General features: G+C 44.8%; 4 protein-coding genes and 1 non-coding gene across 6 annotated transcripts; 2 read left to right on the forward strand and 3 right to left on the reverse strand.

Moving 5' to 3' along the window:
* Positions 1–2,902: 2,902 nt before the first annotated feature.
* Positions 2,903–37,718, reverse strand: LOC106589452 (unconventional myosin-XV). The gene is made up of 59 exons (XM_045709979.1): positions 35,322–37,718; positions 34,937–35,113; positions 34,316–34,380; positions 33,707–33,770; positions 33,469–33,578; positions 33,198–33,272; positions 32,882–33,079; positions 32,702–32,765; positions 32,490–32,603; positions 32,176–32,337; positions 31,845–31,958; positions 28,754–28,812; positions 28,509–28,632; positions 28,212–28,307; positions 27,803–28,060; positions 27,624–27,701; positions 27,377–27,525; positions 27,233–27,278; positions 27,019–27,143; positions 26,694–26,808; positions 25,985–26,040; positions 24,419–24,613; positions 24,209–24,299; positions 17,935–18,012; positions 17,740–17,797; positions 17,332–17,552; positions 17,012–17,247; positions 16,541–16,710; positions 16,111–16,357; positions 15,767–15,947; positions 15,506–15,569; positions 15,369–15,401; positions 15,027–15,208; positions 14,573–14,857; positions 14,255–14,333; positions 13,888–14,146; positions 13,607–13,694; positions 13,151–13,421; positions 12,876–12,979; positions 12,711–12,770; positions 12,552–12,627; positions 12,301–12,419; positions 12,024–12,142; positions 11,746–11,887; positions 11,509–11,620; positions 10,802–11,132; positions 10,476–10,612; positions 10,106–10,182; positions 7,000–7,076; positions 6,779–6,909; positions 6,462–6,556; positions 6,296–6,373; positions 6,113–6,209; positions 5,763–5,911; positions 5,504–5,628; positions 5,166–5,299; positions 4,867–5,000; positions 4,541–4,681; positions 2,903–3,519 (listed from the first exon to the last, which is right to left on the reverse strand). Exons 1-59 carry the CDS (start codon positions 37,716–37,718, stop codon positions 3,430–3,432), a joined length of 9,912 nt encoding a protein of 3,303 aa, XP_045565935.1. The 3' UTR covers positions 2,903–3,429.
* Positions 37,719–39,690: 1,972 nt separating this feature from the next.
* On the reverse strand, positions 39,691–70,942 carry LOC106589453 (LLGL scribble cell polarity complex component 2). Of its 2 annotated transcripts, XM_045710033.1 has the most exons (27): positions 70,641–70,942; positions 60,713–60,820; positions 60,473–60,570; positions 59,739–59,820; positions 58,615–58,730; positions 58,166–58,324; positions 57,839–58,001; positions 57,623–57,755; positions 57,428–57,482; positions 57,134–57,288; positions 56,842–57,053; positions 51,376–51,443; positions 51,053–51,206; positions 50,691–50,795; positions 50,076–50,171; positions 49,743–49,939; positions 49,483–49,630; positions 49,188–49,335; positions 43,347–43,463; positions 43,066–43,232; positions 42,665–42,929; positions 42,391–42,541; positions 42,257–42,279; positions 41,944–41,991; positions 41,571–41,613; positions 41,428–41,486; positions 39,691–41,296 (listed from the first exon to the last, which is right to left on the reverse strand). In XM_045710033.1, exons 2-26 carry the CDS (start codon positions 60,785–60,787, stop codon positions 41,429–41,431), a joined length of 3,036 nt encoding a protein of 1,011 aa, XP_045565989.1. In that variant the 5' UTR covers positions 60,788–60,820; positions 70,641–70,942; the 3' UTR covers positions 39,691–41,296; position 41,428. The 2 variants fall into 2 exon arrangements, with proteins under 2 accessions (XP_045565989.1, XP_045565990.1); XM_045710034.1 differs by lacking the exon at positions 41,944–41,991.
* A 139-nt stretch (positions 70,943–71,081) lies between these two features.
* LOC106589233 (BTB/POZ domain-containing protein KCTD21-like) lies at positions 71,082–74,354 on the reverse strand. Its single transcript, XM_014178957.2, has 2 exons — positions 73,470–74,354; positions 71,082–73,325 (listed from the first exon to the last, which is right to left on the reverse strand). Exons 1-2 carry the CDS (start codon positions 73,887–73,889, stop codon positions 72,849–72,851), a joined length of 897 nt encoding a protein of 298 aa, XP_014034432.1. The 5' UTR covers positions 73,890–74,354; the 3' UTR covers positions 71,082–72,848.
* A 2,527-nt stretch (positions 74,355–76,881) lies between these two features.
* Positions 76,882–76,954, forward strand: trnaa-agc (transfer RNA alanine (anticodon AGC)). Its single transcript has one exon. It is a non-coding gene; the product is annotated as a tRNA-Ala (tRNA).
* A 10,747-nt stretch (positions 76,955–87,701) lies between these two features.
* Positions 87,702–115,120, forward strand: pkd1b (polycystic kidney disease 1b). Its single transcript, XM_014179459.2, has 38 exons — positions 87,702–88,104; positions 88,467–88,647; positions 90,312–90,526; positions 90,697–90,815; positions 91,051–91,198; positions 95,929–96,200; positions 96,281–97,054; positions 97,245–97,376; positions 97,504–97,679; positions 97,896–98,020; positions 99,711–103,429; positions 103,576–103,734; positions 104,422–104,559; positions 104,711–104,996; positions 105,096–105,330; positions 105,443–105,593; positions 105,689–105,826; positions 105,947–106,091; positions 106,230–107,145; positions 107,310–107,562; positions 107,817–108,012; positions 108,222–108,389; positions 108,570–108,719; positions 108,817–109,027; positions 109,267–109,390; positions 109,673–109,825; positions 109,947–110,295; positions 110,401–110,506; positions 110,742–110,953; positions 111,179–111,381; positions 111,652–111,849; positions 112,083–112,219; positions 112,335–112,535; positions 112,622–112,796; positions 112,949–113,236; positions 113,386–113,520; positions 113,636–113,950; positions 114,032–115,120. Exons 1-38 carry the CDS (start codon positions 88,026–88,028, stop codon positions 114,872–114,874), a joined length of 12,525 nt encoding a protein of 4,174 aa, XP_014034934.2. The 5' UTR covers positions 87,702–88,025; the 3' UTR covers positions 114,875–115,120.
* The last annotated feature ends 10,114 nt before the right edge of the window (positions 115,121–125,234 follow it).

Genomic DNA, 125,234 nt, shown 5'->3' on the forward strand with positions numbered 1-125,234 from the left:
CATGAATCTACACAAACAAACAAAAAATAAATAGCCCATTCCTTCAGTCAATCGAGAACTCAACTACCCTGCTCAGGCTTTAGGGCTTGAGAGGGTGGGACCGCACGACACATTACTCCATGTAGCTCTTCAGATGTGAAATCTTTAAATCCCAGAAATTTTTCAGCCACAGAAACAATGATGTCATGTCTATCTTTCTTGACTTATTTTCCGCTTGCGCAGTGCCGTTTACCACCATCGCTATAAAAGACAGAGTTCACTTTCCTCACATGAACAATTGCTGGGTCCACTGGTGATTCACCGGACGTTCAGAGATACTCATTTTTTCTATCCTTTTGACAGCCTCTGCATTGGAGACTCACCACTGCCCTGATTTTAGCAACCTCATTCTCTTATACCCTACTCGGGCATTACAAGAATGTCACCTCATGTTCTCCACCACAGTTACAACCCTTTGCTCCTTGGCCATTATTTTATGCTACACAGTCGGGATCTCCTTCAAATTGATCTTTCCTACACGTCCCACATCCATCTTGGCTTCTTTCTTCTGCAGTCACTTTCTACATGTCAAACATTTTACAGCGCTGACACTGCAAAGGGCTGGATACAAAAGCTCTGACAAGATAGTACACATATCCCATCTGCACTCGGGTCAGGAGGTACTCCATATCAAACATAAGGTACAGACAAACTGTTCTCTTTCCTGCCATTAACAAAATGATTCATCTTACAAGCATCAGCCACTCCAGGAGTATTCTTCAGTATATCAATGTCAAGTTCTTCTGAGACTCCAGAAATTATTCCCTTGACAGGTGACCTTCTACGTAGCTCAAAGCACGGCACAGCATAATCTTCGAATCGAGTGAGACCCACCATACTCTTTTTCTGAGCAGCAGAAGCATAAGCAATTAAAACAAGCCCACTCCTTGTGATCTTCAACAACTTTACTTTATCCAAACCTTTCCCCACCATTTTGAATATTTCCAACAGATTCAACAAGTCGGCCCCAACATTCCCAGAAAATGTACTCCTACCAGATATGAAGGGGTATTATCAACACAAGACGTTTCCTTTCCAATCTTTTGGACAAAAGTCCATTCATCTTCATTTCCACCACCATCCGATTCAAGTTCCTCTTCTGCTTCCACCTTCCTCTACCTTGATTGCATGGCTCTTCATTTGATCAATACGATACATTTTTATTACAGCCACAATTCATAAAGGATTCCGATTTTTTTTATCACCCATCTACACAATACCCTATAACGACAAAGTGAAAACAAATTTCAGCAAATTTATTGAAAATGTAATACAGAAATGTCTCATTTACATAAGTATTCACACCCGAGTCAATACTTTGTAGGCGCACCTTTAGCAGCAATAACAGCTGTGATTCTTTCTAGGTAAGTCTCTAAGAACTTCCCATACCTGGATTGTGCAACATTTGCCCATTATTCTTTTCAAAATCCTTCAAGCTCTGTCAAATTGGTTGTTGATCATTGCTTGACAACCATTTTCAGATCTTTCCATAAATGTTCAAGTAGATTTAAGTAAAAAATTACTTGGCCATTCAGGAACACGTGGTTGAATATGTGTTTGAAATTCACTGCTTGACTGAGAGACCTTACAGATAATTATTTGTGTGGGGTACAGAGATAAGTCATTCCAAAATCATGTTAAACACTATTATTGCACACCGAGTGAGTCCATGCGACTTATTTGACTAAAGCACATTTTTACTCCTGAACTTATTTAGGCTTGACATAACAAAGGGGTCGAATACTTATGGACTCAAGACATTTCAGTTTCTCATATCTATAAATTTGTAAACATAAAAAAAAGAAAATCCACTTTGACATTATGGGGTATTGGGTGTAGGCCAGTGACACAAAATGTGCATTTAATCAATTTTTAATTCTGTCTGTAACACAACAAAATGTGGAAAAGTCAAGCTGTGTACTTCAGGATATAGCCTAACTATTGTGTATTAAGTAAAACGTCATAATGTGAAAGAAATGTCTGCTAGAAAACACTAATGAGCTTTTTTTTAAAAGAGTCAGGACGGAATACAATGGCACAGCTAACAAATATGTGTGCCCTCGTCATCCAGGGCCCCCTCAATTAACTCATCCAGGCTGATGGCTGAATAGAATACAATTGAATTAAATTATCAAAATTATGTTTACAGCCTTGTATTGGCTACACACTAACAAGACTAACAATCACAAGTCTCAGAACATACAGTTCAAGGCAGGGCTGGATGATTACAGTACAAGGCAGAGTAAGACTAGGAAACTATAGGTTTTGTAACTTTAAATTAGGAATATGTATGTTTTGTAATGGTTTCTGTGCAGTCCTCACCATTCTTACAAATATCCTGTTGGTACACTCTTCAGCTGTATCAGTCAAGACAGAACGAGAAAGGGCAGTTTGTGGTTTTGTAAAGTTAAGTAAGTAGCCTTGCAAAGTTAAAGTAAGTAGCCCTGCTCCTATGGGTTTTGGCTCATAGGAGCAGGAGCCATCTCTTGTTTCTGTAGCATGAGGCAGCTTGATGTACATGTACACCCCCTGGACAGGAAGCTAGTCTATTGTAGGGCCTTATCCCCAATCTATCACCTTAATTCTGAGTGCCAAGCAGAGGTGCACCGGGTCCGTTTTTTTACATTATTTTTGTATGACAGCTGGTGAACAAACTCCCAGCTTTACAATCTCAAGGCATACAATCAAACCACAAGGCCACTGAGTGGTTTTGTAGGCCTATCATATAAAACACAGCTGGAAACCAGTACCTCTTTATGACAGTTTTTCCATTAGCAATAAACCTTCCACATATAATTGAAACAATACCTTATTCAGCAATACTTTTTAATAGTTATACACAAAGTAAACAAGAACAGTTTCATCCATCTACAAAATAATTTTATTTAAATTACAAAAATATTTACTACAAAGAAACACATTGATAAATTGGTTATATAACGATATATTGCACGGAAACCTAACACGTACAAAGCAATATTCAAATTTGGACATTCATTGGTATTCAAAGGCTGTGATGTTTTTTTAAATAATGAAATGTTTTAGATAAAAATCTGAAGGCATTGATTTGTTTTGATATTTATCAGTGCAGGTCCGCTTATCAATAGGCTCCCTCTCTGAGTGCGTGTTTGTTGGGAAATTGAGAAAATAAAACCTGCAGTGGATAGAATTAATTTCTCAACCATTTTCATCAATCAATCACCAACTGGAGTATCACTGACACAGGAGAAGGAACAGTAGATGTGGAAAGTGATTAGCTTTCATTGCTTATATGAATCAATGATTGACAGTTGTAGAACTCATTTCCTATCCAACTGCAAGTGTGTGTGCGTGTGTGTGCGTGTGTGTGCGTGTGCGTGTGCGTGTGTGTGTGTGTGTGTGTGTGTGTGTCTAGTGGTTGCGGCTGGAGACAGAGCTATTGATGGGTGGTCTAACCAGCTCCTCCATGATGACAGCAATGATGTGGCACAGCTTCTTGGCCTGCAGGGCAGAGCACACACACACACACACACACACACACACACATTAATGGAATGCACACTTTATCAAGGAAAGTACTGTACCGCATAGTGTTGTCATGCCTATGAACAATTCACTTCATTTGAACACATTATTTCCATTTCCATCAGTTGACTATTGCGGAAGCTGCTTTGACTAAAGGTATCAGCGTAGCCAGGGGCGTCATGCACCTCAAAATCTGAGGGGGCACAAAGTGCTTGAGGGTGGCTGGGGGGTGGTCCGCAGGGGGGCTGTCTGTAAGTTGGAGAATTTTGCATTTTTCAAACACCTGAAGCAGGTTTTTCCTGCAATCTAAAGCCATAATCATTATGCATTATTCTATGTGAAAAATCAGTTTATTTTTCTGCTTATCTAAGCATTCCTCTTGAGCTGTCTGTATCCGCCTGACTGGTGGTAATCCTTTTTCAGAAACTGAATATGCTTCTCTGCATCTCTGCTAAAATCTGCGTAAAATATTGAAAGGATTCTGAGTCGTATTCAGTACATGTAGTAATTGATTGCTAAGATAATTAGACAAGCTAGATACTCTAATTTGATTGATAGCCTGAAATGGCTTCGTGGTAGCTAGTTATGAGGTTGGGAACCTATTTAGGCTAGCTAAAGCCAACTCAATAAAACTGTTACTAGTATTACAGAGAAACAACAATCTTTTTTTTATTTTTTTTAAACAGGACAAATCTGAGGGAGCAGAGTGCCCCCTTATGGGCATGATGCCACAGAGTAGATTAGCACGGTTTAAGTGTCTTCTTGAAATCTTATCTCCCAGGTAGCATGTGTGTGTAATGTGCATTGCCCTTAGTGACCATATATCCCTTTCACTGTGTAACCTTACACTTTACGGACACTAAAGAACAAACCCATCCACCAGTGGTCACCAACCTTTGTTCCTGGAAAGCTACGGGGTGTTCAGCAATTTGTTCTAGTTCTACACAAAACCGGGAGTTGGTGGCACCGTCGTTCACTGCTGTGTATTGTACTTCACCTGTTTGAGGTGGATGGTGATGGTTTTTAGGAGTCCTGGGTTGCCGTAGTTGATCTCCACTCCAGGCACCTTCTTGTCTTTCTTGGGTTTAACTGAGCGCAGTGACTGCACTTCCACCAATGGGATCATAAATGCCCGCTCCTGAATAACACAGGAAAATTATAATAAAGAATTAATAATAGCAGACATCTATAAAAGCCATAGATCCATATAGTCAGTCAAGATCGATAATTTCACCCATATTTTGGGAAACACGGTGCCTGCATGTCCTATGTTTGGGGTGTCCCTCCCTACATCAATGGTGTTGTTGGGTGTAAATGCAGTACCTGTGTAGTGGGATGGCAGAACAGCACTCCTTCTTGGTTGACAGCCACCAGGCAGGGCGAGGGGCAGCTGCGATGGCTGACCTTCTGAGCCAGGAAGATATTAGAACCGAACAGAGGCAGGGAGCTCAGGCATTCTGGGGATAGAGAGAGCAAATCAAATCAATACAATTCTATTCATACAGCGTTATAGATACTGTATCTATAATGCATTATCTAGTTACAAACACATTTATCACAAAGTTCTTTCCAGCAACCAAGGCAAAAATGTAATTGTGTGCGTGCATGTGTGTGTGCCTCACCGAGGAAGCGTGCCTTGGCGTCGCTGGGGCTGAGGGAGCGCATGGCGGTTATCTCTCTGAGGAAGATAGTGTGGATCTGCTCCAGGTTGGTTCTGCCCCCTTCCTGTTGGGGGAGGTACTCCTTCAGTTCAAGCCTGACAGGGACATAAGAGAGAGACAACTATCAGAAACTATATCACTCTTAACATAGGACAGAGAGGATAATCACTTATGTCCGGTCTGAAAACAACCGTGTGGCTCACAGTGAGAGCTGCTGAGTGAGACATTGGGGCAGGTGCTGCAGAGTGCGGGGGCTAAAGGCTAGGGGTTAGGGTATAGGGGTTAAGGGTAGTACTCACACGGAAGGCTCTTGAGTGAGGCCCTGTGCCAGGTGCTGCAGGACAGCCAGCTCTGCCGTCTGCTGGACGACAGTGGCACCACTGCCTGGCAGCAGCAGTTTGCCATCCAGGTAGTTACCCAGGACCTGCACGCAACAGACAGAGAGGGCCAGATGGGGTTAATTCATTACAGGGACAGAAGGCCTGTCACCAGGGCCTGACATAACGCAAGGTGGTTTCAGTGGTTATAACAGAACTCTAGGGGTCATTACTATGGTACCTGCTGGAAGTGGAACTCCAGGTAGAGGTCGTTGTCGAAGTGAAGTGGGTGTGTCCATAAGACGCGGTGGAAGGACAGGAAGATGGAGCCGTCGTCCAATAGGAAGTCAAACAGGTACTCATCTGGGTGGAGAGGCCGCACCATCCCATCTGATGTAGGAGAGGAAGAAGAGAGGCAGGAGGGAGGTAGTGATACGGAAGGGATGAAAAGAAAAGAGAGAGTCATAGAAAACTAGTTTTTTTTTCTTCGTTTTGCTGTCACACAGTTAATATCAACTTGTGCATTGCAGGTAAACAGTTTTGGGGAGTCATTTGGGTTAATAGCTACAGCATGTCTGTATGTCCACCTACCCTTGTCCCGGCTGGCATGGATAGAAAACTCCTTGACTTCTGACGGTTCCTGAATGCCCATCTCTGTACACAGCTCTTCCACCACCTCCTGAGCCACCTGGGTACACAGTCAATCTTTATCATAATGATAATTAAAGGGAGGAGGGGAAAGTAGAAAAGTAAAGGGAAGGAGACTTGACTTACGCTGAAGCTGCGTATCTTACAGAGGAACTCCACTCCACCTGGCAGCTTGATGGGGAACAGACGAGATTGTCTGCCAGCCTGCAGAGAACAGACACACAGCGATAGCTGTACTGCTCATTTTACATAATAACAAGATTTCCACACTTATGTGGAATCACTGCCTTACCAGTATGGCTTCCATCTCTGCGTGAGAGGGGACGTGTCTGCGACCTCCGTGGATCAGAGTCCGGAACAGGTTCTCCTTACAGTTTTGAGACAGCTCTGAGATAGAGGATAGACACATACAGAATTGCATTAGATACAGAAAAGCTCTGAGGTAACAGACACAGATGCAGACACACGTTTGAAGGGATCTCTTCGGGGTCATCGCAAATATGTGAGGGGTGCAGGGCTGTACCTTAGTAAGGGTGTGTTGTTCTTGGCTGATGTCTCGTAGGTGGCATGTGACGTAGGTATTCAGAGTGCGGGTGTGTGTGTTTGTACCTTGGTAGAGGTGTGTGGGGTCTTGGCTGATGTTTTGTAGATGACATGTGATGTAGGGGTTCAGAGTGCCAGAGCAGGGGAAGAACCCTACTACCAGGTTCAACAGACGCCAACCTCGGGTACATCTCTCTCTGTATAACGCATGCACACACAAGTTAGGAATTGACCCTCTGTACACTACTCACAGGTAAAGGTTCGTACACAATCTGCCAGCTACTCACTTGTGTGTATTGTTTGTGATCTGTTTGACCACCTGGCAGTAAATCTCATCTCTCAGAAACTCCTTCTCCTTCCCTAACTGAACACACAAACACAATGGACAGACATTACTCCATGTTTCCATTCAAGCAGCTATATCCTCATTAGGAGTGTAAGGTGAGCGATGGTGTTTGTGTGTGAGCTATATGTATTTAACTTCTCTAGGGTAGGGGGCAGTATTTTGACGTCCGGATGAAAGGCGTGCCCGTAGTAAACTGCCTGCTACTCAGGCTCAGAAGGTAGTATATGCAGATTATTAGTTGATTTGGATAGAAAACTCTCTGAAGTTTCTAAAACTGTTTGAATGATGTCTGTGAGTATAACAGAACTCATATGGCAGGCAAAAACCTGAGAAAGATCCAACCAGGAAGTGTGGAAATCTGAGGTTTGTAGTTTTTCAAGTGATTGCCTTTTCAGTATACAGTAACTTAGGGTCCATTTGCACTTCCTAAGGCTTTCACTAGATGTCAACAGTCTTTAGAACGTTGTTTCATGCTTCTTCTGTGAATGGGGAGAGAATAAGAGCTCCTGGAAGTAGATGAGTGAGAAAATGACATGAGCTCAGTGGCGCATGCTCACGTGAGAGTTAGCTGTGTTCCTTTTCTTTTTTGAAGACAAAGGAATCGTCCGGTTGGAATATTATGGAAGATTTATGATAAAAAACATCCTACAGATTTATTCTATACATCATTTGACATGTTTCTACGAACTGTAATATAACTTTTTTGACTATTCGTCTGAACTAACTGCGCGAGCACAGTGGATTTGGATAACTTGAATGAACGCGCAAACAAAAAGGAGGTATTTGGACATAAAGGATGGACTTTTATCGAAACAAATTAACATTTCTTGTGGAACTGGGATTCCTGGGAGTGCATTCCGATGAAGATCATCAAAGGTAAGTGAATATTTATAATGTAATTTCTGAGTTTTGTTGACTCCACAAAATGGTGGGTTTGGTTTTGTGACTGAGCGCCGTACTCAGATTATTTCAAAGTGTGCTTTCGCTGTAAAGCTTTTTTGAAATCTGACACAGCGGTTGCATTAAGGAGAAGTGAATCTATAATTCTTTGAATAAGAGTTGAATATTTTATCAACGTTTATGATGAGTATTTCTGTAAATTGATGTGCTCATTCACCGGAAGTTTTGGGAGGCAAAACATTTCTGAACATTACACGCCAATGTAAAATTAGTTATTTCTATATAAATATGAACTTTATCGAGCAAAACATACATGTATTGTGTAACATGAAGTCCTATGAGTGCCATCTGATGAAGATCATCAAAGGTTAGTGATTCATTTTAGCTGTATTTCTAGTTTTTGTGCCGCCTCTCCTTGCTTGGAAAATGGCTGCGTGGTTTTTCTTGTCTCGGCGCTGTCCTAACATAATCTAATGTTATGCTTTCGCCGTAAAGCCTTTTTTGAAATCGGACAATGTAGTTGGATGAACGAGAAGCGTATCTTTAAAATGGGATATAATAGTTGTATGTTTGAGAAATTTGAATTATGAGATTTTTGTTGTTTTGAATTTGCCGCCATGCTATTTCACAGGCTGTTGAATAGTGTGTCCCGCGGGTGGGACGCTAGCGTACTACATACCCCAGAGAGGTTAACCTGTTAGGGCTAGGGGGCAGTATTGACACGGCCGGATAAAAAATTTACCCGATTTAATCTGGTTACTACTCCTGCCCAGTAACTAGAATATGCATATAATTATTGGCTTTGGATAGAAAACACCCTAACGTTTCTAAAACTGTTTGAATGGTGTCTGTGAGTATAACAGAACTCATATGGCAGGCAAAAACCTGAGAGGATTCTATATGGGAAGTGGCCTGTCTGACAAGTTGTTGTTAATCTTGGCTCTTTTTATTGAAGACTGAGGATCTTTGCTCTAACGTGACACTTCCTACGGTTACCATAGGCTCTCAGAGCCCGGGAAAAAGCTGAACGATATCGAGGCAGCCTCTGGCTGAAACACATTATCGCTTTTGGCAAGTGGCCGATCAGAGAACTATGGGCTTAGGCGCGTGCCCGAGTCGACCCCATGCTTTATTTTCTTTTGTCTGTTTACCTAAACGCAGATTCCCGGTCGGAATATTATCGCTTTTTTATGAGAAAAATGGCATAAAAATTGATTTTAAACAGCGGTTGACATGCTTCGAAGTACGGTAATGGAATATTTTAAAAAAAATGTCACGAATTGCGCCATGCTCGTCACCTTTATTTACCCTTTCGGATAGTGTCTTGAACGCACGAACAAAACGCCGCTATTTGGATATAACTATGGATTATTTGGGACCAAACCAACATTTGTTATTGAAGTAGAAGTCCTGGGAGTGCATTCTGACGAAGACAGCAAAGGTAATAACATTTTTCTTATAGTAAAGCTTTGGTGAGTGCTAAACTTGCTGGGTGTCTAAATAGCTAGCCCTGTGATGCCGGGCTATCTACTGAGAATATTGCAAAATGTGCTTTCACCGAAAAGCTATTATAAAATCGGACATATCGAGTGCATAGAGGAGTTCTGTATCTATAATTCTTAAAATAATTGTTATGCTTTTTGTGAACGTTTATCGTGAGTAATTTAGTAAATTCACCGTCAGTGTTCGGTGGGAATGCTAGTCACATGCTAGTCACATGCTAATGTAAAAAGCTGGTTTTTGATATAAATATGAACTTGATTGAACAAAACATGCATGTATTGTTTAACATAATGTCCTAGGGTTGTCATCTGATGAAGATCATCAAAGGTTAGTGCTGCATTTAGCTGTGGTTTGGGTTTATGTGACATTATATGCTAGCTTGAAAAATGGGTGTCTGATTATTTCTGGCTGGGTACTCTGCTGACATAATCTAATGTTTTGCTTTCGTTGTAAAGCCTTTTTGAAATCGGACAGTGTGGTTAGATTAACGAGAGTCTTGTCTTTAAAATGCTGTAAAATAGTCATATGTTTGAAAAATTGAAGTTTTTGCATTTTTGAGGAATTTGAATAACGCGCCACGGGATTACACTGGCTGTTGAGTAAGCGTCCCACCTAGCCCATAGAGGTTAACGGGAGAGACTCACCATCAAGATATGGCTGACACAGTCTCCCTCAGACTTGTGCCTCCCAAGAGGCTGGTCTCCCATGAACTGCATCACACCTTCAGAGAGCGAAAGAGAAGTGGGAAAGGGGAAAATTGAGATGAAGAGATGCAATGTACACCTCAATAGTGTGCGTCACAGGTGGTTGATGGCACCTTAATTGGGGAGGATAAGTGGAATGGTATCAAAAACATAAAACAGATGGTTTCCAGGTGTTTGATGCCATTCCATTCGCTCCGCTCCAGCCATTATTATGAGCCGTCCTCCCCTCAGCAGCCTCCGTGTGTGTGTGTGTGGTGTGTGTGTGTGTGTGTGTGTGTGTGTGTGTGTGTGTGTGTGTGTGTGGACTCACTCAGGAAGGCCTGGACAGCCAGGCCATTGAGCTCAGGATCATTGTACAGGATTAGGGATTCCTGAATAGGAACCTCTGTGTACTGAAGCATCTCTGAGAAGTTTATACCTCCATTAAGCAGACCTTTACCTTCCATTCTGTGATAGGGAGAAAGATGAAGGAAGGGTGATTATGAAAGAGGGAGAGAGATGGAGCGAGGCAGAGAGAGTCCGAGAGAAAGTACATAAGGAGAAAGAGAGGTAAGTATATGTCGTTATGGAAGACAGTTATTACACTCAGGAAAATATAGGATTACATACATTGTATAACCTTGTTACCCCTCTCACCTGGTGGTAGTGTCTCTGAAGTATTTCATGGAAAACTCTGTCATCTGGAACGTCTGGACCTCACTTATCTCACTGCCCTGGACCGATACTTGGACCGAACGAGCTGACCCCAGCATGGAGCCCTCTCGGGTGGGCTCTGCTGAGCCAGTGTGGGGAGTGGACCTGGGAGCTGGGGGTCTGGTGGCAGCGGGCGGCTTGGGGGCTCTCATGCTCTTCCTCCTCTCGTCGAGGCGGTCAAGGTGGACGTGGTGGTAGTCAGGAGGGGCAGACGGCTGAGTGACGTCGATGGGGAAAAGGCCGGAGCGCCCCCCGATGGAACCGAAACACCAACCTGAGAAATAAGGAGCGAGCAGGGTTAGGACTGTCACACACAGAGAGAGAGAGAGAGAGAGAGAGAGAGAGAGAGAGAGAGAGAGAGAGAGAGAGAGAGAGAGAGAGAGAGAGAGAGAGAGAGAGAGAGAGAGAGAGAGAGAGAGAGAGAGAGAGAGAGAGAGAGAGAGAGAGAAAGTTAGAGAGAGAGAGAGAGAGAGAGAGAGAGAGAGAGAGAGAGAGAGAGAGAGAGAGAGAGAGAGAGAGAGAGAGAGAGAAAGGTAGAGAGAGAGAGAGAGAGAGAGAGAGAGAGAGAGAGAGAGAGAGAGAGAAAGCGCGGGGAAAGAGACTGAGAGAAAAAGAGAAGGAGAGGTCAAAGGTCAGTGTGATGACCTCACCTGGCTGGAGGCCGTCAATGGGCAGCAGTTTGATGATGTCACCCTTGCGGAAGTTGAGCAGGCTCTTGTCGTCGGTCACAAAGCTCTTCAGGGCAATCATATGATCTGAGCCCTGAGAAGGTTTGATAGGATGTTACACACAACAAAGATACTATACACAGTAAGATTTAGTGTACCAGAAAACACATGTATACAATCATTTGTACGATATAAGATGAGGAAGAGGAGGGTGGTTACATTGATGAGTTCTTGGTGGAACAGGCTGACCATGGCAGTGATCTGTGCAGCCCTGTTGCTCTGCAGCTGCAGCTGCTCTCCCTTTAGACTGAATTCCACGATGTCTGCAGACCGCAGTTCCACCGACAGCAGCTCTGCATAGCTACACAGAGAAAGACACAGCACGCATGGTACGGATATGCACACACGCACACACACACTAGATGTATAATCTCACTCAATAATTCAGAGGCTAAAGCTCCTCTAATTCCGGTGTTGTGGTTGAAGGATAGGCACACCTGTAGCTCCGTAGCAGGCGTAGGTGTTTGGGGATTATGCCTGATGCTCTGGCCACCTTCATCAGTCGAATCCCACGATGAGACACGCCCAACAGCTGGGTGTCCCCGCTGGTACCACCCTACCACACACACACACATAGGGGAGATGAGTGTGTGTCTGTCTGTCTGTCTGTCTGTCTGTCTGTCTGTCTGTCTGTCTGTCTGTCTGTCTGTCTGTCTGTCTGTCTGTCTGTCTGTCTGTCTGTCTGTCAGAGAGAGAGAGAGAAAGCTAACTCACTTTGACAGGGAACAGTCGTGTGAAGTAGTTCTCCCAGTTGTCTCTGGCAGCCATCACGATCCTCTTCTTCATAGTGTCGTCCTGAAGCGAGCTGATACTGGTGCCCACGTGGAAACTGGCTGGAGAGCGAGGGGAGGGATGGGAAGAACGTGAGGAAAGAGCGGGATGGAGGACGGGAACACTCATTTTATTAACCTGGACTCGCCAACTGACTCACCTGGTTAAAAAAAAGAAAAGCCGAATAAACTCACCTAGTAGGTCCTTCATTTTCCTCCTATCCTCTCTGGTGATCCTCACACAGGTGTCAGAGTACGTGTCTCTCATGATCTGAAAGGATTTATAGCAATAGATGGTGTGATATGTATAAGCCGGTGAGGAAAAAGGGCCACGGGGAAATAACCAGTACTGACCTGCTCACAAAGGAGTTTGAGGATGTAGGGGTGGTTGAACCTCTCTCTGGGGTAAAACACCTGAACACAGAGGGATTATAAGTATTCACTTATAATTCAAACCCACAACACATGTAGAATAATACAGACGATTCCAACGTTCTCGCGCCTGCTGCTCCAGCTCACCTCCTTGCGCAGGAACAGTTTGCCAGGCATGGCAGAGTTGGAGAAATAGACGCTGGCAGAGAACCTGTGGAGCTGGGAGCGAACACTCTCCTCCCCAGACAGATCTACGGAGGACAAACAAACAACATGAGTTACTTTACTTCTCTGTGGAGTTATTACTGTGGTACATGAGTTATGAACGTGTATCTGAGGCTATGGCTGGACAGGCAGTGCATACACAAACATGTGTACCTTTACTGTACCTTTCCACCTGTATTTCAGGTAGTTGGACTTACTGAGTGTGGGGGCAGGCTTGGCGGGAGGGTCTGGCAAGCTTTCAAAGATGGCTGGGGGATAAGGAGGGGTGGACTCGGGTGGAGCAGGCGGAAGGTTCTTGGAACGACCCTGCGTGCCAAAGAGGTCGGCCAGGGAGCGCTGTTTCTGCTTCATGCTGTTGGAGATGGAGCGAGGCCCTCTGGTGGAGGGAGAAGAGGATTGCCACGCTGGGGGAGGCTGTCTCTGACGGGGGGGCTCCCTCTGGATCGGGGGAGGAGGGGCCCACTTTCTCTGGAGGGGATGAGAGGAGAGAGGACGCGAGAGAAGTGTAAGACTAGAGTCTTTAATTATGAATGAACCCATCAGTAAGTGATGCCAAGGCTGTTCTTCTGTGTGCAATATTCCTAGTCTGTCTGCCAAATCAATATTTCTAGTTTGCGTTCCTGGCTCTTTGTAAACCCTAGCCAAACTCTAACCTGCGGTTGTACAGGTCCTTTATTCATGAGGATCGCCAAGGCCTCCTCTTTAGGATCATTCTTCTTCACAAACGACCGGGCTGGAACCCTGGAGAGGAGAAAGACAGAGGAAGTTGATGGTATATGGTACATAGAGGAAGTTGATGGTATATGGTACATAGAGGAATTGATGGTATATGGTACATAGAGGAAGTTGATGGTATATGGTACATAGAGGAATTGATGGTATATGGTACAAGACCCAATAGAGAGAAATTAGATGGATCCATTGTCCCACTGACCTGACGGGCTCGAAGGGTCTGGGGTCACTGGCGGGGCGGTTCTGGTATTGTTTGATGATGTCACGGATGCTGGTGGTGGGCCGGCGCGGGGAGGACGGGGGGCTGGGGGGGTATGGGTCTCTGGCAGGAGGAGAGGGGGGAGGTTGCAAAGTTCTGGGGGCTGGGGGTGGAGAGGGGGAGCGGGGACGGGTCTGTTTGGGGGGGCTGCTGGGAGCAGGGCGAGGCTTTAACGGTTTGGCTGCTGGCTTGGGCTGAGAACCTGACAGAGTGAATGACAGCACAGGCAGATGGGTCTTAAACAAGACTCTCAACATCAGCTTCTCAGATGCTGATTAGGTATCTGGAAGGTTTATTCAGTTCTACTCACCAATCTTCTGGAAAAACTCTCTCTTCACCTTGAAAGACTCACGCTGGTCTGGACTGGCAAAGTCCACATCCCTCTCCGGCTGGAAAATTAGATGTACACATAAAACATGATACAGGTAAGTTAGCATTTCACTGTTAGTCTACACCTGTTGTTTACGAAGCATGTGACAAATACACATTTGAGTCTGCTTGCAAGTTAATGTTGTTTAATGGGTTTCTTTTGTAATTAAATGGCACATTTTTGGCTAAGTACATAAAGGACACTAATCAAGCAGAGCAGCAAATAAACAATACTGTCACACCCCTCCCTTCCTCACACCTCAGGTATATGGTGCTGCATCTGTGGCTTCATCTGGCTGGGTGTGCGTAGTGGTGGTGGGGTGGGGGGATTTGTGTGGGGTGGGGGTGATGGGGTGCGGGGGGGTGTGACAGTTCGGTTAGCCTGGCGTCTCTGCTCCTGTCTCTGCTGCTGCTGCTGCTCCTGTCTCTGCTGCTGCTGCTCCTGTCTCTGCTGCTGCTGTCTTTGCTGCTGCTCCTGTCTCTGCTGCTGCTCCTGAGCCTGCTGCTGGGACATGGTCATGGCTTGCATCGTCATCTGCTGGGCCTAGAAGGGGAGAGTGAGAGGAGAGAGAGGATGGGCAGTCACTAGGTGGTTCTGTTAGAACAGAAGCGGCAATATCATAAGAACTGTTGAACAAGGATAGGGTTATGGTGGGTTTGTATTCCCTGGCATGTGGGTTCCCAGTTTTCCTCCAATGTCTCCCTGTCCTTACCATGAGCAGGGCCTGTTGGTTGATGAAAGCCTGCTGCTGCGCTGCCATCTGCTGGGAGTCCACGGCTGGTGCAGCTGGCTGGGGCATCATCATGGTTGGCATCATAGGCATGGGGGCAGCTGGCATCATACCTGGCATCATCTGAGCCCCGTAGCCTTGCATGGCAGGGTTCATCGGCATTCCTGGGAGAACAAAAATATATGGGACATTTTGGAATTGTAGGAAGAAAAGTGGGAAAATAGTGCACGATAGAGAAAAATAAATGACTTGACCATAGTTGAGGAAAAATATTTAAAAGCATGATTATAATGTTTGTGTAATTACATTGTTCCCCTCACTCACCCATAGAATAACCTGGCATTGTCATTGGAACACCTGCAACACAGGTATTGTATTTAACATTGAAATGAAAACCCATTGCCCCAATAACGAGAGAAACGGAGAGATGAGGGAGACAGAGCAAGAGAGAGATACAGTACCTGCTCCATACATCCCTCCTCCTCCTCTCATCCTCCTGTTCAACATGGCCATACGCTCCCTGTCCTAAACACACACAACAGCAGAACGTTTTGTTACACAATCTACACATCACATACAGTAATACGATCCACCCAATCCCCAGCTTTGCCTTGTATCCAAGACAAAGGAACAGAAGACACAACCCAACCAGTAACAGATAATCACAGGTAAACACAGTGACAGAGCACATCCTATTAGACATAACATTGAACGGTGCTGACCCCTGGTCCCTGGTCCAGCACTGGGTCAAAGAGGTCATCCAGATAAGCATCCATCTGACGACCACGAGAACCCTCTGATGGCTGGTAGTCTCCGCGGTCCCATGGGGCCTCCTGCTGGGGGAGACCAGGGGCCTGCATGGAGGGGGCCGGGGGGATGAACCCATCTAGATCTGCTATCATCCTAATGGCGAGAGAGAGAGAATGAAGTTGGGGTTCCGTGTGTGTGTGTGTGTGTGTGTGTGTGTGTGTGTGTGTGTGTGTGTGTGTGTGTGTGTGTGTGTGTATCTCTGTGTGTGTGCATCTCTGTGTGTGTGCATCTCTGTGTGTGTGCCCGCCAGCCTCACCGGTTTCCCTCGTCGTTGAACAGGTAGTCAGTGTGTGTGTGTGCGGTCCCCACTGTAGTATCAGTCTCTGCTCCAGCCAACAAGTCCATGACAAAGTCACATCCAGGCAGGTCAGACCAGCCCTCATCAGCCAGCAGAGACACAGACCAGCCCCGAGGATCCTCAGTTAACCCTCTGAAGTGGAGCAGCCACGAGGCCAGCTGCTCTCCTGTGGTCCAGGACTCTACCTCAGCTGTAATCTTCTCCTCTGGAAGAGAGAGAAAGCGAGGGAATAAAACGTACAACCCTGGTGCTGCAAACAGCAACCACTCCAGCCAAGTGAATTATCATGATTACACCGAGCAAATGGAACCACAACATCAGAAAGATAAAGTGACAAGCATGACACAGAGATGACTTATACATGTTATAACCCCCCTCTTTCTCTCACCGTTGAAGGTGTGTACGTCCAGCACCATCTTTCCTCTCCTCTGATTGGTTGTCCACTCAAGCTGGGAGGGGGGGTGGAGGCGGGAGGTGGGGGAGGGTAGGTGGAGGGAGGTGAGGAGTTTGTGCTGGCACAGAGAGCGATATTCACCTGGACCCTTGTCAGACACATACCTGTCCCAGGTGAGACAGAGAAACACAGACTTACATACCTGTCCCAGGTGAGACAGAGAAACACAGACTTACATACCTGTCCCAGGTGAGACAGAGAAACACAGACTTACATACCTGCACATGTCAGACAAAACCAAAGAACCAAATATGGATGACAAAGAGAGAACATATTTTTATGGTAGCTAAAACTAAAAAGTTGTGTAAAAAATAAATAATAATCTCAACCCCTACACAACACACTTTTTCAATAATTACACAAAAAGACATCTTTAAAACTGATTTTGCCCACTAAGCTACGTACTTGAGCAAGGATTTGTCAAGGGCTGGGGAAGGGGTGAAGGCACTGAGGCAGCAGGCCAGTAACAACCAGCCCCGTAGGGACCCCTCCTCCGACTCCCTGCCCCAGGTGGTGTAAGCTATCTGGGCTAGGATCTCATCCCTCAGGGGGGGTCTGGTAAGGCCCTGCTCCACGATGTAGTTTCCCAACAGCTGCTCCTGCCAGCCACTCAGATCACTGTCCCCTGCAAAGCGCAGGATCTGGGGAGAGACACAAGGGTTAAAGAGATGAGACATTTGTTGTGTGTGTGCGTGCGTGCATTCGTGCGTGTGTGTAGTACTGACCAGTTTGTAGATCTCCAGAGCGATGCAAGCGTCTTCAGGCTCCAGATAGGTCAGAGGTCGCTGGAGGGAGTAGCCCTGCGGTTGACACCAGCCATCCTTCAGTGTAGTGTTGGCGTATCGTGAGAAGGGGTAGCTGTCTATATCGAGGGGCAGGGTGAGGGTGTGTCCTGCTTTCACCTGTGGAGGCGCCACCTCTGTTACCCCAGAGCCATGCTGCCGCCCTGATGCAAGGACACATAACTACAATCACACACAGAGAAAAGACCCCAGAGAACAATGGCAGTCCTGGGTCCAATCCAGCAACAGTCTACCTTTTACCTGCCACTGCTGCGTTTACACATCACATTTTTGCCAATACAAGATGCCCGTCAACCCGTCTCCACCAACCCCAGCACTGCTCGTACTCACCTGCTGCGCTGCGTAGTCTGGCCGACAGCTCAGCTGGGATCTCCAACATTCCCACATCCTGGAAAAGCCATGGAATTATCAGGGAGGAATACTGTATTGGACCAGATGCTCCTTTTAAATATATGGCTTTGATTTCTATATCTACTAATACCTTTTAATTGGAATAGATTTTGTACAGGTGTAGTGATCTCTTACCATTCCTGTGGAGGTGTGATCTTCAGTCTCAGTGGTGGTGGTGGGTTTCACTGTGCTCCTCTCGTTCCTCTCTTGTTCCTGAGAGCAAACACACACACAGGTTCGACTGAGTTCAGCCCTGAGCTATCTATATTTCATCTTATCTTAACTAGTTTTCATACAATCAGGAGATGCAGAGCACTGATGTGGAGTGAGGACCCCTCCTTTCAATAACACAAGAAACAAACAGACAACACATGATCACAGACCTGTTAAACCTTTACACAAACAGGAATCTGAAATTCATTTAATCCATTCAATTATATCCAGCCTTTTTCAAGCATTGAATAAACCTTCTACTGTTTTTCTAAAAGTGTTTCTCCTGTACCTGTGCTCAGGTGTTTTTGTCCTACCTGCTCAGGCCAGATATGTAGAGGTCTGCCAGGTTAACAGACAGAGAGAAAGTCCAGTCCTATTCTTAGAAACACAGCCTGTTATATATCCCAGCTGCCTTCGCTCCGCCCATAACACAGGCCACACGGATACCAGAGTCCAGAATGCACACCTTAATCTAATGGTTTACAGCCTGAGCTTCATACAGCTAAAGGTGCTCGCTCATATCACTGCACTGTACATGTATCATAGTGTATTCTTGCTATATGAATGTATGTATGTATGTACAGTTGAAGTGGGAAGTTTACATACACCTTAGCCAAATACATTTAAACTCAGTTTTTCACAATTCCTGACATTTAATCCTAGAAAAAAATTCCCTGTCTTAGGCCAGTTAGGATCACCACTTTATATTAAGAATGTGAAATGTCAGAATAATAGTAGAGAGAAAGATTTATTTCAGCTTTTATTTCTTTCATCACATTCCCAGTGGGTCAGAAGTTTACATACACCCAATTAGTATTTGGTAGCATTGCCTTTAAATTGTTTAACTTGGGTCAAACATTTCAGGTTGCCTTCCACAAGCTTCCCTCAATAACATTTTTGGCCCATTCCTCCTGACAGAGCTGGTGTAACTGAGTCAGGTTTGTAGGCCTCCTTGCTCGCACAAATATTCTATAGGAGTGAGGTCAGGGCTTTGTGATGGCCACTCCAATAACTTGACTTTGTTGTCCTTAAGCCATTTTGCCACCACTTTGGAAGTATGCTTGGGGTCATTGTCCATTTGGAAGACCCATTTGCCACCAAGCTTTAACTTCCTGACTGATGTCTTGAGATGTTGCTTCAATATATCCACATAATTTCCCTCCTCATGATGCCATCTATTTTGTGAAGTGCACCAGTCCCTCCTGCAGCAAAGCACCCCCACAACATGATGTTGCCACCCCCGTGCTTCCCGGTTGGGATGGTGCTCTTCGACTTGCAAGCCTCCCCCTTTTTCCACCAAACATAACTATGGTCAAACAGTTCTATTTTTGTTTCATCAGACCAGAGGATATTTCTCAAAAAAGTACAATCTTTGTCCCCATGTGCAGTTGCAAACCGTAGTCTGGCTTTATTTTATGGCAGTTTTGGAGCAGTGGCTTCTTTCTTGCTGAGCGGCCTTTCAGGTTATGTTGATATAGGACTCGTTTTACTGTGGATATAGATACTTTTGTACCTGTTTCCTCCAGCATCTTCACAAGGTCCTTTGCTGTTGTTCTGGAATTGATTTGCACTTTTCGCACCAAAGTACGTTCATCTCTTCCTCTCTTCCTCCCGGGGAAGGACTGCCCGTTCCATGATCTCGCCATCACGGTTGACAACTCCCTTGTGTCCTCCTCCCAGAGTGCTAAGAACCTTGGCGTGATCCTGGACAACACCCTGTCGTTCTCCCCTAACATCAAGGCGGTGACCCGATCCTGTAGGTTCATGCTCTACAACATTCGCAGAGTACGACCCTGCCTCACACAGGAAGCGGCGCAGGTCCTAATCCAGGCACTTGTCATCTCCCGTCTGGATTACTGCAACTCGCTGTTGGCTGGGCTCCCTGCCTGTGCCATTAAACCCCTCCAACTCATCCAGAACGCCGCAGCCCGTCTGGAGTTCAACCTTCCCAAGTTCTCTCACGTCACCCCGCTCCTCCGCTCTCTCCACTGGCTTCCAGTTGAAGCTCGCATCCGCTACAAGACCATGGTGCTTGCCTACGGAGCTGTGAAGGGAACGGCACCTCCATACCTTCAGGCTCTGATCAGGCCCTACACCCAAACAAGGGCACTGCGTTCATCCACCTCTGGCCTGCTGGCCCCCCTACCTCTGAGGAAGCACGGTTCCCGCTCAGCCCAGTCCAAACTGTTCGCTGCTCTGGCACCCCAATGGTGGAACAAGCTCCCTCACGACGCCAGGACAGCGGAGTCAATCACCACCTTCCGGAGACACCTGAAACCCCACCTCTTTAAGGAATACCTGGGATAGGATAAAGTAATCCTTCTAACCCCCCCCTTAAAAGATTTAGATGCACTATTGTAAAGTGGTTGTTCCACTGGAAATCATAAGGTGAATGCACCAATTTGTAAGTCGCTCTGGATAAGAGCGTCTGCTAAATGACTTAAATGTAAATGTAATGTAAATGTAAATCTCTAGGAGACAGAACTCGTCTCCTTCCTGAGTGGTATGACTGCTGCGTGGTCCCGTAGTGTTTATACTTGCGTACTATTGTTTGTACAGATGAACGCTGTACCTTCAGGCACTTGGAAATTGCTCCCAACGATGAACCAGACTTGAGGTCTACAATTTATTTTCTGAGGTCTTGGCTGATTTCTTTTGATTTTCCCATGATGTCAAGCAAAGAGGCACTGAGTTTGAAGGTAGGCCTTCAAAGACATCCACAGGTACACCTCCAATTGACTCAAATAATGTCAATTAGCCTAACAGAAGCTTCTAAAGCCATGACATCATTTTCTGGAATTTTCCAAGCTATTTAAAGGCACAGTCAACTTAGTGTATGTACACTTCTGACCCACTGGAATTGTGGGTCAGAAGTAAACAGTAAACACTTGTTGGAAAAATGACTTGTGTCATGCACAAAGTAGATATCCTAACCGACTTGCCAAAACTATCATTTGTTACCAAGAAATTTGTGGAGTGGTTGAAAAACTAGTTTTAATGACTCCAACCTAAGTGTATGTAAACTTCCGACTTTAACTGTACATTTACTGAGGTCTATTGATGGGTGTGGGTGGGTTAGATAGCACACACACACATAATGTAGTTGCCTGATTAAGAGATTTGCTAATGTGATTGCTGGGTGGTAGATTACTAAACATGTCAGCTATGTCTGTATTGATGACTGATTTAAAGCGATAGTGTACTACAATAGCTGCATCTTAATCCTTGATTACTCTGCTGCAATCCACCATTTTTGGTAAGACGGGGGTAATGTCTATTCATCCATTCGACAAAGTTCAAATGGCACATGGTTTATGAGCTGATATACAAAACACCGGATTCAAAACCTAGAATTTTTTATTATTATACAAAATTCTTGCAACCAGTAGAATGTTATACATATGGGTGATACAACCATTCTAGCTCTGCAGATTTAGCTGCGATAGAATCTTTAGATCATTTGTTTTGGTACTCTCCATATGTAGTTTATGTTTGGTCACAGGTTCAGGAATGGCTGAAGAATTGCAACATTTACCTGGAGCCAACTCTGCAAATAGCACTGCTGGGTGATTTGAAAAGTCATCATCAATCAATCAATAATATTATAATAATTTTAGCTAAAATATTTATCTTTAATTTACAATCTGTAGAATCTATGAGAATAGAAAGGTTCAGAACTTTTGTGAAACATCACAGCACTGTTGAAAAATATATTGCAAATAGAAACCGGACAGTGTTAAGAGAGACGGGAGGGGTTGTGTGAAGCTGAAGGATGGGACTAAAAACAACAAGATAACTCATGTAAAATATACTGGGACGGTAAAATGTATATACTATAGGTTCTGAAACTTGCTGAAGCAGCACAGTTAAAAATATATGGTAAATGGAAATAAAAACGTATGGTCTTTAGAGATAGATGGGAGGGGTTGAGGGTAGCTGAAGGATGGGATTAAAAACAAAAAATATATGTAACTATTGTAAAATAAATGTACAGTACCAGTCAAGTTTGGACACACCTACTCATTCGAGGGTTTTTCTTTATCTTTACTAATTTCTACATTGTAGAATAATAGTGAAGACATCAAAACTATGAAATAACACATATGGAATCATGTAGTAACCACAAAAGTGTTAAACAGGAGAAAAAGCCTTGATGACAGCTTTGCCCACTCTTGGCATTTCTTTTTTTTTTTTTTTTAACTGTCAGCAACGGGTGTGGCTGAAATAGCCAAATTCACTCATTTGAAAGGGTGTCCACATACTTTTGTATATATAGTGTATAAAGAGAGGAAGAGTAGAAATTCCCAATAAAGCATCCATGGTAACATAGCAAAACCTATAAACCTATTATTAACAGTATAGCCTTCCATCTCTTTTTCCCTCGCAATCCCCCCTTCTCATTCAGTCTTCATTCAACAAAATAATAAATAAAGCCTTGAGCTGAAGAAAACTAATATCAAAGTTTTAAAAAACGACATGATAATGAATTATAAATAGAAGAGCCTACCTGTTAACAATCCTGAGGTGTAAGAGCTAATTTCAGTAATAGGGGTTGAAGTCCGAAAACAATAGGAGTATGTGGCTAGAGGTGTGTGTGTGTGTGTGTGTGTAACAGGAAACAGAGAGAGAATGGGCGTGGTAAGTGTAGGTCAATTGGAGGAGGAGAGGAGGGGGCTGAAATATTTACATGGGTGACCACACCCTACTTCCATCCCATTACCTGGCAGTGACGCATTGAGGTCACAGCAGGCCACCTGGTGATACATTCACTTCAATTCACTTATGCCTTTCATCCCAAAGATCAGTTATAGGATCAAAAGTACACAATTCCTATAACTACATTGGTAAAGTCACCCATTTTTGCCAGGTAAGTTACTGAGTGGACAACTTAGTCAAGTAATATTCTCTAAAAACAGAAGGGATCCACACCAATATATTTATTAACAAGTAGATATAAAATCCGTCCCAACTTCTTAACATCCTAGTTTAGTAGCCGTGGAAACTAAAACACTCGTTGTACCATTTATAAGGTTCTCTCCTCACAGGAAGTGACTGTATCGGCCCTCACGTAACCTACGGATCGGAACTATGGACGCCTCGGCCCTCCCCGAACACAAAGATATGGATTTCAACACCAAACAGTTACTATGTCAACACAATGAGAAATACTTGAATTTATTCCAAAACTGAAGTTGTCACACAGTCAACTCCTCAGAGTCCAAAGTCTACTGAATCTGAAAAGGAACCAGAGCTATTTATTTAACCATGGCAGGGGTGAGTATAAACATGAGTAACAAACACCAACACGTAATACCAAAGCAACATTCATACAGTTTGCAAAACTTTGCCAAGGCAACAACAGCCAGGCTCCCACGTTGGTCCAAGGCCATAGGATTAAACTACAGTAGAAGACTACGTAAGGTATGATATTATGGTACAACAACAGTATCAAGATGCATTCAATGAGGATTCAGGCAAAACATGGAAGGTAATGACTTCAGGGTGGGAGCGTGGGAAGGGGGAAACGACTTCAGGGCGGGAGAGTGGGAAGGGGGAAACGACTTCAGGGCGGGAGAGTGGGAAGGGGGAAACGACTTCAGGGGGAGAGTGGGAAGGGGGAAACGACTTCAGGGTGGGAGAGTGGGAAGGGGGAAACGACTTCAGGGAGTGGGAAGGGGAAACGACTTCAGGGTGGGAGAGTGGGAAGGGGGAAACGACTTCAGGGTGGGAGAGTGGGAAGGGGGAAACGACTTCAGGGTGGGAGAGTGGGAAGGGGGAAACGACTTCAGGCGAAGTAAACGACTTCAGGGTGGGAGAGTGGGAAGGGGGAAACGACTTCAGGGTGGGAGAGTGGGAAGGGGGAAACGACTTCAGGGTGGGAGAGTGGGAAGGGGGAAACGACTTCAGGGCGGGAGAGTGGGAAGGGGGAAACGACTTCAGGGTGGGAGAGTGGGAAGGGGGAAACGACTTCAGGGTAGGAAGGAGGAAAAAACATTCCTCCTTTACTCCTGTGATAGGGTTCCTTTATCACTGGTGTTGTGCAACAGAATGGATGAGGCAGGAATTTATAGCACTATCTATAAAGGCTGTAAACATAATATGGTTGCCAAGTAACATGCTAATTGACTCAGTTATAGATAGGCTGATTATTTTATGTGTGTGTGTACTGGTGTGTGTGTGTGTACATGTATCTTACCCTCCACTGTCGTCTCTTGATAGTGTTCCTGGTGATCATCATTGCAGCCCAGAACTGAGTGAAGGACAGTCTCAGACGCTTGTAATACTGCCTGTACACAGACAGGGGGCGCCAGTCAGTCACTTTCAGGTGGACACACTAACTGCAATCTCAATCTCAATACTTTTTTTTTGTCTTCTGTCTCCTCCCTTGTCACACATCTCTCCATACCTGGCCTGATGTCCTCGTATGTGACTCTGGATGACAATGGCCTTCTGTTTGAAGAACCTAAAGTTGCGTCTGCAAATGAACCCTCTGATGTTCCTCTGGATGGTAACCGCAGCCCAGGTCTGAGTGCTGTTCCACTTGTCCTCCACACGCTGGTACAGCACCTCCTTCAGAAACACCTGCACGCACCACACACATTAAGTGCTTTATTTCAATCCACCAATCCAGTTTACATTAAAAAAGGATCCAAACTTTTCAAACGGCACTCAAGTGTACAGAAAGCACCTCCTTCTCCAAACAGCTAGGCTGCCACGACAGCTGAAACAGAGCAGTATCTATCTAGCCAATTGCTTTGCCCTAGTTTTTGGCAGGCCCACTATCTGAATGCCACACACTGCAAGCCTCTGTACATGGCCGAGACTGCCAAATATCAGCGCCAGCAGCTTGCACCTACACCCAAGGCTGTTCGAGCGTGCCACGAGGGGCTGGTAATTAAGAAGCTTGTAAGCAAAGGCCTGCTCCATGTAGTCGTCAAATGAGCAGCCAACTTCCAAAATGAGCGCCTCCCCTCACAACAACATCTGCCGTATTTGGCACACAGGAAAACACATCATCAGCATTAAACCAGGTTCCTCTTACACAATCAATCAATCTCATGTATTTATAAAGGCCTTTTCTTTACATCAGATGATGTCACAAAGCGCTGTACAGAAACCCAGCCTAAAACCCCAAACAGCAAGCAATGCAGAAGCACGGTGGCCAGGAAAAACTCCCTAGAAAGGCCAGAACCTAGGAAGAAACCTAGAGAGGAACCAGGCTCTGAGGGGTTGCCAGTCCTCTTCTGGCTGTGCCGAGTGGAGATTATAACAGAACATGGCCAAGATGTTCAAACGTTCATAGATGACCAGCAGGGTCAACAATGTTTATGGATATGTGCTATTGGTGAGAGAACCTGTCTCACCACGCTGGCTGTCAGGTCGACAAATCGGTTACAACTAGCAACGAACAACCATTCACAACATTGGCAACAGACTTCATTACATTTGAGTCATGTAGAATACAAAATTCAAAAGGCACTCGCACATCTGAGAAAACTTTTGCAGGTGCATGGCAACAGTTGAACAAGATGAATGAAAAAGGAAACCGCACACCGCTCTTGATAGTATCACTGATCTTTAATAAGCTTTACGTATCTGCCTCAAGGCCTTCGTCAGAGCTTTTGTGAATTGTATGTATGTAGAATACAAAATGGATCACGGTTTGCAGGGTACCAGAGCACTAGATTATATTTTGTTGGTAGAACTTGCAGCCTCGCTTCAACAGGAAAAGCATTGTGCTACATGGAATGGGAGACAGAGTGGTCAGCACAGTCCAGATCTGGGACGCAGGCCGGTCCAGTGCTGTTGTAGCTGCATCCATCTGAAACCAAGGAGTGTTGTCCTCGATGTAGGATGAGATGTTCCATCATGGGCAACAGAAGCTTCCGCAACAACACAGGGGTCTACCACAACAACACAGGGGTCTACCACAACAACACAGGGGTCTACCACAACAACACAGGGGTCTTACAACAACACAGGGGTCTTACACAACAACACAGGGGTCTTACACAACAACACAGGGGTCTTACACAACAACACAGGGGTCTTACACAACAACACAGGGGTCTACCACAACTACATCAGAGGCAGTCACTGGCTCCGTTTCCATATCAGACCGTGTCCATCTGAGCTCCACTCCAGTCCGGTTGCACAGGTTGTTGAGGTCCGGCCAGTCTGGCCAGACCCCAAAGCCCACAGCACGAATGTCCAGTTTTCCATTGGCCTTCGTCCTGAAGCCCATTAAGTTGTCCTCAGTGTCCGTGGCCAGTTGGACCTTCCTCCTCCGTAGGTCTAGAAGGAGGGAAGCTCTGGCTAACGGCCCAACTGTGGAGTCGTCAGTGTTGAGCATGTTCAACAGGTGAGTCAGTCTGGTAGCAGTGTAAATCCATTCAAAATTCGGGACACCCAAACCCCCCTCTCTTTGGCTCAGGAAGATAACGTCACATGTGTGTGTTTAAGCATATCCACTTTCTCACCACTTGAACAGTTTTGTTATTTATTTCCTTCAGAACCTGTGAGATATGCACATTTGCAAGCAGATGTTGAATCTTTGCTAGGGCCACACACACACACACAATCAAGTTTACTCTTAGACCCTGGTCTAAGATACTAGACTTGGCTTGTTTGGATAGAGCTTATTTTTCTTCTATGAAACAACTGTACAACGCTACAGTTACCTTAGTGAGTCCTAGCTGGTACTGTCCCTCATCAGCCCCTACAAAGTTCAGCAAAGCCACGGTCTGCTCCTTATCAGACATGGTGGCTGGTCGCTCCACCAGGAGGATTCCATACCTGGGGAAGAGGGAGATGGGATGGGAGGGATAATAATCATTTGAGGAGAAGCTCACCTAGATCTATGAAGCAGCAAGTGGTGGTTGGCTCTGAGTTTTACTTTCTTCCAGTGAGATGCTAGTATACTGTACGGTTGGTACTGTATGTGTGTGGATGGTGGTTAAACCGTGTGAATGAATATTAGTTTGCATTGGTTGGTTTGTCCAGTACCTCTCCATAAAGAAGGAGAATGGGATGCGGATGGGGAATCCCTCCTTCCTGATGGTGATGGTCTCAAGTATCCCAGCATGCCTCAGCTGGGTTGACACATAGTCCACATCAAAGATACCGGGAAGCTGAGGGCAGACGGACAGGATATGATATAGGTTTGTAACTTTTGGCCTAGAAAGGGCGCAATTGGCTACATTTAATGTTGCATACCCACCTTGACATAATTTGGCTTGAAACACCGAATAAAGGTGGTTTTACACCTGGATGGAAGGAAATAACACAGGTCATCCACCACTGCCTTGCTTCTCTCAGCAAACAAAATGAAAATATATTTTGTCTTTTTGTAAAAGACCCTGACCTCTCTAGTCGTGTGGTGAGCTCAGTCAGGGACTGTTGGAAGTGTGCTGCCACTGTGGAGGGCTGTTGCCTGTGACCTTTACCCCTCCAGCCCAACTCTCTCTGCTGCAGGTAATTATCCTGCACCTTACGGAACAACCCTGACACCATCTGAGATACAGAGATCGATCGATTGATTGATTGATTGAATGGGTAATTAGTGAGTGAGGGATTGATTGCCCTTAAGCCTATAGGAATGACACGTTTACCTTCAGTTTACTCCTAGCAAACAGCTCAATCACCTCTGTACGGAACTGATCATGGTTCTTATTCAGAAAGTTATGGACCTAAGGAGAGAGAGGAACATAAAGAAAAAGATTCACTCTGTCCATCCATATAAACATGTCCCAACTCAGTGGTTCCTAAACACTTAAGAAGCTAGAACCACCTGGTACGTGACAGCTCCGGCGTAGTGATAGACAGTGAAGACAGGCAGAGGGATCTTGGGCTTAGTGTAGTATGGGCTGTTCCCATGGTGATAGTGGCACTTTTGGAGAAAGGTGTGGTCAGTGGCCTGGGGCAGGCAGGTCTGGTCATCCAGTATACGGAGGATACCATGTGGTCTGGAGGAGATGAGGTCTAGACAGGAGTGGAAGTCCTGCAGTGGGACGGGGTACCACTGGATCTGCTCTGTACTGTACTCTTCCTGGAGAACACACACACACACGAATGCACGCAGGCACAAGCGCCACCGTTTTTAATCAGTATCCATGAATGTAAACCCCGTTAACTATTAGAGACGCACAATGACTTTACTGATTGTTTGACTTGTGAACTCTGACCCCTAGCCCACTGACCTGTTCCTGGGTCACCACAGCCTTGTTGACAAAGTGCTGCAGCTGCTCGTTGGCAAAGTTAATACACAGCTGTTCAAAGCTGTTCACTCCCAGGTCCTACAACACACAGGTAAATATATGTTTAATAAATGCATATAACATGCAATACAACAGGGCTACCCAACCCTGTTCCTAGATAGCTGCAGTCCTGTAGGTTTTCGCTCCAACCCTGATCTAGCACACAATCTAGCATATTATCATTAGATTAAATCGCACATTCTCCATTAAACATTTACTGTGGTCCTCATTGCCCCTCACCTCAAAGCCGTAGATGTCCACTATCCCCACGGTGCTGTCCATCTCTGTGGGGCTCAGCCAATCATTGATCTGCTCCAACAGCCAATCGAACAACACAGAGTACAGGGCCTTGGCTATGGCATCTCTAGGAGAAAGGGATAGATAATAGATCATTATTCTTCTATGCTGCTCTAGATAGTATTGATTAACTCCAAATATAAGGTGGAGGAGCTCACTCACACGGCAGTGCATGGCTCGGTTAGTACCTGGATTCTATGGCACTTTCCACAGACAGGGGGCAGTATATCCTGTCATAGGTTGTCTCCTGAGGAGGGACAGGTACAGTGCCTTCAGAAAAAAATTCACACCCCTTGACTTTTTCCACATTTTGTTGTGTTACAGCCTGAATTTAAATTGGATTCAATTGAGATGGTTTTTTTCACTGGCCTACACACAATACCTCATAATGTCAAAGTGGAATTATGTTTTTCCCATTTTTTACAAATCAATTAAAAATGAAAAGCTGAAATGTCTTGAGTCAATACAGTGAGGGAAAAAAGTATTTGATCCCCTGCTGATTTTGTACGTTTGCCCACTGACAAAGAAAGGATCAGTCTATAATATTAATGGTAGGTTTATTTGAACAGTGAGAGACAGAATAACAACAAAAATATCCAGAAAAACACATGTCAAAAATGTTATAAATTGATTTGCATTATAATGAGGGAAATAATTATTTGACCCCCTCTCAATCAGAAAGATTTCTGGCTCCCAGGTGCCTTTTATACAGGTAACGAGCTGAGATTAGGAGCACACTCTTAAAGGGAGAGCTCCTAATCTCACCTTGTTACCTGTATAAAAGACACCTGTCCACAGAAGCAATCAATCAATCAGATTCTAAACTCTCCACCATGGCCAAGAACAAAGAGCTCTCCAAGGATTCAGGGACAAGATTGTAGACCTACACAAGGCTGGAATGGGCTACAAGTCCATCGCCAAGCAGCTTGGTGAGAAGGTGACAACAGCTGGTGCGATTATTCGCAAATGGAAGAAACACAAAAGAACTGTCAATCTCCCTCGGCCTGGGGCTCCATGCAAGATCTCACCTCGTGGAGTTGCAATGATCATGAGAACAGTGAGGAATCAGCCCAGAACTACACGGGAGGATCTTGTCAATGATCTCAAGGCAGCTGGGACCATAGTCACCAACAAAACAATTGGTAACAAACTATGCCGTGAAGGACTGAAATCCTGCAGCGCCCGCAAGGTCCCCCTGCTCAAGAAAGCACATACACATGCCCATCTGAAGTTTGCCAATGAACATCTGAATGATTCAGAGGACAACTGGGTGAAAGTGTTGTGGTCAGATGAGACCAAAATGGAGCTCTTTGGCATCAACTCAACTCGCTGTGTTTGAGGGAGGAGGAATGTTGCCTATGACCCCAAGAACACCATTCCCACCATCAAACATGGAGGTGGAAACATTATGCTTTGGGGGTGTTTTTCTGCTAAGGGGACAGGACAACTTCACCACATCAAAGGGACGATGGACGGGGCCATGTACCGTCAAATCTTGGGTGAGAAACTCCTTCCCTCAGCCAGGGCATTGAAAATGGGTCGTGGATGGGTATTCCAGCATGACAATGACCCAAAACACACAGCCAAGGCAACAAAGGAGTGGCTCAAGAAGAAGCACATTAAGGTCCTGGAGTGGCCTAGCCAGTCTCCAGACCTTAATCCCATAGAAAATCTGTGGAGGGAGCTGAAGGTTCGAGTTGCCAAACGTCAGCCTCGAAACCTTAATGACTTGGAGAAGATCTGCAAAGAGGAGTGGGACAAAATCCCCCCTGAGATGTGTGCAGACCTGGTGGCCAACTACAAGAAACGTCTGACCTCTGTGATTGCCAACAAGGGTTTTGTCACCAAGCACTAAGTCATGTTTTGCAGAGGGGTCAAATACTTATTTCCCTCATTAAAATGCTAATCATTTTAGAAAATTTTTGACATGTGTTTTTCTGGATTTATTTGTTGTTATTCTGTCTCTCACAGTTCTCAGTAACCTCCCATTAAAATTATAGACTGATAATTTCTTTGTCAGTGGGCAAACGTACAAAATCAGCAGGGGATCAAATACTTTTTTCCCTCACTAAGTATTCAACCCCTTAGTTATGGCAAGCATAAATAAGTTCAGGAGTAAACATTTGCTTAACAACGAACATAATACATCTCTGTAACCCACACATACAATTATCTGTAAGGTCCCTCAAGCGATCAGTGCATTTCAGACACAGATTCAACCACAAAGACCAAGGAGGTTTTCCAATGCCTCACAAAGGGTACCTATTGGTAGATGGGTAAAAATAAAAAACAAATGGTGACTTTAAAACAGTTAAAGTTTAATGGCTGTGATAGGAGAAAACTGAGGATTGCTCAACAACATTGTAGTTATTCCACAATACTATCCTAATTGACAGAGAGAAAGGGAAGCCAGTACAGAATAAAAATACTCCAAAACATGATTCATGTTTGCAACAAGGCACTAAAGTAATACTGCAACGCAATTAACTTTTTGTCCTGAATACAAAGAGTTTTGTTTAGGGCAAATCCAATACAACACTTTACTGAGTACCAGCCTCCATATTTTCAAGCATAGTGGTGGCTGCATCATGCTATGGGCATGCTTGTAATCGTTAAGGACTGGGGAGTTTTTCAGGATAAAAAATAAACAGAATGGAGCTAAGTATAGGCAAAATCCTAGAGGAAAACCTGGTTAAGTCTGCTTTCCTCCAGACACTGGGAGAGGAATTCACCTTTCAGCAGGACAATAACCTAAAACACAAGGCAAAATCTACACTGGAGTTGCTTACCAAGAAGACCGTGAATATATTTTGACTTGAATCTACTTGAAAATCTACAGGAAGACCTAAAAATTGTTGTCAAGCAATAATTAACAACCAATTTGACAGAGCTTGAAAAAATGTAGAACATAATAATGGGCAAATGTTGCACAATCCAGGTGTGGAAAGTGCAGAGACTGACCCAGAAAGACTCTGTAATCACTGCCAAAGGTGCTTCTACAAAGTATTGTCTCAGGGGTGTGAATACTTCTGTAAATTAGATACTGTATTTCTATATTTCCTTTTACAATAAATTAAAATATTTTTACTTTGTCCTTATGGGGTATTGTGTGTAGATAGGTGAGAAGAAAATACATTAAATCCATGTTGAATTCAGACTAACTAAATGTGTTATAAGTCAAAGGGTAAGAATACTTTCTGAAGGCACTGTAGATCAGCTAATGTATGAACAGTTCAAGAAGATTGAAGGGTGAAGGCATGGCGAAGGGTTTGTTCTGACCGTGACTTTGTGTGTGATGACAGTCTGTAGGGCCTCTGAAGACACCTGCAAGAGAGAACCTACTCTCCTGGCCTCTGCCTCACTGAAGATACGGGCCACCTCAAACGACTCACTCTAGATACACACAAAAGTACACTATTAGATATTTATTTACTGTCTGTTTCTCACATATACTGTATATCAAACATACAAATGAATGAAAAACATCCAATCATGTGCAAACCTCAAAATACATACTACTCTGAACAACTCACATCCTCTTTGAGCACAGACAGACACCTCATCCCCTAAGAATACACTTGCCCTCCCTTGCCCACTCTCTCACACACACCTCGTAGGAACTGAAGCAGATATTCCCCAGCTGTAGTATGGAGGAGAGGATGGCCCAGACTGTGGAGATCTGGTCGGCATGTAGACCAATCGTCTCAAAGCACTGGACCAACAACAGGAAGTCCTGTTTGTCCAGCTTCCCCTTCAGCTCACAGGACCCGCCCTGACAGACAGAGGGAGGGCGAAGTAATCTATTCAGCTCGACCGTTTGTTCCCTCAATCCTGGTCAAGGTAACACCTGGGATGTGCAGGGTTTTGTTTCTACTAACGGATTCTATTCATTTGATCCTACTGATTCTACTAATTGGGGCTTACTTGGTTGAGGTAGTAGTATGTCTCTGCTCCCTGCAGATAGAGCTCCTGTTTATCCCAGTCGTTCATCCCCGCCAGCAGCTCATAGAACACATGGTAGTTCCTCTCCTCATTGGCCTGACGCAGAGACAGTACAAGTTCGGTAAACCATGAGTAAAGTGTCAGACTGAGGCTATGAGGAATATGCACCCAGTTGTCTCACACAAAGACCTCACCTGGAAGACAACGCGTGACTTCTCAAGAAGGTACTTTGACAGCGAAGTCCCCACCACCACACCCCTGTCGACCAATTAAAAAGATTGAAATACATTTTGTTCCTCCGGTCCCATGCCAATTGAACACAACTTTGTTTCTCTACAGAGTGAAAGAGATGAAGTTCCTAGAGGAGGACATACTGGAGAATGTGGATGTGAAGGTATTTGCCAAAGCGACTGGAGTTGTTGTTGAGGATGGTCTTGGCATTACCAAAACTCTCTAGAATCGGCAGCACCTCCATGGGCTGTCTGAGGTTGTTGTTCCTGCCTTGGTACATGGAGCTGAGGTAGTGGACTATAAGCTTGGTGGCCTCAGTCTTACCTGATCCACTCTGACCACTGTAGAAAGACAGAATACACTTCAAAACAGCTGTAGACAAGATGATAGGTCAATACAGTACTCTAAAGAGAGAAGGAGAATAGGAAAGAGAAAGAAAGACTGGTGCCTCTGACATACCTTATGACGATGCACTGTTCTTGTGGTGAGCTCTGAGATTGGCTGAAGGCTACATCGGCGATGGCATAGACATGGCTGCACAAATAGACACACAACCACAGACTTACATTAGCAACAGGTGGATTCCCTTGGCGTTACTCTGTGCTTGTTACTCTGCTGTCACTCAGATTGGCAACATAGTTATAATTGTGTTATTCTGGCATTACAGTGGGTTTGGTTCATTCTAGGGTTTACTCTTGATTTACTCCTGGGTTACTCTGCTGTTACTCACGGAGGGTTGCGTTTCTGCTCCTTGCCCTGGTACTGCTGTCGGAGGTCCTCAGTGTAGAGGTTAAGGGGCTTGAAGGGGTTAAGTGACAGCAGCATGTTACCTATGTACGTCTGGGACACACAGGGAAAGATGACGGTTATCTGATATGGCTGAGAGGTAGAGCTGAGATATACATGTTTATATGGAGAGAGAGAGATCGGTCTGAGTTTTCCTCATGTTCAGTTGTAAGGTTACATACGTAGATGGAGTCACGGTGAAACCTCTTCTTCAGATTCAGCAGCACAGAGCTCTCACACACCTCCCTGGAGACATACACCAGTTAACAGAGAGAGGTGTGTGGGTGTGTAGGTTACCTTCTAAATGTAATCCGTAACAGTTACAAGTTGCCTGTCCATAATTGTAATCAGTAACGTCATTTTTTGATTACCCCAAATCGGTAAGGTAATCTAATTACATTCTTTTGGATTACTTTTCCCTTAAGAAGCAGTAGAATAAGACAAAAGATCCATCAAACACATTTGGTGTGTCATCATAGTGGTCTCTGACTGGTTGTCAGATTCGCTCAGGTGGAACAAACTTAAACTTGCACCTTTCAACGCTGAATTGAATGTCATTAAGAAAACAGAAAGGTGTCCTAATATATATTTTTTCCGCAAACATCCTTTCTGAATTTAATTTATCCTGGCAGTACTCTAGTTTTTCAAAAGTATCGAGTCTGATTACAATATTTTTTGCAGGTAAAGTCCACAGTTCAAAAAATAAAATGCAATCAGATTACATGTAATCAGTTACTCCCACACCCTGACCGTGTGCACGCACGCACTCCCTCTCTCTCGCTCTCACTCACACAAGCTGGGATAGATCCTCCACCTCGTCCACCTCCACAGCCTGGTCAGACCCTGGCATCGCTACCTGAAGGTGAACCCAGAGCAGACACGTGTCAGCCACACGTCCCCCTCCAGAACCATGTACAATGGATCTTTCTCAGAACCCATTTACCGTGCCTTCTTTCTGTAGCTATAGTTCTTGTCTAGCAGTAACTGTTTTTTTCTCTTTCATTGTACTCTAACCATATCCCTCAGCCCCGTAACCCCACCCAGAGCCCCTCTACCACAGGTAACCAATACATCTGTATTCATGGGAAAGGCTGAGTCACTGTGATAGTTGATACACTGTATGCCTGTGCTATGCTCTATTGTATTGGTAGTGACTAGAAAATAAATAAACTAGTAGAGATCTGTGTTACAGGCTTTAGTCAATACACACACAGACTGACAGCGGTGAATAGGAAGCGGGATGCTTAGTGAACAAGGATTAGTAGTTATATTGCCTGTTTTGCTCTCAAAGATGCTTACCCTGAAGCTACAGCATGTCCAAATGAAGTTATCCATGCTGTGAAGTTGTTGGTCCAGCGCTTCGCAGGTACATACTGTAAGTTCAACACATAAAGCCAGAACAATCTCAGTACCGTTGTGTTGTTGAGGCGACTCTCCAGCATGTCCTGAGCAGGGTCCTCAGATTCCCAGGGTCCTCTCCCGTTGTGGGTGGGTACAGTCCTGGCCTGGTTCCCATCCTCGTACACCGTCCACTTGGTCAGCTTCTCCACTGTCTGGTGGGGCAGGAGGGTATCCGCTCGCAGCCAGTCCTGTTGAGGGAGGGGATGATAGTGGAGTTTTGTGTAACAATTATAATTGTGACGGTATCGCGACATCTGTCATATTGTGATACCCGAGAGAGGCTTACATAAATTGGTTAACTGAAATGCTATCCTCCTATCCACATATTTTAAATGTTTTCTGTTAGATATTACTATAATAAAAAGAAAACAATTCATTACCATATGTAATCCATACCTGGGGGTCTCCGCTCATGCGAGTCGTCCCAGCCCAGTGTACCTCCAGAGGGCCGACAGGGTACAGCCCCCCCCCTCCCATCAGCTGGGCCACCTCTCGATCAGCCTCTTCTTCATAGTACGACCCCACCCTAGACCCAACTCTGGCTGGTTCTCCAGTCAGTCTGACAGGTTCTCCAGACTCAGTACCATCAGTGGGGGATCCGGCAAACCCAGCTCCTGTCTCCCTGTCTGGGACTATAGCTCCACGGCTGGGTCCTACTTCTATTGCAGCACTAGCAAGAGGCTTGGATAGCTTGGTCAATTTGAATTGATCGTTGCCCAGTTTGCCCCTGGCTGCCTGGAGGATGCTGAAACCCTCATTGCCTTTAAGTGCCGCCTCCCTTTTCCTGTCCTCGTTGCTGGTGTCTGGTGTGGGTCTCTGTGGTCCTGTGCTCCCATTTGTACTTTCAGTCCTCCTTGGCTCTGGTGCTGCTCCAGGAACAGGCTTCTTTATGGACTTGAGGAGGGTGAGGTCTGGTTTGACTGGGAGTACCAGTCTGGCTCCTGGTTTGGGGGGCTTGGGGGCTTCGAGGGTGGCTCCCACAGCAGTGCTGGAGCCTGGGGTGGAGGAGGAGGCTGGCTGAGCAGTCTGGGATGGCTGGGCTGGTAGGATTCCTTTGGCCTTTCCCATGCCCAGCTTGTTCATCCTGGGGAGCACGATGGCTGCTGGAGGGGAGGTGGAGTGGGGGTCGTCACCAGACTCCCCCGCTTGCCTCTTCTGGGTGATAGCGGACTTATCTTCGGCTCCGTTTCCAGAGGTTCGGTTCTTCTTGCTGGCCAGGCTGGTCTTACTAGCCACACGCATGGCCATCCGATGTTTAAGCAGGCTGTGTTTGGAGCTGGTGGCTCCCTCCCTCTGTTTGATGGCTTGGAGAGGGAGCCAACGGGAGAAGCCAATGGCCTGGGTCACTACTTTCAGTTTACTCCTCAGGTTGAACCCTTTGGGCATCTTCCCCCTGATCCAACCCGAGACGTGGCGTAGACTCGTCACACCTTTCCTACGAGTGATGAGACTGTCCGTGGGTTTGGCTGAGACTGCATCTGTAGACCTGGCTGTAGTTGCTTCCTCTCCAGGCTTGACCAGCATTTTACTGCTCCTTTGTCGAACAGATGCCATCTTGACTCTGCCCAGGACCAGGCCAATGTTTTTCCTGCTCCCCTGTTTGGCTTCTCCTTCACCATCTTGTTGCTCCTCTTTCGTTTGTTCCTGTTCTCCTTCAACCAGACAGGTTTTGAGGTCATTTCCTTTTGATTTCAATAGCATCATCCGTGATGGGCCTTTAGGGGCTTTGGATGAAGTTGAGGCAGCCTCATCCTCCTGTGACTCCAATGGGGAAGAAGAAGCATTCTTGTCTTTGATGGAGGTTTTTGTTTGTTTGGCTAGCTTCAGGATCTGGGCCTTGTGTTTTGCAGCATCAGCCTTGCTGAGGGAGACATCTTTCAGAATCTGGGCTTCTTCCTCTGCTGGAGTAGCTTTGTGTTTCCCTTTCCCTTTTTTTTTCTCAGCTTTTTCTGCTTTCTTTTTCTCAGCTTTCTTTGCTTTCTCTGCTTTCTTTTTCTCTGCTTTCGTGGGTTTCTGGGCTTTCTTAGGTTTGTCAACCTTCTCTTCAGCCTGGCCCTTTTTTTTCATGAACATCTTGGATTTCAGACCCCCTGTCGGTGCAATGACGCTGGTCGTCAAACTGAGCGGTGGTACAGCGGTGGCTTTCTTGGGCGACCCTCTTTTCCTTGAAGTTACCTTCTCAGATTCACCCCCATCGCTGGTCACTGCCACTGATTCTTCCTCTTCCTCACTGGTACTGATTGGCTCCTCTTCAAGTTCCCCTCGTTTCCTGATTTGCACTGAAGGTTCTTTTTCTGATTCCTCCTCTACTTGAGGTTCCTTTTCTGATTCTTCCTTTACCTGCCCCTCTGTGCTTCTCTCCGTGTCTGACACCTCAACCTCCTCTTCGCTGCTATCCTGTGTCGCCTCTGTCTCGAGCCCTTCTGTCTCAGTTGTCTCCTCTATACAAACTAGCTCCTCCTCCTCCTCCTCTTCGCTCTCCTCCACTGAACTCTCTCCTTCGCTCTCAGATTCCTCAGTCTCCTCTGTTTCACTCACTATGACACCTCTTTTTTTTACAGGCTTTGTTATAGGTGTGTCTGCCCTTCCTCCTTTGGTTGGGGGTATTTTTGATCCAGGTTTAGATTTGATAGCTTTATTCGTACCGCCATCAACCGTCATGCTTTTCTCCTTCTGAGGGGATGATCTACCATTCTGACTTTTCCCATTCACTGGTTTCTTACCTTTCTCCTCTTTCGGCTGTTGTTTATTCTGCTCTTTACTTTTCTTGCTACTCTCCTCTTGCTTTTTCATTTTACCCTCTCCCTTTTTAGTCTTCCCTTTGCCATTGACCTCTTCTTTCTGGTCTACCGTTTCTTTTCCATTTGTTACTGCAGGTGGTGGTTTGGAACAATTATTTTCTCCTTTTCCCTTTAGTTTCTTTCCTGTGTTGGTTCTCTCATTTTCTCTACTGGTCCTACCTTTGGTTTTTACAAGTGACATGTCTGAAGGATGTCCTCTATCAGCTTTTATTCATCTCTGGTTTGAATAAAATGATTACCTGCAGAATAGGAACATAACTACTAAGAATATGGTAGATATGTTCAAGTTACACAGTACAGGAATGAATAACAACGTACAAGACACATTTATTTTAATAAGAAATAGCCTGAAATGACTGTTTGGATTTCATTGACATTTAAATATTTCTTATCATGGCTCTACTTTCAGTTAAACCTTCAACTTGCCTGTTAGCACCATAATTACTCTGGTGCTAACACATTAAGGTTTAGATCGATCAATGAATAAATAAATGCAAGGGCACCAGGTCAAGTAATGAGTCTGTCAACCATAGTCAGTCAGCATAAGGACAGGGTTTCAGGCGTTTTACACCTGGATGGCCACTTGACACACAAGTCTTAGGTTAGAGAGCCAGATTAGCTACTGACCCCATTAGCTACAGTATCACAACAGTACTATCATACTTGTCGTATAGTGGATAGTATATTATAATACACAACATAGGACTTGCTATAGCTAACTACCGCAATAACACAATTTAAGGTTGTGTTTATGTTAATCATTATAACATAGAAAAATAAACAAATTAGAACATCCTAAGTGGCTATAAATGTTTGATCTCAGATGGATAAAGTTCCACTGCAGAGATCTAAACAATGTTTATCTGTAGGTCAATCTAAATGGTTCTACCCTGCAGGGGTAGCGCAGTGCGGGGATGTATCAGGGTGATATAGCATACCTGGCCTCTCAGGTGATCCTCAGGCATGGCTGGGGGTCCAGAAGTGTTTCTGCTTGTCCTCAAGTGCTGGTGTCACCTACACACACACACATTGACCCACCAATAACGACAACAAACGCACACACACTGACCAACCACCACACACACACACACACAACTTAACCTCAAACAAAGACAACATACACACACAGTATTTGAATAATTTAACTGTCTTTGGCAGTCCGTTCAGATATACAGCTATTCATATGGGCAGCTGGTGAATGAGGGAGAGGAAATGTGAGAGCAGGTGTGTGGAGACACTGACAATAGGTGGTGACAGACAAGGGAGAGAGATGGAGAGAAGGAAAGAGCAGTGCCTTCTTAGAGAGATTTCATCAGTGCTCTGGAATTAAAGGGCTATGCTCTCCTTCCATTTTTCCCTCTTCTCCATTTCACCTTAAATTCATCATCTTTTCAGTTGAATAGCATAACTTATAAACAAAAACCTATGCAAGCAATTTATTTATTATAATTATGGGCAAGGTATGTATCAATGTGAAGGCACTGTATTGGCTACAATGTGTACAATAAACTGAACAGCGCATTCTGGCATAGATCATCATAGTCCCTATTGGCTAAGGTGCTTTCTGGCACATTTGAACAGACAAATTAAATGCATTTCTCCCTTTTTCCACCAACATAGATTGTTTCGAGCTGCCTGGTGTTTGAGGGCGGTCCTATAGGAGAGGTAAAGTTCCAGCAAAGCGATGGTGACCGAGGCAATAAGTGAACAACGCACTGCTCCATAATGGTGATTAAGACTCTTGGCTATGCTTGTTTGACAACTGATCCCTAATTGATCCACTTGACCTGCCAGCACCAAACTCACAAGGCTCAGGATATAACCCAAGTGCATAGCCATCAGATGTACTTTATTTTGACTGTTGAGGTGGAGTGGGGAACAGTCAGAGCGAGGCTTGAAGCAGCAATCCTGTAGTTCAATCAAGCAGTGAATGAAAAACTTCAAAGAAAGACAGACACGTGAACTCTTGTGAAAAACATGTATTCATTTTCCAGCAGGACATTATGTAGTGTGAAAGTTATCAAAAAAGTAGGGTTCTCAAACTCCATCATTCACTACAAAAATATATTCTAGAGACCACAGAAATGCTAAAATACCCAGCATTTCAAGAAACAGTACCAAAATATTTTGTTGTAAGATCCGACTATAGCAGCCAACCCCCATTAAAAACACACCTAACCGTTAACAGGCAGAGAATCATATAGTACATATATATTAAACATTTGACTACAATATCTTAAAATTACATTCCTAAATAACATTACTCATTGCTGTGTTCAAAAAAAGGGTTTACATTATAACATTTTAAAAACCAAGCCACCATAGAAAGTTGTAGCGTCATGTGCTACACAGGACAAATACCTACGTCAGGTTATAACTGGTTATTACACATGAATGCGCGGACGGTAGGAGAGGTAAGGAGGGAGGTCAGTTGGCAACAAAAGCTTGGGGAGACATTTTACGGCACAGTGGTCTTATACTGCTAGACTGGTAGTCAGATGTGTTTCTGAGTTGGCAAAAGCAGAAAAGCTGGCTAAAGCAACAATAGTTCTGGCTACCAGGCTGGTGTTCTACCACCTTGTATGGTTCAAAATTAACAGTACTGATTCCACAGATACTCCATGTTGCACTCGAACTCCAAACAATGCCTTGTCAGCATAGGCAACAAACTATATCAAACAGATTTAAAAAAACAAAAACATTCTTGGCTCCCTTGTACAGTTTAGCCCATCCATCTAGATTTTACGTCTCCAAGAATTACACGGAATCAAAACAAAAAGTTACAAAACCACAGGTAAAATTACATTACATTACAAATAAAAGAATCATAGGAATAAAAATAAAAAAACAAGTCCATCCCCCCTCCTTCCTATATCTTCCCCCTCCCCCATATGTGTCTCTCTCTAGGAGACTAAGGCAAGCGAGGATGTGCAGAGGCAGGGCTGTTACTGGACGAATCAGAGTTTCACAGGTCAGCTTGAGTTCAAGGGTGAAAGGCTGAATGCCGTGACCGGGGTCGGGATGAGGAGGGAACGTGAGGAGGGGGTGGGTGAGCGTGTAGGGTGTGTTTAATGCAAGTATGGCTTGTGTGTGTGTGAACTGTAAGTGGCTTTGGATAAGCGCGTCAGCGGAATGACCATACGATCATTACTAATGTGTGGCAGGCGTAGAGGTTCAAAGCATACCAGGGGTATTACAGTACAGTGGTTGGTCCCTAGGCACATGTGGTGGTCCCTCCATCTCTCTATAGCGGTGGCCCTCAAATGACACCCTGTTCCTCATACACTACACCAACCCCCCTCTATGGGCTCTGGTTAAAAGCAGTGCACTACTTGGGGAATAGAGTGCCATGTGTGACAAAGCCAGTGAGTCAGTCTTCGGGGTTAGGGGCCAGGGTTCAGCCTCTCATGCTAGGGGTCAGGGGTTAGAGGTCAGGGGTGAGTCTCCGGGGGCTAGGGGCCCAAGTGTTCAGTAGTGATAGTAATAGTGTTGGTGTAGATTGCGAAGCAGGAGTCAGGAGTCGCTAGGCAGACTCCACGATGTCTCAGGCACAGGGATGACTGGCTCAGTCTGAAGAACAGGGAAAGAAAGACAAAACAAGAGATGAGCAAACCAACAATGAGCAACCTGAATTCCATCACCATAGTGATATGTATCATATTCCGGCAGATTAATGCTAACGATACTGATCATAAACTCGCCTCAATTGCTCAGCACCTTCCCTCCAGCGAGAGCACTTGTCCCATTCTCCAGGAATGTCCTGTAGCAAACACACACAAATGAGTCCCTGCATAACACACTGAAAAACAGAGCTTGTAGTTGCGTTTCAGAGGTGAATACTCACGTCTGATCTACTTCTAGAGATTTCTGGATCTCTTGAAGCACAGCTGTAAGAAAACACACGTCAGACCACAGATACACAATGATGATTGACATGAGTTGCAATGAGTTGGGATGGTCATCATGAAACGTGTAATGGGATGGTTGTGGTTCGCTATGTAGCAGGCTATGTAACCGACTGCAGGTCGGGTTTACACGTCCGGATGCCAACAGGACAGTCAAAGCAGACATATCGATGTGGCTCAGTAGGTAAGAGCACGGCGCTAGCAACGTCAAGGTTGTGGGTTCAATCCCCGCAGGGATCACTCACACAAATGTTGGGAGTTGGTTAAGGTTAAGTTCTGTTAAGGTTGTCTGGTGGTTCCTGTGGTACTCACTCTCGTCATTCAGCAAAGCATGCTCCATCACACGTCTAGCAGAGCTCTCTGCAAACGAACAGCATCGCAGCACAGTCAGCACATCAGGGCACAGAAGCACACGGCATGACAACACAGTGAGTGTAGATCGTGTGTTCGCAGACCGATCAGCACAAGCAAAAAAAGGTTGACAGCCTAACAGAGCATTTCATACTGCGCGCTTGCTGAAGAACTCTGTTAGGCATAGACGCATGCATGTTTTAGTATTATTTGCATAGCTATAGGTAGAACTATATTAGCTCTTTAAAGCGGTACAAACAGCATGTGATCTTACCCACGCCATCCCTCGTGGAATTTCTGGAATGACAGACACAGCTGTTCAGTAAAACATGAAAAGGTAATTGTGCCAAAAAGCAGTACTTCCAAAGCCGATGGTGAATACAGCTATAAAAACAAGTGTGTGTGTACCTGCGCTCCACAGAGGCCCCATCCGGCGGCGCCCGTGGCAGAGTGGTGCTGGGTATCTGGGAGGACACCTCCACTAGAGACCGGGGCTCCACCACACAGCGAGCAGACAGAGAGAAACGCTCAAACTCTGACGGAGAGATCAGGTAGAAACCTGAGGGAGAAAGAGCACAAGTAATAAAAATGGATGGCATGAGAGGACTAAAGAACTGAATACATGAAATGCCAAATGCTTGTGAGATGTAAACTGTGTGTGTGCGTGTCTCTCTCGTCCTACCCTGTCCATGCTTGGTGAAGACGCAGGATGCGATGCCGCTGACGTCCTCCCTACGTATACAGGGGTACTGGACCTGCAATTTCACCCCCGGCAACGACACCACGTGGAGGTCTCCCTGATTGGTCAGGACGGTGAGGCCGCTCTCGCCGTAGTCGTCCGTGCGGGTGCTGCCGAACCAGGCCACGCCCACCCGGCGCACACGTGAGCCGTCAATGGCCGTCAGCTTCAACTTCATTTTGGCGCTCACCTTCGGCAGGGTGAACACCTGGAGAAAGAGAAATGATAGTCTTGGAGGATAAACACATTCTGTGTTTCTTTATCAACACTGGGGGGGGGGGAGAATGTCCCCTCATCAGATGAGTGTGGGTAAGATGTGTGTGCTGTAGTGTGTGTCTTCTCACCTTGAACTGTTCCTCTGATATGACCAGCAGGCTGTGTGAACCCTGCATGTCAGGTGAGCGGGCCAGGTCGTGTGCCACCTCCAGGGGCTCAGGCAGAGGGGAACCATGGCCGTCCAACACCAAGATGCCCACTACTGGAGCACGGTGCATCAACTGGATCTCCTTTGCTGGAGAGAGTGGGAGAATGGATTTGTGCTTTATTGTCTGTTGTTAAAACAGAGTTTTGGAAGTGTGGACAAAGGAGGCAAGAGAGCGATGTGTAAGAACATGCGTGTTCTCACCAGGGTGTGCTGTGACAGGGTCCTCTCCTCTGCGTTCCACAGGCGGTAGGCGGAGCTGGTAGGCGAATACTGATCCCCCATTGGTCCCTGCCCACAGAGAGGGTGTGTTGTGGGAGCCTGTATGAGGAGGGGAATGAGCAGTATGAAAGGTCATAAAATGTTTCATTGCCCATTGTCTGTGTGTGTGTTGTGACAGCTCCGAATTTAAGTCTGAACCGCCTCAGTGAGTCTCCTCCCGACGCTGCGCATCCCCTTTAACTGCCAATTAAATAGCCAGCATCAGCTGCGGAAAAACAGCGATGCGAGAGAGGAAGGTTTCAAACCCTCAGCTCTGAAGCTTGTTCATTCAGTGCTTTCAGAAAGTATTCACACCCATTCACTTTTTCAACATGTGTTACAAAGTGGGATTAAAATGGATGTAATTATAATTTTGTCAACACTCCACACAAAACATTGTCATAATGGAATAATAATTTTTTACTAATGTTGGCTTTTATGAAAAATAAAAGCTCTCTTAATTAGATAAGTATCCAACCCTGAGTCAATACATGTTAGTCTTTCTAGGTAAGTCTCTAAGAGCATTCCACACCTGGATTGTGCAACATTTGCCCATTATTCTTTTCAAAATTCTTCAAGCTCTGTCAAATTGGTTGTTGATCATTGCTAGACAATAACTTCCAGGTCTTGCCATAGATTTTCTAACAGTCAAAGCTAACTTGGCTACTCAGGAACATTCACCGTCTTCTTTGTAAGCAACTCCAGTGTAGATTTTGCCTTGTGTTTTAGGTTAATGTCCTGCAGAAAGGTGAATTCATCTCCCAGTGTCTAGTGGAAAGCAGACAACCAGGTATTCCTCTAGGATTTTGCATGTGCTTAGCAATAGGGATGAATATTTGTATAAGTTTCAATACAGGAAATACAGCGGAAATTGGAAGTGGTCACTCAGCCAGGGTTCTCCCAAAATAAGATTGGCGTTGCACCACAACGTTGGCTTGGCTGCGCCCCTTTGTAAAGATTTCACAGTAAATTAAACTGATACTTAGTAATGAATAACTTTGATAGCCTATGACATTCTTGTGAATTGCAAAACAGGCTGATCATAAATTCAGAGCGTTATGTTCATCAATGAATTCAGAGCATTTTTCATTTTAGTCATTTAGCAGACTCTCTTATCCAGAGCGAATTTGCTGAAGGATTTTTCATCTAGCCGGCTTGGGGATTTGAGCCAGCGACCTTTCGGTTACTGGCCCAATGCTCTTAACCACTAGGCTATCTGCCGCCCCATCGCGACACAGAGCGCACCCAGAGTAGGCTATAGCGTTCATACAAACTTTGTAACGGCAGTCTAACAAAAGTGAAAATGACCAAAGTTGCCTAGCTTGTTAGATAACCTCCAAGGAATGACAATATCTCCTACTTGGCTAAATCAAGTTGATGATTATACATATATCAGATCAACTCATGAATAATAGGGTGAAGAGAGGAAATTGCTTGAATATCAAGGTAACAGTTTACAAAAAAGAAATATCCATATCTACTCGTATACCGTTTGTTGATCACACATTCTCTACAGAAGCTCTCACATGGGCAGCAATACGAGACAGCGCAGAGAAGCGGGCGAAAGTTCGAGCATTATTTTGACATGCATAGGTGAGATGTGCTTTGATAATGCAACCTATGGAATACAGAATAAAGTTAGGTATTTTCATGCGAAACAGGAGTCAGGATTTTAGGTTTCAGTGGGATTGGGACTATAGGAAAATAGCCTATGCTTGTGAGTCGATAACTAACAATTGATTTAGGCTACAGTATCGTATGCTAAATGTTTCTGATCAGTGATAGATGAGAAAATGAATTAGCTACCACTACTAGTCTGCCGGAGATCAATTACCGTTAATTCCGGACTATAAGCCGCAACTTTTTTCCCAGGCTTTGAACCTCGCGGCTTAAACAATGACGCAGCTAATATGGATTTTTCCCGATTTAAATTTTTTTCTCTCCAAAAAAAACAAACACATTCTGTGACGTGCTTAGTTTTTTGGCGGCATGAAGCTTTCATTAGACCAATGAAATTGCCGAACGGGTTAAGGTCAAACAACCTTTTTATTTACTGTTTAGATTAGAAATGCATTTGATGCAGCTTTCAAGTTGAAGGCGATTGATCTGGCTGTTGGAAAAGGAAAGAGCTGCTGCACGGGAGCTTGGTCTTAATGAGTCGATGATAAGACGTTGGAAACAGCAGCGTGAGGAATTGACTCAGTGCAAAAAGAGAACTAAAGCTTACTGCTGATTTTTTATTTTTTGTTACAAGCCGTGTTTCGTTACAAGCCCCCCCCCAGTCCGGAAGTGTCTAGGCTTTCAATTTATGGCAACTTTGTGTTTAGTTAATACGCTAGGCTAAAGGCTTCCATGGGACAACCTGTTTGGATGATGTACAATTCAATTTTTTGCCTCGGCTGCACATGTTGTGTATTTTATGGAATTGCAATAGTATGACATTGGGGGAAGATGATCATTTCCTGGGTTACCAGTGTTAACCTGTTATGGCTAGGGGGCAGTATTTTCACGGACGGATAAAAAAACGTACCCGATTTAATCTGATTAGTACTCCTGCCCAGAAACTAGAATATGCATATAATTATTAGCTTTGGATAGAAAACACTCCAAAGTTCCTAAAACTGTTTGAATGGTGTCTGTGAGTATAACAGAACTCATTTGGCAGGCCAAAACCTGTGAAGATTTCATGCAGGAAGTGGCCTGTCTGACAAGGTGTCGTTCTTCTTGTCTCTGTTTATTGAAGAGTGAGGATCTTAGCTGTCCCGTGACACTTCCTACGGCTGCCATAGGCTCTCAGAAGGCGGCAAAACGCTGAATCGCAGCTTTGCAGGCTCTGGCTGAAACAAAGTAGCGCGTTTGGGTAGTGGCTGGTTACAGTACTGTGAGACTCAGGCTCGTGCCCGCGTCGACCGAAAGCTTTGTTTTCTTTCCTCTGTTTCGCTAAATGGACATTCCCGGTCAGAATATTATCGCTTTTTTTACGAGAAAAATGGCATAAAAATTGATTTTAAACAGCGATTTTTTTTGTCACGAATTGCGCCATGCGCACGACCCTTCTTTACCATTCGGATAGTGTCTGGGACGCACGAACAAAACGCCGCTATTCGGATATAACGATGGATTATTTTGGACCAAACCAACATTTGTTATTGAAGTAGCAGTCCTGGTAGTGCATTCTGACGAAGACAACAAAAGGTAATCAAACTTTTATAATAGTAAATCTGATATTGGTGAGTGCTAAACTTGCCGGGTGTCTAAATAGCTAGCCCGTGATGTCTGGGCTATGTACTTAGAATATTGCAAAATGTGCTTTCACCAAAAAGCTATTTTCAAAATCGGACATATCGAGTGCATAGAGGAGTTCTGTATCTATAATTCTTAAAATAATTGTTATGCTTTTTGTGAACGTTTATCGTGAGTAATTTAGTAACTTGTTAGCAAATTCCCCGGAAGTATGCTAGTTCTGAACGTCACATGCTAATGTAAAAAGCTGTTTTTTGATATAAATATGAACTTGATTTAACAAAACATGCATGTATTGTATAACATAATGTCCTAGGGTTGTCATCTGATGAAGATCAAAGGTTAGTGCTGCATTTAGCTGTCTTCTGGGTTTTTGTGACATTATATGCTAGCTTGAAAAATGGGTGTCTGATTACTTCTGGCTGGGTACTCTGCTGACATAATCTAATGTTTTGCTTTCGTTGTAAAGCCTTTTTGAAATCGGACAGTGTGGTTAGATTAACGAGAGTCTTGTCTTTAAAATGCTGTGAAATAGTCATATGTTTGAAAAATTGAAGTTTTTGTATTTTTGAGGAATTTGTAATTCGCGCCACGCCCATCATTGGATATTGGAGCAGGTGTTCCGCTAGCGGAACGTCTAGATGTAAGAGGTAAAGCCTTACTCAGTAATTTGTTGTATTGGTTTCGCCCCAAACATAACACTTTGTATTAAGGACAAACATGTAAATGCTTTGCCACATTTTTTGCAGTATTACTTCAGTGCCTTGTTGCAAACAGGATGAATGAGGTTAGTATTGTAGAGTAACTACAATGTTGTTGAGCCATCCTGTTTTCTTCTATCACAGCCATTCAACTCTGTTTTAAAGTCATCTTTGGCCTCATGGTAAAATCCCTGAGTCCTTCCTCTATCGTAACTGAGTTAGGAAGGACACCTGTATCTTTGTAGTGACTGGGTGTTTTGATACAACATCCAAAGGGTAATTAAAAACTTCACCATCCTCAAAGGGATATTCAATGTCTGCTTTTGATGATTTTTACTCATATACCAAATAGGTGCCCTTCGTTGCAAGGCATTGGAAACCCTCCCTGGTCTATGTGGTTGAATCTGTGTTTGAAATTCACTGCTCGAATGAGGGACCTTACAGATAGTGGTTAACATGATTTTTGAATCACTGAGTCCATGCAAGGGGTTGAATACTTGACTCAAGACATTCCAGCTTTTAATTTTTTATTAATTTGTAAACATTTCTAAAAACATAATTCCACTGACATTACGGGGTAGTGTGTGTAAATTCACACTGTAAGACAATGTGGAAAAATACAAGGGGTGTAAATACTTAAGGCACTGTACCTTTGTTTTGAACTCAAAAGTGCACTACAGCCGTGTCTGAACAAAAGCTAAAACGCCACCAACATTCCTAAACGGATTGGAATGACAGGAAAATCTCAGTTGATCTGTTGTTCTCCATTTCAGTTCTACTGTTGGATCGGATTGATTCAGACTCAACTGTCAACTTAACATACAGTATTTCATTTATTTTCATTGTGATCTACCACGTATTTGTTTGGTTACTAAGAATTGTTGGGGAATAATATATTGTGAATCCTAATAATTTGTATTGTTGTGGGGACAAGTGTTTATGGGTTTTCTGAATGGGACAGGTTTTACACACCGCTTGTTGATGAACATTGAGAGACTGAGGTCAAATAGGTTCACTTGAAATATTTTTAAGCCAGAGATACAGAACGTTTCCTGAGGAACCTAAGTCATAATTATTTTGTGACTGATAGTTTGTGATAATACAAAAACGCAAAATAACCTTTTGTTTTGGAGTTATTTCTTTCAATGTAATGGGTTTATGAAAAGTTTATATTCCACGACTGACTTTTTCATGAGTCCTTTGTATTGGTCTATACTTGACAAGAGATGAGACCGAATCACAAACAGAAAGGAGAAATCAAACATTTCTCTGCTGGCACGATCTACAAGGCGCCCCCTAACTAAAACCAGTGGTGTAAAGTAAGTAAAAATACTTTGAGGTACTACTTAAGTAGTTTTGGGGGGTCTGTGTACTTTACTAATTAAATCTGACAACTTTTACTCCACTACATTCCAAAAGAAAATACATTTTTACTCCATAGATTTTCCCTGACACCCAAAAGTACATTACATTTTGAATGCTTAGCAGGACAAGAAAACAGTCCAATTCAAGCACTTACCAGGTGAACATCCCTGGCCATCTACTACCTCTGATCTGGCGTTTGTAAATGATGTCTGAGTGTTTGAATGTCCCTGGCTATCCGTAAAATAAAAACAAGAAAATGATGCCGTCTGGTTTGCTTAATAAGGAATTTAAACTTATTTTGATACTTAGGTATATTTTAGCAATTACATTTACTTTGGATACTTAAGTAGATTTAAAACCAAATAAGTCTCAGACTTCTCAAGTAGCATTTTACTGGGTGACTTTCAGGTGAAAGTGGGTACCACTGACTAAAACTAACCTCAAGAGTCAAGTCAAAACCGTTAGTGTGACTTACTGTCTGAAAGGAAGGTGTCAGCGAAGTATAGCGTGCGCACGAGGCCGGTGAAGGAGTCGTCAGGGGATCGAGGCTCTATCTTTCTCTGGACGGGCGCCAACTCCATCTCAGCTAGCTCTGCCTCTAGACGAGCATTGGCCTGCTGCAACTAGAGACAGAAGCCTGTTTTAGATACACTGGGTTGGAGATGAATGCAGAAGCAAACCGCACAAAAAATTTTTATCTTTAGGAACTTTCTATTAAGATTTATGCAGTCAATATTGGGACCCAAGAAGACATTTTTGTAGTCGTTTACCTTAGCTGCGTTGTTGACGTGGTGTTTACGTAGCGACACTCGGCTACGCCTGATCCTTCTGAAGGACTGGCGGAGAGACTTCTTAATGCTCTTCACTCTAGACAGAGGACCTTCCATAGCCAGCTGGTCACTGGGGTTCAGAGTACACCTACAGGAGTGTGACAGGAAAGGGTTAACACACACGTCTATATACCATCTCTATTACCTTCTGTTATTTTGAAGTCATACAGGCGGAAACATGCAAACACTCACACACTTACCTGACGAGAACGTTGTTTTTCTGCTGGTAGTCGTAGAGTCCGAAGCCGTGGCTGGTCCCGAATGTTACTAGTTTCCACTCAGAGTGCAGGGTGAGGGCAGTGACCACGGCCGGAGGCTGACACTGGACCAGGGCAAAGGGCTGGAAACCTGGGGGGAACGTCACCGGCTCCTCCCTCACCTCCAGACGCGTGTGGCCCTGACACGGAGAGACGGTTACAGAAAAGTATTGATCACCCTTTTCTTTACGCTAACCGAAATCCAATTAAATCAAAATTGCACTGCAGTTTTTAAACACACTCCTAATATCATTTTCTTGTTTTGTCGTCGTTTACCTTCCAGCGGAAGCCCTCCTGTCCCTGTAGCAGGTCTGCTACGGTGGCCTCCACAGTCTGTTCTGCTGCCTCATCATTCAGCTCTAACACCAGGATCTATGGAGGGGAGAGGTGAGAGACGGACAGACCGTAACATCACATGTATTGTTTTGGACCAACAGGCAGGGTTATCGAACACTTATATGAACCACTCAGACATTCACATCTCTTAGTGTGTGTGCCAGCCAACTAAATCAGACCACCCTCTAATAATTAATGACAATATAAAGAGGGGCATAAGAGTTCCCGGTGACGATCCGGTGCTCATAAAGAATGAGATCTCACTTTAAAATTTCCACACATTCTGATTAAAGAGGTAGCTTATTTATCATACTACATTATATAATGACTAGGAGAGCTATGCAGCCATGACTGGGTCTGGAAAATGTGTCGTTCACTGAATGTGTGACCGTCCGTGACCCAAATACCCCCAGGAAAAGAACGTGCCTAAGAATGTAAAATTAAGACAAAAACAGACTGGATTTATACCAGTAATGTCCAAAAATGTCCGACACGGCAGTTAGGCTAACTGGCCACCAGAGGGAGTAGTGGTTGGTTTTCCATTGGTAAACTCACCTGTCCAGCAGTGCCAGCTACAGTCAGGTAGCCGTTGTATTTACACAGGTGGATCTTCTGAATGCCGAGACGAGGGTCGTCACTGTACGGGTCAAAACAACCCACCTGGAGGGGAGAAGAGGATGGGGACACGTTTCATACACCGTCTCAGTGTGTGAATCGGCTTTCTGTTCTGTCTCACTAGACACATTCTCCCTCACAAAACACACCTAGTCTACAGGGACTCCACTATAGCTTTGTGCTCCCTGTATGTGATTATACACACAGCCGAATGGTGGAAACTCTTTACATGTTACTTATACACACACACACACACACACACACACACACACACACACACACACACACACACACACACACACCTTTCTGAAAGGTGGCCACTCTCCCTCTGTGCCCTGGTTCAGGTTGTCATTGGGGTCTGAGTCAGTGAGGAACACCCCTGCCGTGCTCAGCTTGTACATGGGGTACAGACACACCCCCGACGCATCCCAGAAACGCACCGTACCGTCCTCGTGCCTGTGAGAGATTACATTTGTGAGGATCAACAAATCAGGGGAACAAAAACATGACTAACTCTTTGAAACACTGTTCACAATCTCCAAACAGCAACATTAAATGTAGATCATAACATGCACTGAAATGAGGTCTCTGAAAAGAAATGAACGAGCTGTGAATGTCTACCGACCCTGTGAGCAGTAAGTCTCTCTGAGGGGGGTCTGGAGCCAGGTTCTGTCCTCCTGTCATAGGCCACGGCTGGATGGAGGGAGAGAATGGAGGGGGGGTGCAACACATTTTTTTATAAATAGGATGAAAGCAAGAGAAAGAATTGAGGTCAATTCAATTTGTGCTCCATCAACTCTAGTTTCCAGATTGTATTTTCACATGCACAAGTACAGTGAAATGCCTTTCTTGCAAGCACTAGCCCAACAATGCAGTAATGAATATCAGTATTACTATAAAATAAAGTAGAAAATGTATCTATAAATAAAAAAACTGAAATAGAAAAAACACGAAGCAAGCTAGCTATATACAGGGTCAGTGCCAATACCATATTTACAATGTGCAGGGATACAGTACCAGTCAAAAGTTTCCATAATAGTGAAGACATCAAAACTATGAAATAACACATGGACTCATGTAATAACCAGCTTCATGAGGTAGTCACCTGGTATACATTTAAATTAACAGGTGTGCCTTGTTAAAAGTTAATTTTCGGATTTTTTTCCCTTCTTAACTCTACGGGATCGGTGTGCGTGTCCCCCCTTCCAATGGCACGGCTGAGCTAACGTAGGCTAATGTGATTAGCATGAAGTTGTATGTAACAAAAAAAACTCCCAGGACAGACATATCTGATATGAGCAGAAAGATTAACAAGAATTTAAGCTAACTGCAGTGTCCAATTTACAGTAGCTATTACAGTGAAAGAATACCATGCTATTGTTTGAGGAGAGTGCACAGTTTTGAACATGAAACGTTATTAATAAACAAATAGGGCACATTTGGGCAGTCTTGATACAACATTTTGAACAGATATGCAATGGTCCATTGAATCAGTCTAGGACTTCAAAAATACACTGCTGCCATTCTAGTGGCCAAAATCTAAATTGCGCCTGGCCTGAAATATAAACTCAGCAAAAAATGAAACGTCCTCACTGTTAACTGCGTTTCTCCCCAGCAAACTTAACATGTGTAAATATTTGTATGAACATAAGATTCAACAACTGACAAACAGAACAAGTTCCACAGACATGTGACAGAAATGGACTAATGTGTCCCTGAACAAAGGGGGGTCAAAATCAAAAGTAACAGTCAGTATCTGGTGTGGCCACCAGCTGCAGTAAGTACAGCAGCGCATATCCTCATGGACTGCACCAGATTTGCCAGTTCTTGCTGTGAGATGTTAGCACTCTTCCACCAAGTAACATGCAAGTTCCCGGAAATTTCTGGGGGGAATGGCCCTAGCCCTCACCCTCCGATTCCAACAGGTCCCAGACGTGCTCAATGGGATTGAGATCTGGGCTCGTCGCTGGCCATGGCAGAACACTGACATTACTGTCTTGCAGGGAAATCATGCACAGAACGAGCAGTATGGCTGGTGGCATTGTCATGCTGGAGGGTCATGTCAGGATGAGCATGCAGGAAGGGTACCACATGAGGGAGAATGTTTTCCCTGTAATGCACAGCATTGAGATTCCCTGCAATGACAACAAGCTCAGTCCGATGATGCTGTGACACACCGCCCCAGACCATGACGGACCCTCCACCTCCAAAATCGATCCCGCTCCAGAGTACAGGCCTCGGTGTAACGCGCATTCCTTCGACGATAAACGCGAATCCGACCATCACCCCTGGTGAGACAAAACCACAACTTGTCAGAGAAGAGCACTTTTTGCCAGTCCTGCCTGGTCCAGCTACGGTTGGTTTGTGCCCATAGGCGACGTTGTTGTCAGTGATGTCTGGTGAGGACATGCCTTACAACAGGCCTACAAGCCCTCAGTCCAGCCTCTCTCAGCCTATTGCGGACAGTCTGAGCACTGATGGAGGGATTGTGCGTTCCTGGTGTAACTCAGGCAGTTGTTGTTGCCATCCTGTAGCTGTCCCGCAGGTGTGATGTTCGGATGTACCGATCCTGTGCAGGCGTTAAACGTGGTCTGCCACTGCGAGGACGATCAGCTGTCTGTCCTGTCTCCCTGTAGCGCCGTCTTAGGCGTCTCACAGTACGGACATTGCAATTTATTGACCTGGCCACATCTGCAGTCCTCATGCCTCCTTGCAGCATGCCTAAGGTACGTTCACGCAGATGAGCAGGGACCCTGGGCATCTTTCTTTTTGTGTTTTTCAGAGTCAGTAGAAAGGCCTCTTCAGTGTCCTAAGTTTCCAGAACTGACCGTCTAAGCTGCTAGTGTCTTAACGACCGTTCCACAGGTGCATGTTCATTAATTGTTTATGGTTCATTGAACAAGCATGGGAAACAGTATTTAAACCCTTTACAATGAAGATCTGTGAAGTTATTTGGATTTTTATGAATTATCTTTGAAAGATAGGGTCCTGAAAAAGGGACGTTTCTTTTTTTGCTGAGTTTACATTATAGCCTCTAGTATTTCAAAGATATGGGTACCAATTCTTTTTTTTTACATTTTTAAAAATCTGGTTTTTCTTTGTATTATCTTTTACCAGATCTAATGTGTTATATTCCCCTACATTCATTTCACATTTCCACAAACTTCCTAGTGTTTCCTTTCAAAATGGTATCAAAAATACACATATCCTTGCTTCAGGTCCTGAGCATCAAGCAGTTAGATTTGGGTATGTCATTTTAGAAGAAAATTGAAAAAAAAAAAAGGGTTTGATCCTTAAGAGGTAAATGCGTTTGAGCCAATTAGTTGTGTTGTGACAAGGTAGGGGTGGTATACAGAAGATAGCCCTATTGCGTTGCCTAAAAAATAAAGTTAAATTATAATACAATTTGGTAAAAGACGAAGTCCAGATTATGGCAACAGCTCAAATAAGCAAAGACAAACAACAGTCCTTCATTACTTTAAGAGGAAGGTCAATCAATCCAGAAAATGTCAAGAACTTTCAAAGTTTCTTCAAGTGCAGTTGCAAAAGCCCATCAAGCGCTATAATGTAACTGGTTCTCATGAGGGCCGCCACAGGAAAGGAAGACCCACAGTTACCTCTGCTGCAGAGGATAAGTTCATTAAAGTTACCAGCCTCAGAAACTCAAACCCAAATAAGTGCTTCATGGTACAAGTAACAGATAAATCAACATCAATTTTTCAGAGGAGACTGCGTGAATCAGGCCATCATGGTCAAACTGCTGCAAATAAACCACTACTAAAAGGATACCATTAAGAAGAGACTTGCTTGGGACAAGAAACATGAGCAATGGACATCAGACCGGTGGAAATCTGTCTTTTGGTCTGATGAGTCCAAATGTGAGATTTTTGGTTCCAACCGCCATGTCTTTGTTCAGGTGCAGAGTAGGTGAATGGATGATCTTCACATGGGTGGTTCCCACCGTGAAGCATGGAGGTGGTGGTGTGATGATGATGCTTTGCTGGTGACACGGTCTGTGATTTATTTAGAATTCAAGGCCACAAACCAGCATTATGCAGCGATACGTCATCCCATATTGTTTGGGCTTTTTAATTTTTTTATTTTAGCTTTATTTAACTAGGCAAGTCAGTTAAGAACAAATTCTTATTTTCAATGTCAGCCTAGGAAGAGTGGGTTAACTGCCTTGTTCAGGGGCAGAACGACCGATTTGTACCTTGTCAGCTCAGTGATTCGAACATACAACCTTTCGGTTACTAGCTCAACGCTCTAACCACTAGGCTACCCTGCCGCCCTTAGTGGGACTATCATTTGTTTTTAGGCTGTGTAAGGGCTATTTGACCAAGAAGGAGAGTGATGGAATGCTGCATCAGATGACCTGGCCTCCACAATCACCAGACCTCAACCCAATTGAGATGGTTTGGACCGCAGAGTGAAGGAAAAGCAGCCAACAAGTGCTCAGCATATGTGGGAACTCCTTCAAGACCACTGGAAAAGCCTTCCAGGTGGAGCTGGTTGCGAGAATGCCAAGAGTGAGCAAAGTTGTCATCACAGCGAAGGGTGGCTTCTTTGAAGAATCCAAAATACTCTTTTGGTTCTACATGATTCGATATGTGTTATTTCATAGTGTTGATGTCATCACTATTATTCTACAATGTAGAAAACAGTAGAACCACACAGCAAAAAAACAGCAAAATGAGTAGGTGTGTCTAAACTTTTGAATGGCACTGTATGTATAGAGGTTAGGTGACTAGGCATCAGGATATACAATATAATTAACAGTAGTGGCAGCGTATGATGATTGTATGTAAGTGTGTGTAGAGTCAGTATGAATGTGTGTGCGTGTAATGTGTGTGTGTATATAGAGTCAGGGCAAAAACTCGAATAAAATAGAAGGGTCAATGCAGATCGCCAGTGCAGCCATTTTGTTAGTTATTTAGCAGTCTTATGGCTTGGGGCCTGTTGGTGTCAGACTTGTTGCTCTGGTACTGCTTGCTGTGCAGAAACAGACAGAACAGTATGGATTGAGTGGCTGGAGTCTTGAACAATTTTCCGGTCCTTCCCTTCACGCCACTTGATAGAGGTATTGGACGGCAGGGAACTTGGTCCCAGTTATGTAGTGGTCTGTCCGTACCGCCCTGTGATTGAGGGCAGTGTAGTCGTCATACCAAGCAGTGATGCAGCCAGTCAAGATGCTCTCAATGGTGCCCCTGTATAACGTTTTGAGGATTTAAGGGATGTTGCGCCTTCTTCACGACTGTGAGCAGACCATTTAAGTTCTTAGTGATTTGGACACGAGGAACTTGAAGCTCTCGACCCGCTCCACTGCAGCCCCTCGGTCTAATGACATTGAGGGAGGGGGTTGTTGTCCTGGAACTGGCGGTATTATTTGGCCCCAAAAGTTTTTGGTGGGGGGATTGTCATTGTAGGACTGTAAAAACACCAGGAAATCAGCTTCAAGTGACTTCAATTTAAGAAATCTGTTCCCAAATATTCCCATGCATAATAGAGAGACGTGATTGTATACAAATGTAAGAAAGGATTCAAATGATTATGATTTGGGGAAACATCTCGGTTTGGGCTGCTTGTGGTCAATTTGCAGTCTACAAATGATTTGTGATCGCGTTCCGGGCCCCACCCGAACAAACGCTCAAGAAGAAATTGGCCTGCGGCTGAATATAGTTTATGATCCCAACTGTAGGCTGTCTCGTTGCCACCAGTGATCAGGCATACCTCCGCTGTGTCGTCAGCAAACTTAATTGTGTTTGCGTGGCCACAGTCGTGGGTGAACAGGGATTACAGAAGGGGAATAAGCACACACCCCTGACGGGTCAGCGTTGCAGAGGTGAGTTTGCCTACCCTCACCACCTGGGGGCGGCCCATCAGGAAGTCCAGGATACAGTTGCAGAGGAAGGTGTTCAGTCCCAGGGTCCTAAGCTTGGTGATGAGCTTCGAGGGAACAATGGTGTTGAACGCTGAGCTGTAGTCAATGAACAGCATTCTACATAGGTATTCCTTGGTGAGGGCAGTGTGGAGTGAAATTTTGATTGTGTGTGGTGCAGGAACTTGCTCGGGCAGTGTGTGTGTCACCTACCTTCTTAGAGTAGTGTGTGTTCTGCAACGCTCCGGCAGACAGGACCCTCTCCCACAGCTTCAGGGGTATAGCAGAGACATGGTGGGAGCAGGTGATGGCAGAGCAGTGGAGAGGGACCAGGTACGGAGTCTGGATGACTGGCCACCCTTCAGTCTGAAGATCTATCACTACCAACTCCTCCTCTACTAAGACCACCAATGCACTGGGGTCGCCTGGACAGAGGGAGAAGGGTTAGCCTGTGTGTATGCGTTTCTGAACCTGTGTGCGCGCGCGTATCCCCCTGCCTTTCTACCTGTATGGTCTGGTCCGTCTCTGATGACAAAGAAGTCGATGATTCTGGAGGTGAAGTCCAGAGCCACGTGTGTTTTACTGTGGATCACACTGATACAGTGTCTGTCTCCGTAGCTGGCCCGGGGCATGCCACCACTGAGGAACAGGAACGGAGGCCTGGATATAGACATACAGGAAAAGGAGAACCAGGTTAAAAAACATTTACAGATGGATTCATGTGTAAGAATGGAGGATGTGAAATATGAATTGACAGCAGGCAGAGTGAGCGTGAGGGAGAAGAAAAAGACTCACTCACCCCTGTTCTGTCGGCAGCTGGATGATTTTAGAGATGGCCTTACAGGGGAAGTGGCCTGCAGAGGAGAGAGACAAATCAATTTATCAAAACATCAATTAACCTAGTCACCATTCAATCAATAACATTATCCCCGTTGCTGTGTTTTATCAGCTTCCACAGAGAGGAACGTGGTGTTGACTTTTTGTGGGTCCTCACCGTACGGTACTTCGGACTTCTCCTGCTCGCTCTGTGGGTCATCCCCAGCCACCTTCCAGCGGCAGTAGCTGCCGTCGCTGTGGGAACTGAGAACATGGCCACCGTCCTCCATCCACCACACGCTCTCCAGTTGCTACGGACGCACAACCAAACAGGGAGTCAAGATCAGAGCTCTCGACGTCCAGACACCAACACACAGACACACACATTGTATACCTGTGTAGCGGGGATGTGTTTGACGGCTGATTGGCTGTTCAGGTCCCAGATGACCATGAGGCCTCGTCCGTAGCCAATCAGAACCTGGAGTGGGTTAACGGGATTCTCCTGTAAGGACTCGACATGCTCCAGGCTCCTACGACCTCCGTACTCCTCTGGTACACTACGGAATGAGGGGGTTCCGTTTTAGCACAATTATCGATCAAATACGTTTGTGTCGGTGTGTGTGGGAAGCATTTAAACATGAATCAATAGTTGTTTCCGTCCATTTAGGATATCAATATTTCCAATTTAGTGACTCAATGAAAAGGAAGTGTCTGTTAGTACCCGTTGGTGACTTTCTCCAGGCTGATGTTCCTCTCCTCTAGTTCTCTGAAGCCTGGTACCTTCACTACGAACACGTGTCCTCCCTCTGTTCCTAGCAACAGCAGGTCCCCAGAAGAGTGGGCTAGCACCGCTGTTACACGAGTTACACTGGGGGGAGCACTGATAGAGGGAACGAGAAAGAGGGAAAGAGAAAGATGGGATGAAGTTAAACAGGTTGAATGTGGCAGACAGAAAAATCCTATTTAAGGTGCATATGTGGTCGCCACTGAATGTGTGCATGTCACCATAGAAATAGAACCTCATTCTAGTTCTGTGCATGTCTCACAGTGGGTCCTCTTACCAGGGCAATCCAATGAGTGCAAGTGTGTGAGGAAAAGAAAAAAAAGGAAGTTTGAGAAGGGGTAGGAGAGAAGTTGTGGGGTGGTGGTGGTGTGTAGTGTGTCTCTCACCCCGGGGGTCCAGTGAGTGTGAAGCGTCCTATCTCCAGCAGCTCAGAGACACCATGGTGAGCTCTGAGGGTCCACATGTGGAGACTGTTGTCATCCAACAGAGTCACCAGCTCCACCTGTTCAATACAGAGCAACTAGAGATGTTAAAGGACATTAGGACATTATGAGGACGTTAGGAACACGTTATGACTGTCAGGACGTTTTGGGGCTGTTAGCCACAGCTTTACTACTAACATTTCCAGCAATAATTAGATCCACATATTGGATTCTAAGGCTAGGCGGTATACTGTATTCTGCGGTATTGATGCACGGACCGGTTTGGGTTTTTAATGTTACTTTCTATAACATTATTTGAATGTTCGGTTTGTTAAATGTGATACGCTGTGTGTAACGTCCATTTTATAGTTTAAGTCGCTACTTGAGTCATCTCTCTCCACGTTGCTTTCCACACAGAACAAGGCCCGTCCCGTCACTCAAGGAGCACATTTGTGGTTTCTCGACTACGAGCCACTTGCGTTCAGTCTGCATGGTTAATACAGCACAAGCAACAATGTTGATGACAACAATGCTGTGTTCACTTTGCTTCTTAATATAAATCCACTAACATTCCAGAATTACACCATTAGCTTGTGTTTCTTACATCTGCAAAAGGCTAGTTTGTCTTAGCAAGGGGGCCTAAATCCTGTTAGCCGCTAATTCTAATTGTTAGTTAGCAAATAAATGTACTTTGTCGGAGCAAACATAGCTAGTTATAGTGCTGTTTGTCTACATAATCTGGTTCAAGTATTCATGACATTACCCTGAGGAAGGCACAGTGATGCCGAAACGGTGGTAAATACCCAATAAATTACTGGGACTTTATATATGGAGTGTGCGACTTTATTTTGACAGTTTATTCGCCATTAGTCAGCACCTCCATACAAACTATTTTTCTGGGTGTGTGCCAGCTCATGTTTTTTAATTATTCAAAAACATAAAATAGTAATTATTTGTAAATATGTAATATACTCAAACATTTTGGCCATATCGCCCAGCCCGATTGGATTTAAGAAGATCATTTCAGTAGGAGGTGTGAATGGAGCATGTGATAAGGTGCTGCCAACGTGTGTTGAGCAGCCACTCACCTGGTGTGGCAGGAAGTGGACCTGGGTGACGGCAGCGTTCTCATCGTGTAGACCCATGAACTCTACACCGGGGCCACCGTAACTGACCACAGGTTAAAGAACACACACACAGCATGGCACACCCACACACACAGTGTACACACATGCGCAGCAAACACAGACACACACAAAGCATGATGTGTAGACACAGGCACCCCCCCTAACGCATTCATAGACACAGGTTCTTATTTTTCTACTGTACAGAAACGGTCCACATGCATCTACAGAAAGAAGACATTTTCTGTTGTCTTTCTTTGTGTCTTATCTGGCTGCCCTGCCATTGGCTAATAATACTTTCATTCATAGAATTTATTGTGTTATCAAAAGAACAATTTCCCCCATTGTGTGAATTAATTATAATGACAGGGAGACAAGGGTTATCATAGTGACTGGGAGTGAATGGTGGGAGTGTACTGACTGGTTCCACACTGTCAATGAGTACGATTGTGTAAGATTAATCCAACACACACACACACTACGACAGAGATAGACACACAGCAACTGTGCCTGTCTGGTAGTCAGAGTTGAGCAACAACCTGGGAATATAAAAATGACTCCACATGTACCCACACACTAACCACAGACAGCTAAAGCAGAGGGGAAACTGAGACAAACTGGTTCAAACGTGTGAACACTTAAATCCTGCACTCCTACACAACCAGACAGACCTCTCCCGTGTCTATTGAAGAGGATACAGTTTGATGGCTCCGGAGCGTGTGCCGATGGCCAGGAGCTGTAGACTGGGGCTGAAGCCCAGAGCACTGGGCTGGTGAGGAAAACCATGCTCCACTGTCTGGGTGGGTGAGAGAGCGAGAGAATTATAGACACTGGCAAGACAAATTCCCTGATAATTGTCTGGAATTGGGATCATAGCCTTCCTGTCGAGACTAGAGATCAAAGCCTTGTCGGATCAGACTGACTGTCACTGGTCTTACCTTGTTGAACCCGTAGAGCTCCTGTTTGATCCGTTCTCTCTGGGACTCCTGGCCGTGTCTCCTAAACCTCTTCATCCTCTCAGGAGCACACAGGCCCAACTGCTACACCTGTACAGAGAGAGACAGTGGGAGAGAGGAGATTCATGAAGTAAGGGGGGGAAAGTGCAATAGCCTAATAGGACGACAGGCATTCATTCACAAGTCTCCACTCTCTTCCTCTCTGTCACTCGACTATCTGAAGAACGTGGGCGTGGAGATGGTGAAGAGATGGAGAAAACTTCCTGGAGCAAAACAAAAAGGGGGGAAAGAGAGTGAAGAGACTGACAGCTGGAGCAGGTAACTAAACCAGCGCTCCAGGAAAAACTCAGCTCAGATGGTGTGTGTTGGCAACTGACAGAGACAGGCAGATGAGAGAAAGGAATTCCATGGGAGGAGCATGGCATACTCTTCTCTTTCTTGTCTGTGGTCAACACACACTGCCTGAGGGGGCAGGGCTCGTCTCAGACAAGAGCTAGGGGTCGGAGGTCACTGGAGGCTCAACTAAAGAGACCATTGTTCTACTACTACACACTGATGGAAACACCTGTCACACCTGCCGTTTCCAAATAGGCCCTTCAGAGAGAAAGAGGAAAAGTGAGAGAAAGAACTAGTGTCTGCTTTTCATTCTTTCCTTTATCAATAACGTTTGTGCGACGTTTAGGGCATAACAAACCATGACCCGATCACAACCTTTTAAAAACAACTCTCCTCTCTTTTCCAGACAATTTAAAACCCCTGGACTCCGACTTCCATTTCACTAAGGAGGAAGGAAAAGTACTGGACAGCTTTCTCTTAATCTCTACACATACCAACACATTCCCTAAGCCCATCCCGTGAAGGAGAAGTTAAAGCCACAGGTTGGTTAGACCATAAATGTCAGTGGTCTAACATGCTGACCAGACCGCTCACGCGTGTTGGTTTTTGTCCACCCACACCAGACGCGATCAGGACACGCAGGTTGAAATATCAAAACTAACTCTGAAACAACTATATTCATTTGGGGATATGTCGAAAAGCTTTAAACATTTATGGCAATTTAGCTAGCTAGCTAGCTTGCTGTTGCTAGCTAATTTGTCCTGGGATATAAACATTGGGTTGTTATTTTACCTTAAATGCACAAGGTTCTCTACTCTGACAATTATTCCACAGATAAAAGGGTAAACTGAGTTAGTTTCTAGCTCTCTTCCTCCAGGCTTCTTCTCCAGAGTTGATATGGTGGATGGCAACCAACTTTAAGGTGCATTACCACCACCAACTGGAGTGTGGACCGCAGTTCATCTTTGGGTATATGCTCCTAAAAACCAATGAGATGGGAGAGGAGGGACTTGCAGTGCATCAAGCGTCACAAATAGAACAATGTTCTATTTTAGAGCCTGACTACACAGCCACACGCGAGCAGTGTGGGTGCAATGATTGAATAAATATGCATGTGTAAATTTATTTTGCGACGCAGGCGTTGAGGTCAGCATATAAGCCTCAGTCTACTCTGTCTGAACTCAACCTCAAAGCTGTGTCTCCCTAGGTGATGACAAATTAAATGTTCCCCTCAAAAGACCAACATAAAACCCTACACAAAAACAGGCCAGTGTTTCAGGCCTTGATGATTTTAAAGTAAACATACAAAAATGTAAACAATGATTTCATAAAAACTACAATATTGCAAGACGGGGTAAGCTATGAGACCGTATTTTCTGTCTTGGCCGACTCAGTCTTCGAGACAGGGTAATAATAACAAAAGTATGTCTCACTCTGATATCAGCGGCAAAATGCCGTTAGTCATTAGGCGTGTGAGGGATTATGGGATAGTGGAGGACTGACTCACACCCTCACCAAGTAAACTTCCTTGTTTGGATCCTGCAGACTAAGGGAGTGGGATGAAGTTGCATGCTTAAAGATTTGGGGAGGGTAGGCTTACCCTAGATCTGTGCTAAATACATGTAATGTACTTTTTTTTTAATAGAAGACAGTTCCATGTTAAATGCGTGTCGTGCCCATTGGTCTAGTACCCATTCTGTTCCTCTGAGTCCGCCAATGTAGACCCAAGGGGCCAGCAGAGCAGAAAGAAGCAGCTCAGTGCTCTAAGCCTGCTAACAAAGGCTGGGTGGGAGGTCCTCTTTAGGGCTTCACACACATAATGGCTTCCTAGGCAAGGACAAGAATCTGCTCTGCTGATGAAAACTGAGGGTAGCTGTAGGAGGAACACACAACGCATATGCAGGCACACCGCAGTATGGAAAAGCAGGACCTTGGCTTCATCATATGAGGACTACCAGGCGGTCTTATGGCAGTGCTCAATGTCAACACAGACCCAAGGAAGCCATAGCCTACATCATTACTGAAACAGACAACATGGTGATTAATTGTAGGATTTCAACCAGTGTGACAGTTAGGCAAGGCCTAACCAGTGATTATGCATCCCATACGCTCCCATTAGAACCTCACCATGAGAACAGAGTTGTGTTTAGAACTGTCAATTCAAACAGCAAGTTCCACCTCTTCCTGTTGCTTCCTTGTGGCTCTCTTTTCTTCAGAGTACAAAAGGCTTGGAAAATGGAGCAAACTGAAAATGAGTGACTTATTCAAGGCTACAGCACAGTTAGACAGGTTTGGAGCCGGGAATCATGTGCAGTATGTCACATGACATATTCTAACAGACATAGCCTACATTTCCATTCATAACACCCTGTGGACAGTATTCTGGCAATAAGGCTTAGGGGAAGTCCCCAAAGGGAAGGGATTTGTTCATTACTTGGAAAAACAATGCTATGCTGAAGTCAGTGACACAGAAACTAAGTGGCAAACATCCACAGTGTCAGTGAGTGGACAGTATAGCCATTCTATTACACTAACTGAGCGAAATCCGACATGGATTTTCCCAGGAATTCCATTTGGACAGAGCAGGGCAATGACCTTGTGTTGAGAAATAGGTACACAGACAGACACCCACCTCACACAGCAATTATCCTAACCAGCAAGGGCCGTTAACAGTGTTTACAGTGTTGGTGGTCAAGGATTTACAAGACAATGAAGTTTTGACATCGGTGTGAATTTATTACCCGGCCTCGCTCTTAAACACTGATGTCATTCTTGATGACAAAGATCAAACTGAATGAGAGCAGCATTGTTTTAAGTGGGGCCTAGCCTATATGCGGGCTTCTACAAATTCATATTAAATTCTTTGGAAATGCTTGGCTACAGCAGAATCACACTCCCAGTTCGTTAACACTACCTACCTGTGACATCAAACTCCCAGCATTCTACCAACTCAAACCATCAGAGATGAGAGGGATGTACAGAGGGAAGAAAACACACACAAACATGCCTGGACAGGGCATCAGATGTAAACTAGACTTAGTACTAGAGCTACTGTGCTTAAAGTAACCATCAGTGAAAATCGCACTTTTAAAAGTTAATATTCTGTTAGGCTAACTCGTCCTCAAATAAAGTTGTTGACTCATTCTATACTCATTTGTGGACAAACTATAAATTCTAGGGCTGGGAATTGCCAGAGAGCTCACAATACAATATTATCATACTTAGGCTAGCTGCCGATATGATTTGTATTGCGATTCTCACGATTCTATATGTATTGCGATTCGATACTGTGATTGTATTACGATTCGATGTTGCAAACCATATATCTGTTGCTGAGGGACAAGAGAGAGCCATGAGAAAACAAGTTTTGATCAATCATGGAAATAAAAGTGCTGAAAACAATGGCTCCATATTTAAAAAGAAGAACAAGCTATGAAGAAAAAAAATACTGGAGTTTTGGTGCAGGTACAGCCACCTAGCACAAAAATATTGCGATATTGTCGATATACCGTAAAAAAAGAAAAGAATATCCAGATAAGTAGCTATCAATTCCCCCCCAAAAAAAAATCACAAATAAACTGGAGAGAAAACACTTCAAAAACCCAACCTCAAAAAACAGACCATAAAAAAATCCTCATCGAGGATGACCAATCAGCAGTCTACTCGCATTCATATGACCGGTATACATGTACACCATTCTGTTGTTGGGGTATGCTCACACAATTCCAACACAGAAAGGCTGCTTTAACAGATTTAATTACAATTTTTTTGGGAAGGAAAACATTTCACTCATATTGTAATTAATTATAGGTCATATTTCAGAGAAATCTGGAAACACTGGACATTAAGCCCTGTCTTTAAACAACATAGCTGGCATTGTAATTCAAACCGAATGGCCAGGAAAAATGCCTGGCATCTGAAATATTCTACTTATGTTCTTATGCAATCACCAGCTATGTCAGAGCTTGTAGGGCAAAAACACGACTAATAAGTCACTCCCATGAAACCGGCCGATAAGCAAAAACAAGTAGTTAATTAACCGAGAAGAGGGAGTTCATGTTTGGTGTTAAAAGTGTGGCTATAAAACTAAAAAGCCTAATTCACTCACACAAACAATAAGAAAACCTGTCTGACGAGTGCAGGAGACAATACAGCCAAGGAGAATTAGCTGTGTTGGCAAACGTGGTGTGATCATGAAAACATTGAGACGAGACTACACCTCTCTCCCGTCCTCCTCCCACTCTCTTCCCTCACTCATGGCATACAGAGGCTCAGCTACCTCCTCTCCTGAACTCTATCACTATGGAAGAGTGGGACATTGAGTTTCACTGACCCCAAATAATTTAGTCACGCTACTCAGTGAATTTGCAAACAGACTCTTAACCTTTGTCCTAAGACGCAAGAAGAGCGTAGGACTGAAAGTTTAGAAGTCTGAGTCGGCCTGCATGACAATGCAGCACACAAATGTAGGCCTCAACGTCTAAAAAGGAGAATAAGAGAGAAAAGGGAAGGGCGGCTGTGTAGGCTGTCACGCTGGTACAGGCTGATCCATACCCACTCATTGCAGGGCTAGGCCTATTCTTAGTGATGACTCCTCTCACACTCAGCATCAACGGATGAGACCTGACTCCTCAAATACTTTTAGAAATGGATCTCATCACTGATCTGCCAGTAAGGTTGGATTTGTGAAACCAATAACATCATTACCTTCATTTCACGTCTACAATCAGTGATAAGGATAATTGATTACAGGGATTCCAGGAAGAATATATTCATGGGACTCAGAGCAGAGATGTTTTTCTTGTCACTGTCTGGACAGAAGTAAAATATTGTCGGGGGTCTGGTGGACAGGATGTCATTCCCCTATCTCCTGTAATCACACAGACAGGACAACAGTATACACTGGCCTCACTGCTGTTTAGTTACAACGCTACTGGTTGTATTATTGCTCATTGCCTACTGTGTGGAGTAGAGTGCTCTTTCTGTTATTATCATCCCCTTGAGGATTTTTTTGTATTGTGGTATCATGTATCAAGCAGCTCCTAAGGCTGTGCAACCGTTAGGACAAAAGCTATACAATGTGCACCGACTTGAATAGAAAAATAAAGTCTACAACACATTGTTGTCACATTCTTTCCTAGTCGTTCAGTATTGACTGTTGTTGGGATACATTTTGATGCATTACTAGGAAATGCCAGGGGCCTCAAGGTCCGATATTGTCACAACGCTTAGGTGACGATATGATATGTATTGCGATTCTCACGATTCTATAGTGATTCAATACTGTAATTCTATTGCGATTTGATGTGCCAAACATACTGCTCACTATCTCTGCTGCAGAGAGACAGAGAGCCTGAGAAAATGAGTTTGGATCAGTCCGGGAAATAAAAATGCTTAAAACACACAGCCTCACCATTTAAAAAGAAGATAGAGAAGACGCTTTAGGATGACAAATACTGGAGTTTTAGTGCAGGTACAGCTGACTACCGCTACCTAGAGTAGCAAAAATATATATTTTTCTACAATACCAGACAAAAGTTGACACGTTGTAGTATAATAGTGAAAACATAAAAACTATGAAATAACACAAAATCATGTAGTAACCAAAAAAGTGTAACAAATCTAAATATATTTTATATTTGAGATTCTTCAAAATAGCCACCCTTTGCCTTGAGACAGCTTTGCACTCTCGGCATTCTCTCAACCAGCTTCATGAGGTAGTCAGTCACCTGCAATACAATTAACAGGTGTGCCTTCTTCAAAGTTAATTTGTGGAATTTCTTTTCTTCTTAATGCATTTGAGCCAATCAGTTGTGACAAGGTAGGGGTGGGATAGAGAAGATAGCCCTATTTGGTAAAAGACCAAGTTCATATTATGGCAAGAGCAGCTCAAATAAGCAAAGAGAACAGTCCATCATTACTTTAAGACATGTAGGTCAGTCAATGTGGACAATTTCAAGAACTTTGAAAGTTTCTTCAAGCGCAGTTGCAAAAACCATCAAGCGCTATGATGAAACTGGCTCTCATGAGGAGCGCCACAGGAAAGGAAAACCCAGAGTTACCGCTGCTGCAGAGGATAAGTTCATTAGAGCCTCAGAAATTGCAGCCCAAATAAATGCTTCACAGAGTTCAAGTAACAGACATCTCAATGTCAACTGTTCAGAGGAGACTGCATGAATCAGGCCTGCATGGTCGAATTGCTGCAAAGAAACCACAGCTAAAGGACACCAATAATAAGATGAGACTTTCTTGGGACAAAAACACAAGCAATGGAAACCGTCCTTTGGTCTGATGAGTCCAAATTTGCGATTTTTGGTTTCAACCGCCGTGTCTTTTTGAGACGCAGAGTAGGTGAAGGGATGATCTCCCATGTGTGGTTCCCACTATGAAGCACGGAGGTGGTGGTGTGATTATGCTTCGCAGGCGACACTGATTTATTTGGAATTCAAGGCACACTTAACCAGCATGGCTACCACAGCATTCTGCAGAGATACGCCATCCCATCCGTTTTGTGCTTAGCGGGACTTTTGATATTTGTTATTCAACAGGACAATGACCCAACACACCTCCAGGCTGTGTAAGGGCTATGTGACCAAGGAGAGTGATGGAGTGCTGCATCAGATGACCTGGCCTCCACAATCACCCGACCTCAACCCAATTGAGACGGTTTGGGATGAGTTGGACCGCAGAGTGAAGGAAAAGCAGCCAACAAGTGCTCAGCATATGCGGGAACTCCTTCAAGACTGCTGAAAAAGCATTCCAGGTGAAGCTGGTTGACAGAATGCCAAGTGTGTGCAAAGCTGTCAAAGGCAAAGGGTGGCTACTTTGAAGAATCAAAAAAAAATGCAATATTTAGATTTGTTTATTACTTTTTTGGTTACTACATGATTCCATGTGTAATTTCATAGTTTGTCTTCACTATTATTCTACAATGTAGAAAATAGTAAAAATAAAAACACTTGAATGAGTAGGTGTCCAAACTTTTGACTAGTACTGTACGCATGTACACACAGGAGTCAAATCTTAATATAATATTGTCCAAAAAAATTATGTCACGCAACTGTATTGACCCCCCCAGCTATTACTTAGCTACTTAAAACATGACCTAGAGGCCTTGGTAAAACAAGCGAGAGAAGTTAAAGTTACTGTTGAAGATTAAGTTAAGTGTTAGTGTAACCGATGTGAAATGGCTAGCTAGTTAGCAGGGTGCGCGCTAATAGCGTTTCAATCGGTGACGTCACTCGCTCTGAGACCTTGAAGTAGTTGGTCCCCTTGCTCTGCAAGGGCCGTGGATTTTGTGGAGCGATGAGTAACGATGCTACGAGGGTGGCTGTCGTCGATGTGTCCAGAGGGTCCCTGGTTCGAGTCCAGGTAGGGGCGAAGGACGGAAGCTAAACTGTTACATTAGCTACTCTACTTCCTCTCCTGTCTCATTAGCTAACCAGTCTATTTCTCCTGTGAGGTAAACTGTTCCACATTGGTAGAGTAAAACAGGAATTAGGCCTAGATAGGAGACTGTACAGTGTGTAGGTTAACGAGCCACTGGCATGACACGTTCAGTGAGGAATTGCATCTAGCCAACTCGAGGCATGGGTTGAAAGACTTACAAGCAAAACATGGCCCTCAAGAGGGCCTTTTGTTGCCCTTGTGCGGTTGGAGGTGAGACTAGACTTTAGGTTGTTTAGAGAATGAATCATGTGGTCACTGGTCAGTCAGTGTCTTGTACAAATGCTGTATCCTTCCCTTCATAATGTTATGCTCTTCCATCATTCTGCGCTTGGCTAAGCAGTAAGCACCCTTAGCATGGCCTACTCTAATGAAAATAACTTAGCCAGAGCGATTTGATCTCAATACTTCTTTAGCTTTCCTTATCAAGACTGATCTACAGATAACTGCCAAAATAAAGGAAACACCAACAATGTCTTAAGGTGTTGGGCCACCACAAGCCCCCAGAACAGCTCCAATGCACCTAGGCATAGATTAATTATAGTGTCTGGAACTCTATTGGAGGGATGTGACACCATTGTTCACCAAATTATGGAATTTCTCATTGTTTTGTTGATGGTGGTGGAAAACAGTCTCAGGCACCGCTCCGGAATCTTCCATAAGAGTTCAATCGGGTTGAGATCTGGCGACTGAGACACACACAGCCTAATCCCCTATGCTCCTTCTAGTCATGGCAACCAAAATAATGGGAATTTTTATACATGACCCTAAGCATTATGGGACTTTATTTGTTTAACTCATGAATGACACCTGCTTTGCAGCACCTGCTTTTGATATACTTTGTATCACTAGTGGTTTTTATTTCGGCAGTTACCTGTACATTTTGGGACAGGTGATTGTTTTGCTTTGAAACTGGGGAGTAGTTTCAGGTGGAATTTATCATGTCCCAATGGCAGAGGGCTGTTGGGAACAAAGGGGTGTTGTTTTGCTAGCACAGCTGCAGGTGGGAATGAAGAACTGGGCAGTGTCAGTGGAATGTCTGTCCTTCAGTAGTAGCCTGTCTGTCCCAGTCTTTTTTCCTGGATAGAAACCAACACTGTCCAAAGGTACAGTAAGCCTCATACTCTTGACTGAGTAAATACTTGACACTTGTAAAGCCATATAAAAAAGGTAGCAATGCGTGCAAATTCATTACTGCACATTTGCATAGGTTTCATAGAACTGCAAACAGATGACAAACAGCTCGCAGAAATGAATACAATCTTAAGTATCCTCTGTGTTGCAGAAGCCAAGAATGAAGTGAACGGCATGTATAACCCAAAACAGTCTTGTTGACATTTCTAATATAGACAATATTCTCTTATTTTGGTCGTGAATTTTCCCGAAACCGGTCAAACCGGTCTAACAGATTACTTCTTACCACAAACCCATACGCCCCCTCCCCAAACATAATTACTCATTGATGAAACCCTACTCTACCGTTGACTCAAACTACCTGCGAGGCGAGGAAGACACCTTTCTCCCACCTACTCTTTCCCGTTGCCAAAGTTTTACCTTTCCATCATTATGCAACAGTTAGCTAGCTCAGCTGATTAAAAAAACGTGGTGAATGGTTCGTGATGTTGATGGCCCTGAACGGTGAATATTTTTAGTTAGCTAATAGACAGACATGGCGACTGCTAGCGAGTTTGTTACAGTAACGTTAGCGTTCTGAGTTAGCTAACGTTAGGTAGCTAGCTAACGTTCGCTATTTCATAAACTTGTGCAGCAAGCAAGTTAACTAACGTTAATAGGTATTTGTATTTCAGTCCGGTGTATCCAAAAGTTAATGATTATTTAAGTTGTCTAAAGGGTATAGACCCTTTCATCCCTGGTCGAATGGAAATGTATTTGAATGGCTTGGCAGCGGTTCACCAACAACACTGCCAAGCTAACTAGCTAACGTTAGTCAAGTTAACACACAGTAACTAATCTCTCGAGGTTGACGTGCTAACTAGCGAGTGTTATCCAGTTAAATTAAACTTCAGCAGTAAGGTTAAGTAATAGCATTTTAGCTGGTTAACTAACGACATGCTACAACACCTGTAGACGCGACACTCCTCTCTCGCTCGGGCCCTTCGAAACTCACCTGACTCCCAACGGCCGTTGCCCCAGCTGTGTCCAATAACAACACGCTTTCGCCCGCTAATTCACAGAGCTTGGTCAGCGTCCAGTTTGCCACGTTTCAACTTCCCAAACCAATTTCAAATCAGAATCCAACGCACGTCGTCTGCTTGTATTGAAGTATGTAAATGCAGGTCCTGTGTTGGTTTGTTTGGAGGCTCGCTAGTCCACCTATCTTTCGTTTGACCCGTCTCCGCAGCCTCGAGGTGATGATTCCCGATGCCCGAGACCCGCAAAGCGCAACTTGACTGGCTACCCTCCGCTGAGACTCCTCCCTTCACATCCTCTTCCGCAATACGAATCAGCAAGGGAGTAAAGCATGACCATACAAATAGGTTTGGCTCCAAATGTAGAGTCAGATGTTTATTAATTTAAAGTAAACTTTGGAATTTCCCCTAGTACATTTTCAGGAAGTAACGTTACATTGTGAACAGATGTTGCATGAACTATAAGGTATCAAACTCATTCTGTTTATTTTGCAGAGTTACTTATAGTGTAAACAATAATCTCATATTGATGGCACTTTTCGGAGTAATTGTATAATACAACATAACAGTCTTTGAGATGCAACCACAAGAGATTATACTTCACTTGATTTAGTGCTTGGCAATTATTAACTGTATTAGAATCATGATAGTTTAAGGCACTCTGAAGAAAAGTCATACAAAAGATTGCCTTACCTGCTCATTTCACCCCCATCTGCTTGATTAAACATTGCTCCATCCGCAAACAAAAGACCCTGCAAATCAATAGGAATGTGCTTTTTTTGTGGTCAAGTTGTACATAATGGAAAAATGCACAGTGTTTGCTCTTCACTGTATCGCTCATGTAGAGATAAATATACAGCTAGTGAATTCAGTCATTTGCTTTTGAGTTCATTCAAAACACTGAAAACAGTATTGGAAGGATAGTAAAGCCATGACCTTAATCCTTGCACATACTTTATATGTTTCCTTTGGATCAGCAAGTTACAGATGCATTGCGAGCTGAGTAGATGGGGGTAGGAGGAAGGGGCTAGAGGTTGTTTTCCAACCGGGCATCTTTCCTCTCCATATACTTAGGTAGACATCACATTATTGTATCTGACCCATTATGGCAATTGTTTGAGCATGGGCAGCGCCGTTGAGGCCATCTCCATTTTGAAGTAGTCCATTTTCTTGTTCTTCTACTTCTATGAGTTGGCAAACAAACTGAAAGTGTGCATACTGCCACCTAGAGCATGTTGTTTGAACAGGTATAAAGCCAAGGTTGACAAATATAATTAATTGGCTGATCCCTCCTGATGACCCGTATGGAATCATGTGATCCTTCCTTAAGACATAAGAAGTACCACCCAGTTGACTACTTAAAAATTGTGAAAGTCCTCTATGGTGCTGCCCATGCTAAAACAGGTTTTTGGGCACTACAGTCCTCCATGTTGCTCTCCCATACTCATCTTTTCCTCTCACATATTTCTTCCTTCCTTCCTCCATTCAAAAAATACACATCTTATCCCACTTCCGCCTACCAGAAAGGAGCTTGCACCAGTCTGACTGATAGGGGTTCAGGGAGTAATACCTTTCATTTAGTAGTGTTTATTAAAGTGTACTTGATGTGTTGTAAACAACTCTACAGACTGGTCAGTTTGTTACACAGTTCTCTAACACGTTTTTTTTAAACAAAACAATACCAGCAGAAGTACTGATACCCACTCTTTGGAATGTTCGGATCACCCCTCCTACATTCTCACAGATACCCCACCAAACACTCAGTCTAATCACACACCCGGTCGACGTCTCTCTCTGCCTCTTTAAGAACTGCACTGATCATCAACAGGATTCCTTATTGTTGGGGACAGGGTCTATTCTGTAAAACCAGATGTAGGCCTACCCTACATTTTCGAACAGACTACAACACGTCAAGAACAGTCTGTTCCACTGCAGGGCTACCCAGGTTAGAATTCGTTAGAGGGTTCAGATGGCAGGGTCAGTCTCAGCTTCACACCAAAGGGAGGATTGTAAACATCATAGAGCGACCTTTGAACTTTACAGTATTAGTAAAGTATGTTAATTATTGACCATCCATAAGCAGTCACGTGCAGTAGGTTGTAAACATTATAGGGTGACCTTTGTTATTTTAGTCTCATTAAATCCATAACTGGTGATTCAGTGGTGAGCTGGAATGAGCTACATCACTACCGTACAAGTTGCAGAGTATGGCAGTTCAAAACGTCCATGGAGTCAGGGGTCACCGAGTCAACCCTAAAACCCTCTGCCAAAGACACCGTCAGCAGCTCCTCCAAAAACCTGTGCATGTCTTTGACCTCACAGGGGCTGCGGCGTGGGATGATGGCATCACAGAGGTCACCAAAGTGGGTCTGTGTGGCCCAAGAGTCCGAGATGATGAGTCCTCTGTACCGCTGTTTCTCATACTGGTCCTGGGGAAGTTCGTCTGGCCGGGGAACCCACTCCAGTTTGAGACGGTTGTAGCGCTGGTCACTGGGGTTGGGGGAAGTAAGACCCTGGGTTGTGCGGTAAGAGAAACGCTCACAGAGGAGAACCAGAAAGGTACGCCAGGTACAGAAGATTTCGGCGGTGAGGATGCACACTGAGCATGTGCGGAGTTCGTAGTTCTCGGGAGCACGCCGTAGGTTGAAGTGTAGCACGCGCACCTGGAATGAGACAAACAAGCTGATGCTGCAGTGCTAATGATGCATGTGTGAAAGAACATCTGCATTCCACAACAAACCCACATGCACACACACATGCTTACACTATAATACTAACAAACACACAAACAATACACACACACACACCTGGCAGTCCACGTCCACCAGCAGCAAGGCTCTTCTGGGTGCATTTCTCAGGCTGAGCGCTCCAGCCTCAACGTGCCGCTGTATCTCATCCAGTAGGGGGCGTATCTGGAAGAAATCTGCCTCCCTCCTCAGCAGCCTCATCTCAGAGAACCCGTCCGGCAGGTCCAGGGAGCTGGAACGTAGGAAGTTCAGGATATAGCGGAAAACCTTCCCGTCGCGGTCGATGAAAACGTTTCCGCGTTTGTCCCTAAGCGTAGAGATCTGTCCGGTGAACATGGCGCCCAGCATGGAGTCTCGGTAGCGAGTCAGAGTGTCCAGGGTCGTAGTGTAGATCTCACCGCCAACGTTGAGAGACACGGGGTCCGACAAGGAGTTACTGTTGCTGTTAATGTTGCTGTCCGAGGAGTTTAGGTTCAGCATCCTCAGGCACGGAAACGACCTCTGCTCAGGCTAGAACACTAGATTAGAACACTCGAGATTGGAAATGGTAGAACTGTTGTCATATCACTTCTGTCTCTTTCTATGGAATTCAGCGGACTGTTCAAAGGAAGTTATACGTTTCAAGTGTCTTTTGCAGCCTGAAGAGACTTTCCTTTCAGAGGCGGCAGGACAAAGTTGTAACCGGGATACTAACAAGTCACAAAAAGACCCCAAAAGTATGAAATAACAAAAAGATCAGAAAAGATTGGCTCAGAGTTTCTGGAAGCTGGATCTGTAAAAAGCCGGTGCTCAGTGCAGGTGGATTTATCTATCTGTAGTTTTGTTTCTCCCCATCATGGTCCTATGCTGTGTAGGATTCCTGTTGGTGAGCTGAGGCCTGGTTAGTTGCATAAGACTTTGTGTCTGAGCAGCTGGCAGTGAGAGAGACGGGAGAGAAGGACAGCGAGGCGGGAGAGAAGGACTGGAATGCTAATAAAGGGGCGCTGCTAGCTTTTATTCTTCTGCCGTAACCCCTACTGTCTCACTCACTCACTCACACACGCACACACACTCACACACACACACACACACGCACACACACAGGGGCGCGTGCACAAACACACACACATACTCTCTGGAGGCTGTTCGGGCAAGACACAGGGGACTAAGCAGTTTGTCTTAAAGTGACAGTAGAGATTCTAAAAGCTCTTTTACCCACAGTGACCAGTTTGCGCAATCTTGTCCCCAAGTCCCATTCACACAGCGTGTGTGTGTGTATTCCTCCTCACCTGTATATGCTGCATGGTCCTGTCTATGGCTCTAGGCTGCAGTAGTGTGACAGTACAACCTCCAAAACCTCCACCTGTCATCCTGCTGCCGAACACACCTTCCACATCCACGGCTGCAGACACCAGCTCATCCAGTTCCTTACAGCTCATCTCATACAGGTTCCTGACAGTAGGGAACACATTATGGATGGATACTTTACATTTCTATCATATTTTACATGTGGATGAATAAAACAAGAATCTGCCCTCACTGCATTGACTGCGTTGAGGATTTCTTTGAGGGTGTTCTCTATTCACCTGAGTGAGTTGTGGCTTTCCACCATGAGTTTGCCAAATTCTTTGTAGGCCCCTTTCTTCAGGGCCTCTGCTGCCTGGGCCGTAAGCTCTATCTCCTCAATCACTTGACGAGGACTCGACAGGTGTCATTGTCCAATCGGCTCTTAGCATCTGGAACAATTAAAAAAATAACACAATGCTTGAATGTATAAGAATAGATTAGAACAGAATATAATATCCTCTCGTTCTCACCCTCCTGGTCCTTCAGTGTGGCATCTCTCAAGCTGGCCTTTTCCAAGATGGCGACTGCCTCCTCACACTGTCTTCATCTGCCATGGTACTCGCTGCCCATCAGAGAATGTTTGACATTCTAATTACGGATGAGGATGACCAGGCCTGAGTCAGACAGAGGGACAGGAGTTGCCTCCAGAGATGTGAGGAAACAACAAGAGTATATAATACAGTCATAACACAGTAATAAACAACACTTTCTGTTAAGCTTTAGCTTTACTTTAGCATTAGCCATGATTCTTTAGCATATGCCTATAGCAGGGGTTCCCAACCTTTTCACTCAGGCCCCTCTTCCAGCATTGGGGAACATCCCGTGCCCTCCACAGTTTGGGAACCGCTGGCCTATAGGACGATTCCACACCTGCGTAGGCAGAAGATATTTTGGGTATCTCAGATTGTTCTGGCAATCCTCACATAATCTTAGCCACTTTTTAGACCTATACATGCCTCCTGTAAGACCCTATGATCCGTGAACCATACATGATACAGATGTCTTAGTGTCAGTATACTATACTCCTTGTAGTGTGTTCTCAAATATGGAGTATGTCTAGATGAAATACACATTTTCACATTCATTTATTCAACATAAAAAGATAATATCTCAAAAGTTCATTTTTTGATGTAGCTTTTTTTCAGACATATTGTTTGGAATGTCAAAGGGTGCTTGCTCTCTGGTACTTCTAATGACATGACCCATTTTTATACATAAATGCATGTTATATTTCCTTAACCAATCACAGCCCTCCTTTAGGATTGCACATTCAGCAAATCCCCAGCAGAGGGAGTTCCCTTTGAATCCATTTCCCATTGACTGTGGTGGTGCTCATAAAATGCCTCAGAACAGAATTAGCAGAAAGCCTACTCTGGAATTTGTTTACATCCTTGTTAGTGAGCATATGTCCTTTGCCAAGATAATTCATCCACCTGACAGGTGTGGAATATCAAGAAGCTGTTTAAACAGCATGATCATTACACAGGTGCACCTTGTGCTGGGAACAATAAAAGGCCACTCTAAAATGTGCAGTTTTGTTATACAACACAATGCCACAGATGTCTCAAGTTTGGAGGGAGCATGCAATTGGCATACTGACTGCAGGAATGTTCACCAGAGCTGTTGCCAGATAATTGAATGGTCATTTCTCTACCATAAGCTGCCTCCAACGTTGTTTTAGAGAATTTGTCAGTACATAAAATCATCTGCCTCCCCAGTGGGTGGGCCTGGGTCCCCAGTGGGTGGGCCTATGTCCTCACATGCCCACCCATGGCTGCGCCCCTGCCAGTCATGTGAATTCCATAAATTAGAGCCAAATGAATTTATTTCAATTGACTGATTTCCTTCTATGAACTGTAACTCAGTAAAATCGTTGAAACTGATGCATGTTGCGTTTATATTTTTGTTCAGTATAGATATGATTGTTATTTTATCAATATTTTTGCACAAAGGCGTTTCCTCCGGCGTTACCGACACAAAAAGATCCCACCATGTCGAACGAACAAATATGTGTCGGCATTTACATTTTTTTATCGAAATGTCCTGTTTCCATCACAGTTTGTATGACTGTACTCGCATGAAAACTGGTTGGAAACGTGGTTATATCCGAGTCTAAGTACTTTAAACCTCCTCAATATTACCAGCCGGGGGATTAGCTCAAATGGTAGAGCGCTCGCTTAGCATGCGAGAGGTAGCGGGATCGATGCCCGCATCCTCCAATAATTTTCGCATTTACTAAGGAGATTTCTGTGGTTTATTCAATGACAGCGTGTGTACATATCTAGTATTTGTGTTGTGGATATTTCTGTCCAATACAATAAGTACGGAATATTAAAAAGTTATTACTTCCAATATAATTGCATTGCCTTCAATGTTCTACCGCATGAATGTCCAACTGCTTTCATTGCTTTCTCTCTCTCGACTCTCTATTCCAGTAGAGGGCGGTATGTTCTCATCCAACTACATTAAATCTAAAATAACGATAGAACCTGTGCAATTTCGATCAGTGTTGATCATTATTCAGGCCTATATCAAGTGCATTTTCATAAACAGTTAGTTCATGATTAAGCCTTAAAAAATGTATGATTGTGGGAAGAAGTGTTATTGTACAACAAAAAAATGAAAGTAGAAGGAGAAAGGGAGAGGTAAGGAAAGAGGAGAAGTGCTGCAAATAGGTCCCATTGCCATGGGTATGTCTCTCACCATTGCTATGCTGTCTGGAATGTTAAATACACACATGAACACACACACACACACACACACACACACACACACACACACACACACACACACACACACACACACACACACACACACATTCCCCCAGCTAAATTACACCAGCTAAATTACACATTTGGTACAAATACAAACCAAAGTTCTTAAGTTCTTAAGTACAAATACAAACCAAACCTTAAGTTCTTGGAAAGGTCCTCTCTAAAATGAAGCTCGGACCTGTTTAAATCAGGATGTAGAGATGTGGCCTAGTGGATTCAGTAGCCTAGGAAGAAGAGTTCTAGGTTCCCACTGAAATTAGGGTAAAACTTCAATTTAAATACAATGACTTAACCTGACTAACAGGTTGTTACATCAATCTCATTTCAAATTTGGTTGAAAAATTCTGCTAAAAATCTCACATAGAATCTACGTGGAAACTGCAACACAATTCATGTCATGTGGTGTTGTAAATACCTTGAACATGCAACATCAGATCCATGTCACATTTTCATTATGACATTTTTGCTTATACTCACTGTTTATTCATGGTCTGTTTTCATCCTATATTCAATAGTGTACAAAACATTAGGAACACCTGCTCTTTCCATGACATAGACAACCAGGTGAATCCAGGTGAAAGGAATGATCCCTTATTGATGTCACTTGTTAGATTCACTTCAATCAGTGTAGATAAAGGGGAGGTGACAGGTTAAAGATGGATTTTTAAGCCTTGAGACAATTGAGACATGGATTGTGTATGTGTGCCATTCGGAGGGTGAATTGGCAAGACAAAATATTTAAGTGCCTTTGAACGTGGTATGCTAGTAGGTGCAAGGCGCACCTGTTTGAGTGTGTCAAGAACTGCAACGCTGCTGGATTTTTCACGCTCAACAGTTTCCCATGCGTATCAAGAATGGTCCACCACCCAAAGGACATCCAGCCAACAGCAGGCCAGTCGTCGAAAATGGGTAATTGATGAAAGAGGACAAAGGAGGCTGACACAAATTTTGCAGAGCAAAAGATGGGCTACAGTTAGTCAACTTACAGTCCAGTACGTCAACTTACAGTCCAATACAACATTGGTGCCCAAAGACCCATAAAATAATCCACAACTCGTCGTACCTTGACACGAATGGGGTATGGCAGCCGACGGCCTTACTGACTTCCACTTCTTTCAGCAAAAAACAAGAAACTGCAGTTGCAGTGGGCTAAGTAACGAAAACACTGGACACTGGAGAACTGGAAAAACATTGCCTGGTCTGATCAATCCCAGTTCCTGCTGTTTCACACTGATGGGAGGGTATGGAGAAAACCACATGAGTTCACGCAGCCATCATGCCGCGTGTCAACATTTCAGACTGGTGGTGGTGGGATGGTGTGGGGTGTATTTTCATGGCATACATTGGGCCCCTTGATAAAAGTGGAGAAACGTTTGAATGCCACAGGATATCTGAACATCATCGCCAATTAGGTGCATGTAAGGCTCTGGGCATAGTGGGTGCGAAGTCAGGCGCAGGAAGCAGAGAGTACAGGGTAGTGCTTTAATGTCACACACGGCGAACACAAGCCCCCCCACGGAGATACAGGGAGCACACAAAAACAAAATGCCCCAAACACTGGGGACTGAAACAGTCCGAGGAAACCCACGTACAAAGCACCTCAAACACGAGCGTGCACAGACGCAAATACACAAAACAATCCCGCACACAGAGCAGGCGGGCCTACTGGCTAAAATAACCCGGCCAATCAGCCCAACACAAAACAGGTTCAAACAATAAACAGAAAGGGGGAAAAAGGGAATCAGTGGCAGCTAGTAGGCCGGTGACGACGACCACCGAGCACCACCCGAGCAGGAAGGGGAGCTACCTTCGGTAGGAGTCGTGACAGTGCATCCCTTCATAGCAGCAGTGTATCCATCTGCGAATGGATTTCTTCAGCAGGATAATGCCCCATGGCACAACGGCTAGGATAGTCCAGGAATGGTTCCACAAACATGACAGTGAATTCAGCTTAGTGCGGTGGCCTACCCAGTCACCAGATCTCAATCCAACTGAGCATCTGTGGGATGAGAAGGAACGAGCTAGAGATCCACTAGCAGCCAACTTGACACAACAGTGGGAAGCATTGGCGTCAACATGGGCCAGCATCCCTGTGGAACGCTTTCGACACCTTGTAGAATCCATGCTCCAATGAATTTCAGCTGTTCAGAATTCAAAAGGGGGTGCAACTCAATATTAAATCAAATCCAATTTTATTAGTCACATGCACCGAATACAACAGGTGTAGACCTTACAGTGAAATACTTACTTACGAGCCCCTAACCAACAATGCATTTAAAAAAAAAAATGGATAAGAATAAGAAATTAAAGTAACAAGTAATTAAAGGCAGCAGTCGTGAAGAGGGCAGTCGTGAAGAGGGCACGACAAAACCTATTCCCCCTCAGGAGACTGAAAATATTTGGCATGGGTCCTCAGATCCTAAATAGGTTCTACAGCTGCACCATCGAGAGCATCCTGACTAGTTGCATCACTGCCTGGTATGGCAACTGCTCGGCCTCCGACCGCAAGGCACTACAGAAGGTAGTGCGAACGGCCCAGTACCCTCACTGGGGCCAAGCTTCCTGCTACAATAGTCATTTACAACATTAACAATGTCTACACTGTATTTCTGATCAATTTGATGTTACTTTAACAGGCGAAAAATTTGCTTTTCTTTCAAAAACAAGGATATTTCTAAGTGACCCCAAACTTTTGAACGGTAGTGTAAATAAAGAGAAACGTACACTGAACAAAAATATAAATGCAACAATTTCAAAGATTTTACTGAGGTGCAGTTCATTTAGGAAATCTGTCAATTAAAATAAATTATTTAGGCCCTAATCTACGGATTTCACATGACTGGGAATACAGATATGCATTTGTTGGTCACAGATACCTTAAAAAAAAAGGTAGGGGCGTGGATCAGAAAACCAGTCAGTATCTGGTATGACCACCATTTGCCTCATGCAGAGATGATCAGACTGTTGATTGTGCCCTGTGGAATGCTGTCCAACTCCTCTTCAATGGCTGTGCGAAGTTGCTGGATATTGGCGGGAACTGGAACACGCTGTCGTACAAGTCGATCCAGAGCATCCCAAACAGGCTCAATGGGGGACATGTCTGGTCAGTATGCAGGCCACGGAAGAACTGGGACATTTTCAGCTTCCATGAATTGTGTACAGATCCTTGTGACATGGGGCCGTGCTTTATCATGGTGAAACATGAGGTGATGGTTGCGGATGAATGACATGACAATGGGCCTCAGAATCTCGTCACTGTATCTCTGTGCATTCAAATTGCCATCAATAAAATGCAATTGTCTTCCTTGTCCATAGCTTATGCCTGCCCATACCATAACCACACCGCCACCATGGGGCACTCTGTTCACAACATTGACATCAGCAAACCACTCACACACAACGCCATACACGCTGTCTGCCTTCTACTCAGTACAGTTGAAGAGCACACGACCGTAAGGCGCTACAGAGGGTAGTGCGTACGGCCTAGTACATCACTGGGGCCAAGCTTCCTGCCATCCAAGACCTATATACTAGGCGGTGTCAGAGGAAGGCCCAAAAAATAGTAAAAGACTCCAGTCCCCCAAGTCAAAGACTGTTCACTCTGCTATCGCACAAGGAAGCGATACCGGAGCACCAAGTCTAGGTCCAAAGGGCTACTTAAATCCCAGCCGGCCAAACCCTCCCCTGTCACGCCTGCTCCCGCTCCCGCTCCCTCTCCCTGGCGCTGGCTCCCCAGCATTACACACACCTGCCTTCCCCCCGTCACACGCTTCAGCGATTATTGGACTCACCTGGACTCAATCACCTCTGTCATTACCTCCCCTATATCTGTCTGGTTCCCCACTCTGTTCCCTGCCTCAGTATTGATTGTCATATGTCCTTGTATACCCGTGTGCTGACGCTGTTCATGTCTTGTTTCATGCCTGTTTCTGATTAAATGTTTGACTCCCCATACCTGCTTCTCATCTCCGGCGTCGGTCCTTACATCCCCTAACCCAGACAATGCTGTGACACAGCCTGGGATCGAACCCAAGGCTGCAGTCGCGTCTCAGCACTCATTGTTGAATTTGCGATTTACAACTTGTTGTGTAATGTTTATGTCCAATGGCTAATGAGCACCAATACATTTTATTTATAATTTCTCTTCATATGACAAGGATTGACAAAGGATTTGCCAGTAGATTGTCAACCTGATTCATGATAATAACTGTTGTCTAGCTTGCTAGCTAAGATTTTGAAAGTATGATGTTGACATGATCAGTAGATATAACGTTATTTGCCTCATTTTATCTGTGGCCAATGACCTTGAGCCTTCTTGGATGAGCACTTCTAGTGTAAGTCTATGGCAGAACACTGAGCCAATCACGGCACAACTAGAGAACATTACCAACCCCTACGCTCTGTATTTTCTGCTGGCTGCCCCACCACCACAGAAAGCACTGAGCTAGGCTGAAACCCCTGCATTTTGGAGCTGTCTTACTCAAGAAAACAAAAAAGAGACCATGTTTGTATGCGGCATTATTAACTTTTTTTTTTACATAGTTTGCAAACTGATATGTGACACGTATTAATGCCAAAATAACATGCAAAGCAGGCAAAAAATAAATAATAAAAATGTTAAGCTAAACAGGTAGGGCTCTGCCACTGTAAACAGCCATCCTTGCCTGCCAGAGCTGGAGAATGACTCTGTAAACATTCTCCACTTTACCTCTTCCGGGTATTTCTGCAGCTCACATGGGGCACTTAATGCCCTGCGAGGTTGACCCTTCTGCCTGGACAGTGACCTCAGACACAATCTTCGATGCGAGGACGCTATATTTCTGTAGCACTGTGGTCAAGATGCTTGCTGGATAAATCACGCTGGCATCTTCCTGGGGTCCTGCCGCTCCACGGCTCTACTCTGATTTGCAAGTACAAATGACTCTACTTCCCTCATCAGTGGCTCCATATCTGTTGAGCGAAGTGCCATAAACACACTTGGATCCATCAGACAACCTGCTGCAGGGGTTGGAAGGAAGTTGGCTGCCAGAGGATACAGTAAGCATGCAAAGCGCTCACGCAGTGTCTTCAGGAGGACCTGTGCCAACTGTTTTGGAACAGTAGTTGACCGCAAATGTGCCTCAAGGTTGAGACGGCATGGCAACACATCAGACAGTGACTGGCTGCTTGAAGCTCGTCATGCTGTCAGTTTAGGGCGGCAGGTAGCCTAGCGGTTAAGAGTGTTGGGTAACCGAAAGGTAGCTGGTTCAAATCCCCAAGCCAACTAGGTGAAAAATCTGTTGATGTGCCCTTGAGCAAGGCACTTAACCCTAATTGCTCTTGTAAGTCACTCTGGCTAGAAGGGTCTGCTAAATGACAAAAATGTAAATTGGTATGGATTGTGAATATCTTCAGCAACTTCACAAGCTGTTCTAGCATGGCCCAATCATGCTCTGTGCTCACCCATGGATTTCTTCCCTGGTAGCTGGTAATAGTGATGCACAAGCTAGGCCTATTTGAAACATTGGCATCTACTGTCAGTATTAAACTGCCAGATTCAGAAGCTGAAAAATGCAATAAAAAAAAAGCTTAACCCTGTTTGATTTTAGCCCAAAGTGATTTTTATTTTATTTGAGGTAGTTTTGTAGTCAAAGATAATAGTTGTAGTTTTTTCAGTCATTCTAAATAATTTTTTCCAATTTTAGTTTTTATTTTAGTTTCAGTTTTGGTTTACTATACTAACCTCGATCACCACTTTATGTCCCTCAGCGTAGCCATGTCAATTTAGATAGATTCAGATGATGACAGGAGGAGGCATTATCTCGATTACGCAAAACAGCTGCTGATGCACTTTGTTGACATGAGCAAGAGTGTCAATGGTGATACATTTGCAGTGTACAATGTACATGGTCTCACTCACTCGGCAGATGTTGCATTTCACAACTGCTCACTCAATGACCTTAGTTGCTTTGAGTTTGAAAGCCATTTTCAGTGGCTTAAATGTGCCATCAAAAGCCCGCTGAGGCGACTGTCTGAATCAAGCCAAGTGAAACACACCGACAAGAACATCCAACCACACATCAAGAATAACATGTGAGATGCTTGCTTCCTCCAGGACAAATACTGTCGATTTGTCCAAAGAAATAAGAAACAATGGAAACCTTGTTTGTGATGTCATTCACCATACTCAAACTGACAACTTCTTTCTTTCATGCGCCTCCAAAGCCTTCAAAATTGCAGGTATTCAAAATATCCACAAATGCAAAAGATAAATGATTTCTCCCGAGAACCTCATCAGCAAGGCAATACATACGGATCCCTCTGTTGCACAGTTTTGCCAAGTAAGATCAGATCTATTGGAATAGTTTGGTTTGCAATTATGGCTTATATTATATTGTCTAATAATATCTATTTCCAAAGGTTCTAATCTCAGAAGATGTGGGCCAGAGCAGTGTGGATGGAAAATAAGAAGGAAGTCAAATGTGTTATTCCAAAGCACTGGAACAAATACCAAACTGTGTGAAGGCCCCCAAATAAATATTACAAAGCAATAAAGGATTGGTCCTCACCTCTGAAATTGAAGTCATTTCAGCTTCTGAGGATAAAACGGACATCAGGTAAATAGCAGATACATTATACCTGAAAATGCAATAAGAAACTGCTGGTTGTTAAAGACGCCTGTTAAATTGTTCGAACCCTCACCCTACCATTCAGAATCAAAACAGTATTGTGAAGATGTCAATTACCGAAGCCAGTGAAGCGGAGGAGAACTCCAAGAGAAACAGAAGGAGAATTACATTCAAATAATGTATAACTGGTATGTTTAAACACACATTGACAGTTTGTGTACATTCAATTCACTTGGCATGGTTTTATTCTGTATATTGTTGTGTGTTTAGAATCGCATGAGGAATGTAATCTCCCACCTCAAGCCACTACTGCCTCCAAGTCATTTAAACCCTAGCCACCGAACAACCACCTTGCCTTTTGATCGACTGGGAGGACCATTTACTGTATTACTTTAACTGATCCTTTCAAATTGACGAGTGTGGCTAGTGGGAAGGTAGCCTCAACCCAGACGGAATCACTCCATGTTTCACCATTGTTAGTGTAGTGAAACAAATGTGAAACTGAACTGAAATCAGTCTGGATTTCGAAGCTAGGGAGTAGGGGCTTGAGAGGTGAACTTTGGCATGTTTTAGAATTTGAGTTTAAAGTTTGGTAATGTGTTGAGGTAAAGTTCTTCTTCCACTTCAATAAAACGTAAACAAATGACAAATGTGTGTAGAAAAAGGCTGGATGTTATTTTACACTTTTATGTTTATTTTCAGGCAAAGGTCTACACAAACCCCCACCAAAATATGCCCAGAAGCACCAGAAAACCTGTGCCACTGCTACCAAGAAGCAAAAAGCTAAAATGCAGCATCCGTCACAATGTAACTCAACTCTTTATTATTGAGACAGGTATTCTAATTGTAAAAACAGTTGGCATGATGTTGTCCAATCTTTTATTGCAGAGAATCATCTTGGTTTCTCAGATGGCTTAACCCTGGAGCACGAGGGTTCGAATTCTCCTTCTGCCTTCTTAACTGAGGGATTGCCCTCACCATATCACTGCAAAGGATCAGACACTTTCCTGTGAGACGCAAGTATGAAACTCTCCATTTAGAATTTTGGCTTTAACGTTAGTAAGAAATTAGATTGTGTTTAGATTGCCTTTTAGGTTGGCTTACAAATGTGTTTAGAGAAAAAAATGCATAAAGTGTAGGCCTACCCAACTCCCACTAAATTCTGCTCCCAAGCGCCAGAACCTGTGCCAGTGCCACTAAGAAGCAAAAGCTAAAAAACCCTGCAAGCCACCAAGTATTGGTGGTGAGGGGAAATTCGACTTCAACCTGAATGAGACGGAGGAAGACTCATTCAAGATGAAAGAACAGCTAATGGGGAATGATTTTCATTGGTATGAGTTGAATGACATATTGCCATGTAGTACTGGATGGAAAAATCCTGTGCATGTGTAAAATGACAGATATCTCAGATCTCAAAGCTGAGGGGCAAGACATCCCATACTGGGTGAAGAAAGCAATGCACCCGTAAACTATTACCATATTTGTTTCACCTTTAAATGAGGTCATGGTGTGTTGCTTGTAAAGTACATATTTTGTGATCTATACAGAACCCGGAGAAACGGCCTCATGTCAACGATGAATATGAATGGTAAACCAAGAGAAGAGGGCTTTTGAGGACTCCAACCTTTACAGCGTGATTATGTCTACAGTGGAGTCCAAATCATGACATTTTACATGACATTTGAAAAGCTTCTCTAGATAATATCTTCTATTTCCCCTTTTAAGCAGGTTTGAGTCTTGGCGAATCAAAGGCTACAGGGGCAGAAATACTACAGGCAATGTCAACCTGCCTTAAGAAATTAAAAGCCTGTTCTGACCACGCCTTTTTTTTGTTTATTGTATATCTAATTTGTGTTTCCCGAAGCCTGTGCCAGAAATGAATTTTTTGCCTTTGTTTCAAAAAAATTGGCTTGTACATCTATTTTGTCTTGCAGTACATTTTCATTTCAACCATTCTTGACTTTGTTTGCTTAACAGTTTTGACATGGACAAAGGTTTATACAATGCTGTTCCAAGTTACTGCTCTAATTGTGTTACACAGAATGACAATAGCCAACAGTAGTATAGACCCTAAGTCTGGAAGATACATTTTGCACCATGAGTAGAATTTTGCAACATGAGTAGAATTGTATTATACATATCAGGGTGCTTTTCAAGTGTGCAACAACAGAAAGTCCTGGTTGATCCAGTTTGTTTTCATATTCTTATCCTCATTTAATGTAAAGAAGCTTACATCACAAAATGGCAACTACTTCTAAACATCTAATCAACACACTTCATGATTGGTGATAATCCCTGTTGAATTCATGGTGTGTTTTGGTCAAATCAGGTCACGATGTGTTCTGAACTTCACTCCAATATTTAAACGTAGTTGATTATTAGTTGAGTATAGTTTCCAAACTCGATAGTATCAAAATAAAACCATAACTGTTGGCTGTCTTTTTGGGCGGGTGAATCAAAGGTTTAAATCTCATTGATCAACGTCTCAACCAAATATTACCAACATTTCCATGTTGAAAAGACGTGTGCACAGTGGGCTGTGCTCACTCAAGATAAGTATAGTTGGACAATTGGGAGGTTGAAGTCAATTGAACTTGTCTATTGTGTCTCTGCTCTAACAGTGCATGTGCACATAAAAATAAAGATTCGTATACAGTTGTTCTCTTGATTTAGAGAAAAAGTTGCAATTTAGAAGGTGCTCTAAACAGTAGCATTTGATATTGCTCTCAGCTCCTTGTTAACTAAAATGAGCTACATTTGATCTCATTCTATCCTCCCACCAAAGCTGTGTTCGGGTGTGAGAAAGAGAGATCATGTTGCCATGGAAATGTCTCCTGTCCAGAAAGTTAATGATGAGTCTCGGCCACAGCTCGATCTGTTGGGTTGCCAGGCAACACCAATGGCGTCCCTCGTTGAAAAGCCTTTATTTTTGCAGGGCTGCGTGTGCGTCACAACGTTTCAGCAAAGCTTTGTAAAGGACTAGATGATTGGACTAGACTTTTTTGTGAGCGAAAGTGTCCTCTCTAAGAGTCTGCTGAAAAAATTACTGTATTGTCAAGTTTAACTTTTTAAGAATGCTCACAAAAACCTTTTAGAGAGGGCACTTTCGCTCACAAAAATAGTCCTTTGTCTTGGCTGACTTCTTCACCCAAACTCTTTAAAGTTCAAAAGATAAGCCAGGGCTACCATAGTTCACACAACACTGACAGCCCAAATCCTTTGTGCTCTGATTTAGGACTGGGAGTAGGGAGCCCAGGGACTGGGGAGGCCCTTGTAGCAGTAACCTGCCTGAGTAGTTTTAACTGTCTCAGTCTCTATTGAGTGAGGAGGGGGTTTACAGCATGTAAATAGCTTCACTGGCCTCCTCTGTCCACTGCTCCTCTGCCTGTTGCTGAGAGACGAGCTAGAAGTCACCAGGCTCTCTGAGAGGATAACACAGGCCTTTAAAACAATATGTCCTCCCCCTCCTCTTTCTACTCCGCCAACCCCCCTAGAGATAGGGAAAAGGGCAAAGGGAATGAAACAATTGTGTTAAATGTGGGGAGAGCTCCTGTTTCTGAGAGAGAGAGAGAGAGCGAGAGAGAGAGAGTGAGTGAGATACAAAGTGAGAGACAAAGTGAGAGAATGAGGGACAAACCCCATTACACAACATTAAACTAGTGGAAAGGAGGGCAGAAGTGGATTATGACAAAAGGGTCAGAGAGAAAACAAGTGACATGATGAGAGGAGGAGGGCCATAGCCTATAGTAGAGGGAGCTACAGAGGTAGAGGAACATATAGAGAGACATACTATATGTGGGGGCCAGGCCACGAAATGGAACCCTTTGGAGCTGTGATCATCTCCAGCGTTCTGCTAGCCTAGCCTCCATTCCTCTCCATTCACCTGGGAGTATGACTCACTACAGAAGATGACAGAGATGACAGCTATTGAAAAACTAGCGCTGATCTGGAGCCTGTGGACGGCAGTGACCTTCGCAGCTGGAGTTGGTGAGGATCTTAGTTTGATATCACCCTCCATTACAGGGGGGTGAGCCATAGACATCTTTATGTATTTCTATGGGGTAAGCTTCACTTGCTTTTTGACTTCTCTTCTAAACAGATGTTTGATGCTGAACATTAATCTGGTTTGATATGGATTAGAATGTATCTGTTTTTCCCCCCAATACTAAACATAAAGGGATATAGGCTATCATATAAAACAATAATCTGCTTGTGAGATAACGTGTGCTTGACTAACAAATACCTCTTCCAAATTATACAGAATTTACAAATTAGCAACGGTATGATTAATCATGTTCATATTAATTTAATTGGTAATCAAGTGGCAATGGTCAATGTTGTTCCTCCAGATGAGCACATTTGCCCCAAAGGAGCCCAGGTCCATCTGGCCAGTCTGCAATGCTATTGGCTGTCAGAGTCAGCGACATCATGGCTGGAGGCAAAGGGTATCTGTCGTCAGGTGAAGGGTGGGGATCTAGCCACAGTCCGAAGCACTGAAACTCAGACATTCATCCACAACTCCTTCCCATCGTGAGTAAACAGTTTGTGATCTTTCTAACAGATTTATACATTATATTCTGTCACCTAACTACACTAATTCATTTAATTCCCCACCACCCTCTTTTACATTTTTGGGTATACGGTACCAGTCAAACGTTTGAACAGACCTACTCATTCAAGGGTTTTTCTTTATTTTTACTATTGTCTACATTGTAGAATAATAGTGAAGACATCAAAACTATGAAATAATACATTGAATCATTTAGTAACCAAAAAAGTGTTAAACAAATCAACAGTTTTTATATCTTATATTCTTCAAAGTAGCCACCCTTTGCCTTGATGACAGCTTTGCACACTCTTGGCATTCTCTCAACCAGCTTCATGAGGAATGCTTTTCCAACAGCCTTGAAGGAGTTCCCACATATGCTGAGCACTTGTTGGCTGCTTTTCCTTCACTCTGCGGTCCAACTCATCCCAAACCATCTTAATTGGGTTGAGGTCGGGTGATTGTGGAGGCCAGGTCATCTGATGCAGCACTCCATCACTCTCCTTGGTCACATAGCCCTTACACAGCCGGTTGAAAAATAAATGATAGTCCCACTAAGCGCAAACCACGTGGGATGCCGTATCACTGCAGAATGCAGTGGTAGCCATGCTGGTTAAGTGTGCCTTGAATTCTAAATAAATCACAGACAGTGTCACCACCAAGCACCCCCATACCATCACACCTCCTCCCCCATTCTTCACGGTGGAAACACACATGCGGAGATCATCCGTTCACCTACTCTGCGTCTCACAAAGACACAACGGTTGAAACCAAAAATATTTACTCATCAGACCAAAAGACAGATATCCACTGGTCTAATGTCCATTGCTCATGTTTCATGGCCCAGGCAAGTCTCTTCTTATTATTAGTATCCTTCAGTAGTGGTTTATTTGCAGCAATTCGACCATGAAGGCCTGATTCACGCAGTCTCCTCTGAACAGTTGATGCTGAGATGTGTCAGTTACATGAACTCTGTGAAGCATATATTTGGACTGCAATCTGAGGTGCAGTTAATTCTAATGAACTTATCCTCTGCAGCAGAGGTAACTCTGTGTCTTCCTTTCCTGTGGCGGTCCTCACGAGAGCCAGTTTCATCATGGCGCTTGATGGTTTTTGCGACTGCACTTGAAGAAACGTTCAAAATTCTTGAATTTTCCAGATTGACTGACCTTCATGTCTTAAAGTAACGATGGACTGTTGTCTCTTTGCTTATTTGAGCTGTTCTTGCCCTAATATGGACTTGGTCTTTTACCAAATAGGGCTATCTTCTGTATCCCACCCCTACCTTGTCACAACACAACTGATTGGCTCAAAGGCATTAAAAAGGAAAGAAATTCCACAAATTAACTTTTAACAAGGCACACCTGTTAATTGAAATGCATTCCAGGTGACCACCTCATGAAGATGGTTGAGAGAATGCCAAGAGTGTGCAAAGCTGTCATCAAGGCAAAGTGTGGCTACTTTGAAGTATATTTTGATTTGTATATTTCGATTTTTGGTTACTACATGATTCCATGTCTGTCATTTCATAGTTTTGATGTCTTCGCTATTATTCTACAATGTAGAAAATAGTAAAATTAAGAAAGACTTTTGAATGAGTAGGTGTGTCCAAACTTTTGACTGGTACTGTATGTATCTTTCTGTATAGAAAATCCACTCAGTGGATCTGGCTGAGGGATGGCAGGGGAGAAAGGCCGGATAGAGGCGAGGGTTTGGAAACAGAAAGCCACCCTGTGTGGGACAGGGACAGGGGCAGGGAGAGCCTGGGGGGCTGTACCCAGATGGCCCTGGGTTCACCAGGACAGAGGAGGAACACAGTGTGTGATGGACAGTACCTCTTCCTCTGTGATAAGGTGATTACAGGTGAGACTGCATGGAGAGTTTACTGCATTAATAGGACATTGCAAACTATAATTCAGAATGAAATGTGTTTGTTGTCTTCATAGGGTGACCTAAGGGGTGTAACATTGTCACAAATGAACACATTATATTGCAGTGTGCTAATGGATGTGTGTATGTTTCCGCTCCTGTAGTTTCCCTGCCTTCGTTAGACAGCTACCTCACAGGTATTCCTTTCATGTCGGGTGTGTACGCCAGGTCACAGCTACAAGTCCTCCCTACAGTCCCAGACCCTGACCAAAAGAGAGTGGAGGTAAGTGACATAATATTTCACACTGAGGGAACCGATTATGATACTATTTTTGTTGTTGATTGACCTACTGGACTGCATTCATATTAGGATGTCGTCAGATTTCAGGCAAAACTCTTGATAAGGATGTCTTACCCATGGCATCACCTTGTGTTGGCTTTGACCACAGCCATCAGCCATGCTAAAATCCAATTTAAGACACCCCTTGTGTCTGATGACTTTATTATCATCCCCTCAGATGCTGCTGTTTCCTGGGCTGTGGTTCAGCCATGCTGGCCAGATGGTGTCAGTGGAGCTGGTCAGCCAGCCCAGAGAAGTGTCCACCTTGGTCAGAGTTCAGATCCTCCGGCCCTACTGCAGCCCCCAGCATCACCTGGTGCCCCCAGGTATGAAAAAAAATAACACCACCTTACAGAGGAGGACGTTTTTGAGGTAATTAAATATTTTCAGTCTGGACAAACACCAGAGCTTGATGGTATTGTAACGGCTGTCGTCGGGAATAGAGGACCAAAACACAGCAGGAATGTGGATGCTCATCTTGTTATTTATTTAAAATAAAGAGAACACCAAAATAACAAAACAAAGACCGCACAAACAACAAAACAGTCTTGCCACGCTCACACAGGCAAAACAAGAAACAATCTCCCACAACACCAAACCAAACAATTACCCATATATAGGACTCTCAATCAGAGGCAACGAGAAAGCACCTGCCTCCAATTGAGAGTCCAACCCCCCATCAACCTAAACATAGAAATACAACAAACCAGAAAGAACATAGAAATACAAAACATAGAACATAGATTTATTATTTCTGGGTTTTGGTCCAACACCCTACTATATAAACCATCACCCCGAAACACATAAACAAAATACCCTCTGCCACCTCCTGACCAAACTACAATAGAAAATAATCCATAAACTGGTCAGGACGTGACAGGTATACCAGTAGAGGTATATCAGACCTTTGTTGATGTACTCATAGATACGTTATTTGCATGTTTTAATTACTCCTATAAAAATGGTAGACTTTCAGGTACTCAATAAGATGATTTGATTTCATTACTACTGAAACAGGATCCAGGTGGTAAATATAAATATCCAGTGAATTTAAAAACTGGAGGCCTCTTACACTTCAATGGTGTGATGGGAAAATCCTGGTGAAATGCATAGCACATAGAACAAACAAGGTTTTACCAGATATTGTTCATCCTGATCATACACGTTTTTTACATGGACGATATATTGGAGATAGTATACAACAATTACTTGAAATGATTGAACATTATGAAACATCAAAGATACCAGGCCTGGTCTTCATAGCAGATTTTGAAAAGGTGTTTGATAAAGTACAACTAGAATTTATATATACAGTGACTTTGGAAATTATTCAGAGCCCTTTACTTTTTCAAAATTTTGTTACGTTACAGCCTTAACCTAAAATGGATTTAAAAAAAGAAATCCTCAGCAATCTACACACAATATCCCATAATGACAATATTTACTTAACTATTCAGACCCTTTGCTATGAGACTCAAAATTGAGCTCAGGTGCATTCTGTTTCAAATGAACATCATTGAGATGTTTCTACAACTTGATTGGAGTCCACCTGTGGTAAATTCAGTTGATTGGACATGATTTGGAAAGGCACACACCTGTCTATATAAGGTCCCACAGTTGATAGTGCATGTCAGAGCAAAAACCAAGCCATGAGATCAAAGGAATTGTCTGTAGAGCTCCGAGACAGGATTTTGTCGAGGCACAGATCTGGGGAAGGGTACCAAAAAAATCTGCAGCGTTGAAGGTCCCCAAGAACACAGTGGCCTCCATCATTCTTAAATGGAAGAAGTTTGGAACCACCAAGACTCTTCCTAGAGCTGGCCGCCCAGCCAAACTGAGCAATCGGGGGAGAAGGGCCTTGGTCAGGGAGGTGACCAAGAACCCCATGGTCACTCTGACAGAGCTCTAGAGTTCCTCTGTGGAGATGGGAGAACCTTCCAGAAGGACATCCATCTCTGCAGCACTCCACCAATCAGGCCTTTATGTTAGAGTGGCCAGACGGAAGCCACTCCTCAGTAAAATGCACATGACAGCCTGTTTGAAGTTTGCCAAAAGGCACCTAAAGACTCTCAGACCATGAGAAACAAGATTATCTGGTCTGATGAAACCAAGATTGAACTCTTTGGCCTGAATGCCAAGCGTCACGTCTGGAGGAAACCTGGCACCATCCGAACGGTGAAGCATGGTGGTGGCAGCATCATGCTGTGGCGATGTTTTTCAGCGGCAGGGACTGAGAGACTAGTCAGGATCAAGGCAAAGATGACGAGAGCAAAGTACAGAGAGATCCTTGAGGAAAATCTGCTCCAGAGCGCTCAGGACCTCAGACTGTGGTGATGGTTCACCTTCCAACAGGACAACGACCCCTAAGCACACAGCCAAGACAACGCAGGAGTGGCTTCGGGACAAGTCCCTGAATGTCCTTGACTGGCCCAGCCAGAGCCCAGACTTGAACCCGATTGAACATCTCTGGAGAGACCAGAGCCCAGAGCAGCAACGCTCCCCATCCTACCTGACAGAGCTTGAGAGGATCTGCAGAGAAGAATGGGAGCAACTCCCCAAATATAGGTGTGCCAAACTTGTAGTGTCATACCCAAGAAGACTCAAGGCTGTAATCGCTGCCAAAGGTGATTCAACAAAGTACTGAGCAAAGGGTCTGAAAACTTATGTAAATGTGACAGTTCCGATTTCTATTTTTATAAATTAACAAACATTTCGTGACGCCAAATTGTTGTGCAAAAAATATAAAAATCTTAAATGAATCATTGTTTATTGTCAGCGCGCTGGAGAGGTTCCAACCAACTCAATGCACCATAGTACACATGTCAATCAGAAGCTCCCTCTGGACAGACCCAGCAGTTGTCTTATCTACGGCTGTACACAGACAAGTTATATTTGCATGATTTAGCATAATTAATGAATCATTACCGTTTTGTTTCATTCATGTGACCGACCAATACTGTTTCATAACATGTGACAGAGCAACACCTCACGAGGCTTCTCCTCTCTAAGCTGAGACCTTGAAACTGAGATCTTTCATTTCTTTCTCAAAACAAGGTCTGGGCGTACTGCCAAATTGCAGCTCCTGATAAGTGAGGATTTGAACAGTCAACAACTTGCACGAACACAGAAATAAAAACAGGGGATAAAAACTAGTGTCAATGTTTGCCGATGACTCAAGTTTTTTCTTAAGACCACAATCTGGATCCTTACACTGTGTCATTGAAGATCTTGATCACTGTTCTAGCCTCTCTGGACTAAAATGTAATTATGACAAGTGTACCATATTACTTATTGGATCGTTAAAAAACACAGTGTTTACACAACCTTGTAGTTTACCAATAAAACGGGCAGATGGTGAAGTAGACATACTTGGTATTCACATCTCAAAAAATATAAATGAACTGACCACAATCAATTTCAGTTGAAAGTTTGCAAAAACAGATAAGATCCTTTAACCATGGAGAGGTAAATACTTGTTGTTTAGGGAAAAATCACATTGATTAACTCTTTGGTGTTATCACAGTTTACTTACTTACTAATGGCGCTGCCTACTCCAGACAACTCGTTTTTTAAATCATACAAGCAAAAAAGATTTCATTTCATTTGGAATGCTAAGCCAGACAAAATTAAATGTGCCTATTTATATATGAGTTTAAAGCTTTAAGTATTACCGCTTTAAACCTATCACTATACATAAGTGATACCCCAAAATGGTTCTGTAGAAAGGCTCATCCTAAGAAAGGCTCATCCCTTGTTCAACATTTTTATTTTTGCCTTTATGCAGATTACAACTTCTCATTTCCAACTAATTGAAAATTAAATTTTGTTTACAGTACCTTTCTTAAACAAGCCATACAAAGCCGGTTACAATTTCAGTTTTATCCTCCAGAAAAGATAGAACACATACTACAACAAATATTATGTTTAAACTCAAATTTACTGATTAATAAAAAAACATTCTTTATGGATTTTTTATTTTTTTTCAATTATATTTATTAATGATATTATGAATAGAAATGGTGGAGTTATGTCACATATGCAGCTATAGAAACTATATGGGAATGTCTGCTCAATCCAAACTTATAACCCACTGATTGCAGCATTACCACAAAAATGGAGGAGGCAAGTGGAAGAGGGAACTTGTTTGTCTGCAATATATTAAAGATACAAATTGGCTGAAAATAATTGGCATAAATAGAAATTTAAAGTTTAATTTGAGAACAAAAATGTTGACAGCTGTGCCATACAGGTTGCAAAATAAATGGGAAGAGATTTTCGATGTACTGATTCCATGGCACATGGTCTATGAACTGATACAAAAAACAACACTTTAAGCAGCACTTCAAGTTTTTCAATTTAAATTATTATACAAAATTCTTGTCACCAACTGAAGGCTATATATATGGGGCATACCATACAACAATCTCAGCTCTGTACATTTTTCTGCGAAGAGACAGACTCACTACATCATTTATTCTGGTATATGTAAAATGTACATGTAAAATGTATGTATGTATGTATTGCAGAAAAGCTGTAAAAAAACTAAAAGGATTTGTGTCCTCCAAAAAGGGGATGGGTTAATAAGAAAAAAAAAAAACACCACCTCAGGTTATTAATAAAGATGTTGTTGTATTGGAAGACTTGCCCTGTGTGAGTTTGTGCTGATTCACTGGTTTGTTTTTGTGTTTCCCTGATGTATGATGATCGATCGATCTTTCAGTATGCATAACTGGTACTTACTCTCATTTCTCTCTCGCTCTTGTTCTCTCTCTCTCTCTCTCTCTCTCTCTCTCTCTCTTTCTTTCTTTCTTTCTTTCTTTCTTTCTTTCTTTCTTTCTTTTTTCTTTCTCTCTCTCTCTCTCTCTTGTTCTCTCTCTCTCTTGTTCTCTTTCTTTCTTTCTTTCTTTCTTTCTTTCTTTCTTTCTTTCTTTCTTTCTTTCTTTCTTTCTTTCTTTCTTTCTTTCTTTCTTTCTTTCTTTCTTTCTTCTCTCTCTCTCTTGTTCTCTCTCTCTCTCTCTTCCATCTCTCTCCCTTATCCATCTCTAATTCTCTGCAGGTTGCAGTTCTCTCCTGAACCCGTTCAGTTGTTGCTCTATCACCCCTCTGTGTAACACTACGGGAGGCTGTGCCCTGGGACAGTACTGGTGCCACCTGTTGGAGGCCTGTGTCCCTGTCACCAGCCCCTGCAGTCCCTACAACCAGTCCCCCTCTACAGGGGAGCGCAGCTACCCCCTGCCCCCAAGATACCCTGACATACCCCCCTTCTACCACCTGGTGGCAGACCTGCCGATGAGAGTGGCTCCTTTCTCAGAGCCTGTTCATATTAGTGTATGTGTGAGATGTTCTTATTTACTTTTAAGTCGAATCAATGAAATTCAAATAACTTTGCTTCATTCTCTCTCTGTCAGATCCTGCCAGAGAGGGAGATCAGTATTTACCCCGATGACATCCTGTCCATCCAACACACCGGGAGACCTGGAACCTTCCTAAGTTGCCGCGACAACGCCTCCTCATCCTCCTCCCCCTGGCGACAAAGCTACCTCTCCCTGCAAGGGGCGGAGTGGGGGGGCTGGTGGGAGGGGGGCCTCTCGTCCCCGCCGGATGGAGGGCAGTGGGTGGACGGGGTGGTGTGCGACCTACGGGTGCTGTACGTTGACACACTACACGGGCATGGCTATATTTCAAGTACGGGCCAGAGTGAACTTAGTGGCTTCACTCACATTGGGAACATCAGTATGCCCATAAGTATGACCCCTGAAACCTCAGCTCCTACCCCAGCAAACATTTCTGGGCTTTGTATGATCCATCCTCTGCCTGATGGAGACAACCAGATCCATATATTGGTTGACACTCCTATACTCATTGTGGTTAAAATATTCTCTGGAAAAGGGGCCACCAGCTCCTGGTTGGCTCTGGTGCTCCAGACAGGGGTCCCCTTCCTCCCGTCCTGCCCAGGAGAGTTACCTGACTCCTGGCCTGGTTGTGAGAGAGACTCCCCTGACAGCTGGTTCTCCCACATGTCCCTGGTGCTACCCTCAGTGGGCATCCACACTCTAAACATCAGTGCTGTGAATGGAGTGAGTGAACAGAGTACCTGTGTACAGGTGTGTGTCTATGAGCCGGTGGCTGGGCTCAGTGTAGAGCCACATGGACATCTGAGGATGCTGGTGGACTTGTCACAGGTGAGTTAGCCTGACTTCATCGATAATATAAAGTTGTATTGTATTTTATAGTATTTTTATTTGAAAATCTGTGTTTTATTTGTGCATCTTTGAAAAGAATCTGATTTTCTTTTATTTATTTGTTCTGCTGATCACATCCCTGCTACTGTATTGAAATGATACATTGTCACCGTTTCCTGTTTTTTCTAAGGCATTTACAGCCACGGCTGAGACTGGTTCCTCAGTAAAGTACACCTGGGTGATTGACGAGCTGGATAAGTTTTCTTATGAGGGAGACACCTATAGTGTGATGTTCAAGAAGCCAGCTGAGTACAAACTGAAGGTACTAAGCTCATCCGTTTCATATAATTTATATTAAGATAAAACAACCTTGTTTTTAATATAATACTCATATAACAGAGTAAAGTGGCCCATAGAGCCTCACTAATAACGTGTCTCTGTTCCTCCAGGTGACTGCAGCCAACCCTGTGAGCTCCCAGACCCTAGAGGTCACTCTGACTGCTGACACCATGACCCCTCTGGCCGACCCAGAATTCCTCTCTGTCAAGGAGGTCATCGCTGTGGCCGCACTGCGTCTCTACACTTTCAGGGTCAAAGTTGATGTCTCCCTAGGCGTAACTTTCAGGTTAGGGTCATTTTCTGTTTTCCCAGAAGTATTCGCTTAGAGTGATATTACGTCAGTGAGGGTAGCATATCTGTTTACTCCATATTTTCGCATTAACTACTGCTGGAAGTGGTGTTGGAGGTCCAGTACGGGGCACTCTGTCATCTGGTCTAAGGAGATCCCATCTTTCGGATGAGACTTTAAATAACCCTAAGCTATTGATATTATTTCCTGTAGGTGGTCTTTTGGGGATGGCAGTGCCCAGGAAAACTACACCTTTCCTGCCCAGGACAGGCCAGTGGAGCGAGGAGTGAGACAGGTGTATGTTCAAGACTCTGTGAGCCACGTCTACCTACAGCCAGGTAAACATACCTCTACCAATGTGTAAATTATTGTAATTCATTCTAATAGTGTATATTCTTGCATATCACTCCTCTTTCCATTCAATACAATAGGGCATGTCTCCACTAATCTACAGTGCCTTCTGAAATAATCAGAGTCCTTGACTTTTTCCACCTTTTGTTAGGTTACAGCTTTATTCTAAAATTGATTAAATAGATTTTTTTCCCTCATCAATCTACACACAATAACCCCATAATGACAAAGCAAAAACAGTTTTTTAGCCATTTTTTACAATTTATATAAAAAAAAAACAGAAATATCACATTTACATAAGTAGTCAGACCCTTTACTCAGTACTTTGTTGAAGCAGCTTTGGCAGCGATTACAGCCTTGAGTCTTCTTGGGTATGATGCTACAAGCTTGGCACACCTCTATTTGGGGAGTTTCTCCCATTCTTCTCTGCAGATCCTCTCAAGCTCTGTCAGGTTGTATGGGGAGCGTTGCTGCACAGCTATTTTCAGGTCTCTCCAGAGATGTTAGATCGGGTTCAAGTCCGGGCTCTGGCTGGGCCACTCAAGGACATTCAGGGACTTGTCCTGAAGCCACTCCTGTGTTATCTTGGCTGTGTGCTTAGGGTCATTGTCCTGTTGGAAGGTAAACCTTCGCCCCCGTCTGAGGTCCTGAGCGCTCTGGAGCAGGTTTTCATCAAGGATCTCTCTGTACTTTGCTCGGTTCATCTTTGCCTCGATCCTGACTAGTCTCCCAGTCCCTGCCACTGAAAAGCATCCTCAAAGCATGATGCTGCCACCACCATGCTTCACCGTACGGATGGTGCCAGATTTCCTCCAGAAGTGACGCTTTGCACTCATGCCAAAGAGTTCAATCTTGGTTTCATCAGACCAGAGAATCTTGTTTCTCATGGTCTGAGAGTCTTTAGGTGCCTTTTGGTAAACTCCAAGCGGGCTGTCATGTGCTTTTTACTGAGGAGCTGTTTTGGTCTGGCCACTTTACCATAAAGTTCTACTTGGTGCTTCTGGAAGGTTCTCCCATCTCCGCAAAGGAACTCTTGAGCTCTGTCACCTTCCTGACCAAGGCCCTTTACCCCCGATTGCTCAGTTTGGCTGGGTGGCCAGCCCTAGGAAGAGTCTTAGTGGTTCCAAACTTCTTCCATTTAAGAATGATGGAGGCCACTGTGTTCTTGGGGACCTTCAATGCTGCAGAAATGTTTTGGTACCCTTCCCCAGATCTGTGCCTCAACACAATCCTGTCTCGGAGCTATACAAACAATTCCTTTGACCTCATGGCTTGATTTTTGCTCTGACATGAACTGTCAACTGTGGGACCTTATATAGACAGGTGTGTGCCTTTCCAAATCATGTCCAATCAATTGAATTTACCACAGGTGGACTTCAATCAAGTTGTAGAAACATCTCAATGATTATCAATGGAAACAGGATGCACCTGAGCTCAATTTCGAGTCTCACAGCAAAGGGTCTGAATACTTACGTAAGTCCTTTTCTAAAAAAAATGTAACATTTGCAAACATTTCTACAAACCTGTTTTTGCTTTTTCATTATGGGGTATTGTGTGTAAATCGCTGAGGAAATTGTTTAAGTTAACCACTTTTCGAATAAGGCTGTGACGTAACAAAATGTGAAAAAAAGAAAGCGGTCTAAATATTGTATATCACTCTATCTCTCACTCATACAGATGACTACACACTGACTGTACAGGTCTACAACCAATACGACAACATCAAGCGGGCCATATCACTGAAGGTACGGCCTCCATTAACTCATATACTCATCTCTCCGTCTCCTCCGGTTCCCCTGGTCAACCAGACCTTTCTTCTAGTAGCCTCTTCACACCCATCTCACTACGGAATCCTTTACACTTGGAACTTTGGGGACGGTTCAAAAGAAATCCAAGGATTCCACAGCAAAGTTAGCCATGTTGCTCGGACCACTGGGGTTTATAACATGACTGTGTGCGCTAACAACACCTTGACTGCACTGACAGCCTGGGTGTCCGTGGCAGTGGTGGAGAAGGTATCTGGACTCCAGTTGAGCTGTAGTGGACCCAGTGAACTGAAGTCTGTAACTGAAATCAAGGGCAAAGTGGCTTCAGGTTCCAGTCTTCACTGGGACTGGAACTTTGGTGATGGGTCTGGACATAAAAACATCACAGACAACTCTGTATCCCATGTCTACGAGTCCCCAGGGAGTTACACAGTCAAAGTGACTGTGTCTAACGCAGTCAGCCAGGCTAGCCAGTCCATCCGTCTGGAAATCTACAGGTTGACCATCAGTGGAATTCTGCCATTGGAGTGTTCCGAGACAGAGAAAGAGATACAGCTCCAAGCACTGGTGAACGGGAATGTTTCCATGCTGACTTTCCATTGGAATTTCGGGGATGGATCACCTTTGTCAGTACAGAAGGGAAAGTCTGTTGTTACTCACACTTATTCAAACTCTGGGGTTTTTAACGTTAACGTAACTGTTCTCAGTATAGTAGGATATGTATTTTATGATGCCAACGTTTGCATTGAGGCCCCCATTACTGGGATAACCATCCACCCATCACAGGATGCTGTGGCAGTAGGAAAAGAGGTGTGTTTTAATGCAGTTGCTGCCCCCAAAAGACAGCTCACTGTATATCAGTTTCTGTGGTTCAATCATTCATCCAACAGCTCTCCTATAAGAGGACTGGCTCATCATTGCTTTGTGTACAAGGAGGAAGGGATCCATGATGTTTCAGTGATGGCAAGTAACAAAGTCAGCCAGAGAATAGCCAAAGCCGCTGTTGCTGTGCAGAAGCCTGTGGGTAAACCATCCATAGCACATAGCAGTCAAAGCAACACACTGACTGTCAATGAGAAGATGACACTTTGGGTCAAGAGTTGCCCTGGGACCAATGTTTCTGTGCAGTGGGACTTTGGTGATGGCTCGCCACTGGCAAAGAGTCAAAATGTTTCCCATGTCTTCACTTCCGCTGGCAGGTTTACAGTCAAGGCCACAGCTTCTAATGCAGTTAGCCTGGATTCTGTTAACCTGGAAGTGAACGTACTGCTTCCTGTGTCAGACCTGAAGCTGAAAATCAGTCAGCCATTTGCAGTAGTAGGGGAAAAGACTGTCATAACAGCAGTTGGCAATGTTTCAGGTAACGTCAATTTCTACTGGTCAGTGGATGGCCCTGATACCACTGAGCTTGGGATGTCTTACTTTCAGTATGTGTTTCCTAAAGCAGGTGTGTATCAGGTCAAAGTCACAGCCCAGAACCTGGTGAGCCAACAGGAGGCAGCCATTTTGATTATAGCTTTAGAAAGAATACAAGGGCTTCAATTCTCAAGTCTGAGCCTGACATCCATGAGCTACATACCAACCAGAGAGAGTGTCTTGCTCACTGCATCAGTAACCCACGGCTCCAATGTCACTTACCATTGGCTAGCCAACCAGAGAGGTGTGACCCAAACTGGCAGTGTTGGTGAGCACTTTGTGTGGTTCACTGAAACTCCAGGTAATATATCTGTTGAGTTGACAGCTTCCAACGGACTTGGTAAGACGACCAGCCGTGTTTCTCTAAAGGCAGTAGAGCGAGTTTCAGGGGCTAGAATGTCAACAGCTAGAGACACCATGCCATTAAGGAAGTATATCAACATCTCTGTAACTGTGGAGACTGGATCTGACCTCCAGTATCTCTGGAATGTGAACTCAGACCTTTCACCCTTACAGACCGATGTTCCTTTTCTTCTTTACATGTTTGAGACTCTGGGTTCTTGTTCTGTCAGTGTGTCGGTCCAGAATGTTCTCAGTTCAAGCAACGCCACCAAACATTTCACAGTTCAGGAGGAGATTAGAGAGGCAGACTTTCATGTAGGTGGCAAGACACATCCATTCTTTATAACGTCAAATACTCAAGTTGCACTCTATGGATATGTCAATAAAGGGAATGATCGGCACTGGGAGTGGAACGTTGTTGGGTGTACTGGAGGTGCTGTGGTTTTGGACAACAATCAGTCAGTTTTCTACACCTTTACAGATGTAGGGGTCTATAAAGTCTCTCTGAACGTCTCTAATGGTATTAGCTGGCAGGCAGTCTCACACAGAGTCACCATCCAGGATGCTATTCAGGGCTTGACTCTAAACCTTAGCAGGTCTACGGTCTGCGCTGAAGATCATATTGCTTTTACACCATTCGTTTCCAAAGGAACCAATGTCAGCTTCTCTTTAGCCTTTGACGAAGTTGAGCCATCATATGACCTTGTTGAGGTAAGCTTCACCACCTCCATCCTCCCAGTTGGGTCTCACTCTGTCACAGCCCGAGCCTGGAACCAGGTGAGCAACTCCCAGGCGTCATTGACCGTCCAGGTGGTTGAGAGGATCGGGGGCCTACGATTGGCCAACTGCTGTTCCACTGCTCTGGAAGCTCTAAAGGAGGTCCGTTTCCAAGCAAATGTCATGAGTGGTTCTCCAACTGATTACACCTGGACGATCCAATTAGAAGGGCTCCAGCCCTTACGGGTCATTGGACAGGAAGTGATGTATACCTCACCCGGAAGTGGTTCGTTGTCTGTGGGTGTGATGGCCAGCAATGGCTTCTGCTCTGAAACCCTGAATGAGACAGCCATTGTTCAGTTGCCCGTGGGGGAGGTCACGATTGTTTGTGATTCTACAGAAACCTTTAGAAGCTATAGTGTCAGATTCTCAGTCACAGTAGATGGTGGCAGCAATTTGAGGTTTCAATGGGACTTTGGAGACTCAAGTGAAGGAGTTGTCATCACAAAATCCAAAACAGTGGACCACACATATCTCACTGCTGGAAAATATATTGTTCAAGTCACAGCTTTCAATAATGTCAGCCAGGTCTCCACACAACTGCTCACTGAGGTGAGAGAACTCCAGTGCTCACTCCCTCAGGTCACGTTAGTCCAGGGCCAATCCACAATCCTCAAGTCTAGATCCAGCTACTTTGAAGCAAGCGTAGACATCAAAGGCTGCACCGCATACAAGACCATGTACCTATGGGAAGTGTTTAGGGGGAGTGGCTGTGGAGCTGACAAGACTGACAGCAATCTGGTAACCCAAAGCAGTGGGCACCCAGTAATCCAGAACAGCAGTGGACATCCAGTAACCCTGATTAACCTGGTGGGTGTGACTACACCACTGTTGTACCTCCCTAAGCAGACCCTGGAGGTGGGCCAGTACTGCCTGGGGTTCACTGTCTCTCTCCAGGGAACCCCTCTACGTCTGCACAGGACGTCCAGGCTCTCTGTGGTTCACAGCTCCCTGGTACCCATCATCAGGGGGGGATCGCATAGACTGGTGTCAGGCCACAGTGACCTGATCCTGGATGGGTCAGAGTCCCATGATCCTGATGTGGATCTGGGAGAGGAAGGGGAGCTGAACTACCACTGGGAATTCATCACTGAGGTAATTTAAATCAGAATTAGGAACCCATTATTGCCTTTCTACTATTTAGGTAGAAATTGTTCACTTACACTTATGTTAACTTATATTGCTGTCTTACCTTGATGTTTTCTCATAATTGTACCAATGGTATCCGTTTCTGCCTGTAGAACTCTACTGAGTGGTCGTCCCAGGACCAGGGTCAGCCTATAGGGTATAACAGCAGCAGGTTGACTGTCCCCAGCAGGAAGCTACAGCCAGACAAGTTCTACCTCTTCACCCTCACTGTCCAAAAGGAAGGGAGGAGACCTATCTCTACTACACAGTCTGTGAGTCTCACATTATCTCTACACACCACAATATCTTTATGCAACGAAGGTGGTTCAGTGAACCATGCACTGTAAATGGGTTGCTGTGAATTTGACAGTAACTTACAGGCAGCTAGTGGTAAGTAAGTTACTGTATTTCATATTGCAGTACAACTAACTATTGGTCTATTAACTACTTTACCAACTGGTGATGTCATCCCACAAAAACAGGCTGAAATTTCAGCCGGTCCTTTCAAACAGCTCTTACACTACAAGGGCTTTTTCACAGCATTATTCCAACCTCATAGTGTGGAAAAATATATAAAACAGAAGAAAAACAATTTTTCTGACTGCACTGGGCCTTTAACAAAGGTTTCCAAACCCGAAGTCACTGCAGGGCAAAACAGACAAATGGTCAACAATTAAAAGTTTAAGACTAGCTGCCTCTCCAATCTGTCCCCTATACATTTTTATTTGATGGGGCACTACTACCACATACCAGTTAAACTGGTACCGCATTCTCACTAACGGGTGCAACAAATATAGCCTCTTACAAGGCAAGCCCCAAAATATGTTAATGAGACAGAAATAACAATACCATGCACCTGCTAGTGGTCAAAATTACCATATAAAGTTTTCAGTTTCAGTGTGGTTGTGTTATGTTTATTTGACAGTATATTCATGTCAAATACTCCTCCATGCCTCTAGGTGGCGGTATCTAAAGTTGCACTGCTTCCTGTAAGTGTGGAGTGTGTTTCCTGCAGTAGTCTCTTTTCTTTTCGTGTCAGCCAGAGTCGCCCCATTGTGCTCTCTGGTCGTTGTGATAAGTGTGGCAGCCATGTTCAGGTAAGTTCCCCTCTACGTAGCTAATTGGCTGACCTAAACAACATTTACCGTTTGTGACAAATTAAATAAAGTCAGGCACCATCAGCTGTCATGGCTGCTTTATGTAGGACTTATGACGGAAAGTTTATGTATGGTCTTTCTCTTTTCACAGTACAAATGGAGCGAAAAGGATCAGAACGGCATGACCCTTGACCTGAACGAGGTGACCACTACGGGCAGTCTCTCTCCTGAATTGGTGGTCCGACCGGGGGTGCTGCAGGAGGGGTGTAACTATACCTTCACCCTAAATGTTACCCACCCTGCTGGGGGAAGATGGGGGTTTGCTAGCCTGACCCTCCTGCCCAACCCTCCACCCCATGGAGGGGTGTGTACTCTTAATCCAGGTCCTGGGGAGAACATACGCCTGCTGGAGACTGTGGTCACATACAACTGTTCAGGTAATAGAAACAAAGACTCAAAGATACAATCAAATCTTCTTTTGGTGTCTTTGCCATGTTTTACCATGGTGTACCAGATGTTCTGTATCTACTCTATAGGTTGGCTGGATGAGGATAGTGAGTCCCCCCAGATTATCTATATTCTCCAGGTGGCATCATTATGCCCAGGCTGGGGCCAAGCCTGTCCCCTTCTCACCCTCTACAGGGGTACCCAGCGTACATTTGGCAGCCTGGTTCCTCTGGGGGAGGCGGGGCCAGAGAAGGACCAGTCAATCATCTCTGTGATCCTGCAGGTAGAGGACCACCTGGGGTCAAAGGTCACAGCACTTAACAGGTGAACTGAAGATGAGTTTAAAACTGAGAATGCAGGGAAGAGGTTCTGACCTCAAGAGACCTATTGAGGTAAATTGTAAAAAGACAGTTTATGGATGCTTTTGTTTTTTCAGAACTATAACAGTGCTGAGACCTGTGGATGGAGATGGGATCACAGAGTGGCTGAGGAACAAGAGCCAAACCGAACTATCGGGTTTACTTCAACAGGGTAACCCACAGCAGCTCATTCCTTATTCCATCGCCCTCACCAGCCAGCTCAATCAGGTATGAACGTTACCTTTGTCTTTACCTGGCTGTGTCTCTCCTCTCCTTAATGCTATCTTTCCTTTACCTGTCTATCTCTCTCCTCTCGGTCACAGGTGGATCAGACTTTGAGTGAGCAGGATCTCAGGTACAGGAGGGAAATCAGGGGGAATGTGACGCAGGCGCTGGCCTCTCTGTCTGTGTACTCTCTACAGGATGCAGCCCAGATCAGCTTAGCCCTGGCCCAGTCCACTGTAGGTAACCTGACCATCTACACAGACGGAGTTTGTGCCATAAAAGCCTGGCAAAAAGACCCACAAACGATACAGATTTCTCCTCGATGCCTGAATGCCCCTGTGTGTTGTCTCCTGCAGGCAGTCCCAAGTGAGGTGGTGTGTGAGGGCTGTCAGGAGAATGTTCTAGAATCTGTTGGGAGAATGATCAGGGTTATGGAAGAGCAGACGGGACTAGAAGACGACGCAGCCATAGACACGGGCAGAAACATCCTCCATGTAATAGGTACTGTATCAACTTCTGAGTGGGATCGACGGTTGGAAATGCAAGGATAAAAGGTGGAGGATGCATGCTCATAGAGCAAGGACAGGAATTAGTCCAAGGTTTTTGACCAAAAACTGTTATTTCTCTCTCTGTCTCCAGGCAATTCGTTGGCTGCTGTGTCCGAGTCCAAGCTCGTCTCCTCTGGTCCTCACACTCACTCTAATGTATCTGAAACTGTAGTGTCATCCCTGGACCATGCCAGGGCTCTCATGCGTGTTCTGATGCGCTCGCGGCCACGCGATGAGGAACCCCTCTCTCTCTCTGCTCCACAGATCAGTGCCGTTGGTTACCATGGAAACCCCTCGGAACTCCTCTGCACCACTGATCCCTCGGTCAACACCCGCCAATCAAACCAGTCCAACAAATCGCAATTAAACCCTGACAAGCCAGAGTCAAACCCAGCACATCCGCCCTGCCAGTTCCTCATTCCCTCCTCTCTCAGTGCCCAGCTCCAGCGTCAGGTCCAGGGATCTGAGGTGGTACAGATTCTCCTGGGTTTGGAAGGGGGGTCTGAGTTCTTCTCAGCAGCCAACCCACCCATTTCTACTTCTCTGGCTGCCATGGAGTTCACCACGCCCCAGGGACAGCCCATACCCATTGCTAACCTGGACACTGACAGATCTATCAGGGTTACTTTGCCCAAAATATATACTGTAGGAAGGATCGGCACTGGGCATCGGGCTAGTGGTGGGAGTGGAAGTGGGTCTGGGTCTAGATCTGGTGGTATTGACAGAGACGAGGGAAGAGCCCCAATGGTTAACTTTACACTCCGAGCCAAAGGGTGGCTGGATTTTACAGTGAGGGCAGTGAAGAATATGGATCCCAATGCTGGACTGTACATCTCTTTAAACTTCAGCCTGCTTCCAGGAGCTTCTCTGGTGGGCTCAGGACATGTGAGAATCACAGTGGCCACCCAGCCAGGTCATCCTGCCTCCCATGATTCCCTAGTCAGAGAGCTGACCCTCTCCCTCTCCAGCCAGTCATCCATGGAGGACACCATCTTCCTCTCTCCTCTGTAAGTGTTCTGTATCTAGACAGTTACGTTTTCCAAAACCTTTTACAAGTTGTTTACACAACAGAATGTTGTGAGGCCTGATTTTCTTCTATACATGGCGTATGATGACATCACAGTCATTTACTAATGCAGCTTGTTTGTCTATTATTTCTCTTCATCTCTAGATTTAACAGCACAGTACAATCTCTTTTTGTGAACCTGACATCCAGTCTGAGTGGAGCTCCAGTCCAGGCCTCAGTGTGTGTGTTCAGCTCTCTGTGTCAGTACTACAGCCTGAGGGAGAGGCGCTGGAGCACTGAGGGCCTCCGGCCACTGGAGGGCAGCACCCTCCACTCAGCACACTGCCTCACTCAGCACCTCACCATGTTCGGGGCCAGTCTGTTTGTCCACCCAGACGCTGTGGTGCTACTGCCACCGGTATGTTTGGGATACTCCTCCGGTTAACACAAGAAATGGTATAGCTCATTTGCACATACAGAGAAAATAAATGTCAGCTGCCTTAGATAGATGCACATACATGCTGAAACGTTAGAGCGACACAGGATTCTGAGACATGATCATACATTCAAGATGGCCACCTGTTCACCCACCTTGGAACACAGCTTTGAATTGGAACCTCTACTGATTCTACTCATCTGTATTATATGTCCCCCTCCATCTCATCACCCCAGTCCAGTGGTCCAATGCGTAATGTAGTAGTGGGGATTGTGTGTGCTGTCCTGGTTCTGATCCACTTCCTCCTGGGTCTGATCGCCCACAAACTGGACCACCAGGAGAGCCTGAGACTATGCCATGTACCACTGTGTGGGCGACCTGGACGCTACAGCTACAGAGTCCTGGTCAAAACAGGCTGGCGACGAGGAGCAGGTAAGGGACTCGCAGATCTTAAACGTCTGGGTAGGTGTAAGCAATAGATCCACTTATTTTCTGTCATATAGCTGACAGTTTCACCTATCCAGTCCAGTCCTAACATGTGGGAGTGAACGAGGGTAGAAGAGAGAGAACATCTGGCTGAGAAAGCATCTTGTTAAAGTGAAACGCAAACCTGGTTCACGTTTATTTGTAATTCCCATCAGGCACGACGGCCCACGTGGGCATCATTCTGTACGGGGTGACTAAAAGCGGTTCACGCCACCTGCAGCGGGAGGGGGCGTTCCAACGAAGTGGTCTGGACCTGTTCCACCTGGAGACGGACAGCAACCTGGGAGAGGTGTGGAAGATACGCCTCTGGCATGACAACACAGGTAACAATGACAACACAGGTAACTACTGTAGTCTCGCATTGCAAGACTTTGTAGTCTTGTATTCACTCACCTACTGGAACACAAGGAAAGTAGGAGATCGAGGCTCCAGGTAGTAAGATTCCAAACAGGTAACACAACAATACCTGTGTGTGTGTGTGTGTGTGTGTGTATGTCTACCAGGTCTGGACCCATCGTGGTACGTGCAGCATGTGGTGGTGTGGGACCCTCAGACAGACCACCTGTTCTACTTCCTGGTAGAAGACTGGCTGTCTGTGGAGAACGACAGGAACGAGGGAGGAGGGACAGTGGAGAAGGAGATGTTGGCCTCCTGTAAGTGCTACAACTCTCTGTATCTGTCTTGACACTCAGGGAGAGCATGACCGCCTCCAAACAGATTTCTCTCTCTCTCTCTCCATCTATCTCTCAGGTCCGGAGGAGCTGTCTCAGTTCCAACGTGTTCTCTCCTCCCAGCTGGCGTTTGGAATGCTGGAGCGCCACCTGTGGCTCTCTCTGTGGGAACGCCCCGCCCACAGCCGCTTCATGCGGGGGCAGAGGGTGACGGTGTGTGCCCTCCTGCTACACCTCTACCTCGCACTAGGGGCATTGTGGTACGGGGCTGTGGGCACAGAGGGGCATAGGTAAGATGGCAGTCTAACCAGAATATTCCAGGTGACAATAGTGTACACAATAGAAGGTTCTTGTGAAAGTGCTCAGGTGGGATTCAATCAATCTCGCACTGTGGACAACTCACTGCGCTGAACAACAACATTGATGTTTTGCCTGAGACTCTCTACAACTCTTTGTTATCTGTCCCACATACTCTGCATTAACTCTGTTAAGTGAAATAATCAGCCATTTTAAGGGTGTTGTGTTTTAGTGTACCGGTTTCGGCCCGGTTGCTTGTAACCTGGGAAACGGTTGCAGTGGGGATGACTATTGCCATCCTGGTGTTTCCTCTCCAGTGTCTCCTCTGCTTCCTGTTGCGAAAGACTCACAGCCAGGTACCTCTCCTACATCTCTCTCTCCTTCTCCATCCATTTTTCCTGTTGCGCCGTCAACAAAAATAGTCCTATGACTGCCTATTAAAACACATTGTTATCATTTCTATCAATAAAAAGCTTAGTCAATCAGGGGTCAATGTGATAGCGTATTGTATATTTACTCTGTTGATTTGGAAAGTGCTTCCAAATCAACAGAGTAATGTGAAAAGTCCTTGACAGAGATGATGCTTGGTTCAGCTACAAATGTTGGGTTGGGTTTAACTTTCCCTGTGTGTGTTTCAGGTAGCGGTGGATATGTCAGTGCCTCCATCCCCTGTGTGTCAGTCAGTGGAGATGGGCGTCTATCTCGGCCAATCAGATCTTTCCTGCTCCTCCTTCCTGTCTTTGCCTGGAGGACCTGATCCATCAGGCCTGGATGGAGACACACCCTCTTCTGTAAGAGTGCAAACTCTCACGTGTCAATGCATGCACATACACAGATACACAGCTCTTTCTGATTCTCTTGTGAAAGTTGTAAACTGAAAAGGCTGAAAGCTATCTTTTTCTTCTCTGTTAGCTGATGGGAAGCAAGGCATTCAATGCTGAGTTCTGGAATGCCACTAACCTGGGAGTGGAGAAGGAGGGAGATGGCATGACCCGGTGGCCCTCCTGTGACAGCCTCACTGTCCTCCCAGGGCCCTCCTGGGAAATAACCTCTGACCCCTTGGGATCATCCCTGGGTCATGCCCGTCTGCTGAAGAGGAAGAAAGCCCTGATGAAGCTATGCCTAGCCTCACCCCGATTTCTCATCTCCAACCCCCCACCCTCCTCTACTGCACCTGTGGGTCCATCCCAATCCCTGTCTGGCCTGCATCCAGACCACAGCCATCGACACAACCTGCAACCCAATGTCCTTACCCTGTCTGGTGTGTGTGTGTGTGTGTTTGTGTGTGTGTGTGGGTCCCATATGTGTTACTATGACTCCTGTGTGAATACGTCTAAAATAATTGTTGTCTCTCATGGTGTTTCAGAGGAGGACCTGTTGAGGTCTATAGCAGCAGACACAGGAGTGTCCAACAGTCCCTCAACATCAGACAGTGGCCGCTACTCCCCCTGGACCACCTCTCTGTCCCACAGGTAAGACCTGCCTGACCAGTACACTCTAGACCTAAACCCCAGATAATACCGTATCTGGGCCTGTCTACAGTATATGCTCTGAATATAGAGTCCTCCTCTCCTCTTTCACTGGAGATCAGAGTTGATCTGACTGGACTAGATAGCAGGGAACAACCAGTCCTAGTAATTCGTATAGCACTGTTGCCTGTTGGCAAAGAATACTTCTGATTCTTACTCATCTCTCTGTGGGTTTTAGCCAGAGCCGGGGCAGCTCCTGCAGTGGCTGGTCTGAGCTGAGTGTGGACAAACCACTCTATGGGACAGAGATCCACAACCCCCCCTGCTCTCCCATCTCTCTGTATGGGACAGGGCTGTTTAGGCCTTCCTCATCCCTCTCTGTCTGCTCCATCGCCAGTACCTTCCTCCCCAGCCCCTCCCCTGACTCCATAGACTCTACCACACGCATAGGTGAGTCACTAACACTGACTTATCCTAACTCTGTAACGATTCCCTCCCCTTTATGCCAAATGTATTACTATGTGGATGTGAGAGTTCGCCATCTGAAACTTTCTATGAATGATGTCTATTTTGCATGAAAATCCTCTGAACTATCTGAATATTCATATCAAACAACTTGATCATATTTGCAGACATCATAGAGCACAGTTTCTTCCATGTTTTTCACCCCCCCAGGTGTGGCCCGTGGCAAGCCCAGCTGGCTGCTACCTCCCTGGGCACTGCAAGTAATTTACCCCCTGGTTGTGTTGTTGCTGGGAGCCTGCCTGGCTGTAGTAGGCCTCTATGGGAGACACTTCTCCAGCTCTGTGGTCCTGATGTGGCTCATCTCAGCCCTGTCTGCCTTCCTCGCCTCCGCTCTGCTGCTGGAGCCTCTCAAGGTAGGCAGATAGAGACATACACACGGGAGGCTCAATAGTCAATGCAACAAATTGTCAGCAATGAATGTTTTCACCATACCGGAGAGAGAGAGAGAGATACGCAACCATATGGCTTCTATATTTCCTGTAGACCCATGTGATTGTAAAACGTAAGTTGCTGGCTTTTAATCTATTGATATATTTTCCGTCTAAGAGGGACTAGACAGGTATGCACCTTATAACCTTTACTAATGGTTTTGGTAATTTAACCCTTGTATGTCCTCTCCTCAGGTGTGTGTGCAGGCCTTGTTCTATGCTGTGGTGTTAAGGCCTGTAGACCCCGAGGTGAATGATCGGCTGGGACAGGAGACCGTTATTAAGAGGGAGGGGGGAAAGCAGGGGGGCAAGGTGCACCCCCCTTGTGGGTTCGGCCTACTGCAAGCCAAGGAGGAGGCCAGGAAAGTGAGAGCGCTACGATCCCTCATGAAGGTAAAACAGGAAACAAAAAAACAGCTCTCCTTCTTCCTTATAGTAACCTCTGGAAGGAACATATGTGGTGTACTGTTTATATTCCTAACCACCTAGTAACATTTGGTATTGTACTGGAATTAAAATAACATGCATCTTAATTCTTTATCTTCCCTTCTCCTCTCTTGTTCATTCCCTCTGTATACTCACTCTCTCTTTCACTTTCTCTCCTCTCCTCTCTCCCCCCTTCCCAGCACTGTGTGGGCCACATGTTGTTCCTGTTGGTGGTGTTGATGGTGAACTACCAGGACAGTGTTCAGGAGACCCAGGGAAGACTGCTACACTCTGCCGTCAAACACTCACTGACCACCAACCTCAACACCATCACTGGGTAAGGGCTGCATGTGTGGTGTGTGTGTGCATGTACCCTGTACTGATTTGTGTATTGGTGTGTGTGTGTGTGTGTGTGGGCTGTGTCCACATGTATCTCTCTGTGTTGGTTTCAGGTGGGAGGGGGCGTGGCAGTGGATGGACAACATCCTGGTGCCACACCTCCATCAGAACCCCTCCCTCCACCTGGTGGGGTTACCACGGATATGCTGTATACACACTCCAGACCATAATAATGGAGTCTTTCTGGGGAACAGCAGTTTTACCACACGCCAGCTTCTCTCTGGCCTACACAGCACACACTGGACCACAGCACAGTGAGTCACACACATACGCACACAGACACACACCAGTTCCACGCAAATGATCCTACATGATTCGTTGTACTCTTTTCTTCTCTCAGGTTAAAGGCTGTGTCCATTGACTTCACCCAGTACCACAGAGAGACTAGTCTGTTTGTGTGTGTGTCTGTTCTACTAGAGAAGACCCAGATACACACAGTCATCTCCTCCCTCTCCATCCATCCTCTACTCATCCCCCCATCCTCCTCAGGACCAGACCTGCAGATTGCACTCATGGTAACATTTGATAAACAATTTGTTTATATAAAACAACACTGTTATTCCCATTCATTAGGGATTGCAAAAATGTAAGATTGTCAATAGGTTCCGTTCTGAGACACTCAGTTGGCCACTCGGTTTAGAAACCTTTCTCCCCCTCTCCCCCTCAGGTGCTCCTGCTCCTCTCTGCCCTCCTCTTTCTGGGGGTGGAGCTATGGGCCATGGCTACTGACCGTGCCCACTACGTGCGTCAGGGCTGGCGCTGGCTACAGTTCCTCCTCGCCTCTTTGTCCCTGGCGACGGCCACGCTGCGATTCTGCTTCCTGTCCCAGGCTGCTTCCTGTCTGTCTCAGCACCGCTCCAGACCAGACTCCTTCACCGAGTTCCACAGCGCCGCCCTGCTGGCCAGGAGATCCACACAGATATCATCCATACTGCTCACTCTGCTGGTACTCAAGGTACTGGACAACTTAAAGATAGTTCCTAAAGAATGACATTATTGGAATAGTTCCTAAAGAATGACATTATTTGAATAGTTCCTAACTCCATGGGTTAGGAATCCACATTTTGTGCCACTACCATCAAATTGCAAAAATGTGTGTTTCAGATGGTGGGTACTCTGAGGTACGTGCGGAGGTGGGTGGTGTTTGGTCGAGTGCTTCAGCGGGCATGGAGAGAGATGGCTGCTGTGGCTCTACTACTGATCTTACTGCTGCTGCTCTTCTCTCACACTGGACACATGGTAGGAAAAGGAAGGTTATGTAATGTAACCAAGGTTCTCTGCAGGAATATGTGAAACACAGCTCACTCTATGGAAATATGCATTTCCTATTCATGCATATATGTTTGTGTCTCAGCTCTTCTCCAGGTCTGTGGATGGGTTCCTGTCTGTGTACCAGGCTGGTGTGTCTGTGCTGTCTGTGCTGCGTGGTCGCCTGGTCCTGCAGAGGCTCAACAGGGCTCACCCTGTCCTCGGACCCCTCTACGCCCTCTTTCTACTGGGGCTGGGAGGTTGGCTGCTGGCCCGTCTCTCTGGAGCTGTTCTGATCCGCACATACAGGGTTGTGCAGGCTGAGATGTACAGGCCAGCCATGGAGCCCCAGGACTACGAGATGGTGGAGTTCTTCATCAAAAGACTGAAGCTCTGGATGGGACTCATTAAGGCCAAGGAGGTATGGAGGAAACTCATTAATTAATTTGATTAATTACAAATGGAAACTTCTGAAATCTGCCTCCCTCCCTTCTCTCCACAGTTCAGACACAGGGTGAAGTTTGAGGGCATGGTGGTGCCTCCCTCCAGATCATCCCAAGAATCCTGTCTCTCCACCCTCTCATCCTCCCTCTCCTCCCCCCATCCCCTGTCCTCCGCCCTATCCCTGGGTTCCGAGGACTCGGGTATGTCCGACGCGCCGGGCTTAGACATTCAGCTCAACCTGGACCGCCTGCTGTCTTGCGTCAACGGTCTGCTTTCACGTTTCGACCGCGTCAACCAGCTGACTGCAGACGTTCACGGTCTGGAGACCCAGCTAGAGGAGGTGCAGAGGAAGAGGAGGCCGCAGGGACTTGGAAGAGGAGAAGAGACAAGAGAAGGAAGAGGAGTAGGTGGAGGGGCGATGGGCAGGAGGACAGCTCTGCTACCCCCTCATTCTCGCATCTCCCTCCCTTCTTTTCCTCCTTCTTTCAACCCCATTACCCTTCTCTCCTGCCCTCCCTCCACCAATCCCACCCACCCTCGTGTTCACAGCTCCTACTCTGAGTCTGTCATTCTCCAGCTTCACCCACACCTACCCAGGGACACTCACCTCTCCAAGGTAACCAAGCCCACACAAAGAAGCCCTGGCCTGGGCTTGGGCACTGGGCCTTCCGGGTGTCCTGGAGCCAGGCAGTTTCCTAGACGTCGAGCCTGGCACTCAGGGAGTTCTCACTCGGCTGATGCAGCTCAGAGGCCCCCCCAGGCCCCTGGTGGAGGTGGTAGTGGGGTCAACACGAAGGCCAGGCCCTGTAGCGAGGAGGGGGACAGGAGATGCGCCAGTGAGGGAGTGCCTGTGAAGAGACGGGCCTGGATCTCAGAGGGGCCTGAGACAGACATAGACTGAAACTGAAAGAGGGACTGAGACAGAGATGAAAGTGCCTATTACTGTGGGTATACCGTATCTAGTGTATGAACCTCTAAGGTTCCAGCTATGAATTGCGCAGTACTACTTCAAGAGACAAGTTTTCCCACTGTTGTCTACCTCTTTACTAGTGCTTCTGCATTAGGTATTCTACATACGTATGCTGAGGTTGTATACCTTGTACTTCTTGTGTATCTACTGTATAATAAACATTTAAATAGAGGATTATTTTGTAATCTCCAAGAACTGTGGAATATATTTTTCCTGCTGATTAATACCAGAAGTAACATTGGGTTTGGTGTTTAATATCCTCTATCTGTAACAAGTAGTGACACACAGCATTAAATAATCACCAAGTTATTTGTTTACATTGTGAGTTTACGAGGAGTGAATACACAATAAATAACGAATTACAATGACGAGTAAAAATAACATGGCTATATACAGGGAGTACCAGTACCAAGTCGATATACAGGGGTACGAAGTAATTGAGCTAGCTACAGTATGTACATATAGGTAGGGTTAAAGTAACTAGGAAACAGGATAGATAAGACAGTAGCAGCAGCGGGTAGCCATTTGATTAGCTATTGAGCAGTCTTGTTAAGCAGTCTTATGGCTTGGGAGTAGAAGCTTTTCATGGTCCTGCTGGTACCAGACTTGGTGCACTGGATGTGGCATATCAAGAAGCTGATTAAAACAGCATGATCATTACACAGGGGCACCTTGTGTTGGGGACAATAAAATCTGCTCTATAATGTGCCGTTTTGTCATGCAACACAATGCCAAAGATGTCTCAAGTTGAGGGAAGGTGCACATGGCATGCTGACTGCAGGAATGTCCACCAGAGCTGTTGCCAGATAATTGTATGTTAATTTCTCTATGATAAGCCGCCTCCAACATCATATTAGAGTTTTTGGCAGTATGTCCTTCTGGCCTCACAACTGCAGACCACGTGTAACCACGCCAACCCGGGACCTCCACATCCGGCTTTTTCACCTGTGGGATTGTCAGAGGGGGGATGGGGGTGCTGAGGAGTATTTCTGTCTGTAATAAAGCCCTTGTGTGGGAAAAAACTCATTCCGATTGGCTGGATCTGGCTCCCTAGTGGGTGGGCCCAGCTCCCAAATGGGTGGGCCTATGCTCTCCCAGGCTCACCCATGGCTGCGCCCCTGCCCAGTCATGTGAAATCCATAGATTAGGGCTTAATGAATTTATTTCAATTGACTAATTTCCTTATATGAACTGTAACTCACCAAAACCTTTGAAATAGTTGCATGTATATTACTTTCTAGCACGTCAAGCTAGCTTACAGAGTAATAAGTACAGTCCCATTGATGTGGATGGGGGTGTGCTTGTCCCTCCATCTCCTGTAATTCACAATCAGCTCATTTGTCTTGCTGACGTTGAGGGAGAGGTCTCTGACCTCCCTATAGGCTGCTTCATGGTCGTTGGTGATCAGTCCTACCACTGTCGTGTCGTCAGCAAACTTGATGTTGGAGTAGTGCGAGGCCATGCAGTTGTTGGTGAACAGGGAGTACAGGAGGGGACTAAGCACACACCCTTGAGGGGCCCCAGTGTTGATGGTCAGCATGGCGATGTGCTGTTGCCTACCTTCACCGCCTGGGGGTGGCCTGTCAGGAAGTCCAGGATCCAGGTGTAGAGGGAGGTGTTCAGTCCCAGGGTCCTGATCTTGATGATGAGCTTGGAGGGGACTATAGTGTTGCATGCTGAGCTGTAGTCAATTAACAGCATTCTTCATCCCCTTTGTCCAGGTGGGTGAGGGCAGTGTGGAGTGCAATAGAGATTGCCGATTTGTTGGGGTGGTATGCGAATTTTAGTGGGTTCAGGGTGTCTGAGATGATGGTGTTGATGTGAGCCATGGCCAGCCTTTCAAAGCATTTCATGGGTATAGATGTGAGTGCTACAGGGCAATAGTCATTTAGGCAGGTTACCTAGGTATTCTTCGGCACGGGGACTATGGTGGTCTGCTTGAAACAAGTTTATATTACAGACCGGTTAAAAATGTCAGTGAAGACACCTGCCAGCTGGTCAGCACATGCTGTGAGTACACATCCTGGTATTTAATCTGACTTAGACCTGTGACACCATTTGGGTGCAATTAATTATCAGGTAGAACAGAAAAACAGCAGGCTGCGGACTTTGTAGAGTAAGAGTTGAATACCCATTGTATAGCCTATGCTCCCATGTACCAGAAGGTCTTGGAACTTTTACCAGAAACTTTCTGGAACTGACCTGCTTGCCTAACCAGACGTTGTCCTCCACACAGGGTGCACCCTGTGGGGAGGACAACGAGAAGTCTTACCTACTAATTCGAGTGAGCGGCTGCGCTGGCGATGAACTAAGGCTGTGGAGCTGAGGACAGGGAGCTGTGCGAATCTGGATATCACTGGACAGATGTTTATTATTTTATTTTTGTGGGGATATGGTTCTGGTCGGGCCCTAGAAATCCAGAACCTATGCCCACCCTCTCTATATATTGTCTTGTCTGTCTTTTCCCCTCCCTATTTTGTCCCATAGTGGTAGAATCCTTTAGAGGAGTTGTCAGAGCAGAGCAAGGCCAAGTGTGGGTCCCATATTGTTTGCAGCACCAGAGTGAGATTGTAGTGCCTTTCACCATATTGTTTGTAGTGCCTTCCCTTAGAATAACTGTCTTATTGCAGTGACATATCAGAATATTTCAGTGTGCAGTGGAGTGAGATTGGTAGTGACTTTCACCATATTGTTGCGGTGCTATACCAGGATAATGGAGAGTGTTGCAGTGTGTCACTTTCGATGCCCGATATTTACTTGAGGGAGTAAGTGGGAGGGTAACCTACTTGAGGGGAGGCTGTAATGTGCCGACACAATCCGGGAAGTCGTACAGTCTGCTGTGGGAGGTCGGGAAACGGGGTCCAATCCATGTTAACCCGTGAATTGAAAATAAAGCTTAACTTGAGCATACTTACCAGTCCTGGTCTTCTGTGTTGGGGTTGTGTGCAGGAGAACATTCAGTTCTGTGTTTGGGTGGACTTAATAGGGGTTCACACTTAACTGTGACAGAGATGTAAGTCATATAACATTGTTGGTGATTTACATTTATGTCATTTAGCAGACGCTCTTATCCAGAGCGACTTACAAATTGGTGCATTCACCTTATGATATCCAGTGGAACAACCACTTTACAATAGTACATCTATATTTTTTTTGGGGGGGGGGGGGTAGAAGGATTACTTAATCCTATCCCAGGTATTCCTTAAAGAGGTGGGGTTTCAGGTGTCTCTGGAAGGTGGTGATTGACTCCGCTGTCTTGGCGTCGTGAGGGAGCAGCAAACAGTTTTGACTGGGCTGAGCGGGAACTGTGCTTCCGCAGAGGTAGGGAGGCGAGCAGGCCAGAGGTGGATGAACGCAGTGCCCTTCTTTGGGTGTAGGGACTGATTAGAGCCTGAAGGTACGGAGGTGCCGTTCCCCTCACAGCTCCGTAGGCAAGCACCATGGTCTTGTAGCAGATGCGAGCTTCAACTGGAAGCCAGTGGAGTGTGCGGAGGAGTGGGGTGACGTGAGAGAACTTGGGAAGGTTGAACACCAGACGGGCTGCGGCGTTCTGGATGAGTTGTAGGGGTTTAATGGCACAGGCAGGGAGCCCCGCCAACAACGAGTTGCAGTAATCCAGACGGGAGATGACAAGTGCCTGGATTAGGACCTGCGCCACTTCCTGTGTGAGGCAGGGTTGTACTCTGCGAATGTTGTAGAGCATAAACCTACAGGATCGGGTCACCGCCTTGATGTTAGCGGAGAACGACAGGGGGTTGTCCAGGGTCACGCCAAGGCTCTTAGCACTCTGGGAGGAGGACATAATGGAGTTGTCAACCGTGATGGCGAGATCATGGAACGGGCAGTCCTTCCCCGGGACGCAGAGCAGCTCCGTCTTGCCGAGGTTCAGCTTGAGGTGGTGTATCACAAAGAACCAGGCATAGTCTTATGTAAATTACTTGTTCCACTACTACTCTACTAGTAACATGACTGACTAAGAACTAGAATACAACTCACACAGTATCTAGATCATGTGTGTGAAATGCTTGATAGTGTACGTGATGGAAATTGAGAGGTATACTTTCTTGGGGACCTGAATATTGACTGTCTTTCATCAAGCTGTCCGCTCAAGAGGAAGCATCTCACTGTAACCAGTGCCTGTAATATGGTTCAGGTTATTAATCAGCCTACCAGGGTGTTTACAAGCACTACAGGAACTAGATCATCCACATGTTTTGATCAAATTTTTACTAATACTGTAGAACTTTGTTCTAAAGATGTATCCGTACCGAATGGATGCAGTGATCATAATATAGTGATTATATCCAGGAAACCCAAGGTTCCACAAGCGGGGCCTAAAATAGTGGATAAGAGATCATACAAAATATTTTTATGTGACTTATGTGAATGACGTTAAAAATGTGTTTGTCCGATGTGATTAATAAGGAGCATCTAGACACTGCACTTGATGCATTTATTTATGAAATGATTTATTTCAATTCTTGATAAACATGCAGCTGTTAAGAAACTGATTATTAGAACTGTTAAGGCTCCATGGATTGATGAGGAATTGAAAAACTGTGTAGTTGAAAGAGATGTAGCAAAAGGAGTGGCTAATAAGTCTGGCTGCACGTCTGACTGACTGACACTGCAAATGGAAAAATTGTGTGACTAAACTTAACAAAAAGAAGAAACTGGATTATGAAGCCATGGTCAACGGTATAAAGAACGATGGAAGAAAATTGTAGTACTTTAAATTAAATTATGGGCAGAAAGACAAATTCAACTCCATCTTTCAGGAAATGCCATTGTATTCATGCATCAAAAAAATTACTAACGAAAGAAAAGCATTGTAAGTTTGAGTTTGGGAAAGTCAGTGTGGAGAGATGGATTTTTGTTTTGTTATTGATCAATAATGACAAACCTGGCATTGACAATTTAGATGGAAAGCTGCTGAGGATGGTAGCGGACTCTATAGCCACTCCTATCTGTCATATCTTTAATCTGAACCTAAATCAAATCAAATGTATTTATATAGCCCTTCTTACATCAGCTGATATCACAAAGTGCTGTACAGAAACCCAGCCTAAAACCCCAAACAGCAAGCAATGCAGGTGTAGAAGCACGGTGGCTAGGAAAAACTCCCCAGAAAGGCCAAAACCTAGGAAGAAACCTAGAGAGGAACCAGGCTATGAGGGGTGGCCAGTCCTCTTCTGGCTGTGCCGGGTGGAGATTATAACAGCACATGGCCTAGATGTTCAAATGTTCATAAATGACCAGTATTGTCAAATAATAATAATCATAGTAGTTGTCGAGGGTGCAACAAGTCAGTAACACAAGAGTAAGTGTCAGTTGGCTTTTTCATAGCCGATCTTTGAGAGTATCTCTACCGCTCCTGCTGTCTCTAGAGAGTTGAAAACAGCAGGAGCGGGAGCCTAGAGGAAAGTCTTTGTCCTCAGGCCTGGAGGGAAGCCAAAGTCCTTCCGCTACCTAAGAATTCTAAAGTGGCCTTTACTGGTTCTAAATGCTGACCTATCAGCTTGCTGCCAGCTCTTAGCAAACTGTTGAACAAAACTGTCTGACCAAATACAATGCTATTTCTCTCTCAAAAAATGTACAACAGACTTTTAGCATGCTTATAGAGAAGGGCACTAAACATGTACTGCGCTGACACAAATGACTGATGATTCGTTGAAAGAAATTGATGAGAAGATTGTGGGAGCTGTACTGTTAGATTTCAGCGCAGTCTATGATATTATTGACCTTTCAACCTCTGCCGTATCGTGGATTCAGAGCTCCTGTATCTAACACAACACAGAGGGTTTTCTTTAATGGAAGCTTCTCTAATGTTAAACATGTAAAGTGTGGTGTACCGGAGGGCAGTTCACTTGGCCGTCTACTCTTTTCTTATTTTACAAATGACCTACCACTGGCATTAAACAAAGCCTGTGTGTCCATGTATGCCGATGATTTAACCCTATACGTGTCAGCAACCCTAAACTAAGAGTTGCAGTCTGTTTTGGAATGGGTGGCCAGCAATAAACTGGTCCTGAACATCTCTAAATCTAAGAGCATTGTATTTGGTACAAATCATTCTCTAATTTATAGACCTCAGCTGAATCTGGTAATGAATGGTGTGCTTGTTGAGCAAAATACAGTATATTGATTCAATGGTTGTAAAGACGGGGAAAGGTCTGTCTGTGATAAAGAGGTGCTCTGCTTTTTTGGACACCACACGCCACAAAGCAAGTCCTGCATGCTCTAGTTTTATCTTATCTTGATTATTGTCCAGTCATATGGTCAAGTGATGCAAAGAATGACCTACTTAAGCTGCAGCTGGCCCAGAACAGAGCAGCATGATTTGCTCTTCATTGTAATCAGAGGGCTAATATCAATACTATGCATGCCAGTCTCTCTTGGCTAAGAGTTGAGGAAAGACTGACTGCATCACTTATTTTTTTATAAGAAACATGAATGTGTTGGAAATTCCAGATTGGTTGCATTAGTCAACAGCACTGACACACACTTACCCCTTCAGAACTGCTACCAGGGATCTTTTCACAGTACCCAGGTCCAGAACAAATTCAAGGAAATGTAAAGTATTATATAGAGTCATGATTGAATGGAACTCCCATCTCACGTAGTGCAAGTGAACAGCAAACCTGGTCTCAGAAAACAAATAAAGCAACACCTCACCGCGCAATGCCTCTCAATCAAATGTAATTCATAAAGCCCTTTTTACATCAGCTGATGTAAAAAGGGCTTGTGACCTACTTTTGTGTGTATGTACTGACATGCATGTGATAGATGCATGTACATACATATAATGTATTTAAATTGTAAAGTATTTTGTCTGTAATGTCTTTTTTGTTATGACAGACCCCAGTAAGACTAGTTGTCACCACTGGTGATGGCTAATGGGGATCCTAATAAAATCAAATAAACAGCTTTTGCTGTGTGAGGTTTTTTTAAGTCATGGTCTCTTCACACTTAATTCCTCTCTCTCCTCCCTCTATTTCTCTCTCTCTCTTTTCAGAATGTGGTGAACTGTAACATTAACAAGCCAGTAATGGTCTTCCACATCCACGGACAGGCCTGCACTCTCCCAGCCTCCACCTACATCCTGTAGGTGTGTGTGTGTAGAGCTGAAATAGCCCTGCAGTGACCATAATATTGTTTTGACTAGTTCTCTCTCTCTGCCACCCATACAGTCCCCCTACTATGGCTGACGCACTGGTCTCCATCTGGTAACTCCAACCTGTGAATCCTGGGTGGTATCAGACAGTACTATTCCATCTTCAACAGAGCCCAGAACATGGTGAGCCTTGCCTAGATAAATCGAAGATTGATCAGCGATGGATATCCCGTAAATCCATATGAACAACATTGTGTCTCTCAAGTGCAATATCTATTCTAAAGCAAGTTTGTGATTGGAAGTGAGGCATAGGGCTTTATGTGTATAATTGATTATTAGTTCACCAAAAATGATAAACTAAGGCGTAGCATTATGAGTAGTTTGATGGTCTTCTGTTTGGTTCATACATTGATTATGAATAAAGCATGCACTGCATTATCAAACCAAAAAGAATGTGCACCCATTCCCTTTCCTATAGTGCCACCATGTGGCCAATCATGTAACTACTCAAAGGCCCTAAAGTCAGTGTTGTCAATTTAGCGACTTTATCTCTATATTTAGCCAGTTTCTCTGACCCCTCCAGTGACTTTTAATCGGTAAAAAAAAAGAGGCTAGCAACAAATTCAGCTACTTTCAGGCTGCCTTTGGGGTGTTTTGCCACCGAGAGTTTCTACATTTACATTTTAGCCATTTAGCAGACGCTCTTATCCAGAGCGACATACAGTTAGTTATTCATCTTAAGATAGCTAGGTGGGACAACCACATATCACAGGCATAGTAAGTACACTTTTCCTCAATAAAGTAGCTATCAACAAAGTCAGAGCTAGAAGTGCTGTATATACTTTTTTGTGGGGGGTATTTAAGATACTCTTTGAAGAGGTAGGGTTTCAGGTGTTTTCGGAAGATGGGCAGGGACTCTGCCGTCCTAGCTTCAGAGAGAAACTGGTTCCACCATTGGGGTACCAGGACAGAGAAGTGCTTGGACTGGACTGAGCAGGAGCTGCCCTCCCGTAGGGGTTGCTCAGGTTGGGGTGTAGGGTTTGAGCATAGGCTGAAGGTAGGGAGTGGCAGTTCCTCTTGCTGCTCCATGGGCAAGCACCATGGTCTTGTAGTGAATGCGAGCTTCAACTGGAAGCCAGTGAAGTGTGTGGAGGAGCGGGGTGTCATGAAAGAACTTGGGAAGGTTGAAAACCAGGCAGGCTGCAGCGTTCTGGATAAGTTGCAGGGGTTTGATGGCACAAACAGGGAGGCCAGGCATCAGAGATTTGCACTAGTCCAGACGGGAGATGACAAGTGCCTGGATTAAGACCTGCACCGCTTCCTGTGTGAGGTAGGGTCGTACTCTATGGATGTTGTGCATGAACCTGCAGGAGCGAGTCACTGCTTTGATGTTTGCAGAGAATGACAGGGTGTTGTCCAGTGTCACGCCAAGGTTCTTTGCACTCTGGGAGGGCGACACTGTGGCATTGTCAACCGTGATGGAGAGGTCTTTGAGCGGTCAAGCCTTCCCCAGGAGGAAGAGCAGCTCCGTCTTGTCGAGGTTGTGCTTGAGGTGGTGGGCAGAGATGCGTGTCGCCATCTGGGTGTCAGAAGGGGAAAAAGGAGAAAAGTAGTTGAGTGTCATCCGCATAGCAATGGTAGGAGAGACCGTGTGAGGATATAATGGAGACGAGTGACTTGCTGTATAGAGAGAAGATGAGGGCCTAGGACCAAGCCCTGGGGGACACCAGTAGTGAGAGTATGTAGTGCAGACACAGATCCTCTCCACATCACCTGGTTGGAGCAGCCTGCCAGGTAAGATGCAATTCAAGAGTGTGCAGAGCCTGACACTCTCATCCCTGAGGGTGGAGAGGAGGATCTGATGGTTCACGGTGTCAAAGGCAGCGGATAGATCTAGGAGGATGAGACCAGAGGAGAGAGCGTCAGCTTTGGCAGTGCGGAGAGCCTCCATGACAGAGAGAAGAGCAGTCTCGGTTGAGTGACCCGTCTTGAAGCCTGATTTGTTAGAGTCAAGAAAATTGTTCCGAGAGCGATAATGAGAAAGTTGATCAGAGACATGCTCAAGTGTTTTGGAAAGAAAGGAAAGGCATACAGGTCTATAGTTTTTGATATCAGATGAGTCGAGTGTTGCTTGAGGGGGGCGACAGGCCATTTTGAAGTCAGAGGGGATGCAGCCAGTGGTCAGAGATGAGTTGATGAATGGGAAAAGGTCTCCAGAGATGGGCTGGAGAAAGGAGGAGGGGATGGGGTCGAGCGAGCAGGTTGTTGGGCGGCCATACATCACTAGTCACAGGATTTCATCTGGAGAGAGAGAGAGAGAGAGAGAGAGAGAGAGAGAGAGAGAGAGAGAGAGAAAGAGAGAGGCGTAGGGTAGTTCTGTGTGAGTGGGACCAGTGGACTCAATAGGCTGAGTGAATGTCATCAATCTTCTTTTCAAAGTGGATGACAAAGTCGTCCACAGAGAGGGAGAAGGGAGGGGGTGGAGGATTAAGGAGGGAGGAGAAGTTAGAAAAGAGAGTTTCCTATTGTTAGAGGTAGAAGCTTGAAATTTAGATTGATAGAAAGTGGCTTTTGCAGCAGATACAGACAAAGAGAAGGTAGAGAGGAGGGAGGGAAAGAATGATAGGTCCTCTGGAAATGTCATTTTCCTCCATTTTCACTCAGCTGCCCGCAGCCCTGTTCTGTAAGCTCGCAGAGTCACTTAGCCATGGAGCAGGAGAGGAGGGCCGAGCCGGCCGGGAGGAAAGGGGACAGTGCGAGTCATAGGATGCGGAAAGGGAGGAGAGTAGGGTCAAAGAGGCAGAATCAGGAGACAGAAGGGAAAAGGATTTAACAGGAGGGAGAAGGATTTAGCAGAAGGAAGAGATGATAGGATAGAAGAGAGAAGTGGGAGAGAGAGCGCGAAGATTGCGACGGCGCATTACCATCTGGGTAGGGGCTGAGTGACTAGGGTTGGAGGAAAGGGAGACAAAAGGAAACAAAAGTGATCAGAGACCTGGGGGGGGTTTGCAGTGAGTGTATTAGTGGTGGTATTGCTTGTCTTGTGAGTTGGAGGGGATTGGGAAAGGGTGAGGTCAAAAGAGGCAAAGAGGGGAAAGAGAGAGTTGGAAAGGAATTAATCGAAGGCAGACAACAGGAGGTTGAAGTCGCCAAGTATGAAGGGTGGTGAGCCATCAT

Source organism: Salmo salar, chromosome ssa28 (genome assembly GCF_905237065.1).
Source record: "Salmo salar chromosome ssa28, Ssal_v3.1, whole genome shotgun sequence".
NCBI classification, from domain to species: Eukaryota; Metazoa; Chordata; class Actinopteri; order Salmoniformes; family Salmonidae; genus Salmo; species Salmo salar.

What these genes read in the sequence shown, in the direction of transcription:
- LOC106589452 (XM_045709979.1), bottom strand. Translation starts at nt 37,718, where the DNA reads ATGAAAAAGCAAGAGGAGAGTAGCAAGAAAAGTAAAGAGCAGAATAAA. An exon ending in AGTCACGCGTTGTCTTCCAG is followed by an intron (nt 32,604 to 32,701) that starts GTGAGGTCTTTG and finishes TCTCTGCGTCAG; the next exon opens with GCCAATGAGGAGAGGAACTA. An exon ending in AGACCCTTCGAGCCCGTCAG is followed by an intron (nt 13,695 to 13,887) that starts GTCAGTGGGACA and finishes TCTCCTCTCCAG; the next exon opens with GGTTCCAGCCCGGTCGTTTG.
- LOC106589453 (XM_045710033.1), bottom strand. Translation starts at nt 60,787, where the DNA reads ATGAAGAGGTTTAGGAGACACGGCCAGGAGTCCCAGAGAGAACGGATC. An exon ending in CAGCTGCCGACAGAACAGGG is followed by an intron (nt 57,289 to 57,427) that starts GTGAGTGAGTCT and finishes GTCTATATCCAG; the next exon opens with GCCTCCGTTCCTGTTCCTCA. An exon ending in TAGCTGGCACTGCTGGACAG is followed by an intron (nt 50,172 to 50,690) that starts GTGAGTTTACCA and finishes TCCCCTCCATAG; the next exon opens with ATCCTGGTGTTAGAGCTGAA.
- LOC106589233 (XM_014178957.2), bottom strand. Translation starts at nt 73,889, where the DNA reads ATGCTGAACCTAAACTCCTCGGACAGCAACATTAACAGCAACAGTAAC. An exon ending in TGGTGGACGTGGACTGCCAG is followed by an intron (nt 73,326 to 73,469) that starts GTGTGTGTGTGT and finishes GTCTCATTCCAG; the next exon opens with GTGCGCGTGCTACACTTCAA.
- pkd1b (XM_014179459.2), top strand. Translation starts at nt 88,026, where the DNA reads ATGACAGAGATGACAGCTATTGAAAAACTAGCGCTGATCTGGAGCCTG. An exon ending in TAGCCCTGGCCCAGTCCACT is followed by an intron (nt 105,827 to 105,946) that starts GTAGGTAACCTG and finishes TGTCTCCTGCAG; the next exon opens with GCAGTCCCAAGTGAGGTGGT. An exon ending in ACCATCTTCCTCTCTCCTCT is followed by an intron (nt 107,146 to 107,309) that starts GTAAGTGTTCTG and finishes CTTCATCTCTAG; the next exon opens with ATTTAACAGCACAGTACAAT.